A 143,166-nucleotide genomic window follows, 5' to 3' on the forward strand; every position below is an offset into this window, starting at 1 on the left:
TTTACTGCGAACAAATTGTTTGAGAAAATTCAGATATTAAATTAATAAAAGTTACATCGTTTAGTTTAACTGTAACCAAATACTTCACGTTTTAACTTAGTATGTACTTTTTGTGAACGATTAAAATTAACTGCAGACGGTTCTTAGGCCGCTTGTCAACCAACGTAATTGACACCATTGCTTATACAAATCCATTCTGAAACCAATATTTTTCTGTCGACCAAAGTGATTTGAGTCAGAGAAAACAGAGGATTCATAAGTTATTTATTGGCTTAAGGTTGTGACCGATGTGTTTGCTTAAAAATACTGCACAGCCGGAAAAACGAGATATATTTATGAAAAATGGCAACGAAAGTTGGGATGTACTCAGCGACTCACGAAAGCGTTACCGTGGCCCGTGGGCAGGATAGGAAAATACCAACCGGGTAAAGAACCAATCAGATTGCGGGATTCGTTACTGTGCCCTCTAAAAAAAAAATAAATGTTTAAAATACATGACATCATTCTCCCTTGTCAAATGTAATAGCATGATCATTTCAATTGTAATGCCTTCTTATCCCAACGTTACTTTGTTTCTTTGCTAAATTAGTGAACACTGAACTACTCCTCGTACTCTAAATATGACAATCAACCACAAAATTCCCTAAACCAGATAACCTTAAACATAATCCAAAAAATTAGATAAGTCATCTGTCAATTCACGAGTTTGCTCACAGAGCACTTTGATTGTGTCTAGTGCATAACACCTAGACACCTTGCAAAAGCGGTAAGAGATTGAGTGTCAACAAATGACGTAATGCTTTATTGGTTTTTGTAGCTTACTGCTTAAAGAGGCGTAAACTGCTATGGTGTCCTTCTGAGTAAGTGAGTGTAACAACGGAATCGAGCCCACAATGAACTCTGCCGATTTTAATCCGATATTCCCCGATCTTAACTCCTTTTTGAATCTACGGACTTCTGTGAAGTCGTAGATACTATGCTATCCAGAGTGTAAGTCCTTCCGTATGTCCATAACAATGGAAACCTGCGGATAATGCTCGGAATTCAGTTCGGTCTTCTCCAATATCGTTCGATTTTCGTATCTCGCGTCAGCGATCGTGATCGCAATTTTTTGTCCCTGCAGGTTTTGTGTCGCATTGCTGCGATTCTTTGCACCGCCAAGGAAATATTTGCTCACCCCAAAGGAGTTCAGCCGTCGTATTGCTGCGATTATTTGTTCCGCGATTGATTATTTTAGTCAAAAATCGAAATGAAAGATTAAAATCGCTAAATATTCTCGCATGTGTGCAAATAGGCATGTGGATCAAATTTCAAAGTGAATTATGCATATTTTTTTCGTGTGTGAGAAAATCTCAAGTTTCATGGTATCTATAAATAGGAAGCAAGAGGAAAACATCGCCAGAAATCAAGGATATTTCGAGAACACTAACAATTATCAGCGGTATATCGTATTACACTCCGGAACAATAGAGTATCAAGAGAATTCAATATGGCGGCGATCACGGCTCGATCTGCAAAGAAGAGTGTTTCGTACCATGAGTTATACAATTTGAGCACCGCAGATCTTCTATTTGATGAAAAGAAAAAGAAAAGAAGACCTGCAAGTAAATCTTTGGGATTTTCGAGGCAGAGCGTTGACATGATGTCCGAATTTTGATTTGCTTTAATTTAATTTTCGCGCTAAGACCACTGAATTTGCATTCAATGCCTGGCATATTTTTATTCCGAAAAGGACCTGAGAACTCATTTATTTCCCTGCAAGATCATAAACAAATAGGGCCGACGATTCGAAGATCAGCGTTGCTCGTGTTTAAATGTTTCAGTCATAGTTTTCAACATGGCGTCTCGTCACTTACTCAACATGGAAAATAGGGGATATTCTGGCGCGTTGGGAACTTTTTTGATGGGAGGAAATGGCAATTTTACAGGATATTTGGACGCTTCGAACTCTGTAGCAGTCAATTCGATCGAGAGCAGTTGACTTTATTGATGCACTTTCCTGTAATAGGCGAGTGTTTGGGATGGAGAACGACGGATTTTGAAGAACTGTATGGCGACCTAGGTCAATGATCAATGACAAAAGAACTGGCTCGGGAAGTAAGTGGTTTTTATTTATCGAGTCCCTGTGAGGTTTGATGAATACTGTCTCGATCGAGAGCAGACGGGACCATGAGCTCCTGATTGTTATATTGTAGAAATTTTACAAATTTTCATACAGTTTCTTATATTATTTGGACGCCATTATGGACGAAATGCGCAAGCGCGGCCGCCATCTTGTCTAATATTTCTGCCGATGATGACCAAGAGATATTTCGGGACGACAGTTTTATTCAAAACAATTCTTGATTTGCTGTTATAAGAGAAAAACGTTCGAATTTCTTACGTGCACAAAACCCACGCCGTAAAATTCATCATGCTTAGATCGTTGTTTCGTTGACTTCACGGCAAGAAATTGCGTAGCGTTATGATGAAATTTCTGAAAGTACTACAATTTGACGTAAAATCTTCAATTAAACAATACTTTTTGAACACGTAATATTTACCGACCAATGGAGTCATCAAATTGTCGCTAGGCCCTGCTTGAATTTCGAAAGTTGGGTATTCGGTTTACAGCCACAATTCGCATCGCTTTAGAGAACCGTTGTGTCGTTGACTCGAGAGTTTGTTCTGTCACCTTTAAGACCTTGACGTCCATTATTTTCCAAACAGAGTATTCTGTAGCATTCCTACTTTATATGCTGAGTTCCACAAGGTCTAACTCGATCGCAAAGGAACGAAAAATCCGACTTAAATATTTTGAAGGTCGGCCGTTTCATTTTCAAATATTCGATCATTTAGAGTGAACGCATAGAATAATGCCCCTTTAATACCCCCTAAAGCCATCAACATATTTTTGCAAACGAAGGATTCTGATTGGTTTTTTTATCTCCTAACGATAGAGGAAGTTTGGGGACAAAAATTCTACTTAGTAAGGGAGGTAGGGGCAGTTACGGGTGGTTCAGGTGTCAGTGTGTTAGCATATTATATTTATACTAATAATATATTTGTTTCGTTCATCGCGGAGCTTGCATTTTTGGTTGCACTATATCTTGAGTTGTGAGTAATTTCTAGTGTCGTTTCAGGGCGGTTAAATATGGTATTCTAAGTAATAACAGGTGCAGTAAGCTATATGCGGTCATCGACTGCCTATTTTTTGTGAAGTTTACAGTACGTGTCAAGATACATGAGGTAAGCGATCATCTCGTAACACAAATTTTACGAGAATGCGTAACCAGTGAAGTGGCGTAACCACTTGGATATTTAGTCATGAGATCTGTCGTGTTAAGGCGGATATCCTTATTTGTTTAGCAAAACTCCTGAGGCAAACAAAGGAATATTCGGAATCGAAGAAGAAAAAGTTGTAGAGGACAATGTGCTTTGTCAACTGTCGCGTTTTAAGGGGGGACTGAGGTGGCGAGGAAAGTTTATCATTTGGCAAGTAAACCAAACTTTTCTAAGATACTCATACCTGCTCTCGCCTTTATAATTGATCTTTTGTAGTTTGTTAATCGTCACTTTGCTGTTAATCGACACGTGGTCGGCGCCGGCCATAAGGTTAGTATAGAGTTAACAGATTTTACGACTTTATTTTCTGCACGAGGATCCACCCCCCAATTACCAAGACATTGTATAGTTTTGTATTTTCCTTTCGTTTTAACTTTTAGATTCTCTGAAGTCGTTTAATCTTAATTTCATTTTGTAAGACTATTGGAACGCCCCAAATATGCGCGAAAAGTCGTCGCAAATTGTACCTAAATTGTATCTATCTTTGTTTTACAGAACTAAATATTTGATGGAAATTCACATGTTGAAATCTGTGCGATTTATTCATATCAAAATGGGGTGACCGCCTAATAGAGCTGAAAATGATACAAAGGGGCAAACAAAACTCTCGGGTCTTTGAACACCGACCACTTGATGCGGGGTGACCGCTTCATACAGTGCTGCTTAATACAGTTCGACTGTACGTTTTGTCAGTTATCCACCGACATGCAGAACTCTTGTTGCGATGGTTCCCTGTACAAGACTGCTTTTACATAAATCTGACATCTGTAATTCATAACCTTTTTATTATCTTCTGAGCCAGAAGTAAAAGAGGGAGGCTTAAAATGAGTTATCACAGGCTATATTCACAAACTGTTTTATCGTTTGAATCCAACTGGAATTAAGATAGAACTGTAAAAGCTGTGTCTTTTGCTTCACATCAGTCACAAAGAAACGAACAGGATTGTTTGTATATTTGCTCCAAAAGTGTGCCAGTGTCAAAAACAACGTGTGTTACGTGCAAAAAATACTTGTTTCCCTACAGTAAAACAGTTAAGACCAGCCTTTTTATTTAATACTTTCTCTCCAGCAGAAACACAGTGGATCAATTTGCATATTGAGAAAACTCGGAACTCAGTCTAATTGTTAAAAAGGCTATGAAAAACTTCTTTGAAAACGACTGCACTTCGGTACACCTATGAAACCACTGACATCCATTCAGCATACCTTCAAGGTAGACCTGTAGCGCAGTACAGCAGTATGCATGCAATTTCATCTTGCACTAGACAAACGTTTGCAGCGCGGACCGGCTTTTTCATAATAGAACCTTCCCTTATCTCGAATCGTAGGTCATTTTTGCTGCCATTAAATCTACAACATCACAAAAAAAGCCCGAACGAAGCAATGAGTTGTAAAAAAGTATTGAGAAGCAGCCACAAATATCAAGAAAAGATAAAAACCAAGCGACTCTTTAGCGAACATGGCGGCAGAAAGAAGTCCTCAATAAGGCTGAGTCATGAAATAAACTAAGGGAACATTTATTAATCACAATGTATTTTGACAAATGTCAACTAAACAAGTTTTAAGTTTTTTCGAGACGACAATAATGCATGCTTATGATGTCAAACAAAACAGCTATTCGTTCTCTAGAGTTGTTCATTAATTATAAAGTTTTCAGTGGGCGATCTATCGTTTACTTTTATTCATAGTTCTTGATTTATTAATGGCACTAAAGAAAGTTTTTTGGAGAAACCTGAATAAGTTTTGTTGTCCGTCAATAAACAGAAATCAATCCTGTATACTGGTTATCATTTTTAAGTCAATAAGAAAGCCTCAGTACGGCCTATAGTTTAAACTTGAATCGTGTTTCGAACCCGTTACGACAGTCAAGCGTTGTTCAAATAAATTAGATGCGAACATAGGCGTCGTGAAATGTCATATCCACGATAAACATGTTCCTACCCTCCAAAATTATTAAGGTATTAGATAATCGATAACCTTTGAGGGCCGCTTCACCATTTTTTAGGAAATAGCCAACATATTCGAGTTCATTTTATAAGATTGTGCCGAACTTTAGCACCTGTAGGGGTCACCTTGAATTGAATGAGTCAGACTGCACATGTTTAATAATAACAACAATAAAGATGATGATGATGATAGTAATAATAGTAATAATAATAATAACAATAATAGTAATAATAATAATAATCTGTCTTTGATAAATCAGAAACAACAAACGTGTAACTTTACAATATGTTAACAAGGAAATCATAAGTATAGTTAAGAATATGTCAAAATTGTAGCATTATAGCATCATGTACAAAAAGAGGCTCAAAACATTTGATTAATAGAGCTTTCATGTATATAATTTCACAAAAAAAAAGAATAGCCCTATGTAAAGGCTAATCCATGTTATTAGGGCGAAACATGCAAACGTAACGCACCAGAAGTTTCCAATTAATATTAAAAAAAAGAACGATTTAAATGTCTTCTGTCCACACTAAAAAGGATAACCGTGCGCTACCTTACGCATGCGCATAATAAGGGCCAAAATTTTTAACCTCGATACTATTGCTGTCGTTGGTGTATGCAATGATAATGGTGCTCTATTGCGTAATTAAAATCAAAATCATTAAAGTATCTCGCAGAGAATCAAAGTCTGAGTAAGCTCATTTTCGTAACAAAAATTGAGCAAGTTATTTGTTATTTGATCCGAGGGAAGTCGGCAAAATAGCCAAATAGGGAGTGAGCAATATCTTTATAATGCGTTCGGAAGTTTGCATTTTGCAACTTTGCAATTTTTCAACCAGCGAGAACAACAATTATATTAAAAAACCGACACAAACATAAAAGGAGACGGTAAAACAGGCAAACTGTTTAGGGCACGAGAAAACACGTCTTCACGGTGCGAATGGTTTTTGTTTTGCATCTCATCAGTTGATAGGAAAACCAAATCAAGACATTCCCGAGTTACTTTCCACACTCATTGGTAGGATAAAAAAGAAAAGATGCGGGCACACATCAGATTATCAACAAAGAGTTTTCAAAGGTTGTTTTTAATGTAACATCCTTCACAATGTTCACAAATCATATCATGGATGTTTTCACTTCAGCACGATGGCTCAATTATCTTCACTGAGCCCTTGATGTGAGCTTTGAACTCGCGCCACTGAAACACGTTGCCCACCCCTGTAAGGCACGACTTTGACATGCGTGCGATTTCTTGGTCTTTTATGACGTGATCCCAAATGTTGACACCTGTCATTTCACCGATGAAAGATTGATGGGCTTCAAATTTTCCCCCCTTTGAGTCTTGCTCCTGCCCTAGTACCAGGGATCCATTTGCACGAATCATGTGACCTGTGGGGACATTAACAGGAAATTAAGGAAAAAGATAAATTCACCAGTTAAAAAAGATTCAACTTTATCTTTTGCTTTGATTAAGATTAAGATCTCTGAAGGAAATGATAAAAAGCTGAAAAGTGAGTACATCCTTCCCTTTTTTTAATTTTCCTAATCAATAATTTACCGAATAAGTGAGTCATGTTGCTCTATTTGTTCCAATTACTCTTTGGGAACTACGCACTTTATCTTTAAATGACTAACATAACGTACACTGTAGCATTTAAGTGATAAATTTCATAATCGTTTATCAAGTGATTTCACCATCACAGTCACGTGCATTTTTGTCAAGGTTTTGCATGTTTTTCAAGTATTTCTTTTTTGGCATCAGTGATCATTACCTCGTCAGAGTTTGTCAGATATATTTTCCTTGTTTTGCGCATTTCTCGGTTTCTCGAGTATCCTTAGTCTTCTTTCGCCTTTTTCAGCTTCTTAGGGTGGTTTTTCTCAGCGTTACTTACAGATCACATATAGAGCATTCAGGAGGGAATTTTTCACTAATCGTTTCTTCTCCGCAGAAGGCAGTTTAGTTCACAACGCAATTATTTACGGTTAGTGTCCGGGACAATTTTACGCAGTTTCCTCTCAGGGAGATTCGCTTACAGTGTCCGTTAAAATGTAAATGCAAACTGGGTTTTTCGGAGTGAAATCAGAAACAGAGAACTGACAACATTCAATAGACAGCATACAATAGCTGACAACATTCAATAGTCAACAGCAAACATTGGTTTAGGTAGCTTCCCTGAAGAAAACAACCTTTTAACTGACCGTGTTTAACGAAACAGCTTTAAGAGATGTTTAAGCTTTGTTTTGTATGGAGTACAAGTCTATCTTCGTCTATCTATAACTACTTTTAAGTCTACTTGTACTTTGTACTTCGTTTATTCAAATCAATCTTGTGGATTCCTGGCGGTTTTGTCATTTCGGCCGCCTCGTATTAGCAGTTACACACACTTAACATTAAATACTATTATAGGGACAATTACTAAAAGAAGAATTTACCTGTTTGGAGACTTTTACCACGAGCGGCAACCGAACCATCTTGAAATAATTTCCATGATCCAGTGGTTTTCTCCCATGTTAAGCAGATATGATGCCACTTTCCATCATTGGCGGATACAGAAGTATAACCACTAAAATTAGCAGCAAAACGCGAGAAGTGTACTTTGAGTATTTTAAAGTTTACAGCAACATTAAATCAAAATAACTGTTGGGATTAATAACAGGACAAAACTTCAGATGAAATACCCAAACCTTCCATGGTCGTTGATGTAGATCCTAAATAGTCTAGAGTCAGTCAGGAGAAGCTCGTTGTTTTCTCCAGATACAGCATAGCTCAGGAGTGCTCCTTCATTTCTAGTATCAGCGGTTTTCATCCACAGACAAACCGTTACAGCTGACAGGTTTGGCATGCCACGTGTGACGATGACGTAATCACTGGTTCCTCTCTGCGGAAATTGTAGAGCGTATCCTGCAACTGAAGAATTACTCAGTTTTTTTATTTGTCAATGCCGCTTTCTTCTCTGATTGTACCATGATTATTTTTACATCATAATAGTTGATAGGGTGATGCGAGTTTCCATAGGAAGGTAAAGCAAAATCAAGCAATCCTACATTGCTTACAACAGACAAGTGAAAATTATTTAAAAGATGCATACCTGGCATAGCCAATGCCTTTATCGTTTCAGACGTGTTCTTAAATTGCAAAGAGAGCTCTTCGATTGACTTAATCACGACATCCAGTTTCCTTACGACACTTTTGTTAAACGAGTGAGGACTTGTGTACCACGCCTTGATTGTCTTGTTAATGAGAGCCAGTCTTCCTGAAGAAATTGAGACATAAACAAAGATCTTTCAATAATAAATGTGAAGGACAAAAAACATATTGATTCATGGTGTGAATTCGAAATGTCAAAAAAGACAAATTTCGATTCTTACGGAATCAAAATGAATTTCACAATGAGATTATCGCTGTTTCCAAGTATCATTTCCAAGTTACACTGCCCTGCGTGATTGTAATTTTCACATAATTTACAAAGTGGTATTGAAGGTTATCTGTGTAAGGAAAAGATATCTGGGATTTTCCATGAACTGAGATTTTGACACGCAAGTATATTTAAATGAAATTAAATCGAACTGTCAAATAAATCTTTTACACTTTTGAAAGTCTATTTTCAGGAAACAATGTCGGTGTTGATAGAAGGTTTGTGTGGAATACATTCGAAGAAATAAAGCCAAAGATCACTAAGTCATTCGCAAGCAAAGGTTAGATGCGATCGGATTGCGTTACATCACATCCTTGAACATACTTTAGATGCGTACTTTCCACTTGCATATTGGTAAAATTTTCGCGCTTCAAATTGGCGTTTTACGTCGTTTTTATATGACCTCTTTTCTGTGGAACCTGTCTTACGTGGGCCCCCCCCCCCCCCCAGCCATTCTTCGTAGGTGACCACCTAATACAGGTTTAACTGTGTAGGAAAATGATATCACAAGGGAGGATTGGTGACTCAACGTGAACAGCCACAAGTAGGAGAAATGTTCATCATTGAGTCAGACTTGTTTTTCGTTTTGCATCTTCTTGTTTGAGAGAGAGGCCCAAGTTTCCTTCAATGGCTTTGAAGATTGAGTCTTGGTTATCTGTAGATAATCGCGACAAAATAAAGCTAAAATGACCGATCACACACTTAGGTGGTACAAAGAAAAATTGTGAAATTCCACCATCAAACCTTATAGAAAAGGCTTCCGTTTCACTGCCTTCAGTTTCTTCAAAGACGTTAAATGAACAGTGAAATAAGAGTGCAGATGCACACGCATACACACGACTTAAAGTGCATACCTTGTATTTCCAAAGCAGTTGTCCTCTGAGATGCGTTCTTAACATATGCATTTACTAAATCCAGTTTTCTTCCCATATTTACGTCCAGTGAGTCAAGACGTTTGGACAATGCTTCAAAAGCTTTGTACATTGAGTCCATCTTTTCTGTAGACAATCATGACAAATAGAAAAGGATTTTAAGACAAGCGATTACCCATTTAAGTGCCAAAGACAAAGGACAAACTGGGTTTCCCGGTGAGGATTCTAGCCCATCCTATTGCAGCCCAAATACTCCAGCAGCTGTAATGCAAGCATTAAAGTTCTGTAAAGTTTTGTCAAATTATCCAGTTTTCCCAAAGACGAGTTAACACATCTGACCTAAAACTGATTTCTTAAAACAAGGACGGCTGGTTTACCAACTAAGAGCAGGCACATCTATATAGATGACAACAACGACCTCCACACCAGCTATGACCTTTTCACAAATCAAAACCTCATTAAAGAAACACCACCACAAGTTCTAAATATACATACCTTGCATTTCCAAGACCGTTGTCCTTTGAGATGCGTTCGTGACATTCAAATTTACGAGATCCTGTCCGATTTGTTTGTCTTGCCAGTCAAGGCGTTTGGACAAAGCTTCAGTGGCTTCGTTTATTGAGTCCAGTTTTTCTAGAGACAGCCATGATAAAGAAAGGTGTTAAAAGAACTGATTGTTTACGAAAGAGGGACAAGGTGCTGGGTAATGATTTGAGCCCTTGAGCAAACCAGACGTTTTACTGACTGAAATAAAAGAGCTAAGCCTCACTGAAAAAGCTCAACATTCTCTGCATTTGAGGGCCGGCTCTTTTCTTTAATGAGGCCGCTTTTCACGGCAAAGGGGGGGAGGGGGGGTTGGTAGCGGATGTGTTGCATTGACTGATGCATGATAGTTGCGCAAGAACCGCATTAATTGGCGCAGGAGTGCTCAAGTGAGTCAAAGAAGAGAAAGTGTAGGTCATCAGCAAGACGTTTCAATCGCAAGAAGCTTAAAAATTCCTTTCCATAAGAAGCTGCAAGGGGTAATTAATGCAACTGTGAACTGCCAACAGCAATGAGAAGTTGTTTTGCAACGTTTTGGTAACTTCCCAACTAATGTGTCACCAACGAGTGGTTGATCAGCGTAACAGATGCTGACCCAAACACTTCTATTGAGAAGAGAGATAAGATATAGTCTCTGAGATAATGTGCGCGCAGTACAGGCCAATTTTTTGGTGCGTAAATTTCCAGGACTGCCCGCTAAAATCTAAATGGAGAGAATGGCCAAAATGATTCGCTAATTTCACCATAGTTACTCTTTCATTTGGGTGGGAAAATGAGAGTCTGAATATTTTGTTTTCTTCATGATGTGCTATGAAAAGAGCTCTAGACTGGATTTAACTTGTTTCGAATTGCTTTCTACTTTCGTCATTTAAAGCTGCTTTGTGAGAATAAAAATCGTTCACAGAACAGGTAAAACCATTTTATCCTCTCTCGGTAAAACACACTGAGGAGATAAGGCAAAAATATCTTACAAATCTCGTTCTTTCGATCCGTGCATTATGTTTCTGTTCCTCGTTTTCGCCTTTGTGACTGATGGCTCACGTGCTTTGCGCTCGGCCCATGAGTCAAGAAGAGAAAATAACTCTTGGTATGGACCCCAAATACGGTTGGCAATAAGAGGTATATTTTTTGCGACTTCATAGGGGTGATTTCACATCGCTGTGTAAATCTTTCACTCGCTTGCTCGAAACGGTTTCCTCTACGAACGTTCTGATACCAAAAACTCTAATAAAAAAAAGGTTTCTGAGGAAACCATGGTAAGTGATCTCTCTCTTTGTGCTTTTATGTGGTGTATCAGGCACCTCATGCGATATCCACGTCTTTGAGCATAGGTAATTTGCAGATTTGTATGTAAACATAACTACGACTATGATTGCATCGTGGCGTAGGTAAGTTAACCTTCTTGGCAAGAACCATTTTCCTTGATTTTCATTGGATATTGAAATGTCAGATTTGACACATCCAGTGCGCATCGCGGAGCCAAATTAAGCGATATATGAGAAGGCTGATTACCAGTCAAACTCCAGAAATTTGTTTTTCATACATCAAGAAATACCCCTCACTAACCGAGTTCAGTTACGGACAGAGTTTTTCTGCTTGGAGTTATAGCCCCTTCGAAGCAGGCTACACAGTGAAATACGAGCCGCTGAATTGATCAATAATAGCGTATATACTGAATGAGGAATACGATAAATGTAATGAATATTATGCACGAAAGAAGATTACATATAAGGGTCTTTTATCTTTTTTTCCCTAATCGTCCTTCACCATAACTGCACATACCATAACTGCACATAAACATCCTTCTTCAACCGTATGTCTTACCTTTCTGTGCCCCGCATGCCCTTTGCCCCGAAACATACAGCGTAATAAATATCAATAACAGGACCAGCAAGACAGCCATGGTGAGCAAACAAGCGATCTTCCAGTGCGCAGCTGTTACCCACCCCCTGTCAGTCTTCTGTCGCTGTTTTTCATCAATACACAATGGTTGCATTCTGAAACGTAACGAAATGTTTACCTTGGTTTTATTAAACGTACGCAATACCAAAAGGAAATACACCAAAAAAGGATTCCTGATCGCAGGTTGGTGAAAAATTTCGAGTTCTGTATGTAGTTTTCGCATTTGAAAATGAAAGTATGAAGTCAACATTTTTTTTAACAAATTGCACTATTTGCCGTTTGTATATCCAAGAATCGAAACGACAATTGCAAACGTCGTGCACTACTTTCACAAAGAGTTTTAACCATTCACTCCTAACATAAGCAGGCGTTAAATTTATCAAAATCCGAAGTTCTCCCAGGTGAATGTCGGCAAAACTTGTTGACAGGCTTGGAGAATTGATACTGTTTTTCTAGTGCAGGGGGCGGCTGTTCACAGGCTAAGGTGTTGCTGTCGCTGATTTTTTTCTTCTTTTTTCTTCTAATCGAAAGTTGATGTGAAACGGAATCAGTCATTCTATAGGCTGTGTTATAAAAGATTAACTATCAAATTACCGACACTATGCGGCCAAGAGCCCTTTCTACTGACACAGCACTCGCCTGCTTTATATTGTAATACAGAAGTTTGAGTCACGTATTACAGACGATCCAAGTTGGCTAAAATCTTCATTGGCAAGTCATTCCGCCAAAATACTCTAATGCCGCTCATTGCATTCGATTTAAAAAAAGCTCGACAACTGAATGCGATACTAACATACTGTTTCTGCGAATAGTTCCCCTATTAAGACAGTTTCTTTAGAGTTGCAAAAAACAGGATAAAACATAACATTAAACATTTAATTGCGAATCAAGGACAACTAAGCCAACTTAATTAAATATTTTGCAAATAATGGAAGGAAAATTCAAAACCAACCTGAGGTACTGATTCCCGAGTGAAATGACAAAATAAGCTTTCGCGTCAAGGTCAAGATTCAACCGCACATCTCGTGTTCAAAATGGAATTTATGACCGAATTCTAGCTGCAGTTTATATATATGTCTTTCATCATCGAACCATTTCGAGAAACCATACCGATATCACGTAATGGATGTGTTCTTAGGATTGGACAATTCAGGAAAAGAGTTGAATCACGTGCAGATATGAAAACTGAAATGAATATCTCCTCATTTTTGTGTCTAGTGCGTAACACCAAACACCTCGTAAAAGCGGTAAGAGATTGAGTGTCAACAAATGACGTAATGCCTTATTGGTTTTTGTAGCTTACTGCCTAAAGAGGCGTAAGCTGCTATGCTGTCCTTCTGAGTGAGTGAGTGTAACAATAGTATCGAGCCAAACTCTGCCGATTTTGATCCGATATTCCCCGATCTTAACTCCTTTTTGAATCTACGGACTTCTGTGAAGTCGTAGATACTATGCTATCCAGAGTGTAAGTCCTTCCGTATGTCCATAACAATGGAAACCTGCGGATAATGCTCGGAATTCAGTTCGGTCTTCTCCAATATCGTTCGATTTCGTATCTCGCGTCGGCGATCGTGATCGCAATTTTTTATCTCCTGCATGTTTTGTGTCGCATTGCTGCGATTATTTGCTCCGTCAAGGGAATATTTGCCCACCCCAAAGGAGTTCAGCCGTCGCATTGCTGCGATTATTTGTTTCGCGATTGATTTTTTAGTCAAAAAACGAAATGAAAGATTAAAATCGCTAAATATTTTCGAATGTGTGCAAATAGGCATGCGGATCAAATTTCAAAGTGAATTATGCAAATTTATCCGTGTGTGAGGAAATCTCAAGTTTCATGGTATCTATTAATGGGGAGCAAGAGGAAAATGACCAAGAGACATTTCGGGACGACAGTTTTATTCAAAACAATTCGTGATTTGCGGTTATAAGCGGAAAACGTTCGAATTTCTTACGTGCACAAAGCCCACGCCGTAAAACTCATCATGCATAGATCGTTGTTTAGTTGCCTTCACGGCAAGAAATTGCGTAGCGCTATGATGAAAATTCTGAAAGTACTACAATTTGACGAAAAATCTTCTATTATTAAACAATACTTTTTGAGCACATTGTTGGTTGTGTCCTCGTGTACCGGTACACAAAAGAAGGAAACATTAACGAACTGCGTCATAAGTCCATGTATGGTTATGAAAACAATAGGAATTCCCTCGTGTACCGGTACACCAGGACAGCCCCACATTGTTGGTCAAACGTAATACTTACCGGCCAATGGAGTCGTCAAATTGTCGTTAGGCCCTGCTTGAATTTCGAAAGTTCGGTATTCGGTTTACAGCCACAATTCGCATCGCTTTAGAGAACCGTTGTGTCGTTGACTCGGGAGTTTGTTCTGTCACCTTAAAAGACTTTGACGTCCATTATTTTCCAAAAAGAGTATTCTATAGCATTGCTACTTTATATTCTGAGTTCCACAAGGTCTAACTCGATCGCAAAGGAACGAAAAATCCGACTTAAAAATTTTGAAGGTCGGCCATTTCATTTTCAAATATTTGATCATTTAGAGTGAACGCATCGAATGATGCCCCTCTAGTACCCCCTAAAGCCATCAAAATATTTTTGCAAACGAAGGATACTGCTCAAGTAGATTAGGGCCTGGTTCCAGAACGCTTCTGAGACCTTCTGACACCTGAAACCTCTTAACCCGTTGCGTGGCAACTGGGGTTAAAAGTGGTGTTAATTATCAACTTTCTCTTGAGGGTCGCTTGTAGCACGCCGCTTTTATCGTGTTCGGTATTTGGACGTCGGAATCTCAAATTTTTGACGCCAAAAACGGGCCATTCCGTTGAGGTAAGCTAGAGATATTTAGTACTTTATACAGCTGCTAGTTTTTGCCCTCTCTGTGTACGAGAAAAAAAGTGAAAGACCGGAAACCTAAATTGTTCTTGCAAAGATAAATAGTGTAGCATTGCATCGCCGCTTCTTTCACACGCAAAGTAAGTGGCACGGTGTGCGACGCATTCACAGAGAAATGTTAAGCTTAGCTAAGTCTTGAGTGAGACCCTTCGACACGTATACCTCACGCGGCCACGTTATGAATGTTCAATTTCTGTCCGAACAGCCGATTTGGCTTCTTGTGTTTGTTGTTTGTCTTAACAGAGCTCAACAATCAATTAATTGAATTGCAAATGTCTTTCTGTTCACTATAATTAATATTTTCATGCACCAGTAGAATGTGCACAACATCTTTACTATGGGCATTTTTCCTTACTTATTTGCTGAGGGACTTGTAAGCAATGTGTATGCAGTATTTGTTGCCAATTTGACAATAACCACCAATAACTGTGCTTATCTGGAATAAAAACAAATGTTCATTTCTGTTGAATAATGAAAGTTGAAATTATTGGCTTTGATTGTAAACCTACTTTAGGCCTATCTCAGAGTGCTACTGCTGTGTTGAACTAATTTAAATTTGGTTGGACATTTTGACTGATATTATTTAGATGGCAAGAAGATGATATGGATTTTTTACTACGGATAAGAGCTCCTTCATACAAATCACCCTTGAAGTGTAACAAAAAGAATGGCTAATGGATCTAACACAACATCACAAGAGTGCCATCAGACAAAGGTCTAACAGCTGTCAGTCAGTTTTTATTTCAGTTCTTAATTCAAGATTTTCATTTTTTTTTATAAATGTGAACCCTTCAAGTAGTCGTAGGAAAGTGATCATTCTACATGTAGGCATTGCTCATAATATTGTGAAACGAGTTTTGCAGGTGTTATTGTTTTCACTGGCTACCAAAAGATGAATACATCTTTGCAGTGAGTTTCTGAAAAATGAATGCATTTTGAAAACCCAGTAGTGAATACAATAACAAACTGAAACTGCCTCTCACATGCACTTTGCAACATTTGGACTGTGTGGCCTCTGCTGTCATAATTACCATTTTATACCTTATGAATGCAGCATTTAATTTGGTCATAATATACATAATTATCATCTGGGAACTACCTTCACTTTTTGCAAAGGGATGCATTTCTTTCAAGCTGATTGAGAAGGTATGAAATCGAACATCTTAATTTGGGATCATCTTTTAAGCATTTCGTTTGTCCTTCAAGAAAGCAATTTTCATAAGGAATGTTGGTACTGATATCAGACATGACTACACCAAATGAAAATACATCAGAAGCAAATGATGGTGGCTGGCCAAGAATAATTTCAGGAGCAATGTGTCTGTATTTTTTACGATAGTCATCCTGTTCATGTGCACTTAGACACTTCCTTTTGGTAGTAGCTTCAGATACTTCTATGGACTTGCCAAAATCAATGAGCATGGGATGAAATCCAGTGTGCAGAGTTGTTAGGAGAATATTATCACTTTTGATATTTCGATGGAGAAGTCGTTTCATGTGAAGATGCTGTAGAGCTTGGCACAGTTCAAACATAATCTTTCCAGCAGAATATTTTGTGAAGGGTATGGTGGGACAGTATAATTTTGTATTGTACAAAGTACAAGTCTGGTTGTTAATACCATAGAAATAGGAAACTAGAAAGTAGGGTTTTTGTGTTAAATTGACTCCAAAGATGTGAGGAAGAGATGGATGGGAACATCTTGCCATTACAACTGCTTCATGTTGGATATCCTTAGTAGAAGATAGGTTATTGTACTCCTTCACAGCTCCTGGAATTCCCTTGTAATACTTTTTTTGACATCTGCCAAATACTCCATGACCAAGTTGAACTGCGATGTCTTCATTGTCTTTGTCTTTTGGAGCCCCTAGCTGGCATCGAGAAAATTTCTGGTATATTTCTACCAGATATAATACCTTGTGGGGAAAAAAGCTGCAGATATGAAGTGAAGTTAATTTAAGTTTTTAAACGACATTTTATAAAAAGAAATGTAAATTTTTACCATCACTACACCACTTTAGAGGACTATGGGTGTATTTTAAATTTTTCAAACCTCAAAAATTCGGTAGTATTACAATCCTGCAGCCATTTTGCGTTATTTTGAAAGACACGTGTTCTTCTAGTGAATTGGTGATTTACAACAAACTTTGATCCTTTAACAAAGTTTGGTTATTGTGTTGTGTTTATTCTGGCAGACAGTTCATCTGCAAATTACTAGCCATGATAAGAACCTGCCTGGTACATTATGAAAAATAGAATAGTTTAGGGAAGCATTTCTGATTCGCTCCTGTGATTGAAGGGCTACTTTATGTTGAAGATTTCACCACTAACTGATTTTTGCGTACATGACCGTACATGGAATTTATTTGCACTTGTAGTAGTATAGTCAACTGAAAAATTAAATTAATATGACAAAGAAGGTTATTACACATGTCGATTTCGGTTGAAGCGACGGGAAAAATATTATACTTACAATTTGTGTTCCATATGCGGCTAGTAAGCTTCGAAGTGCGATCTGTGGTGACACTTTTGAAATGTAAGTTGCGTAACGAACTTTTAGGTTTTTAAATAATAAGTCACCTGATCTATTTTTGCCGCGTTGCGCTAAGATAATTAAATATTCACAAAAAAATGACAAACGGCTTGAGAAATGCAAATCAATTTCTATTGTTTGAGGTGGGTGCATGAGTTACAGGCATGGTGTTAAAACAATTGTTTATTTTTGTCACATCTTCCCCTCTGCACCCCTGTTAACTGTTGAAATAAATACTTTAGGGATGCTATGACTAAATTTTGTCAGTTTGCTAACATTGAAAAGGAGAAAAATGTGCATTAAGTGGTTGTTATCATATAATTTGATGAAAATGATAATTGTGTTTTTATTAAATCTGACAGACTATAGCTTAAACTCGACACTGACATATCTATAAAGCACCATACTCATTTCAAAATGCCCCCCCCCCTCCCCCCTCCCCCCTCTCCTAGAACCCAACATACACCATCAGTCTGACTTTTTAAGTGCATGTACGTTTTCAGAAGCAGCACTCACCCTGGTGTGGGTTCCAAATTTAGAACCCAGTGATAGGGTACTCGCCTTTGCCTGAATTTTTCAGTATGCCTCGTTTATTTGCTGCCACTTCAAGTAATATTTCCTTGCAAGGTAAAGGAATCGATCATTCTGCATGGTTTACTTATGTATGCGTTCGGAAACTGCTTTCCTTGCTTCATCCTTTTGAACTTTTTTCTTATAAGCCGCTTACGCTTCTTTCTGTCGTTTCTCGTGCGTCGCCGCTGCAAATTTCCCTTTCGTAAACGGTCGTTGCCATTTGAAACGGTCGTTGCCATTTGAAACGGTCGATGCCATTTCTAAAACTAGCCGAGCAGACGACAGCCCTTGTGAATAGCTCGTACGCTGTTGGCACGCTCGGACGTCACTTCCGGGCAGTGTTGTTTACAAGATGGCTGCGCGAGAGTTCAGCCAGCTGAAACAGAACGAACCCATTCTTCTTGTGCAGAAACAAAACAAAAATCAATTAAGTAGCCAACGGGGTGGAACTCCTTTATGTAGTCAGTTGCGGTGAGTTTGTTTTGGATTTCCCGAAGTATTCAATCATTTTCAGCCTGCATAAAGTGCTTGTTCAAATAGTCTAAAACATGTTGTTTCCCTTACATCCTTTACATCCGATTACAAGTGATTAAGATTAAGTGATCAGAAATATCAGTGAAAAAAAAACTGCATCTAAAAATTTTCGTTTATGTCATTAACAAATATCTTATCTATAAGTGTTGCACTTGTATTCGTTATTCTTGTAGGCCTTGAAATTACATTTGATATAAGCTGATATAGTTTCCTCGTACTTTGTATCATTCCACAGCCAGATGTCAAGGAACAACTTGGAAAGAGGGCAGGAATCGGGCAGGTTTCCAAAGTGGTTGGCAATATGTGGAAGAAATTGCCGACAGACAGACGAAAGGTTAGTTATAAACTTCTAACATTGCGAATGTTTGTGTATTAACCCTGCCCCATTTCAGTGGACTGCTATGTGGTTTACGTGGCTAACTTTGTAAGGACCGAGAGTGTAAATGTTCTCGTCAAACTTTCCAATTAAAAGTATTTTAGGTTATGAATGTTGATCTTGAATCAAGCTGGGACCTCAAGCTGAATGTCAATTTTGTAATATAATGTTCAGACTTGTTATTTTTCCAGACAGAACTCTTAAATATACCTAGGGGATAGCAAGGTCCATTATAATGTACCAATTAATTTAACCTAAATTTTAATTAGAAATAACCTACATGTGGCGGATCCAGGTTTTGAGGAAAGGGGGGGGGGGGCAAGGGGGTATTATCCTCAAAAAATTATGATAGAGGGTGAAAAAAACTGTCTTTGCAATCTAGTTTATATAAAAAATAGGGGGGATCAAAAATACACGATTGTTCCCTAATATATTTCCCCCCTTTTAAAATATCATGCTATGATCTTCATAGGACTGGAAAGATAAAGCACAGAGCTTGAGGGAATGGGAATAGCAGAGATAAAAAAATGTCCAACCTGCGGCACCCAGTTCACAAGGGAGAAGGACTTCAAATACCACCAGAAAGGTTGTCATGAGTGCATTTGCGAGGAATGCAATGAATCATTTGACCATGAGAAAAAGCTAAAGAGGCATAAAGACAAGAAACATAAAGACAGCTACAAGTGTGATCATTGTCAGAAGACTTTTGCTGAGAAACGAAATCTTATAAGACACCAAAAGTCACATGTTTAATTAACCTATCCTGCATTTAGTGATTTTAACTGGAGATGATTTGAAAGGACTATTGGATCAATCTATAATACATAATTGTTTTTGTTTTTAAATTATTATTATCGATTTTTGAAATTAATTGTGGTCATTGCAGCACATGTACATCATGTTACTGTTCAAACCAAATTTTAAATCATTACAATGTTGTGTTAGACTTTAACAGGAAAGAATGAATTAAAACTTATTTACAATTTCAAACCTTCAATCTTTTCAAAGTTTTACGTTTGTACAGCTTAATCTTCAGAAGATAGACCCTCCCCCCCACTTTTTGGGTGAAATAACTGGAGGCCTAGGCCTTAATTTACCTGAGTATTAGTTAGCGCCCCATGTGAATCAATGGCTGAACTTTGCTTATAATTTTCCTCAATCAGGATATCAGCAAACAAACATTCATACCCACAAGGTTTCACTTGAACAAAAATATAATCAAATTATAAGTGTTTGAAATTGGCTAGAGTACTATACGGTTGTATGGCATCGTACCAATTATCTGAACCCATGGAAGAATCCATAAGTTCTAGCACCTGTACATCATCACTTCACTGAGATGCTGTTTATCACTTCATATTCGGATATCCATTGTTCCAGGTTTTCTTTCCTTATATCTTCGGTCAAAAAGTTCTCTTTGAACTTTTCTCCATTTCCTGAAATTGCCTTCAGGTAGTAAAATGAATCATCTGGAAGCGAAGCCAGAAAACTCTCCTTTGTAATTTGGGTCGATTCAAAAGATTTTCTTTTCGATTCGACTTCTTTTATAGCTGAAGATATTAGATCTTTGAGAAAATTGTCGGGTTTGTCCGTCATTTTGATTTGATAAAAATCGCGATGGTTTGTGGGAAAGCTAGTCACGCATTGCTCTGATTGTCACGCATGTCGCCGGAGAGAGTCGGAAATATCGGTTCCTTCTTGGCATCGACCTTTACGATGGCATCAACCGTCATGAGAAATGTTATCAACCGTTTTCAATGGCAATTGATAGATAATATATGCATGCCAATATGGCTGCCACGCTCTTTAGAGCTCTTGCAGTTTTCTATATTTTTACCTTCATAACTATGATAACAGTCGAAAGAGCTTATCGAAATCAATCTTTAACATCAAGATGCATTAGTTGGATGGCTAGATTTGAGCTGAGAGTATCCCGGTCTCGAAATCTCCGGGTAAGAAGGGCTATGGTGAAATGGGACAGTCGAGGCATGGTCTTCCTGGCCGCCCCTGAGAAGTTTGTTGTGCTCGACATTACTGTTAATATGGATGTCCATCCACATCCTGGACCTGAAGAAGTGGATAATGACCACGGTAAACGAAAACAGAGCTCCAACTCCTCGGACTCTGCTTGTCAACCTGCAATTGGGTCAGTCAGAATCCATTGCTCTCACAATCGTGACAGGCTACTTTCGCTGAGACGTTCGGCGGGCCGACCTGCGCCTCATGTTTTCGATACCCTTAAATCCCTGGGAATTCTGAAATACAGAGGTCCGGGATTACGAAGATTGGGGAAAATTACTAAAAATATCTCTGCATCGCAACACTCCGACAGATGTCGACCCATTGAAGTTGTTAAAACCCGGCGGTTTGCTAGACCTTATCGCTTCCAAGATCCCGCTAAGAACAGATATCTTACAGCTATTCCTCGAGAGCCTACTAAATCATCTACCGATTGCTCGGAGTTTGCCGTTCCCAAGTGTATGTTCATCAATATTTGCAGTCTCGCAAAAACTAAGAACAAAGTGCGTGCGGCGGTTGGACTTGAGGCTGACTTGCGATCTAAAGATATTGATGTTTGTGTCGTATCGGAAACACACCTCAAACCGGCACAACCGGATGCGATTGTAAATATTGAGAACTATTCCATCTTTCGTAGAGACAGAAATTGGAATGGCAGAGATATGCGCAATAAGGGTGGGATTGCTATATACATCAGGAACAATCTTGCAGTAGAGGATGTTTACCGCTCTAGTCTTTATGAATTAATTTGTATAACTCTGCGACTTCCCAAGGGACATCGATTTGTAATATGTGGAGTTTATCATCCCCCAAAATTTAATTATGCAGAGATCGATCTAATGAATCATCTTGTAAATACCGTGGATAATATACTAGACAAACATCCACAAACAGTTGTGTTGTGCGGTGGCGATGTCAACAAACTGGATATCAAACGCTTCGAAGAAATGTCTGGTTGGAATGCTCTGGTTAATTTCCCCACCAGAGGGAATTCTTGTTTGGACAACTGTTTCACGAACCGCACGGATCTCTTTTCAAAGTGCTATCCCTTTCACATGCTCTCCAAGACGGATCACATGGGAGTTATTTTACCACCCGGTATAAAGCTTCCACCTATCCGCCGTAAAGTATACGTGCGTGACCAAAGGGCTCATAGAAAGCGTGATCTGTATATCGCGTTGGCGAAGGAAAACTGGGATGATATGATACAGGAAACTGATGTCGATGAAGTGGTTGGTAGGCTCGAAAATACCATCCTAGGGCACCTGGATAGCTGCATGCCTCTGAAAACAGTGCGCATGTCTTCTAGAGACCCGGGCTGGATGACTCCGCTCGTTCGATCGATGATACGAGCCAAATCACGCATATCACTCAGTAATCTAGACCGTCTTAAAGTTATGAATAAAAGGATCTCTGAAGTGATTTTCAGAAACAGAAGGGACTTTATCGCCTCTATTGGAACTCGGGATTGGTGGAAAAAAGTGGATAAAACATCTCAGCGCCGCAAGCCGGTGATTTCTCTATCTCTTGGCCACTACGAACTCAACGCGTTAAATGACTACTTTGGTGACCTATGTACTGACCACGCCTACAGAAAGCCAACACCTCTGGAGATTAGTGAAGATCAGGAAGTCCCAGAAATCTCAGAGCGACAAGTCCTGAATTCTCTTATGCGTATAAAGAAAACAGCAACCGGACCAGATGGCATCCCGTATACTATATGGAAAGACCACGCCGAGCTATTCGTTCCAGTGATCACCTGGATTTGGAATCTGTCTCTTAGAACACACGCCTGGCCTGTCTCTTGGAAAAAGTCAGACCTGTACCCCTTGCCGAAGGTTGATATACCTAAGGGAATATCAGACTTCCGCGGAATAAATGTGACACCTGTCATCGCAAGGTGCTTTGAGAAAGCTGTCTTAGGAACACACGCAAGGGAGACCTTCGATGAACATTCTGGGATCTCACAGTTTGCATACATAGAGGGAGGGAGCTGTACCAATGCTCTACTGACTATCCAACATACTGTCAATCAATATCTTGATATCCCAGAGTGCAAAGCGGTACGCCTATTCGCTATGGATTTCAGCAAGGCTTTTGATAGTGTGAAACACGATCTCCTCTCACACAAATTGAAGCAACTCCCCCTAAATCCTTTTATAGTTAACTGGTATCTAAGCTTTTTGGAAGACAGGCAGCAGAGAGTCATTAGAAATGGGTTTATTGGAAAATGGAAAAGTGTCAACAAAGGTACCACCCAAGGAAGTGTCAGCGGGCCGCACTTGTTCAATGTCTTTCTCAGTGATTTAGAGATACACTTGGACAATAAGAGCGTGCTGGTAAAATATGCAGATGATACAACCATTATCTCGCCTGTGATAGGTGATAATGACAATTCTATCGCACTGATTAATCAGTTTTCCCAGTGGTCTAGAAGTAATGGTATGTGTAGCAATCCATCTAAGTGCAAGGAAATCATTTTCCGCAAGAAAGGTTGTACAATAGAGTTTCCGATGGTGTCTGGAATACCACAGACAAAAGAGCTTACTATTTTAGGGGTAACATTTCAGGAAGACAGTAGGTTCATAACACATATTCGGGAAAAACTAATTAAAGCAAACAAGTGCCTGTTCATTTTAAGATCTTTAAGGAAAGAAGGGTACAATCAGGCCGAAATAGACCATCTGTTTCTAAATCTGGTTCTACCAAATATATTATACGGGCTGTCCGTATTTGGCGCTGTAAATTCCGAATTAACAACAATCCAATGTTTCTTAGATCGATGTTATAAGCGCAAGTATACATCCGATCACATTAATGTTTATGAATTGTTAGTTCAACAGGACACGCGTATCTTCAAGAATGTTTTTAATAATACAATACACCCTTTAAGAGCTATAATGCCAAAAAAGAAATTAACCAAGTACAATCTGAGGAAAGAGACAAGTCACCATCCTAAAATAAACACTGATAGGTTCAAAAACACGTTTGTTAATCGCTTAATTTTTAAACATAATCTAGTCTTATAATTTTTATCTTGATTTTCTCTGTAATTTATATATATACCTTCTTTTAATGTTGTAACATAGGATATGTGATTATTTATCTTATGACTTAATAAAGATTCAAAGAAAAGAATGACCGTTCCGAGAAATGGCATCGACCGTTTCAAATGGCAAAGACCGTTCTGAGAAATGGCATCGACCGTTTCAAATGGCAACGACCGTTTACGAAAGTGAAATTTGCGTCGCCGCTCAGCAATGGTATTTTGGCGTCATCGAAAGGGAATTAATTTGCTGGCATTAGCTACAGCCTCCATGTTCGTTGTTGATTTGTTTGCAGAGAAAATGCTCTTAAAATTGGCGGGAAGGCGGGAAAGCATTGATTTGATCTTATGACGTCAGGTCACGAGTTAAATTTCGCTTTATTGTCAGTGGTAGCTGCTAATAGCGCATCCTCAAATGAAACTCTTTAGTCGTTACTATAGCGATAGAAAGGAAAGCAAACAGATTTTCGCTTTGGTAATAACGTTTTCGTGGCAAAAAGAAGGGTTCAGGGATGACAGAAAAACAAAAAGGAACGGGAAAAAAAACTGAATCAGTTGAGAAGGTTAACTTAAATTGAGAGGTAAGCGCTCGTGTCTCGTTTATATGTTGTTTGATGGGAATAGAAACCCTTTTGTGCTTCGGACTTTTTACTGGGATACCTCTGGTAGCTCAGTCATAAATGCCTTTGTTTTTTTGTGTTTTTTTTTTTTCCTCCGCCACAAAATGGAAAAATTGCGCAATAGTACCTAGTGGTCATTGGGTCCTCAGCACCATGACAACTAACTGCGATCCAATGAGGTGTTCACATGCTGATCACGCGTGTTGTCTTGATGATGATTGACGTTGTCATGCACAGACAGGGCCGGGTCACATGACGAACCACGAGATTTTTTGTTATAAAACTTTTATGTCGGTCGTTTTGTATTTCAACGTGTTTGGATTACGACCACCTGGAGTATTATAGCGCAAACGCTCAAAATACTCACAGACGCATACACAAGTCGTATTGTTCGCGGCCAATCCACACCAAAAGATGTTATTGAGCGGTAATTTTGGAATGGATTGAGTCGCGCACGCTTGAAAGCCATGAAAGCTTTGAATGCCTTGTATGCCAAGTATGCCAATGTCTTTGTTGTAAAACGTACACTTGTTGTAAAAAGCAAAATCTGAAATCTGAAGCCAAAACTGCATATACTTTATGCAATCTATTGAACAACACTACTACCGTGAGACTGAAGAACAAAACTCTAATGAATGCAAACTGCTTGTGAAGGAAGACACCATGTTGGATTCACCTGATGCTAGGGAACGTAGCTACGATAACAGTGCGAATGGTATTAATTTCACGATCAGAAAGGTGAATCTTATGTTTGTTTTCATTTTAGATCTGAATAATTGATCTAGGAAATAATTTATGGTATGCTTATAAGCAATCTTAAAGTTGTTTTATTTTTTAAGAATCAGTGCATCGTTACCAGACTTGCATATTTTTGCCAGGCCCCCCTACAATTCCCATGTACTTGTATGTGTATCTACATTGTATTATTGTATTTATGGTAGATGTAAGGAACTTCACTGTTAATATTATACTCAAGTGATCTCACCTTGTGTCCTTCTTTCATATTTGTTACTTCTTTCAGGAGGTTTTCTTTGTCGAAGTTGACCTGATGTGACGGTGGAGAATGGCGTTTTTTCTTCCTAACTCTAAGATCCTCCTGTCTCTTCCGTTTTCCGACCCTTGCGGCTGCTTCCTCCAGTGTCTCAAAGTACAGAGTGGTCCTTTGTTTTGCTCGCTGACTGCCTCGTGCTAAGCATTGTATCTGCGTCACGTTTGGACCATTCCTCTTGCACTTTGTTCTTTTCTTGACGTGCTCGCTGTCGACGTTCGCGTTTCTTTTATATTTTGCTTTTCTTTTGCTGTAACTCGAGCTCGGACACTTTAGTTTGAGCTTCAGCAAAGCTAACGTTAAAGGTTTTCTGAAAGTGCCCATTTTTAAGTAAATGTGCTTTGCGGCTGATGTGATTGCTTTTTGGGTGGGCTTTACTTTATTGTTTCCCACGTTCCCATTTTCTACAAAGGCTTCTTGAATTAGCTTTTGGGGCTTGAACCTGACAGTGTTCGGAAAGAGGGATTGGAAGGCGAAGTGATGTACTTGGCAGGTATGACAGTGCGACATAGTGTGTTCTGACTTCTGAGAATCGGGTAAACCATTCCAGTTTGCAAGCGAAAAGTACTCGAGGTATTCAGTCGGGCTCCCAGCGTTCATTTTACGAAATGAATCATAAATAATTCTTGCCTTTTTCATGTATGTGGACTTATCAACGGCAAAAATTGACTGCGCTGATTCACCTAGCGTTTCTTGGTAGTTTCTCAATCGCTGAACGGGATCAGCCTCCTTCGTTGTTGTTCCAGTTTTATGGAAACTTTCTTTGACGGCAACCTTTGAAAATCCACAGTTGAACATAAGAGACATAATCGGTTGCTTGCCAAATTTACTTCCTTTCTTACTTGTATCGAACAATTGATCTTACCACGGGATAGGCGCGCGCTCTTTACTTTTGAATATTGCGCCCAAACTAATAAAGTATTACCGAATTCAAAACCATAAGAGATAAAGTTACTAGTTTATTTCAACAAAAACTGCGTTTTTTTACCCACAGGTTTTAAAGAAGAGAACGAAAAGCCTTATTTTTTATTGACCTCTCTCCTTTACCGCAGGTTGTTGTAGTATCAGCCCTACCCTTAGGGTTTGGCCATTTCAAATTAGAGAAATAACACACGAAGGTTAAAGAAGGATTCTTGCTCCATTCCTTCCGAGGTTTTGTCTTCCGAAAGCCCAAGATAGCAAATCTTGTGGCATTTGAAATAAGCTTTTTTTTCGACTTTCAAACAGCTTTGTCCGCCATGTTTTGGCTTCGCACCCTGGCCTTGTAAACGCATCTCTGAAAGCTAATTTGTTGATTCACACCATGGCAACCATTCCAGACGAATCCTCGCGTGAAAATATGGCGGCTGGCTAACTTGACACACTGTTTGCGAGTTTCTTAATTTCCCACCACTAGTTAGGATTATTTAGTTGCAGTATTATTTATTTTAGACTCCACCACTATCACTTTCTTTATTTCTAATCAGAACCTACTGTTAGATTTCTTATATTTTGTATAAATTTGTGTAAAAATCTCGAAATCGGTACTTAGGTTGACTCGAGCAAACGCGAACAATTTCATGTTAAATATTATAGAAATATTGTATTCATTCCGAGTGATTTCATGGAGTTTATCACTATGCTAATATGAATCGGAGGTTTTTTGTGATTGTTGTGGGGGCAAGTGGTGGGAATTTGTTGTGGAAGGCACAGAGCTTTTTGACGCCAAAAGAAGCGGTTTTGGCAAGTTTTACCACGTTTCTTGGACATCAAACGTCCACCCATTAGATGAAGGCGCAACGTCTGGCAAAGTTTCATAGAAATCGGCCACGTTTTAAAGAAGTTATGGTCAAATTTGTCAATACCGTGAAAATGGACATGGAAACCAGGCCTTAATCTACTTTAGTGATTGGTTTGTTGATCTCCTAACGATAGAAGAAGTTTGGGGACAAAATTCTGCTTAGTAAGGGAGGTAGTGGCAGTTACGGGTGGTTCAGGTGTCAATGTGTTAGCATATATTTATACTAATAATATATTTGTTTCGTTCATCGCGGAGCTTGCATTTTTGGTTGCACTATATCTTGAGTTGTGAGTAATTTCTAGTGTCGTTTCAGGGCGGTTAAATATGGTATTCTAAGTAATAACAGGTGCAGTAAGCTATATGCAGTCATCGACTGCCTATTTTTTTGTGAAGTTTACAATACGTGTCAAGCTACATGAGGTAAGCGATCATCGCGTAACACAAATTTTACGAGAATGCGTAACCAGTGAAGTGGCATAGCCACTTGGATATTTAGTCATGAGATCTGTCGTGTTAAGTCGGAAATCCTTATTTGGTGAGCAAAACTCCTGAGGCAAACAAAGGAATATTCGGAATCGAAGAAGCAAAAGTTGTGGAAGACAATGTGCTTTGTCAACTGTCGCGTTTTAAGGGGGGACTGAGGTGGCGAGGAAAGTTTATTTTGGCGAGTAAACCAGACTTTTCTAAGATACTCATACCTGCTTTCACCTTTATAATTGATCTTTTGTAGTTTGTTCATCGTCACTTTGCTGTTAATCGACACGCGGTCAGCGCCGGCCATAAGGTTAGTATAGAGTTAACAGATTTTACAACTTTATTTTCTGCACGAGGATCCACCCCCAATTACCAAGACATTGTATAGTTTTGTATTTTCCTTTCGTTTTAACTTTTAGATTCTCTGAAGTCGTTTAATCTTAATTTCATTTTGTAAGCCTTTTATTGGAACGCCCCAAATATGTGCGAAAAGTCGTTGCAAATTGTACCTTAATTGTATCTATCTTTGTTTTACAGAAATATTTGACGGAAATTCACATGTTGAAATCTGTGCGATTTATTCATGTCAAAATTGGGTGACCGCCTAATAGAGGTGAAAATGACACAAAGGGGCAAACAAAACTTTCGGGACTTTAAAAACTGACCACTTAATACGGGGTGACCGCTTCATACGGTGCTGCTTAACACAGTTCGACTGCACGTTTTTGTCAGTTATCCACCAACAAGCAGAACTCTTGTTGCGATGGTTCCCTGTACAAGACTGCTTTTACTTAAATCTGACATCTGTAATTCATAACCTTTTTGTTATCTGCTGAGCCAGAGGTAAAAGAGGGAGGCCTAAAATGAGTTATCATAGGCTATATTCACAAACTGTTTTATTGTTTGAATCCAACTGGAATTAAGATAGAACTGTAAAAAGCTGTGTCTTTTTCTTCACATCAGTCACAAAGAAACGAACAGGATTGTTTGTATATTTGCTCCAAAAGTGTGCCAGTGTAAAAAACAACGTGTGTTTCATGCAAAAAGTACTTGTTTCCCCACAGTAAAACAGTTAAGACCAGCCTTTTTATTTAATACTTTCTCTCCAGCAGAAACACAGTGGATCAATTTGTTTATTGAGAAAACTCGGAACTCAGTCTAATTGTTAAAAGGCTATGAAAAACTTCTTTGAAAACTACTGCACTTTGGTACACCTATGCAACCACTGACATCCATTCAGCATACCTTCAAGGTAGACCTATAGCGCAGTACAGCAGTAAGCATGCAATTTCATCTTGCACTAGACAAACGTTTGCAGCGCGGACCGGCTTTTTCGTAGTAGAACCTTCCCTTATCTCGAATCGTAGGTCATTTTTGCTTCCATTAAATCTACAACATCACAAAAAAAAGCCCGAACTTGAAGCAATGAGTTGTAAAAAAAGTATTGAGGTGCAGCCACAAATATCAAGAAAAGATAAAAATCAAGCGACTCTTTAGCAAACCTGGCGGCAGAAAGAAGTTCTCAATAAGGCTGAGTCATGAAATAAACTAAAGGAATATTTATTAATCACAATGTATTTTGACAAATGTCAACTAAACAAGTTTTAAGTCTTTTCGAGACGATAATAATGCGTGCTTATGATGTCAAACAAAACAGCTATTCGTTCACCAGAGTTGTTCATTAATTATAAAGTTTTCAGTGAGCGATCTATCGTTTACTTTTATTCATAGTTCTTGGTTTATTAATGGCACTGAAGAAAGTTTTTTCGAGAAACCTGAATGAGTTTTGTTGCCCGTCATTAAACAGAATTCAATCCTGTACGGTTATCATTTTTAAGTGAATAAAACTTCAACGAATTTTCCATCATGAAGTTTTTTTAGTCATTTTAAAGTTAATCACATTAATTTGGGTTGCAACGAAACCCAGTGCTCCCGTAAATTAAGACTTTAAGTTAAAAAACCTCAACACGGCCCATATTTTAAACTTGAAGCGTGTTTTGAACCCTTTACGGCAGTCACGCGTTGTTCAAATAAATTAGATGCGAACAGAGGCGTCGTGGAATGTCATATCCACGATAAACATGCCCCTACCCTCCAAAATTACTAAAGTATTAGATAATCGATAGCCTTTAGGGGTAGCCTCACCATTTTTTAGGAAATAGCCAACATATTCGAGTTCATTTTATAAGATTGTGCCGAACTATAGCACCCGTAGGGGTCACCTTGAATTGAATGAGTCAGTCTGCACATGTTTAATAATAACAATAATGATGATGATAATAAAAATAATAACAATAATAATAATAATAGTTATAATAATAATCTGTCTTTGATAAATCAGCTGGAGACAACAAACGTGTAACTTTACAATATGTTAACAAGGAAATCATAAGTATAGTTAAGAATATGTCAAAATTGCAACATTATAGCATCATGTACAAAAAGAGGCTCAAAACATCTGACAAATAGAGCTTCATAACTATAATTTCATAAAAATAGCGAATAGCTCTATGTAAAGGCTAATCCATGTTATTAGGGCGAAACATGGAAACGTAACGCACCAGAAGTTTCCAGTTAATATTAAAAAAGAGAACGATCTAAATGTCTTCTTTCCACATTAAAAAGGATCACCATGCGCTACCTTACGCATGCGCATAATAAGGGTCAAAACTTTTAACCTCAATACTATTGCTGTCGTTGATGTATGCAATGATAATGGTGCTTTATTGCGTAATTAAAATCAAAATCATTGAAGTATGTCACAGAGAATCACAATCTAAGTAAGCTCATTTTCATAACAAAAATTGGGCAAGTTATTTGTTATTTTATCCAGGGGAAGTCGGCAAAATGGCCAAATAGGGAGTGTGCAATATCTTTATCATGCGTTCGGAAGTTTGCATTTTGCAACTTTGCAACTTTTCAACCAGCGACAACAAGGATGATATTAAAAAACCAACACAGACATAAAAGGAGATGGTAAAACAGGCAAATTGTCTATGGCACGAGAAAACACGTCTCCACGGTGCGGATGGTTTTAGTTTTGCATCTCATCAGTTGATAGGAAAACCAAATCAAAACATTCCCGAGTTACTTTCCACACTCATTGGTAGGATGAAAAAATAAAAGATGAGGGCACACATCAGATTATCAACAAAGAGTTTTCAAAGTTTGTTTTTAATGTAACATCCTTCACAATGTTCACAAATCATATCATGGATGTTTTTACTTCAGCACGATGGCTTAATTATCCTCACTGAGCCCACGATGTGAGCTTTGAATTTACGCCACTGAAACACGTTGCCCACTCCCGTCAGGCACGACTTTGACATGCGTGCAATTTCTTGATCTTTTAGAACGTGATCCCAGATGTTGACACCTGTCATTTCACCGATAAAACATTGATTGACATCAAACGTTCCTCCCGCGTCTTGCTCTTGCCCTAATACCAGGGATCCATTTGCACGAATCATGTGACCTGTGGGGACATTAACAAGAAATTAAAGAAAAAGATAAATTCACCATTTAAAAAAGATTCATCTATATATTTTGCTTTGATTAAGGAAATATCTGGAGGAAATGATAAAAAGACTGGAAAGTGAGTACATTCTTTCCTTTTTTTAGTTTTCTCAATCAATAATTTACCGAATAAGTGAGTCATGTTGCTCTGTTTGTTCCAATTTCCCCTGTCCTTTTTGGGAACTACGCACTTTATCCTTAAGTGACTAACAAAACGTACATTGTGGCATTTAAGTGATAAATTTCACAATTATTTATTAAGTAACTTTACCAACACAGTTACGTGCACTTTTGTCAAGGTTTTTGCATGTTTTCAAGTATTTATTTTTTGGCATCAGTGATCATTACCTCGTCAGAGTTTGTCAGATAGATTTTCCTTGTTTTGCATATTTCCCGGTTTCTCTAGTATCCTTAGTCTTTTTCACCTTTTCAGCTTCTTAGGGTGGTTTGAAACCAGTAATTAGCGTTACTTGTAAATCACATATAGAGCATTCAGGAGGGAATTTTTCACTAATCTTTTTTCTCCGCACAAGACAGTTTAGTTCACAACGCAATTATTTGCGGTTAGTGTTCGCGATGATTTACGCAATTTCCTCTCAGGGAGATTAGTTTACAGTATCCGTTAAAATGTAAATGCAAACCGGGTTTTTCTGAATGAAAATCGGAAACAGAGAACAGAAAAACTGAATTTACCATTGGTTTCAAGTAGTTGACAACATTCAACAGTCAACAGCAAACATTGGTTTAGGTAGCTTCTCTAAAGAAAACAACCTTTTACCTGCCCGTGTTTAATGAAACAGCTTTAAAAGATGTTTAAGCTTTGTTTTGTATGGAGTATAAGTCTATCTACGTCTATCTATAACTACTTTTAAGTCTACGTGTACTTCGTACTCCATTTATTCAAATCAATCTTCGAATTTTGTGGAATCCTGGCGGTTATGTCATTTCGGCCGCCTCGTATTAGCAGTTACGCACACTTAACATTTAATACTATTGTACAGACCGTTACTAAAAGAAGAATTTACCTGTTTGGAGACTTTTGCCACGAGCGGCAACCGAACCATCTCGAAACAATTTCCATGTTCCATTGGTATTCTCCCATGTTAGGCAGATATGATGCCACTCTCCATCATTGGCGGAAACATAAGTATAACCACTAAAATTAGCAGCAAAACGCGAGAAGTGTACTTTTAGTATCTTAAAGCTTACAGCAACATTAAATCAAAACAACTATTGTGATTAATAACAGGACAAAACTTCAGGTGAAATACTCAAACCTCCTATGGTTGTTGATGTAAACCTCAAAATTTCTATAGTCAATCAAAAGAAGCTCGTTGCTTTCTCCCGGTACAGCATAGCTCAGGGGTGTTCCTTCATTTTTAGTATCAGCGGTTTTCATCCACAGACAAACCGTCACAGCTGACAGGTTTGGCATACCACGTTTGATGATGACATAATCTCTGGTTCCTTTCTTCGGAAATTGCAGAGTGTATCCTGCAACTGAAGAATTACTCAGTTTTTTTTATTTGTCAACGATGCTTTCGAAACCTCTTTAAAAAAAAGTCCTGCTCTCGTCTTCAGCTTTAATTGTTTCTAGCGCAACTGCTGATTTGATACAAGTCACAAGGGTAGCTCAGTTGCCAAAGGTTATGGTTTTATAGATTACTGTTAATATTTTCAGGAGAACTGTCACCTTCTACCTTTTTCAAACCGATGGTCAAGCGAGTCTCTGATTACAACAACAGCTTTCCAAGAAATGTTGTTGTTTTTTTGGTATGAGCATAATATGTAACCCCACGGTTACGGTATAATCTAACCGACAGAAAAACACTGCAATCCTACAAACTCGACTTCTTTATTATACAAAGAGTAAAGAGTATCTCCTAAAGGCAGTACAATACTTATCGTTAATAAACTTAATTAAGCCCACTACAGTCTGTATCTTAGGTCACCACTGACCCAAACTCACGGTTTTCTCTAACGTTTCTTCAAATTAACAATCTCCTACTGTAGCTCTCTCTCAATATAGCTCTCTCTCAATATAGCTCTCTCTCAATATAGCTCTCTCTCAATATAGCTCTCTCTCAATATAGCTCTCTCTCAATATAGCTCTCTCTCAATATAGCTCTCTCTCAATATAGCTCTCTCTCAATATAGCTCTCTCTCAATATAGCTCTCTCTCAATATAGCTCTCTCTCAATATAGCTCTCTCTCAATATAGCTCTCTCTCAATATAGCTCTCTCTCAATATAGCTCTCTCTCAATATAGCTCTCTCTCAATATAGCTCTCTCTCAATATAGCTCTCTCTCAATATAGCTCTCTCTCAATATAGCTCTCTCTCAATATAGCTCTCTCTCAATATAGCTCTCTCTCAATATAGCTCTCTCTCAATATAGCTCTCTCTCAATATAGCTTTCTAAAGAGTCATCACTCCAACAACAACAACAAGTAACTCTACTACTAAATATAGTTATGTTCATAAAATGTTCTGGAATATTCCAGAAGCTCACATAAGAACTATTTTAGTAGTACTACATAATAACTCCGTGACTTGATGAAACGTTCTAGAAAGTTCTATGGTACGCATGTTAGTATCTGGAGATTTCTAGAAGCTTACATTTACAACAACAATTACCCATAACACCACAAACAAAATTTCTGATTTCAAGCGTGAAAAGCTTAGTATCACAACCCAAGTGGCCGCTAAAAGAAGCAGAAAAAATTTTCACGATACACAAATAATTGGTTATGAGCGCTGTACAACTTACTAAGTTATTCGTCGCGCCAGCAGTTAATATTCAAAAAACAGAGGAAACATTTTCCTGACTGATAGATAGATAGATAGATAGATAGATAAATAGATAGATAGATAGATAGATAGATAGATAGATAGATAAATAGATAGATAGATAGATAGATAGATACATGTAAATAAATAGACGCATGAATATAAAAATGTCAAGAGAATAGATTAATAAAATAATAAATCTCTTAAGAAAGATTGTTAAGTTTCTCATCTCTTATTGTACCATGATCATTTTTACATCATAATACTTGATAGGCTAGCTAGGGTGATGCGAGTTTCCATAGGAAGGTAAAGCAAAATCAAGCAATCCTACATTGCTTACAACATTCAAGTGAAAATTATTTTAAAGATACATACCTTGCATAGCCAATGTCTTTATCGTTTCAGACGTGTTCTTAAATTGCAAAGAGAGCTCTTCGATTGACTTAATCACGACATCCAGTTTCCTTACGACACTTTTGTTAAACGAGTGAGGACTTGTGTACCACGCCTCGATTGTTTTGTTAATTAGAGCCAGTCTTCCTGAAGAAATTAAAAGACATAAACAAAGATCTTTCAATAATAAATGTATGGGACATAAAACATATTAATTCATGGTGTGAATTTTCAAACAAATTTCGATTCTTATGGAATCAAAATGAATTTCACAATGAGATTACTGCTGTTTCCAAGTATCATTTCCAAGTTACACTGCCCTGCGTGATTGTAATTTTCACATAATTTGCAAAGTGGTAATGAAGGTTATCTGTGTAAGGAAAAGATATCTGGGATTTTCCAAGAACTGAGATTTTGACTCGCAAGTATATTTAAATGAAATTAAATCGAACTGTCAAATAAATCTTTTACACTTTTAAAAGTCTACTTTTAGGAAACAATACTGAATTTCTCGGGAGGTTCCCCACGTGTGTTGATAGAAGGTTTGTGTGGGGTACATTCGAAGAAATGAAGCCAAAGATCACCAAGTCATTCGCAAGCAAAGGTTAGATGCGATCGGATTGTGTTACACTACTTCCTTGAACATGCGTTAGATGCGTACTTTCCACTTGCATATTGGTAACATTTTTGCGCTTCAAATTGGCGTTTCACATCGTTTTTATATGACCTCTTTTCCGTGGAACCTGTCTTACGTGGTCATCCCCAGCCATTCTTCGTGGGTGACAACCTAATACAGGTTTAACTGTGTAGAAAATGATGTCATAAGGGAGGATTGGTGACTCAACGTCAACAGCCACAAGTAGGAGGAATGTTCATCATTGGGTCAGACTTGTTTTTCGTTTTGCATCTCCTTGGTTAAGAGAGAGGCCCAAGTTTCCTTCATAGACCAATCACAAACCGCATTAAAGCAAAAGCTATACAACCCAAGTTGAAAATCAATGTAAATATGCATACCTTTCATTTCCAAAACACTCGTCCTTCCAGACATGTTCATAACATTCACGTTTACTAAATCCAGTTTTCTTTCCATATTTTTGCTCAGGGAATCGAGGCGTTTGGACAAAGCTTCAATAGCTTTGAACATTGAGTCCTGGTTATCTGTAGACAATCGCGACAAAAAAAGCTAAAATGGCTGATTACACACATAGGTGGTGCAAAGAAAAATGGTGGCACATTGTGGACATTCAGCCATGTTCATGACATTCACGTTTACTAAATCCAGTTTTCTTTCCACATTTTTGCCCAGGGAATCGAAGCGTTTGGACAAAGCTTCAATGGCTTTGAACACTGAGTCCTGGTTATCTGTAGACAATCACGACAAGAAAAAGCTAAAATGGCTGATTACACTCGTAGGTGGTACAAAGACAAATTGTGGAACATTGTGGACATTCAGCCATTCTTCGTGGCTGACCACCTAATACAGGTGTAACATGGCCGGAAAATGATGTCACAAGGGAGGATTGGTGACTCAACGTCAACAGCCACAAGAAGGAGAAATGTCCATTATTGAGTCAGACTTTTTTACGTTTTGCATCTCCTTGGTTGGGAGAGAGGCCCAAGTTTCCTTCATAGACCAACACAAACCGCATTGAAGCAAAAGCAATACATCCCAAGTTGAAAATCAATGTAAATATGCATACCTTTCATTTCCAAAGCAGTCGTCCTTTCAGACATGTTCATAACATTCACGTTTACTAAATCCAGTTTTCTTTCCATATTTGTGCCCAGGGAGTCGAGGCGTTTGGACAAAGCTACAATAGCTTTGAACATTGAGTCCTGGATATCTGTAGACAATCGCGACAAAAAAAAGCTAAAATGGCTGATTACACACATAGGTGGTGCAAAGAAAAATTGTGGCACATTGTGGACATTCAGCCATTCTTCGTGGCTGACCACCTAATACAGGTGTAACATGGCCGGAAAATGATGTCACAAGGGAGGATTGGTGACTCTACGTCAACAGCCACAAGTAGGAGAAATGTTCATCAATGAGTCAGACTTGTTTCTCGTTTTGCATCTCCTTGGTTGAGAGAGAGGCCCAAGTTTTCTTCATAGACCAATCACAAACCGCATTAAAGCAAAAGCAATATAGCTCAAGTTAAAAATCAATGTAAATATGCATACCTTTCATTTCCAAAGCAGTCGTCCTTTCAGACATGTTCATGACATTCATGTTTACTAAATCCAGTTTTCTTTCCATATTTGTGTCCAGGGAGTCGAAGTGCTTGGACAAAGCTTCAATGACTTTGAACATTGAGTCCTGGTTATCTGTAGACAATCGCGACAAAAAAAAGAGCTAAAATGGCTGATTACACACGTAGGTGATACAAAGAAAAGTTGTGAAATTCAACCATCAAACCTTTTAGAAAAGGCTTCCGATAGCTTTGTTCACTTTCTTCAGTTTCTTCAAAGACATTAAGATGAGTAGCTGAAACAAGATACACGCTTATACACGACTTAATGCATACCTTGCATTTCTAAAGCAATTGTCCTCTGAGATGCGTTCTTGATATGGACATTTACTAAATCCAGTTTTCTTCCAATATTTACGTCCAGTGAGTCAAGACGTTTGGGCAATGTTTCAAAAGCTTTGTACATTGAGTCCATCTTTTCTGTAGACAATCACGACAAATAGAAAAGGATTTTTAAGACAAGCGATTACCCATTCAAGTGCCAGGGATAAAGGACAAACCGGTTTTCCCGGTGAGGATTCTAGCCCCTCGTATTGCGGCCCACATACTCCAGCAGCTGTAATGCAAACATTAAAGTTCTGTAAGGTTTTGTTAAATCGCCCAGTTTTCCCAAAGACGAGTTAACACATTTGACCTAAAACTGATTTCTTAAGGAAGGCTGGTTTACCAACTTAGAGCAGGCACATCTACATAGATGACAACAACGACCTCCACACCAGCTATAACCTTTTCACCAATCAAAACCGCATTAAAGAAACACCACCACAAGTTCTAAATATACATACCTTGAATTTCCAAGACCGTTGTCCTTTGAGATGTGTTCGTAACATTCAAATTTACGAGATCCTCTCCAATTTGTTTGTCTTGCCAGTCAAGGCGTTTGGAAAAAGCTTCGATGGCTTCGTTTATTGATTCCAGTTTTTCTATGGACAGCCATGATAAGTAAAGATGTTAAAAAACTGACTGTTTATGAAGGACAAAGAAGAGAAAATGCAGGTCATCGTTAAGACGTTTCAAACGCAAGAAGCTTAAGAGAGGATGTCAGCATCCATCGCCAAAAATTTGAAATATTGTGGCGAGTCGCCCAAAATTGGATATCACTCCTACTTTCATATTTTGTAGCCCAATATGGCGGGGGTAAACCTGAAATTTGCTCCAAAACTCAGATTTTTGTTTTCTTAGAATTTGTAGCTTTAGGTATTTAATTTTACTATGGAAAAATAATCTCCTATTTATTTACATTATTTTTACCTTTTTAAGCGATCTAAAAATTCCCGCACTGGCTAATTACGTGGTTACCATGGCAACGAGAAAAGCATTTTTGTGATTTATGGGTAGTTTGGGCTGTTTTTTGGCAACCATGTTACAAACGGGCGGAATTAAATGAGACACTTTATGTAGTCTTATTTGAAGAGTTTTTCTAAGGATAAAATGATTATGGGATATATGAACGTCAGTTTCAGTCGAATGCAACACTCAGTTCACACAGGGCAATAAATCAGAGGTAAAGTTATCGAAAATGGTCGTAGAGAAAAGAAGATCTGTCTACGGGACAGATGGACCCATGTTTTTCAACATGTTCCTCAATGACCTCATCTTTCACATTAAGTCTGTAAAACTAAACACTTATGCTGATGACTGCCAACTGCACACATCTGACGTAGACCCAGTAGCCTTAGAACAGCGGATCAATCATGATGTACAAATAGCAAACAAATGGTTCGAAGACAATGGGATGAAAGCCAACCCCGCTAAACACCAAGGGATGGTTCTTGACAAAACCGATTACCCTTTCTCCTTCTCAACCACAAGATGCCTGGAACTTTTTGGAATAATTCTTGATAATGAACTTAATTTCAAGGAACACATATCCTCTGTATGTAAAAAAAATAAATAATCAGCTCAGTGTCTTCAAAAGATTTGGCAAACTTATTTCTACCGAAATTATGCTTCGCCTTTATAAAACGTTTATGTTACCCCATTTTCACTACTGTTCAATGATATGGCACTTTTGTAATTCAGAGGACTCTGTTAAACTGGACACCTTAAATAGACCTATTTTAAGATTTGTTTTAAAGGACTGGGACTCGAACTATGATGATCTTTTAGACAAGGCAGGTGTGTGTGGTTTAGCCAACAGGAGGATACAAAATATGATGATTTGTATATTCAACTGTCTCCATCTTGGTAAATATCCGTGCTATTTGAAACAACTGATCAAGCTAAGATCTACTGCTTACTCCCTAAGGGGCACCAATATTTTATCACTTCCTAAGCCGTTTACAACCACATATGGTCTAAATTCTTTTAGCTATTCATCTGTTAAGTACTGGAACTCCCTCCCTGACCACTTTAGAAAGACTGTAGATTATAGTGAATTTAAGCGCTGACTGTTAGTGCACGGTTTCTGTTAATAGTACATTAATATTACATTATATTATTATATTAATGATTATTATATTATTATATTATTATATTATGAATTTTTTTTTTCTCTTTTTAGCCTTGTTCTTGCTGTAACTTTTAAAATTAGTAATTAGGATCGGAGATACTAGCTTGTAAGCTACACTGAAATCCGAGCCGGGATAAATAAAGCTTATGTATGTATGTATGTATGTACGGGAAGAAAAGAAAGACAATTTTTTCTGCAAGGCGAAAACAGGAAGAAGAGCCTGAAGAAACCGCTTCTGTTGTTGACGAAATCGCCTCCTCAACTCCTACCACCTCACGGGATGAAAATCAGCTCTCTGACTTGGACTCTAAAGAAACTGTTGGTTCTTCCAGAAAGAAAATGAAATATGCCGACGAGGAGCTTCATTCAGACAGCTTTGATGATGAGTACACCTTCAATACCGAGGAAAGCGAGGGATATAGATTGATAGATGTGAAGAATTTATCCACGACGGTCTCAAAGGCGCATATGTGTGAGAAAGGTGAGAATTTTTTACTATGATACCTGTGGTAGCCCAGTCATAAATGCCTTCGTTTTTTTCTGGGATACCTGTGGTAGCCCAGTCATAAAATGCCTTTGTTTTTTTGTCGTTTTTTTTTTGCTCCGCCACAAAATGGAAAAATTGCGCAATAGTACCCTATGGTCATTGGGTCCTCAACACCATGATAACTAACTGTGATCCAATGAGGTGTTCACATGCTGATCACGCGTGTTATCTTGATGATGATTGACGTTGTCATACAGGGACAGGGCTGGGTCACATGACGAACCACGAGATTTTGCCTATAAAACTCTTTCGTCAATCGTTTTGTATTTCAACGTGTTTGGATTGCGATCACCTGGAGCATTATGGCGCAAACGCTCAAAATACTTACAGACGCATGCACAAGGCGTATTGTTCGCGGCAATTCCACACTAAAAGATGTTATTGAGCGGTAATTTTGGAACGGATTGAGTCGCGAACGCTTGAAAGCCATGAAAGCCTTGAATGCCTTGTATGCCTTGTATGCCAAGTATGCCAATGTCTTAGTTGAAAAACGTACAATTGTTGTAAAAAGCAAAATCTGAAATCTGAAACCAAACTGCATATACTCTATGCAATCTATTGAACAACACTACTACCGTGAGACTGAAGAACATAACTATAATGGATGCAAACTGCTTGTGAAGAAAGACGCCATGTTGGATTCACTTGATGGTAAGGAACGCAGCTACGATAACAGTACGAATGGTATTAATTTCACGATCAGAAGGTGAATCTTATGTTTGTTTTCATTTTAGTTGTATGGACATTCTCTTTTAATAAATACATGATCCAAAATCCTGTGTTTTTTGTGTATAATGTCACTATGTTAAGTATTGTTTAAGCAATTGTCTTGTCACAGGCGACCCAAGCTCACGTCTCGAGAAAAAGCCAACGATTAATTCATGAACGTGTCACGCGTTGTGTGACTCGGTGTTAAGTTACGAGAGGAACCGTTGGAAATTTGAACACGTTATAAGGAATATTATTATATACTCAACAAAATATCGCGTTTCTGATTGGTCAATGATGAATGCATAAATAGGTTATAGAGTGCAATAGAGGTTATAGAGTGCAATACGGAGAAGTTGCCATGGAAACACCGGAGAAGCGCCAAATTTGAACACCAAATTATAAACAAAAATGGCTGACAGCCGGTTTGCTTTGTCAAACCAAAACATCGTTGAGCAACTTAAAGAAAATGCCAAAAACAAAAACACGTTGAAAGCTACACAGACCTGGTTAAATGTCTGGCAAACATGGGCGACTCAACGAAAAGTAAACCCAAAAATGGAAGAATACGAGCACGAACAACTCGATAAAATGTTGGAGTAATTTTGTCGAGAATTTAATAAATAAAAAGTCGTATGAACCTGCTCGTGCATTTCGTGATTTATGGTCACTCGTGATGTTTTGAAAGTTCTCAAATTGCACTCGCCTACGGCTCGTGCAATTTTGAGAACTTTCAAAACATCACTCGTGCCCATAAATCACGAAATGCACTCGCGTTCATACGATTTCCTATACGTATAGGGAACGAAATATGGTCGATTTACAACGATAAATATTTCGAAATATGAACATTTTTCTCGTAAAATCAATAAAACTTACTCATACCCTGTGTATCCATAGTAGTTTCTAGCGATTTCTGCCGTTGTAAGCTTGCTTTACCATCACCGTTATTCAAATCATCTACTTTTATTACGTTGGTAAAATTTGTACAAACATTACACAAACCAACTCGCGCGCAAAGTAAGAGACTACATTGAAGGCTTTAAATTATATTACGATCGATTTTCATCAAGAAATGGGCCAGGAATTGTCCACAATAGTGCAAATAATCATGAAGGCTGATCGCGGAAAAGCGATTGCGTGACGCTTGGTAAGCTGTAAGACGACATGTTGTTATATACCAGACGTAAAAACTCTTTAGATTCTCAGCTAGCATTTTGTATCCACTCTGCACTCTCCAGTCTATATTTTGTGTCCGGTCTGCTGTCTGCATTTTGTACTAACAGGTATCTGTGGCACCAATACAGTTTATTTTTGGTTACATTTATTCGCACAACACACATAATCTACCACAAAATACCTGTGTGTGAGGTAATTCGACATTTTCGTTCTTTTCCACGTTAATACTCTTCTTTTCTTTTGTAAGAATGTAGACCAGTTAAATGTTTCAAAAAATCCACCCACCCTACAAAAAAACAACTTTTGCGTGCATAGCATGCCTATACTTTAAAATAGGTGTATGCCCTTGGCCAGACTTGAGCTCACTATTTCAATATACTCATCGCCAGAAATCAAGGACATTTCAAGCCCGCTAACAATTATCAGCGGTATATCGTATTACACTCGGGAACAATAGAATATCAAGAGAATTTAATATGGCGGCGATCACGGCTCGATCTGCAAAGAAGCGTGTTTCGTACCATGACTTACACAATTTGAGCACCGTAGATCTTCTATTTGATGAAAAGAAAAAGAAAAGAAGACCTGCAAGTAAATCTTTGAGATTTTTCGAGGCAGAGCGATGACTGTTAGTTTCGAAACGCGTAACTTGTATACTTTTCTGTTAGGTTTGTTCCGGTTTATTATTTCTTCGTTGGTTAATGATTATTACTTAATAAGTTTCCATTTCAATCAGTTTCATTTAAGCACATGTACCAGATGTTGTATTTCATATTTCATCGCTATAAGTTGCTGTTGACGCCACTAATTTTCTCTGCTATTCATGTACGATCCGCTATCGGAGATTCATCAACAATCTTTAGGAGCTAGACCAAAGTAAGTTTTCCTTTATTTCACATTTAAGATATTTCCTTTTCTTTTCTTTTTTTTTTTGGATACGTACATCGATTTATTTCTCGCTTTCAGTTCACTTTATAATCGCTTTATATTTAATTGGGCTAGTGGTACGTTTCTCACGGATATTTTCTTAGTTTAGTTTCTGCTGCATTTTCTTTTAGTTTGAACCACACAAATTCAGCTACAACGTTACCATCAATCGTAACTACGCTATCTTCAACTTTACTTCGCCCTCTTCATCTGTGATTTCACACCGATCTCCTTATTTCGTTTTTAATTTTGATTGCGTACTTCATTTGATTAAACCGTGATTTATATTGTGCGTTCGGATTGTCTTCTCCGCTACAGTAGTAACCTTTGAAGGTTACAATGACATGATGTCAGAATTTTTATTTGCTTTGCTTTGCTTTGATTTGCTTTAAATTTTCGCATTTAACGCCTGGCATATTTTATTCCGAAAAGGACCCGAGAACTTATTTATTTCCCAGCAAGAACATAAACAAATATGGCCGATGATTCGAAGATCAGCGTTGCTCGTGTTTAACCATTTCAGTCATAGTTTTCAACATGGCGTCTCGTCACTTACTCAACATGGAAAATTAGGAATATTCTGGCGCGTTGGGAAGTTTTTTGATGGGAGGAAATGACAATTTTACAGGATATTTTGACGCTTCGAACTCAGTAGCAGTCAATTCGATAGAGAGCAGTTGACTTCATTGCTGCACTTTCCTGTAATAGGCGAGTGTCTGGGATGGAGAACGACGGATTTTGAAGAACTGTATGGCGACTTAGGTCAATGAACAATGACAAAAGAAATGGCTCGGGATGTAAGTTGTTTTTATTTATCGAGTCACTGTGAGGTTTGATGAATAGCAGAATCAATACTGAGTACGTCTCGATCGAGAGCAGACGGGACCATGAGCTCCTTATTGTTATATTTTAGAAATTTTACAAATTTCCATACAGTTTCCTATATTATTTGGACGCCATTATGGGCGAAATGCGCAAGTGCGCCCGCCATCTTGTCCAATATTTCTGCCAATGCTAATCCGACACCCGCAGTATCACTACACTTGATTCCAAGGATCCAGTACCATCCAGGTATCCCAGTTACCCTGCTCACAGGGTCTAGTTTGAAGTCTATGTCGTACTGGCAAAGGAATCATTGATGGATCTTTAGTTTTCTAAATGCAGTAGTTCCTGGAAGGTTTTTCTAGATATCATGCAAAGAGGAAAAAAGCCCGTCTCTTGGTATTTCGGAGATTGATACATCTTTGAATTTTTATGTGTCACGCTTGTCATGCAACTGATATAATAAAATGGAGAATATACGAAAACTGGAACTCAAATCTGGCTACAATGTGGTAGAGCATAAAGTGATCATCAAAATAGCTCATAAAATAATAAATAAACAATGTAAGAGTGTTAGGTTAGATTTTTTTACAAATTGTAGTGATTTATGCCAGTAAACGGTGGCGACAAGTAGGCACACTATCTATATTTCATAGTCGCCAGCTAGTTAATTTTTCCGGACTTTGAGTTCGTCTCAAGATAGAACAACACAAATGCACAAGGAAATTTTTAAAGTAACTTTTTAACCGTCCTTTTGTCTTTTAAAATATATTTCCACAAAAAAAACTACACCACAATTATTAGGACATATTGGGCTACAAATTATGAAAATAAGAGTGAAAGCAAAGTTTGGGCGACTTGCCACTGTTTGTCTGATGCTGACAGAAGCTCTTAAAAATTCCTTTCCACAAGAAGCTGCAAGGGGCAATTAATGCAATTGTGAACTGCCAACAGCGATAAGAAGTTGTTTTTGCAACATTTTGGTAACTTCCCAACTTATGCGTCACCACCGAGTGGTTGATCAGCGTAACAGATGCTGACCCAAACACTTCTATTGAGAAGGGAGATAAGATATAGTTCCTGAGATAATGTGCGCGCAGTACAAGCCAATCTTTTGGTGCGTAAATTTCCAGGACTGCCCGCTAAAATTTAAATGGAGAGAATGGCCAAAATGATTCGCTAATTTTACCGTAGTTATTCTTTCGCTTAGGTGGGAAAATAAGAGTCTGAATATTTTGTTTTCTTTTTAATGTGCTGTGAAAAGAGCTCCCGACTGTTTCGAATTGCTTTCTACTTTCGTCATTTAGGCTGCTTTGTGAGAATAAAAATCGGTTACAGAACAGGTGAAACCACTTTATCCCCTCTTGGTAAGACACACTGAGGAAATAAGGCAAAAATAACTTACAACTCACGTCCTTTCGATCCGTGCATTATGTTTCTGTTCCTCGTTTTCGCCTTTGTGACTGATGCTCACGCGCTTTGCGCTCGGCCCATGCATTTTCAAGACCGAGGTCATAGTTTTTCAGGGGCTGTCCTGGTGTACCGGTACACGGGGGAATTCCTATTGTTTTCATATCCATACATAGAGTTGTGACGCAGTTCGTTAATGTTTCGTTCCTTTGTGTACCGGTACACGAGGACACAACCGTTTTTCATCACACGGACCGACCCTTAGCCGGTAAATATATATTTATTTATTTTTCTAACTTAGCGAAATTGTCTGAATGATCCTGAATGATTTAGGGCTGTAAAAACGGCAAGATCTTCCATAAACAGAACAGTTTTTGAGCGAGTAAATGGCAGTTAAAATAGAGGTGATGCAAGTTAAAGAGAAATGCTTCACCGAAATAATTTCATTTGCCTAATAGTAAAGGTGATTTGAAAGGCTTCCAAGCAAACTTTGAAAAATTATCTTTGCAAGTATATGTCACCATCTGACACCTGTCAGTTAGGGAGCGCGTAAGGAAGAAGAAAGCGCACGTACACTTGAAAAACAACGAAACTAGCTTAGCAAGGACTGCTGCGGCAATGTTTTCTTCAAAATAGGCCATGATCTAACGGAAATTATTATTCACTCTCATCGACGATTAATTCATGTACGAAGATTTACCTCTGTTCATTAAGTAAACGGCGAGGAAAGTAATAGTAAGTAAATTCAAATTTTTTTATTTCGAAGTGGTGAGAGTTTGCTCGTTTGTTTGTTGCAATGGCGTGTATATATCTGGTCTTTCCTCCACAAAAACTAAATTAGAATGATACACTCCAACGAGACACAAGAAGATTTAATGCGGCCTTTTTTCCAGTTTCTGTTGTGCTATTTGTGGTACAAGTCTTCAAATTGAACGGACTTGGAAAGACTCACCAAAAGCGTTGTAAAACTGAAATCAAAACTTCGCTCGCTCTTTCACCACGAACGAGTTGTTTGAGAAAATTCAGATATTAAATGAATGAAATTCAGATATTAAATGAATTTTCAAGACCGAGGTCATAGTTTTTTAGGGGCTGTCCTGGTGTACCGGTACACGGGGGAATTCCTATTGTTTTCATATCCATACATAGAGTTGTGACGCAGTTCGTTAATGTTTCGTTCCTTTGTGTACCGGTACACGAGGACACAACCGTTTTTCATCACACGGACCGACCCTTAGCCGGTAAATATATATTTATTTATTTTTCTAACTTAGCGAAATTTACTGAATGATCCCGAATGATTTAGGGCTGTAAAAACGGCAAGATCTTCCATAAACAGAACAGTTTTTGAGTGAGTAAATGGCAGTTAAAATAGAGGTGATGCAAGTTAAAGAGAAATGCTTCACCGAAACAATTTCATTTGCCTAATAGTAAAGGTGATTTGAAAGGCTTCCAAGCAAACTTTGAAACATTATCTTTGCAAGTATCTGTCACCATCTGACACCTGTCAATTAGGGAGCGCGTAAGGAAGAAGAAAGCGCACGTACACTTGAAAAACAACGAAACTAGCTTAGCAAGGACTGCTGCGGCAATGTTTTCTTCAAAACAGGCCATGATCTAACGGAAATTATTATTCACTCTCATCGACGATTAATTCATGTACGAAGATTTACCTCTGTTCGTTAAGTAAACGGCGAGGAAAGTAATAGTAAGTAAATTCAAATTTTTTTATTTCGAAGTGGTGAGAGTTTGCTCGTTTGTTTGTTGCAATGGCGTGTATATATCTGGTCTTTCCTCCACAAAAACTAAATTAGAATGATACACTCCAACGAGACACAAGAAGATTTAATGCGGCCTTTTTTCCAGTTTCTGTTGTGCTATTTGTGGTACAAGTCTTCAAATTGAACGGACTTGGAAAGACTCACCAAGAGCGTTGTAAAACTGAAATCAAAACTTCGCTCGCTCTTTCACCACGAACGAGTTGTTTGAGAAAATTCAGATATTAAATGAATGAAAGTTCCATCGATTAGTTCAACTTTAACCAAATACCTCGTGTTTTAACTTTCTAGGTACTTTTTGTGAACGATTAAAATTAATTATAGACGGGTTTTAAGCCGCTTGTCTCGTATTGACACTATTGCTAATACGAATTCATTCTGAAACCAATATTTTTCTGTCAACCAAAGTGATTTGAGAGAGCGGAAAGAGATTATTAGTCGACGAACGTTTTGATACCAAAAACTCTAATAAAGAAACGTTTGTGAGGAAACCATGGTAAGTGATCTCTCTCTTTGTGCTGTTATGTGGCGTATCATGCACCACATGCGATATCCACGTCTTAGAGCATAGGTGATTTGCAGATTTGTATGTAAACATAACTACGACCATGATTGCGTCGTGGCGTAGGTAAGTTAACCTTCTTGGCAGGAACCACTCTGCTTGATTTTCATTGGATATTGAAAGATCAGATTTGACACATCTAGTGCGCATCGCGGAGCCAAATTGAGCAATATATGAGAAGGCTGATTACCAGTCAAACTCCAGAAATTTGTTTTTCATACATCTAGAATTACCTCTTACTAACCAAGGTCAGTACGGACCGAGCTTTTCTGCTTGGAGTTATAGCCCCTTCGAAGCAGGCTGCACAGTGAAATACGACCCGCTAAATTGACCACTAATAGCGCACATACTGAATGAGGAATATGATAAATGTAATATATATTATCCACGAAAGAAGATTACATATAAGGGTCTTTTATCTTTTTTTCCCTAATCGTCCTTCACCATAACTGCACATAAACATCTTTCCTCAAACGTATGTCTTACCTTTCTGTGCCCCGCATAGCCTTTGTCCTGAAACATACAGCGTGATAAATATCAATAACAGGACCAGCAAGACAGTCATGGTGAGCAAACAAGCGATCTTCCAGTGCGCAGCTGTTACCCACCCCCTGTTAGTCTTCTGTCGCTGTTCTTCATCAATGCACAATGGTTCCATTCTGAAACGTAACGGGATGTTTACCTTGGTTTTATTAAACGTACGCAATACCAAAAGGAAATACAACAAAAAAGGATTCCTGATCGCAGTTGGTGAAAAAATTCGAGTTCTCTATGTAGTTTTCACATTTGAAAATGAAAGTATTAAGTCAACATTTTTTTATACAAATTTCAGTATTTACAACAACATTTGCCGTTTGTATATCCAAGAATCGAAACAACAATTACAAACATCGTGCACCACTTTCACAAAGAGTTTTAACTCTTCACTCCTAACATAAGCAGGCATTAAATTGATCAAAATCCGAAATTCTCCCAGGTGAATGTCGGCAAAACTTGTTGACAGGCTTGGAGAATTAATACTATTTTTTCTAGTGCAGGGGGCGGCTGTTCACAGGCTAAGGTGTTGTTTTCGCTGATGTTTTTCTTTTTTCTTCTGTTCGAAAGTTGATGTGAAACGGAACCAGTCATTCTTTTGGCTGTGTTATAAAAGATTAACGTATCAAATTACCAACACTGTGCGGCCAACAGTCCTTAATACTGACACAGCACTCGCCTGCTTTATATTGGTAATAGAGAAGTTTGAGTCACGTATCACAGACGATCCAAGTTGGCTAAAATCTTCATCGGCAAGTCATTCCGCCAAAATCCTCTAATGCCGCTCATTGGATTCGATTTTAAAAAAGTTAGACAACTGAATGCGATACTAACATACTGTTTTTGCGAATAGTTCTCCTAGTAAGACAGTTTTTTCAGAGTTGCAAAAAACATAACAAAACATAATATTAAACATTTAACTGCGAATCAAGGACAGCAAAGCCAACTTAATTAAATATTTTGCAAATAACGCAAGGAAAATTCAAAACCAACCTGAGGTATTGATTCTGGAGTGAAATGACAAAATAATTACAAGTTTTCACGTGCAAGGTCAAGATTCAACCGCACATCTCGTGTTCAAAATGGAATTTATCCCCAAATTCTAGCTGCAGCGGTTGTATATGTCTTTCATCATCGAACCATTTCGAGAAACCGATATCACGTGATGGATGTTTTCTTAGGACTGGACCATTCAGGAAAAGAGTTGAATCACGTGCAGATATGAAAACTGAAATGAATATTTCGTCATTTTTAACTCGTTATTTGCGCGCATGCGCAAGAGCGAGTTGCAGATATGATGTGGAGAATGGCACTCGCTCGCTCGATTGGTCGATTCCTGTAAACTTTTTTTCAATTTTAGGCTTTTAAGTGCATTTGATAGTTTTTGGCGAGTAATAAACAAACGAAATGGCGACCTTTGTTGCTAAGAACAGTGGTGAGGTGAAAAAGAAGCCAATGATAATCTTAGAAGAGTTTATTTTTTTTTTCGTTTTAGTTTCAACAAGCGGCGCTAGCGACTGGCAGGCGTGCGAGGATTCACACTGAAATAAGAGAACAACCTTCGTTTTCCATAAAATTGTAATTTACAATCCTTGAACTTGAAAACAATCCAAAGATTCATCAAAAATATCACTTACTCCGAAGCGCTCGGAGTTTTACAGGTGTTCAAAAGCTTTTTCTGTTATGGCGTGAGATTGGGGACAAAATCGATCATTAAATTTCGTGTCATGTGTTTTTCCTGTGTGAAGCAACAAAAGGTGCCGGCGACTGACGAAATTACAGGTTAACACGAAAATCAAATAACACCTAAACAAACAATTGTAGCTACCGATTTCCAGTGAATTTTTAAAGAACAATTTTCTTTTAAGTTTCAAGACATTTTGAAGATTCTAAATAGATATTACGTACCAAAATGCGAAACTCATACACCACAAAATGGATATATAGGCCTGAAATGAAATTCTATCTTGTTCTTGATTATACGTTGCCTAGCACGTGACCAAAATCTACCCAGGTGGAAATCCAAAATGACGGTGGCAGTCTTGGCTTAGTTATGTCACTCAAAACTCGTTCCCGTTTATCTCATTTGATTAATTTTTTCTCGTTAAGACAGTATTGCCTTGATTTTCCAATATTTACAATGATAGACAGTAAATTTCACTTTTCAACCACATTTACTTCCAACCTTTTCTTTTGAAACAGAAACACAAATGATAAATGTATGTTATTTGCCGGCTGGGAGGTCCGTATGGTGAAAAACATTTCAAGACCGAGGTCACAGTTTTTCACCATACGGACCGACCCTTAGCCGGTAAATAACTTTTTTTTTTTAACATGACGAAATTCTTTCCGAAAGAACCCGAATGATTTAGGGCTGTATAAGATATTTCATAAACTGAACAATTTTTGAGCGAGTAAATGGTAGTTAAAATAGAGGTGATACAAATTAAAGAGAGATGCCTCACCGAAACATTTTCATTTCCGTAACGGTAAAGGTGATTTAAAAGGCTTCCAAACAAACTTTGAAACATTATTTTTACAAGTATCTGTCATAATCTGACACCTGTCAATTAGGGAGCGTATAAGAAATAAAAAAGCGCAAGAACATTTGAAAAACAACGGAACTAGTTTGGCTTGGACTGTCACGACAACGTTTTCTTCAAAAACGGTCAATGATCTAACGGAAAGTATTATTCACTCTTATCGACGATTCATTCATGAACGAAGATTTACCTCTGTTCATTAAGTAAACGGCGAGGAAAGTAAATGCGAGTAAATTCAATTTTTTTTATTTTGAAGTTGTGAGTTTGTTCGTTTGTTTGCTGCGATGGCGTGTGTAAATCTGATCTTTCCTCCACAAAAACTACATTCGAATGGCACACTCCAACGAAACAAACGGGGATTTAATGCGGCCTTTTCTCATTGAACTCCTTCAATTTCTATTGTGCAATTTACGGTACAAATGTCCAAATTGAACGGACTCGGAAAGACTCACCGAGAGCATGAATTAGTTGTAGAACTTAAATTAAAACTTCACTCGCTCTTTTACTGCGAACAAATTGTTTGAGAAAATTCAGATATTAAATTAATAAAAGTTACATCGTTTAGTTTAACTGTAACCAAATACTTCACGTTTTAACTTAGTATGTACTTTTTGTGAACGATTAAAATTAACTGCAGACGGTTCTTAGGCCGCTTGTCAACCAACGTAATTGACACCATTGCTTATACAAATCCATTCTGAAACCAATATTTTTCTGTCGACCAAAGTGATTTGAGTCAGAGAAAACAGAGGATTCATAAATTATTTATTGGCTTGAGGTTGTGACCGATGTGTTTGCTTAAAAATACTGCACAGCCGGAAAAACGAGATATATTTATGAAAAATGGCAACGAAAGTTGGGATGTACTCGGCGACTCACGAAAGCGTTACCGTGGCCCGTGGGTAGAGATAGGAAAATACCAACCGGGTAAAGAACCAATCAGATTGCAGGATTCGTTACTGTGCCCTCTAAAAAAAAAATAAATGTTTACAATACATGACATCATTCTCCCTTGTCAAATGTAATAGCATGATCATTTCAATTGTAATGCCTTCTTATCCCAACGTTACTGAACTGAACTGAACTACTCCTCGTACTCTAAATATGACAATCAACCACAAAATTCCCTAAACCAGATAACCTTAAACATAATCCAAAAAATTAGATAAGTCATCTGTCAATTCACGAGTTTGCTCACAGAGCACTTTGATTGTGTCTAGTGCGTAACACCTAGACACCTTGCAAAAGCGGTAAGAGATTGAGTGTCAACAAATGACGTAATGCTTTATTGGTTTTTGTAGCTTACTGCTTAAAGAGGCGTAAACTGCTATGGTGTCTTTCTGAGTAAGTGAGTGTAATAACAGAATCGAGCCCACAATGAACTCTGCCGATTTTGATCCGATATTCCCCGATCTTAACTCCTTTTTGAATCTACGGACTTCTGTGAAGTCGTAGATACTATGCTATCCAGAGTGTAAGTCCTTCCGTATGTCCATAACAATGGAAACCTGCGGATAATGCTCGGAATTCAGTTCGGTCTTCTCCAACATGTGTGCAAATAGCATGTGGATCAAATTTCAAAGTGAATTATGCATATTTTTTTTCGTGTGTGAGAAAATCTCAAGTTTCATGGTATCTATAAATAGGAAGCAAGAGGAAAACATCGCCAGAAATCAAGGACATTTCGAGCCCGCTGACAATTATCAGCGGTATATCGTATTACACTCCGGAACAATAGAGTATCAAGAGAATTCAATATGGCGGCGATCACGGCTCGATCTGCAAAGAAGAGTGTTTCGTACCATGAGTTATACAATTTGAGCACCGCAGATCCTCTATTTGATGAAAAGAAAAAGAAAAGAAGACCTGCAAGTAAATCTTTGGGATTTTTCGAGGCAGAGCGTTGACATGATGTCCGAATTTTGATTTGCTTTAATTTAATTTTCGCGCTAAGACCACTGAATTTGCATTCAATGCCTGGCATATTTTTATTCCGAAAAAGACCTGAGAACTAATTTATTTCCCTGCAAGATCATAAACAAATAGGGCTGACGATTCGAAGATCAGCGTTGCTCGTGTTTAACTATTTCAGTCATAGTTTTCAACATGGCGTCTCGTCACTTACTCAACATGGAAAATAGGGGATATTCTGGCGCGTTGGGAAGTTTTTTGATGGGAGGAAATGGCAATTTTACAGAATATTTGGACGCTTCGAACTCTGTAGCAGTCAATTCGATCGAGAGCAGTTTACTTTATTGATGCACTTCCCTGTAATAGGCGAGTGTTTGGGATAAAGAACGACGGATTTTGAAGAACTGTATGGCGACCTAGGTCAATGATCAATGACAAAAAAACTGGCTCGGGAAGTAAGTGGTTTTTATTTATCGAGTCCCTGTGAGATTTGATGAATACTGTCTCGATCGAGAGCAGACGGGACCATGAGCTCCTGATTGTTGTATTTTAGAAATTTTACAAATTTCCATAGTTTCTTATATTATTTGGACGCCATTGTGGACGAAATTCGCAAGCGCGGCCGCCATCTTGTCTAATATTTCTGCCGATGATGACCAAGAGATATTTCGAGACGACAGTTTTATTCAAAACAATTCTTGATTTGCTGTTATAAGCGAAAACGTTCGAATTTCTTACGTGCACAAAACCCACGCCGTAAAATTCAGCATGCTTAGATCATTGTTTCGTTGACTTCACGGCAAGAAATTGCGAAGCGTTATGATGAAAATTCTGAAAGTACTACAATTTGACGCAAAATCTTCTATTAAACAAAACTTTTTGAACACGTAATATTTACCGACCAATGGAGTCGTCAAATTGTCGCTAGGCCCTGCTTGAATTTCGAAAGTTGGGTATTCGGTTTACAGCCACAATTCGCATCGCTTTAGAGAACTGTTGTGTCGTTGACTCGAGAGTTTGTTCTGTCACCTTTAGGACCTTGACGTCCATTATTTTCCAAACAGAGTATTCTGTAGCATTCCTACTTTATATGCTGAGTTCCACAAGGTCTAACTCGATCGCAAAGGAACGAAAAATCCGACTTAAATATTTTGAAGGTCGACCGTTTCATTTTCAAATATTTGATCATTTAGAGTGAACGCATAGAATAATGCCCCTTTAATACCCCCTAAAGCCATCAACATATTTTTGCGAACGAAGGATTCTGATTGGTTTTTTTATCTCCTAACGATAGAGGAAGTTTGGGGACAAAAATTCTACTTAGTAAGGGAGGTAGGGGCAGTTACGGGTGGTTCAGGTGTCAATGTGTCAGCATATTATATTTATACTAATAATATATTTGTTTCGTTCATCGCGGAGCTTGCATTTTTGGTTGCACTATATCTTGAGTTGTGAGTAATTTCTAATGTCGTTTTAGGGCGGTTAAGTATGGTATTCTAAGTAATAACAGGTGCAGTAAGCTATATGCAGTCATCGACTGCCTATTTTTTGTGAAGTTTACAGTACGTGTCAAGCTACATGAGGTAAGCGATCATCTCTTAACACAAATTTTACGAGAATGCGTAACCAGTGAAGTGGCGTAACCACTTGGATATTTAGTCATAAGATCTGTCGTGTTAAGGTGGATATCCTTATTTGGTTAGCAAAACTCCTGAGGCAAACAAAGGAATATTCAGAATCGAAGAAGAAAAAGTTGTAGAAGACAATGTGCTTTGTCAACTGTCGCGTTTTAAGGGGGGACTGAGGTGGCGAGGAAAGTTTATCATTTGGCCAGTAAACCAAACTTTTCTAAGATACTCATACCTGCTCTCCCCTTTATAATTGATCTTTTGTAGTTTGTTAATCGTCACTTTGCTGTTAATCGACACGTGGTTAGCACCGGCCATAAGGTTAGTGTAGAGTTAACAGATTTTACGACTTTATTTTCTGCACGAGGATCCACCCCCCAATTACCAAGACATTGTATAGTTTTGTATTTTCCTTTCGTTTTAACTTTTAGATTCTCTGAAGTCGTTTAATCTTAATTTCATTTTGTAAGCCTTTTATTGGAACGCCCCAAATATGCGCGAAAAGTCGTCGCAAATTGTACCTAAATTGTATCTATCTTTGTTTTACAGAACTAAATATTTGATGGAAATTCACATGTTGAAATCTGTGCGATTTATTCATATCAAAATGGGGTGACCGCCTAATAGAGGTGAAAATGATACAAAGGGGCAAACAAAACTATCGGGACTTTGAAAACCGACCACTTGATACGGGGTGACCGCTTCATACAGTGCTGCTTAATACAGTTCGACTGTACGTTTTTGTCAGTTATCCACCAACAAGCAGAACTCTTGTTGCGATGGTTCCCTGTACAAGACTGCTTTTACTTACATCTGACATCTGTAATTCATAACCTTTTTATTATCTGCTGAGCCAGAGGTAAAAGAGGGAGGCCTAAAATTAGTTATCACAGGCTACATTCACAAACTGTTTTATCGTTTGAATCCAAGTGGAATTAAGATAGAACTGTAAAAGCTGTCTTTTGCTTCAAATTAGTCACAAAGAAACGAACAGGATTGTTTGTATATTTGCTCCAAAAGTGTGCCAGTGTCAAAAACAACGTGTGTTACGTGCAAAAAATACTTGTTTCCCTACAGTAAAACAGTTAAGACCAGCCTTTTTATTTAATACTATCTCTCCAGCAGAAACACAGTGGATCAATTTGCATATTGAGAAAACTCGGAACTCAGTCTAATTGTTAAAAAGGCTATGAAAAACTTCTTTGAAAACTACTGCACTTTGGTACACCTATGAAACCACTGACATCCATTCAGCATACCTTCAAGGTAGACCTATAGCGCAGTACAGCAGTAAGCATGCAATTTCATCTTGCACTAGACAAACGTTTGCAGCGCGGACCGGCTTTTCATAATAGAACCTTCCCTTATCTCGAATCGTAGGTCATTTTTTGCTGCCATTAAATCTACAACATCACAAAAAAAGCCCGAACGAAGCAATGAGTTGTAAAAAAGTATTGAGAAGCAGCCACAAATATCAAGAAAAGATAAAAACCAAGCGACTCTTAAGCGAACATGGCTGCAGAAAGAAGTCCTCAATAAGGCTGAGTCATGAAATAAACTAAGGGAACATTTATTAATCACAATGTATTTTGACAAATGTCAACTAAACAAGTTTTAAGTTTTTTCGAGACGACAATAACGCATTCTTATGATGTCAAACAAAACAGCTATTCGTTCACTGGAGTTGTTCATTAATTATAAAGTTTTCAGTGGGCGATCTATCGTTTACTTTTATTCATAGTTCTTGATTTATTAATTGCACTGAAGAAAGTTTTGTCGAAAAACCTGAATGAGTTTTGTTGCCCGTCAATAAACACAAATCAATCCTGTATACTGGTTATCATTTTTAAGTCAATAAGAAAGCCTCAGTACGGCCTATAGTTTAAACTTGAATCGTGTTTCGAACCCGTTACGACAGTCAAGCGTTGTTCAAATAAATTAGATGCGAACATAGGCGTCGTGAAATGTCATATCCACGGTAAACATGTTCCTACCCTCCAAAATTATTAAGGTATTAGATAATCGATAACCTTTGAGGGCCGCCTCACCATTTTTTAGGAAATAGCCAACATATTCGAGTTCATTTTATAAGATTGTGCCGAACTTTAGCACCTGTAGGGGTCACCTTGAATTGAATGAGTCAGACTGCACATGTTTAATAATAACAACAATAAAGATGATGATTATGATAATAATAATAATAATAATAATAATAACAATAATAGTAATAATAATAATAATCTGTCTTTGATAAATCAGAAACAACAAACGTGTAACTTTACAATATGTTAACAAGGAAATCATAAGTATAGTTAATAATATGTCAAAATTGTAGCATTATAGCATCATGTACAAAAAGAGGCTCAAAACATTTGATTAATAGAGCTTTCATATATATAATTTCACAAAAAAAAGAATAGCTCTATGTAAAGGCTAATCCATGTTATTAGGGCGAAACATGCAAACGTAACGCACCAGAAGTTTCCAATTAATATTAAAAAAAAGAACGATTTAAATGTCTTCGGTCCACACTAAAAAGGATAACCGTGCGCTACCTTACGCATGCGCATAATAAGGGCCAAAATTTTTAACCTCGATACTATTGCTGTCGTTGGTGTATGCAATGATAATGGTGCTTTATTGCGTAATTAAAATCAAAATCATTAAAGTATCTCGCAGAGAATCAAAGTCTAAGTAAGCTCATTTTCATAACAAAAATTGAGCAAGTTATTTGTTATTTGATCCGAGGGAAGTCGGCAAAATAGCCAAATAGGGAGTGAGCAATATCTTTATCATGCGTTCGGAAGTTTGCATTTTGCAACTTTGCAACTTTTCAACCAGCTAGAACAACAATGATATTAAAAAACCGACACAAACATAAAAGGAGACGATAAAACAGGCAAACTGTCTATGGCACGAGAAAACACGTCTTCACGGTGCGAATGGGTTTTGTTTTGCATCTCATCAGTTGATAGGAAAACCAAATCAAGACATTCCCGAGTTACTTTCCACACTCATTGGTAGGATAAAAAAAGAAAAGATGCGGGCACACATCAGATTATCAACAAAGAGTTTTCAGCACGATGGCTTAATTATCTTCACTGAGCCCTTGATGTGAGCTTTGAACTCGCGCCACTGAAACACGTTGCCCACCCCTGTCAGGCACGACTTTGACATGCGTGCGATTTCTGGGTCTTTTATGACGTGATCCCAAATGTTGACACCTGTCATTTCACCGATGAAAGATTGATGGGCTTCAAACTTTCCCCCCTTTGAGTCTTGCTCCTGCCCTAGTACCAGGGATCCATTTGCACGAATCATGTGACCTGTGGGGACATTAACAGGAAATTAAGGAAAAAGATAAATTCACCAGTTAAAAAAGATTCAACTTTATCTTTTGCTTTGATTAAGATTAAGATCTCTGAAGGAAATGATAAAAAGCTGAAAAGTGAGTACATTCTTTCCTTTTTTTTAATTTTCCTAATCAATAATTTACCGAATAAGTGAGTCATGTTGCTCTATTTGTTCCAATCTACGCATTACTCTTTGGGAACTACGCACTTTATCTTTAAGAGACTAACATAACGTACACTGTAGCATTTAAGTGATAAATTTCATAATCGTTTATCAAGTAATTTCACCATCACAGTCACGTGCATTTTTGTCAAGGTTTTTGCATGTTTTTCAAGTATTTCTTTTTTGGCATCAGTGATCATTACCTTGTCAGAGTTTGTCTGATATATTTTTCTTGTTTTGCGCATTTCTCGGTTTCTCTAGTATCCTTAGTCTTCTTTCGCCTTTTTCAGCTTCTTAGGGTGGTTTTTCTCAGCGTTACTTACAAATCACATATAGAGCATTCAGGAGGGAATTTTTCACTAATCGTTTCTTCTCCGCACAAGGCAGTTTAGTTCACAATGAAATTATTTGCGGTTAGTGTCCGCGACAATTTTACGCAGTTTCCTTTCAGGGAGATTCGTTTACAGTGTCCGTTAAAATGTAAATGCAAACCGGGTTTTTTGGAGTGAAATCAGAAACAGAGAACTGAAAAACTGAATTTACCATAGGTTTCAAGTAGCTGACAACATTCAACAGTCAACAGCAAACATTGGTTTAGGTAGCTTCTCTGAAGAAAACAACCTTTTAACTGACCGTGTTTAACGAAACAGCTTTAAGAGATGTTTAAGCTTTGTTTTTTATGGAGTACAAGTCTATCTTCGTCTATCTATAACTACTTTTAAGTCCACGTGAACTTTGTACTTCGTTTATTAAAATCAATCTTGTGGAATCCTGGCGGTTTTGTCATTTCGGCCGCCTCGTATTAGCAGTTACACACACTAAACATTAAATACTATCGTAGGGACCATTACTAAAAGAAGAATTTACCTGTTTGGAGACTTTTACCATGAGCGGCAACCGAACCATCTCGAAATAATTTCCATGATCCAGTGGTATACCATGTTAGGCAGATATGATGCCACTTTCCATCATTGGCGGATACAGAAGTAGAACCACTAAAATTAGCAGCAAAACGCGAGAAGTGTACTTTGAGTATCTTAAAGCTTACAGCAACATTAAATCAAAACAACTATTGTGATTAATAACAGGACAAAACTTCAGATGAGATACTCAAACCTCCCATGGTTGATGTAGATCCTAAATAGCCTATAGTCAGTCAGGAGAAGCTCGTTAGTTTCTCCAGATACAGCATAGCTCAGGAGTGTTCCTTCATTTCTAGTATCAGCGGTTTTCATCCACAGACAAACCGTTACAGCTGACAGGTTTGGCATGCCACGTGTGACGATGACGTAATCACTGGTTCCTCTCTGCGGAAATTGTAGAGCGTATCCTGCAACTGAAGAATTACTCAGTTTTTTTATTTGTCAACGCCGCTTTCTTCTCTGATTGTACCATGATTATTTTTACATCATAATAGTTGATAGGCTAGCTAGGGTGATGCGAGTTTCCATAGGAAGGTAAAGCAAAATCAAGCATTCCTACATTGCTTACAACACACAAGTGAAAATTATTTTAAAGATGCATACCTGGCATAACCAATGCCTTTATCGTTTCAGACGTGTTCTTAAATTTCAAAGAGAGCTCTTCGATTGACTTAATCACGACATCCAGTTTCCTAACGACACTTTTGTTAAACGAGTGAGGACTTGTGTACCACGCCTCGATTGTCTTGTTAATGAGAGCCAGTCTTCCTGAAGAAATTGAGACATACACAAAGATCTTTCAATAATAAATGTGTAGGACAAAAAACATTGATTCATGGTGTGAATTCGAAATGTCAAAAAAGAAAGTTTTTCAAACAAATTTCGATTCTTACGGAATCAAAATGAATTTCACAATGAGATTATCGCTGTTTCCAAGTATCATTTCCAAGTTACACTGCCCTGCGTGATTGTAATTTTCATATAATTTACAAAGTGGTATTGAAGGTTATCTGTGTAAGGAAAAGATATCTCAGATTTTCCATGAACTGAGATTTTGACACGCAAGTATATTTAAATGAAATTAAATCGAACTGTCAAATAAATCTTTTACACTTTTGAAAGTCTACTTTCAGGAAACAATGTCGGTGTTGATAGAAGGTTTGTGTGGAATACATTCGAAGAAATGAAGCCAAAGATCACTAAGTCATTCGCAAGCAAAGGTTAGATGCGATCGGATTGCGTTACATCACATCCTTGAACATACTTTAGATGCGTACTTTCCACTTGCATATTGGTAAAATTTTCGCGCTTCAAATTGGCGTTTTACATCGTTTTTATATGACCTCTTTTCTGTGGAACCTGTCTTACGTGGCCCCCCACCCCCCCCCCCCCCGCCATTCTTCGTAGGTGACCACCTAATACAGGTTTAACTGTGTAGGAAAATGATGTCACAAGGGAGGATTGGTAACTCAACGTGAACAGCCACAAGTAGGAGAAATGTTCATCATTGAGTCAGACCTGTTTTTCGTTTTGCATCTTCTTGTTTGAGAGAGAGGCCCAAGTTTCCTTCATAGACCAATCACAAACCGCAGTAAAGCAAAGCAATACAACCCAAGTTGAAAATCAATGTAAATATGCATACCTTTAATTTCCAAAGTAGTCGTCCTTTCAGACATGTTCATAACATTCACGTTTACTAAATCCAGTTTTCTTTCCATATTGGTGCCCAGGGAGTTGAGGCGTTTGGAAAAGGCTTCAATGGCTTTGAAGATTGAGTCCTGGTTATCTGTAGATAATCGCGACAAAAAAAAGCTAAAATGACCGATCACACACCTAGGGGGTACAAAGAAAAATTGTGAAATTCCACCATCAAACCTTGTAGAAAAGGCTTCCGTTTCACTGCCTTCAGTTTCTTCAAAGACGTTAAATGAGCAGTGAAATAAGAGTGCAGATGCACACGCATACACACGACTTAAAGTGCATACCTTGTATTTCCAAAGCAGTTGTCCTCTGAGATGCGTTCTTAACATATGCATTTACTAAATCCAGTTTTCTTCCCATATTTACGTCCAGTGAGTCAAGACGTTTGGACAATGCTTCAAAAGCTTTGTACATTGAGTCCATCTTTTCTGTAGACAATCATGACAAATAGAAAAGGATTTTAAGACAAGCGATTACCCATTTAAGTGCCAAAGACAAAGGACAAACTGGGTTTCCCGGTGAGGATTCTAGCCCATCCTATTGCAGCCCAAATACTCCAGCAGCTGTAATGCAAACATTAAACTTCTGTAAAGTTTTGTCAAATTATCCAGTTTTCCCAAAGACGAGTTAACACATCTGACTGATTTCTTAAAACAAGGAAGGCTGGTTTACCAACTTAGAGTAGGCACATCTATATAGATGACAACAACGACCTCCACACTAGCTATGACCTTTTCACCAATCAAAACCTCATTAAAGAAACACCACCACAAGTTCTAAATATACATACCTTGCATTTCCAAGACCGTTGTCCTTTTTAACGACAAAGGAGGGGGGAGGGGGGGGTTGGTAGCGGATGTGTTGCATTGACTGATGCATGATATTTGCGCGAGAACCGCATTAATTGGCGCGGGAATGCCCAAGTGAGTCAAAGAAGAGAAAATGCAGGTCATCGGCAAGACGTTTCAATCGCAAGAAGCTTAAAAATTCCTTTCCATAAGAAGCTGCAAGGGGTGATTAATGCAACTGTGAACTGCCAACAGCAATGAGAAGTTGTTTCGCAACATTTTGGTAACTTCCCAACTTATGCGTCACCAACGAGTGGTTGATCAGCGTAACAGATGCTGACCCAAACATTTCTATTGAGAATGGAGATAAGATATAGTCTCTGAGATAATGTGCGCGCAGTACAAGCCAATTTTTTGGTGCGTAAATTTCCAGGACTACCCGCTAAAATCTAAATGGAGAGAATGGCTAAAATGATTCGCTAATTTTACCATAGTTACTCTTTCGCGTAGGTGGGAAAATAAGAGTCTGAATATTTTGTTTTCTTCCTGATGTGCTATGAAAAGAGCTCTTGACTGGATTTAACTTGTTTCGAATTGCTTTCTACTTTCGTCATTTAAAGCTTCTTTATGAGAATAAAAATCGTTCACAGAACAGGTGAAACCACTTTATCCTCTCTCGGTAAGACACACTGAGGAGATAAGGCAAAAATATATTACAAATCTCGTTCTTTCGATCCGCGCATTATGTTCTGTTCCTCGGTTTCGCCTTTGTGACTGATGGCTCACGTGCTTTGCGCTCGGCCCATGAGTCAATAATAGAAAATAACTCTTAGTATGGACCCCAGATACGGTTAGAAATAAGATGTATATTTTCTGCGACTTCATAGGGGTGATTTCACATCGCCGTGTAAATCTTTCACTCGCTTGCTCGAAACGGTTTCCTCCACGAACGCTCTGATACCAAAAACTCTAATACAGGAACGTTTTTGAGGAAACCATGGTAAGTGATATCTCTCTTTGTGCTTTTATGTGGCGTATCATGCACCTCATGCGATATCCACGTCTTTGAGCGTAGGTAATTTGCAGATTTGTATGTAAACATAACTACGACCATGATTGCGTCGTGGTGTAGGTAAGTTAACCTTCTTGGCAAGATCAATTTTGCTTGATTTTCATTGGATATTGAAAGATCAGATTTGACACATCTGGTGCGCATCGCGGAGCCAAATTACAAATATATGAGAAGGCTGATTACTAGTCAAACTCCAGAAATTTGTTTTTCATACATCTAGAAATACCTCTTACTAACCGAGTTAGGTTACCGACTGAGTTTTTCTGCTTGAAGTTATAGCCCCTTCGAAGCAGGCCGCACTGTGAAATACGACCCACTAAATTGATCAATAATAGCGCACATACTGAATGAGGAATATGATAAATGTAATATATATTATCCACGAAAGAAGATTACATATAAGGGTCTTTTATCTTTTTTTCCCTAATCGTCCTTCACCATAACTTCACATAAACATCCTTCTTCAAACGTATGTCATACCTTTCTGTGCCCCGCATAGCCTTTGTCCCGATACATACAGCGTAACAAATATCAATAACAGGACCAGCAAGACAGCCATGGTGAGCAAACAAGCGATCTTCCAGTGTGTAGCTCTTACCCACCCCCTGTTAGTCTTCTGTCGCTGTTCTTCATCAATAAACAATGGTTGCATTCTGAAACGTAACGAGATGTTTACCTTGGTTTTATTAAACGTACGCAATACCAAAAGGAAATATAACAAAAAAGGATTCCTGATCGCAGGTTGGTGAAAAATTTCGAGTTCTGTATGTAATTTTTGCATTTGAAAATGAAAGTATTAAGTTAACATTTTTTTAACAAATTCCACTATTTGCCGTTTTTATATCCAAGAATCGAAACGACAATTGCAAACGTCGTGCACCACTATCACAAAGAGTTTTAACCCTTCACTTCTACCATAAGCAGACGTTAAATTGATCAAAATCCGAAATTCTCCCAGGTGAATGTCGGCATAACTTGTTGACAGGCTTGGAGAATTGATGCTATTTTTTCTAGTGCAGGGGGCGGCTGTTCACAGGCTAGGGTGTTGCCGTCGCTGATTTTTTCTTTTTTCTTCCAATCGAAAGTTGATGTGAAACGGAATTAGTCATTCTGTAGGCTGTGTTATAAAAGATTAACGTATCAAATTACCGACATTATGCGGCCAACAGCCCTTTATACTGACACGGCACTCGCCAGCTTTATATTGGTAATACAGAAGTTTGAGTCACGTATCACAGACAATCCAAGTTGGTTAAAATCTTCATTGGCAAGTCATTCCGCCAAAATCCTCTAATGCCGCTCATTGCATTCGAATAAAAAAGAGCTAGACAACCGAATGCGTTACTAACATACGGTTTTTGCGAATAGTTCCCCTATTAAGACAGTTTTTTCAGAGTTTCAAAAAACATAACTGTTGGGAATTAGATAATTGCCTGACAACACAATGTTTTTCCCGATAAACTCGCGCTAAAATCACCCACTCACGATAGAATTTTAAACAGATATATTTGTGTCTCACGATGTCCCGATTACGATTACAACACACTCTTCGATTTCTAGAACAAAAGATACAGCAAATTGTACAATGTGTTCTTTGATTGGCTTAAGTTACTAGCGATGACAGATTCAATGCCTATCCCTTTCCGGTCAACTAAACAATTCTATACGCATTAAAATGTTTTGATTACGTAAACACACGATTTCCGACATAACAAAACATAACATTTAAACATTTAACTGCGAATCAAGGACAGCAAAGCCAACTTAATTAAATATTTTGCAAATAACGCAAGGAAAATTCAAAACTAACCGGAGGTACTGGTTCCGGAGTGAAATGACAAAATAATTACAAGCTTTCAAGTGCAAGGTCAAGATTCAACCGTATATCTCGCGTTCAAAATGGAATTTATCCCCGAATTCTAGCTGCAGTGGTTACATATGTATTTCATCATCGAACCATTTCGACAAACCATACCGATATCACGTGATGAATTGGACCATGGCCCTGCATGGCATTGCAAGCGATTTAATCTTTTGCTTTGATAAAGAAAACATCTGGAGGAAATGATAAAAAGACTGGAAAGTGAGCACATTCTTTCCTTTTTTAGTTTTCGACGTGTCAAGCTACATGTTTTAACCTTAATACTATTGCTGTCTTTGATGTATGCAAAGATAATGGTGCTTTGATTAAATTCAAAATCATTGAAGTATCTTACTGAGAATCACAATCTTAGTAATTTCATCTGGTCGAAAGTTGATGTGAAACGGAATTAGTCATTCTAAAGATTGTGTTGTAAAAGATTAACGTATCAAATCACCGACACTGTGCGGCCAAGAGCCCTTTATACTGACACAGCACTCGCCAACTTTATATTGGTAATACAGACGTTTGAGTCACTTATCACAGACGATCCAAGTTGGCTAAAATTTTATTTTTATTGGCAAGTCATTCTGCCAAAAACTCTAATGCTTTTGATTATGTTTGATGACATAGAGCTAGACAACTGAATGCGATACTAACTTCCTGTTTTTGCGAATAGTTCCCTTGTTACGCGTGTTGTTTTGGAGTTACGATGGAATCATACATAAAACTACTCCGAATTAAAACAGATGATATATACTTATGTACTATATAAAATTAAGGTTTTTTAGGGGGGGGAACGCATATGACTGTTACACTAAACAGAAAAGCGAAATCTTTAGTCATTACCGCGAACTGCACCTGGCTCAGGAGATAACTTAAAAGAATTCGAAACTCCGACTATGCCGAAAATCTGCAAAAATATTCGAAACATAGACAGTTTAATCCAAGCTCTTTTAGGTTTTTGTTCTTCTCAACAAGCCTACGCGCGCTAAACGCGATGAGAGGCCCTGCATGGCATTGCAAACGATTTAACCGTCAATCAAGAACAGCAAAGCCAACGTAATTAAATATTTCGCAAATAACGCAAGGAATATTCAAAACTAACCTGAGTTACTGGTTCCGGAGTAAAAAGACAAAATAATTACAAGCTTTCACGCGCAAGGTCAAGATTCAACCGCTGATCTTTAGTTCAAAATGGAATTTATCCCCGAATTCTAGCTGCTGCAGTTGTTTATGTCTTTCATCATCGAACCATTTCGAGAAACCATACCGATATCACGTGATGAATTGGACCATTCCGGGAAAAAGTTGAATCACGTGCAGACATGAAACTGAATTGAATATCTCGTCATTTTTGTGTCTAGTGCGTAGCAACCAAGCACCTTGCAAAAGCTGTAGGAGATTGCGTGTCAACAAATTACGTTTGCCTTAACTGTTTTGTGAAGTTTACCGTACGTGACAAGCTACATGTTTTAACCTCCATACTATTGCTGTCTTTGATGTATGCAAAGATAATGGTGCTTTGTTGCGTGATTAAATTCAAAATCATTGAAGTATCTTACAGAGAATCACAATCTTAGTAATTTCATTTCTACAGCAAAAATTGAGCAAGTTATTTGTTATTTTATCCGAGGGAACTCAGCAAACAAGGCCAAAGAGGGGGAGTGAGCAATATCTTTATCATGCTTTCGGTAGTTTGCAATTTGCAACTTTACAAGTTTTTAACCAGTGAGAACAAGTATGATATTGAAAAACCGACACGAACATGAAAGGAGACGGTAAAACTGGCAAATTGTTTAAGGCACGAGAAAACACAAGTGTCTAAGGTAAGGATGATTTTAGTTTTACATCTCATCACTTGATAGGAAAACCAAATCAAGACATTTCCGAGTTGTTTTCCGCACTCAATTTTAAAATTGCATCGACCGAAAAAGATTGGTCTCAGCATTGGTAGGATGGTCAAGGAAAGATACGGGCACGCATCAGATTATCAAGCGGCGGCCGGCGGCGGAGCTGTCAAAATTTATCTTTAATGTAACATCCTTCTCAATGCTTACAAATCACGTCATGGATGTTTTCACTTCAGCACGATGGCTTAATTATCTTCACTGAGCCCTTGATGTGAGCTTTGAACTCGGCCACTGAAACATGATAAATGAATAAAGGGGTACGTTTCTAAAGAAACTGTGGTGCTGCGTCGGTGGGAGAGTATAGCAGGTAATTTAGTGTTAAGATTTGGGTTGAAAACGTAAATTAGCCGCCGTAAAGGGTAAAAAAGCTGACGTTTCGAGCGTTAGCCCTTAGTCGGAGCAAACAAAGGGCTAACGCTCGAAACGTCAGCTTTTTTATCCTTTACGGTGGCTAATTTACGTTTTCAACCCAGTTGTTAACACTAAATTACCCACTGAAACATGTTGCTCACTCCTGTCAGGCACGACTTTGACATGGGTGCGATTTCTCGGTCTTTTAGAACGTGATCCCAGATGTTGACACCTGTCATTTCACCGATGAAAGATTGATTGGCATAAAAACTTCCTCCCTTTTAGTCTTGCTACTGCCCTAGTACCAGGGCTCCATTTGCACGAATCACGTAACCTAAGGGGACATTAACAAGAAATTAAGGAAAAAGATAAATTCACCAGTTAAAAAAGATTCAACTATATCTTTTGCTTTGATTAAGAAAACATCTGGAGGAAATGATAAAAAGACTGGAAAGTGAGTACATTCTTTCCTTTTTTTCAGTTTTCTTAATCAATAATTTACCGAATAAGTGAGTCATTTCGCTCTGTTTCTTCCAACTTCCGCATTACTTTTTGGGAACTACGCACTTTATCCTTAAGTGACTAACATGACGTACATTGTGACATTTAAGTGATAAATTTCATAATCGGTTATCAAGTAATTTTACCATCACAGTTACGTGCATTTTTGTCAAGGTTTTTGCATGTTTTTCAAATATTTCTTTTTTGGCATCAGTGATCATTACCTCGTCAGAGTTTGTCTGATATATTTTCCTTGTTTTGCGCATTTCTCGGTTTCTCGAGTATCCTTAGTCTTTTTCGCCTTTTCAGCTTCTTAGGGTGGTTTTTCTCAGCGTTACTTGCAAATCACATATAGAGCCCACAGGAGGGAATTTTTCAGTAGTCGTTTTTTCTCCTCACAAGGCAGTTTACTTCACAACGCAAGTATTTGTGGTTAGTGTCCGTGATAATTTTACGCAGTTTCCTCTCAGGGAGATTCCTTCACAGTGTCCGTTAAAATGTAAATGCAAACCGGGTTTTTCTGAATGAAAATCAGAAACAGAGAACAGAAAAACTGAATTTACCATAGGTTTCACGTAGTTGACAACATTCAACAGTCAACAGAAAATATTGGTTTAAAGAAAACAACCTTTTACCTGACCGTGTTTCGTGAAACAGCTTTAAAACATGTTTAAGCTTTTTTTTGTATGGAATATGTCTATCTGCGTCTATCTATAACTACTTTTAAATCTACGTGTACTTCGTACTTCTTTTATCCAAAGCAATCTTCGAATTTTGTGGAATCCTGGCGGTTTTGTCATTTCGGCCGCCTCGTATTAGCAGTTACGCACACTAAACATTTAATGCTATTGTACGGACCATTACTAAAAGAAGAATTTACCTGTTTGGAGATTTTTACCAGAAGCGGCAACCGAACCATCTCGAAACAATTTCCATGATCCAGCGGTATTCTCCCATGTGAGGCAGATATGATGCCACTTTCCATCATTGGCGGATACAGAAGTATGACCACTAAAATTAGCAGCAAAACGCGACAAGTATACTTTGAGTATCTTAAAGCTTATAGCAAAATTAAATCAAAACAACTATTGTGATTAATAACAGGACAAAACTTCAGATGAAATACTCAAACCTCCTATGGTTAATAATAATAATAATAATAAACTTTATTTACGTGTCATATAAGATAGCAGTTTCCCACTAAGTAAGGACACCTAAACTAAACTAATCTAATCTATATAAAACTATGCATTGTTAATTTATTTGAATATGATAAAAGAGCTCTTCCCATATAAAACTACTCTACCCCGAAATAGTAGACCCCATGTTTATAATACCCTACCCTGTATAATAAGATAATAACCTTAATATAATGAGATAATAAGATAATAATAATTACAATAATATGATCTTGATCATATTTAAAATATTTAAGATTTACATAAAATACAGTTCTTGCAATTATTCGAAGAGATTAAACTTTGTATATCTACTTTATGTAAAGCGTTTTTAAATTCTTGCAGCGTTCTTAGTGCTCTTATTTTTCCATCTAACTTAGACCAGATTACTGGACCTAAGTACCTAAGAGAGTGCTTACCATAGCGCGTAGTACTAACTCTAGGGATAATGAAATCATTGTTTCTTAAATTATATTTGTTGTTATTAATAACAGATCATTTTTAACTTTAAACATTGACACAGCTATGTCATGTAATCGCCTATTACGTAAGGTTTTTAAATTAGCCCTCTTAAGGAGGTCGCTATATGATGATATGCTATCACAATAAACAGCTTTAAGGGCCCGTTCTTGTACCCTCTCTAATTTTCTAGAATCACTAGCTTTGCAACAATTCCATAAAATACTACAGTAAGTTAAATAAGGCAGAATAGCAGCCTTAAAAAGTTGTAATTTAGCCTTGGCTGGGATTAACTTCCTTAATCTATTAATTACACCCACCCTTTGACTGCTTTTTTTACAGATGTTACTTATGTGATCAGAAAAATTTAAATTATCACCAATATTTACACCCAATAAAATAATAGAATTATATGATTTAATGGCTGTTCCGTTAACATTTAGCTCTAACTGTTCATCATTTAGTCTACCTCCTTTCAATATCATTGATCCATATTTATCAAAGTTCCCTTTGAGAAAGTTCGTATCGTACCAATTTGTAGCTCTTTGTGCAGTATCCTGTAGTTTTGTTTGTATAGTATTGATATCCTTGTTGATTTCGTAGAACTGATGGTCATCAGCATACATCCCAATTTTTGAAGGAATTCCGAACGTCAAGTCATTTTGGAAAAGATTCCATAAAAGAGGTCCAAACGAATTGGATGGTTGTTGATGAAAACGTCAAAATTTCTATAGTCAACCAGGAGAAGTTCGTTGCTTCCTCCAGATACAGCATAGCTCAGGAGTGTTCCTTCATTTCCAGTATCAGCGGTTTTCATCCACAGACAAACCCTCACAGCCGACAAGTTTGGCATACTACGTGTGATGATGACCTAATCACTGGTTCCTTTTCGCGGAAATTCCAGAGCGTATCCTGCAACTGAAGAATTACTCAGTTTTTTTATTTGTCAACGCTGCTTTCGAAACCTCTTTGAAAAAAGTCCTGCTCACGTCTTTAGCTTTAATTTTTTCTAGCGCAACTACTGATTTGATACAGTTCACTAGGGTAGCTCAGTTACAAAAGGTTATAGTTCTATAGATTACTGTTAACAGTTTTCAAGAGAACTGTCACCTTATACCTTTTTCAAACCGATGGTCAAGCGAGTGTCTGATTACGACAACAGCTTTCCAAGAAATGTTGTTGTTTTTTTGGTATGAGCATAATATGCAACCCCAATGTGACGGTCTAATCTAACCGACAGAAAAACACTGCAATCCTACAAACTCAACTTCTTCGTTACACAAAGAGTACAGAGTATCTCCTAAAGACAGTACAATACTTATCGTTAAAAAACTTAATTAAGCCCACTAAAGTCTGCATCTTAGGTCACCACTAACCCAAACTCACGGTTTTCCCCAACGTTTCTTGAAATTAGCAATCTTCCTCTGTAGCTCTCTCTCATGATGTAGCCTTCCAAAGAGTCATCACTCCGACGACATCAACAACAACTAACTCTACTACTCAATATAGTTACATCCATAAAACGTTCTGGAATATTCCAGAAGCTCACAAAAGAACTATTTTAGTAGTACTACATGATAACTCCGTGACTTGATGAAATGTTCCAGAAAGTTCTATGATACGCATGTCAGTATCTGGAGATTTCTAGAAGCTTACATTTACAACAACAATTACTCATAAAACAACAAACAAAATTCTGTTTCAAGCGTGAAAAGCTTAGTATCACCACCCAATTCGCCGCTGAAAGAAGCGGAAAAATTTTTCTCGATGCTCAAATAATTAGTTATGAGCGCTGTACAACTTACTAAGTTATTTGTCGCGCCAGCAATTAATATTCAAGTAACAGAGGACAAATTTTCCTGACTGATAGATCGATACATGTAAATACAAAGACGCATGGATCTAAAAATGTCAAGAGAATAGATTAATAAAGAAAGTAATAAATCTCTTGAGAAAGTTTGTTAAGTTTCCCGTCTCTGATTGTACCATGATTATTTTAACATCACAATAGTTGATAGGCTAGCTAGGGTGATGCGAGTTTCCATAGGAAGGTAAAGCAAAATCAAGCAATCCTACATTGCTTACAACAAGAAAGTGAAAATTGTTTTAAAGATGCATTCCTTTCATAGCCAATGCCTTTATCGTTTCAGACGTGTTCTTAAATTGCAAAGAGAGCTCTTCGATTGACTTAATCACGACATCCAGTTTCCTTACGACACTTTTGTTAAACGAGTGAGGACTTGTGTACCACGCCTCGAATGTTTTGTTTATTAGAGCCAGTCTTCCTGAAGAGATTAAAAGACATAAACAAAGATCTTTCAATAATAAATGTGTGGGACAAAAAACATATTGATTCATGGTGTGATTTCGAAATGTCAAAAAAGAAAGTTTTTCAAACAAATTTCGATTCTCACGGAATCAAAATGAATTTCATAATGAGATTACCGCTGTTTCCAAGTATCATTTCCAAGTTACAATGCCCTAGCTACGTGATTGTAATTTCACATAATTTACAAAGTGGTATTGAAGGTTATCGACGGAAGGAAAAGATATCTGGGATTTTCCATGAACTGAGATTTTGAAACGCAAGTATATTTAAATGAAATTAAATCAAACTGTCAAATAAACCTTTTACACTTTTAAAAGTCTACTTTCAGAAAACAATACTGAATTTCTCGGGAGGTTCCCCGTGTGTGTTGATAGAAGGTTTGTGTGGAGTACATTCGAAGAAATGCAGCCAAAGATCACCGAGTCATTCGCAAGCAAAGGTTAGATGCGATCGGATTGTGTTACATTACTTCCTTGAACATGCGTTAGATGCGTACTTTCCACTTGCCTATTGGTAAAATTTTGCTCTTGAAATTGGCGTTTCGCATCGTTTTTATATGACCTCTTTTCTGTGAAACCTGTCTTACGCGGCCACCCCCAGCCATTCTTCGTGGGTGACCACCTAATACAGGTTTAACTGTGTAGGAAATTGATGTCATAAGGGAGGATTGGTGACTCAACGTCAACAGCCACAAGTGGGAGGAATGTTCATCATTGGGTCAGACTTGTTTTTCATCCCTTTGGTTGAGAGAGAGGCCCAAGTTTCCTTCATAGACCAATTACAAACCGCATTAAAGCAAAAGCAATCCAACCCAAGTTGAAAATCAATGTAAATATGCATACCTTTCATTTCCAAAGTAGTCGTCCTTTCAGACATGTTCATAACATTCATGTTTACTAAATCCAGTTTTCTTTCCACATTTGTGTCCAGGAAGTCGAAGTGTTTGGACAAAGCTTCAATGGCTTTGAACATTGATTCCTGGTTATCTGTAGATCATCGCAACAAAAAAAAGAGCTAAAATGGCTGATTACACACGTAGGTTGTACAAAGAAAAATTGTGAAATTCAACCATCAAACCTTTTAGAAAAGGCTTCCGATGGTTTTGTTCACTGTCTTCAGTTTCTTCAAAGACATTAAGTTGAGTAATTAAAACAAGAGTGGAAATGCACACGTTTATACACGACTCAATGCATACCTTGCATTTCCAAAGCAGTTGTCCTCTGAGATGTGTTCTTAACACGGACATTTACTAAATCTAGTGTTCTTCCGATATTTACGTCCAATGAGTCAAGACGTTTGGACAATGCTTCAAAGGCTTTGTACATTGAGTCCATCTATGAGATATATGAGAAGGCTGATTACCAGTCAAACTCCAGGAATTTGTTTTTCATACATCTAGAAATGCCTCTTACTACCCGAGTTAAGTTACGGACCGAGTTTTTCTGCTTGGAGCTATAACCCCTTCGAAGCAGGCCGCACAGTGAAATACGACCCGCTAAATTGATCAATAATAGCGCACATACTGAATGAGGAATATGATAAATGTAATATATATTATCCACGAAAGAAGATTGCATGTAAGGATCTTTTATCTTTTTTTCCCTAATCGTCTTTCACCATAACTGCACATAAACATCCTTCTTCAAACCTATGTCTTACCTTTCTGTGCCCCGCATAGCCTTTTCCTGATACATAAAGCGTAATAACTATCAATAACAGGACCAGCAAGACAGCCATGGTGAGCAAACAAGCGATTTTCCAGTGTGCAGCTGTTACCCACCCCCTGATAGTCTTCTGTCGCTGTTCTTCATCAATACACAATGGCTGCATTCTGTAACGTAACGTACAAAAATATTGTATAGTTTGTATTTTCCTTTCGTTTTAACTTTCAGATCCTTTGAAGTCGTCCAATCTTAACTTCATTTTATAAGCCTTTTATTGGAACGCCCCTAAAATGTGCGAAAAGTCGTCGCAAATCGTACCTAAATTGTATCTATCTTTGTTTTATAGAACTAAATATTTTATGGAAATTCACGTGTTGAAATCTGGGCGATTTATTCATAAAAATGGGGTGACCGCCTAATAAAGGTGAAAATGACACCAAGGGGCAAACAAAACCATCGGGACTTTGAAAACCGACCACTTAATACAAGGTGACCGCTTAATACGGCGCTGCTTAAAACAGTTCGATTGTCCGTTTTTGTAAGTTATCCACCAACAAGCAGAACTCTTATTGCGGTGGTTCCCTGTACAACTGCTTTTACTTAAATCTGACATCTGTAATTCATAACCTTATGATTATCTGCTGAGCCAGAGGTAAAAGAGGGAGGCTTAAAATGAGTTATCACAGGCTATATTCACAAACTGTTTTATCGTTCAAATCCAACTACAATTAAGATAGAACTATAAAAGCTGTGTCTTTTGCTTCACACCAGTCAGAAAGAAACGAACAGGATTGCTAAGCGGGATATAATTGTGTGATAATAATTTTTTTTCTTCTCAGTTCGTGATCGGGCGGTATTCTACAAATCCTGCAATCTGATTGGTTCCGAGAGCGGGCAGTATTCCCTATCCGGCCCGCTCACAACGGGCGGTTCTTTTCGCAACCATTTGTTAGGTTTTAGAAAATAATAAAAATGTTATTTACCAGCCAAGGTCGGTCCGTATTGAGAAAAACTGTGCCCTCTGTCTTGTGTACCGCCTTTGGCCTATGGCCTCGGACGGTATCCAAGACCTCGGTTACAGTTTTTCCCAATACGGACCTCCCGTCTGGTGAATAAAATATATATCGAACACACCACAAAAATCGTAATAAAATATTTAAATTTACTGTTTATGCTTTATAGAGAGAAGTTAATAAAGGTTTATCACATCGCGTGATGAAGGCTGTTTCTTCGATTCGCTTTAGAAGTGACTACATCATGAGGGCATGATTAGTTGCGAAAGGTTTTACGATGAGACAAACAGTGGTGGTTATAGTTTACTGGAAAGCTAAGGACAAAGGGCGAGAATGGTTCCCAGGCAAAAGAATATGGTGCTTTTTAGGAACTGCTCGATATTATTGTCTTCAGCTTTGAAAACTATGGAGATACTGGTTCGGTGAGATCACCGGCTCAAAATTCATTCGGGTAACTTGTGTCCGTGATGAAAGGATGAAAAACATGTCCACGTCTGCTTCTGTATGGCCGTGGGCGGGCATTATTAATACCACAAAAAAAAGGGGACACGTACACCAAGATATATTGATGTTTTCAAAAAACAGGAAAAATGAATAAAAACGTGATTGAAAATATTTCTATAATAGTGGTTTCATGGCCTGTTTAATACTGAAAATACAGGTTGTTAGCGATTTTATCTTACGAGTCGCGACCCGTGACCCGCGACTACTAACCAAACCCACGACACGTCATTGGTGATAGCAAGAAACACATGGACTCTTCGAAAACAACATCTCTCTTGGTTTGGACTAGGATATTAGTTGAGAGAGAAACGAAAAACAGACAGGCTAAAAATGGCAAGCAACTTGGCGTATGTCGGTTGCGGTTAACCATGGTTGTTAGGGATACAGCAATAGAAAGAGAGCGCTCTTTTGTATGCCATTTTTTGCACATTCTATTTTTTTTTCGCGGGGAAAAATGTTTCGCTCTCCTGTTCGTCTCCCCCAACTGAATGCCTGGAACTTGAAGAAAAAGGATAATAAAGGGCAAAAATAACAATTAAAAAGAGAAAAAAGGGGGAAAAAGGAACAAAAAAAGAAATAAAAAAATTATAAAAGAGGTACTACCTTAGAGTTTCAACCCTTTCAATTTATTTTTTTTGTGTGTTGATCGGCCCAGAAATTTGTTTTTGAAAGGCTGCCTTAAAGTTAACGGCCTGGCTGTATTTTCCATTCATATTAATTAATATTTTCATACATCTTACAAGATCTTAGGGTAATTTATTTCCCAGAGCGGAAAGATAATTCTTCACGCGGCAAATTAGCAAAATAATGAGAGAAATTTTAAGAACGGAAACGACATTTCCATAACATTTAAAAAGTTTCACAGTGAAAAAGAAGGGTACTTAACACTTAGTACATCATTTTTACGATTGTTTTGGACTTTAAAATTAAACTTAATGAAACAAGCCTAAATCTATCTAAATACGATTAAAAGTTCAACTTCAGTAGAGCATTACGCAATTTAATTTAAGCAAAAAGGCTGAACTATTTGCACTAAGCCCATTCGGGCTTAATGGGTAATGAAGTCGCTCCACTGAAACAAATTTCCCGTCCCTGTCAGGCACGATTTGGACATGCGCCTGATTTCTTGGTCTGAAATCACGTGATTCCAGGTATTGACATCTGCCATTTCACCAGTGAAACTTTGATGTTCTTCAAAGCATCCTCCCAAGTCGTCTTGATCCTGTCTAAGTACAAGGTGTCCACCTCCGCGGATCAATCGGCCTGTAATTAAGAGCAAGAAAATTTCTCCATTCCTTCGGTAGTCGTGCTTTTAAACAAATTTGAGGAAAAGTAGTAAAGGTATTTTAATAATACCAGAGCAAACAGTTTAAATAAAGTTGTAGTAAGCAAAGCGTTTAATCTGCAAATTTTCACATTTTTTGTTAAAATACTCGACCTGCCTAACGGAAAAATCTTGTGAATTAGTTTGATGTTCGATATTTTGTGAGTACAACTTACCTTTTGCTAATCCTTCACCATTTGCCCCCAATGAACCATCCTTGAACAATTTCCACGATCCAGCGGTATTCTCCCATGCTAAGCAGATGTGATGCCACTTTCCATCGTTGGCAGATACATTGGTGGGACCTCTATAATGAACATTGAAAGGATTCAAAGTCTTTCCTTAATAATCCATTTTGAAAAGGTTGAACGATCGATAAAGTAGTTGAAGATTATTGGTGTGATAGATTTTGAGTCTGGTGCGATAATTATTGAACCTGTATCCCTCTTCTATCTCATTCTGCACGTAAAGGTTAGGGTTACGTTCGTGCCTCTCCCTTTATGCACTCATTACCACAAATGTTCAGACGTGATATCAGTAGACCGAAGAAGCAACCACGAACTAACATTCCTTCTCATGAAGCAAATTGAAGATTGCTAAACTTGATTTGCAAACTTGAAAAGAGCTCTTTGGGTTCGCTAAGTAAGTTAAATATAAGTTTTTTGCTAGTGATGCGTCTTCATATCAATATATAGATAGATCTGAGAAAGAAAAACGTACAACGCCGAGAGTTTTTAAGTCAACCCTCGTCTTTGTCCAATAGTTCTTTATTTCATGGATAATAAGTGTAAGGAAATAACATTCAGGGTTCCCCTATTAGGATTAGCTAAATATGGTTCATTAAATAGCTATGACAACATTTACTTTTGCCGATTCATGATTCAAATAGTACATGGCTGGTTCTACATGTGCATGTGCAGTCTATCGTTCCTATTCCCCAATGGAAGTGTATTCCCTTACCTCTTAACTGATCTCACGTGCAACACAAAATTTTGGGGCGCTACTAAGAGCAGTTCGTTATATCCTTCATTGACAGCATAGCTAAAAAGTGTTCCTCTTCCTGTAGCATTAGTCTTTATCCACATACAAACTCTCACAGCTGTAAGGCTTGGCATTCCATGCGTGATGATTACGAAATCATTTTTACTCTTATATGGAAATAACAACGAGTAGTTCGGGCTGACTGAAATCAAACGAAAGGAAATTTATTGAGGAAATCAAGTTTTTATAACCATCTTAACAGAATGTTCTACCCACGAGAAAAGTCTAAAGCTCTTCCCTTCAAGAATGATTAGTAACTTGTATCACAGAATCAAGAATATTCCTTGTTACGTACAACACTCCAAGTAATTTCAAGACATATTCTACTAAAACATGACATCCCAGAAAGCTACGACAATTATAACTCTAACAAGACGAGCGCAACTAGTTTTCAAAACACTACACAATTTATCCGGTGATTATTAAATGCACTTTGCAATTATTTCCAGAGCAACTTCAACGACACTTCATTAAAGGAACGAAACACCCTCAAGCATAATGAAATTGCATATACGATCTACAACGGGACTCGTAGCTTTTCAGTGATCCTGCAATCTTGCAACAACCCCACAACGTCCGAAAAACCAACAAATTGATGATTGCGTTTTGACATTCACCGACTAAAGGTAGATACACACAAACGAGATTAGGGATTCCAGTTTCTGGGCTTCCTGTAGCATCAGAGAGGTTTGCAGGTACTTCAACGGAAAACTGACTGAACATAAACGAGCGATGATGTCAAAAAATCAAATAGCTGAATGTCATCAACCTACAAACAACACTATTGACTGGGACTTTGCCCAGTGCTTCATCTACATCTACATCTACATCTACATCTACACCTACATTCATCTACATCTACATCTTTATCATTAGATGATCTAACTACTTTTAATGACATACTTCGTCTCCGGTTTTCATTAAGGCTAATAAAAATTTTTCAGGACTAGCCTTATCCGAAAGACACTCTAAATAATTATCAAGTGAAACTCATACCAAATTTACAAGTTGGCTGCACTCCCGTCCATGAACCGTTGTTCAAGCAGAGACGCTCTGAGGGTCCATTTAACCAGTAACCACGATTACAACTGAATGAAATAAACTCCCCCGTGCAGTTTTTTTGACTGTGTGAAAAACCATTCTTCGGGTTTTTCAACAAAGGACAAATTTTCTTGACTAAAAGACAGATACATGTAAATACATAGACGCATGAATATAAATATGTCAATATAGATTAATAAAGAAAGTAATAAATCTCTTGAGAAATGTTGTTAAGTTTCTCATCTCTGATTGTACCATGCTTATTTTTACATCATAATAGTTGAGAGGCTAGCTAGGGTGATGCGAGTTTGCATAGGACGGTAAAGCAAAATCAAGCAATCCTACATTGCTTACAACACGCAAGTGAAAATTATTTCAAAGATGCATTCCTTCCATAACCGATGCCTTTATCGTTTCAGACGTGCTGTCAAATTGCAAAGAGAGCTCTTCGATTGACTTAATCACGAAATCCAGATTCCTTACGACACTTTTGTTAAACGAGTAAGGACTTATGTACCACGCCTCGATTGTTTTGCTAATTAGAGCCAGTCTTCCTGAAGAAATTGAAAGACATAAACAAAGATCTTAAAATATTTCAATAATAAATGCGTGGATAAAAAACATTGGTTTATGGTGTAATTTCGAAATGTCAAAAAAGATAGTTTTTCAAACAAATTTCGATTCTTACGGAATCCAAATGAATCTCACAATGAGATTACCGCTGTTTCCAAGTATCCTTTTCCAAGTTACACTGCCCTGCGTGATTGTAATTTTCACATAATTAAAAAAATGATGTATTAAAGATTATCTGCGTAAGGAAAAGATATCTGGGATTTTCCAAGAACTGAGATTTTGACACGCAAGTATATTTAAATGAAATTAAATCGAACTGTCAAGTAAATCTTTTACACTTTTGAAAGTCTACTTTCAGGACACAATACTGAATTTCTCTGGAGGTTCCCCACATGTGTTGATAGAAGGTTTGTGTGGAATACATTCGAAGAAATGAAGCTAAAGATCACCAAGTCATTCGCAAGCAAAGGTTAAATGCGATCGGATTGCGTTACATCACATCCTTCAACATGCATTAGATGTGTACTTTCCACTTGCGTATTGGCAAAAATTTTTGGGCTTGAAATTGGCGTTTTATATCGTTTTAATATCACCTCATTTCTGTGGAACCTGTCTTACGCGGCTACCCCCAGCCATTCTTCGTGGGTGACCACCTAATACAGGTTTAACTGTGTAGGAAAATGATGTCATAAGGGAGGATTGGTGACTCAACGTCAACAGCAACAAGTAGGAGAAATGTTCATCATTGAGTCGGACTTGTTTCTCGTTTTGCAACTCCCTGGTTGAGAGAGAGGCCCAAGTTTCCTTCATAGACCAATCACAAACCGCATTAAAGCAAAAGCTATACAACCCAAGTTGAAAATCAATGTAAATATGCATACCTTTCATTTCCAAAGCAGTCGTCCTTTCAGACATGTTCATAACATTAACGTTTACTAAATCCAGTTTTCTTTCCATATTTGTGCCCAGGGAGTCGAAGCGTTTGGACAAAGCTTTAATGGCTTTGAACATTGAGTCCTGGTTATCTGTAGATAATCGCGACGAAAAAAAGCTAAAATGGCTGATTACAAACGTAGGTTGTACAAAGAAAAATTGTGAAATTCAACCATCAAACCTTTTAGAAAAGGCTTCCGTTTCACTGCCTTCAGTTTCAACAAAAAAACATTAAATGAGCAGTGAAATAAGAGTGCAGATGCACACGCATATACACGACTTAAAGTGCGTACCTTGCATTTCCAAAGCAGTCGTCCTCTGAGATGCGTTCTTAACATGTGCATTTACTAAATCCAGTTTTCTTCCCATATTTACGTCCAGTGAGTTCAAAGGCTTGGTACATTGAGTCCATCTTTTCCGGAGACAATCATGACAAATAGAAAAGGATTTTTAACACAAGTGATAACCCATTTAAGTTCCAGGGATGAAGGACAAACTGGGTTTCCCGGTGAGGATTTTAGCCCCTCCTATTGCGGCCCAAATGCTCCAGCAGCTGTAATGCAAACATTAAAGCTCTGTAAAGTTTTGTTAATTTATCCAGTTTTCCCAAAGACGAGTTGACACATTTGACGTAAAACTGATTTCTTAAAACAAGGAAGGCTGGTTTACCAACTTAGAGCAGACACATCTATATAGATGACAACAACGACCTCCACACCAACTATGACCTTTTCACAAATCAAAACTTCATCAAAGAAACACCACTACAAGTTCTAAATATACATACCTTGCTTTTCCAAGACCGTTGTCCTTTGAGATGTGTTTGTGACATTCAAATTTACGAGATCCTCTCCGATTTGTTTGTCTTGCCAGTCAAGGCGTTTGGACAAAGCTTCAATGGCTTCGTTTATTGAGTCCAGTTTTTCTAGAGACAGCCATGATAAAGAAAGGTGTTAAGAGAACTGACATGTTTACGTATGAGGAACAAGGTGCTGGATAATGATTTGAGCCCTTGAGCAAACCAGACGTTTTACTGACTGGAATAAAATAGCTAAGCCTCACTGAAAAAGTTTAACGTTCTCCGCATTTGAGGGCCGGCTCTTTTCTTTAATGAGGCCGCTTTTTAACGACAAAGGAGGGGGGAGAGGGGGTTGGTAGCGGATGTGTTGCATTGACTGATGCATGATATTTGCGCGAGAACCGCATTAATTGGCGCGGCAATGCCCAAGTGAGTCAAAGAAGAGAAAATGCAGGTCATTGGCAAGACGTTTCAATCGTAAGAAGCTTAAAAATTCCTTTCCATAAGAAGCTGCAAGGGGTGATTAATGCAACTGTGAACTACCAACAGCGATGAGAAGTTGTTTTGCAACATTTTGGTAACTTCCCGACTAATGCGTCACCAACGAGTGGTTGATCAGCGTAACAGATGCTGACCCAAACATTTCTATTGAGAATGGAGATAAGATATAGTCTCTAAGATAATGTGCGCGCAGTACAAGCCAATTTTTTGGTGCGTAAATTTCTAGGACTGTCCGCTAAAATCTAAATGGAGAGAATGATTCGCTAATTTTACCATAGTTACTCTTTCGCGTAGGTGGGAAAATAAGAGTCTGAATATTTTGTTTTCTTCCTGATGTGCTATGAAAAGAGCTTTTGACTTGATCTAACTTGTTTCGAATTGCTTTCTACTTTCGTCATTTAAAGCTTCTTTATGAGAATAAAAATCGTTCACAGAACAGGTGAAACCACTTTATCTTCTCTTGGTAAGACACACTGAGGAGATAAGGCTAAAAATATATTACAAATCTCGTTCTTTCGATCCATGAGTCAAGAAGAGAAAATAACTCTTAGTATGGACCCCAGATACGGTTAGAAATAAGATGTATATTTTCTGCGACTTCATAGGGGTGATTTCACATCGCCGTGTAAATCTTTCACTCGCTTGCTCGAAACGGTTTCCTCCACGAACGTTCTGATACCAAAAGCTCTAATACAGGAACGTTTTTGAGGAAACCATGGTAAGTGATCTCTCTCTCTTTGTGCTTTTATGTGGCGTATCATGCACCTCATGCGATATCCACGTCTTTGAGCGTAGGTAATTTGCAGATTTGTATGTAAACATAACTACGACCATGATTGCGTCGTGGTGTAGGTAAGTTAACCTTCTTGGCAAGATCCATTTTGCTTGATTTTCATTGGATATTGAAAGATCAGATTTGACACATCTGGTGTCAAATTACAAATATATGAGAAGACTGATTACCAGTCAAACTCCAGAAATTTGTTTTTCATACATCTAGAAATACCTCTTACTAACCGAGTTAAGTTACGGACCGAGTTTTTCTGCTTGAAGTTATAGCCCCTTCGAAGCAGGCCGCACCGTGAAATACGACCCGCTAAATTGATCAATAATAGCGCACATACTGAATGAGGAATATGATAAATGTAATATATATTATCCACGAAAGAAGATTACATATAAGGGTCTTTTATCTTTTTTTCCCTAATCGTCCTTCACCATAACTGCGCATAAACATCCTTCTTCAAACCTATGTCTTACGTTTCTGTGCCCCGCATAGCCTTTGTCCCGATACATACAGCGTAACAAATATCAATAACAGGACCAGCAAGACAGCCATGGTGAGCAAACAAGCGATCTTCCAGTGTGTAGCTCTTACCCACCCCCTGTTAGTCTTCTGTCGCTGTTCTTCATCAGTAAACAATGGTTCCATTCTGAAACGTAACGAGATGTTTACCTTGGTTTTATTAAACGTACGCAATACCAAAAGGAAATATAACAAAAAAGGATTCCTGATCGCAGGTTGGTGAAAAATTTCGAGTTCTGTATGTAGTTTTCGCATTTGAAAATGAAAGTATCAAGTTAACATTTTTTTTTAACAAATTCCACTATTTGCCGTTTTTATATCCAAGAATCGAAACGACACTTGCAAACTTCGTGCACCACTATCACAAAGAGTTTTAACCCTTCACTTCTACCATAAGCAGACGTTAAATTGATCAAAATCCGAAATTCTCCCAGGTGAATGTCGGCAAAACTTGTTGACAGGCTTGGAGAATTGATACTATTTTTTCTAGTGCAGGGGGCGGCTGTTCACAGGCTAGGGTGTTGCCGTCGCTGATTTTTAACTCGTGAATTGCGCGCATGCGCAAGAGCGAGTTATAGATACCATGTGGGGACTGGCATTCGCTCGCTCGCTCGCTCGATTGGTCGATTCCTGTAAACTTTTTTTAGATTTTAGGCTTTTGAGTGCATTTGATAGTTTTTAGCGAGCAGTAAACAGAAGAAATGGCGACCTTTGTTGCTAAGAATAGTGGTGGGGTGAAAAAGAAGCCAATGATAATCTTAAAAGAGTTTTTTTTTTCGTTTTAGTTTCAACAAGCGGCGCCAGCAACTGGCAGGCATGCAAGGATTCACACTGAAATAACAGAACAACCTTCGTTTTTCATAAAATTGTAATTTACAATCCTTGAACTCGAAAACAATCCGAAGATTCATTGAAAATATTACTTACTGCTAAGCGCTCGAAGTTTACAGATGTTCAAAAGCTTTTTCTGTTATGGCGTGAGTTTGAGGACAAAATTGATCATTACGTTTCGTCGCGTGTGTTTTTCCTGTGTGAAGCAACAAAAGATGCCGGCGACTGACGAAATTACAAATTAACACGAAAATCAGATAACACCTAAACAAACAATTTTAGCTACCGACTTTCAGTGAATTTTTAAAGAACAATTTTCTTTTAAGTTTCAAGACAATTTGAAGATTCAACATACATACAACGTACTAAAATGCGAAAGTTACACACCACAAAATTGATAAATAGGCCTGAAATGAAATTCTATCTTGTTATTGATTATACGTTGCCTCGCACGTGACTTAAATCTACCCAGGCGGAGATCCAAAATGACGGTGGCAGGCTTGGCTTAGTTATATCACTCAAAACTCGTTCCAAGTTGTCTGAGTTGATAAAGAGGGAATCGTTAATGTTTTCATTAAGACAGTATTGCCTTGATTTTCTAATATTTACAACGAAAGACAGTAAATTTCACTTTTCACCCACATTTACTTCCAACCTTTTCTTTTGAACCAGAAACAAAAATGATAGACGTTTAAAACACATGACATCATCCACCTTGTCAAATGTAATAGCATGATCATTTCAATTGTAATGCCTTCTTATCCCAACGCTACTTTGTTTCTTTGCTACATTAGCGAACACTGAACTACTGCTCGTACTCCAGATATGACAATCAACCACAAAATTCCCTAAACCAGATAACATTAAACATCATGTGTCAAAATCATGCGTCAATTCACGAGTTTGCTCACAGAGCACTTTGATTTCTTTTTTCTTCCAATCGAAAGTTGATGTGAAACGGAATTAGTCATTCTATAGGCTGTGTTATAAAAGATTAACGTATCAAATTACCGACATTATGCGGCCAACAGCCCTTTATACTGACACGGCACTCGCCAGCTTTATATTGGTAATACAGAAGTTTGAGTCACGTATCACAGACAATCCAAGTTGGTTAAAATCTTCATTGGCAAGTCATTCCGCCAAAATCCTCTAATGCCGCTCATTGCATTCGAATAAAAAAGAGCTAGACAACCGAATGCGTTACTAACATACTGTTTTTGCGAATAGTTCCCCTATTAAGACAGTTTTTTCAGAGTTGCAAAAAACATAACAAAACATAACATTTAAACATTTAACTGCGAATCAAGGACAGCAAAGCCAACTTAATTAAATATTTTGCAAATAACGCAAGGAAAATTCAAAACTAACCTGAGGTACAGGTTCCGGAGTGAAATGACAAAATAATTACAAGCTTTCAAGTGCAAGGTCAAGATTCAACCGTATATCTCGCGTTCAAAATGGAATTTATCCCCGAATTCTAGCTGCAGTGGTTACATATGTATTTCATCATCGAACCATTTCGAGAAACCATACCGATATCACGTGATGAATTGGACCATGGCCCTGCATGGCATTGCAAGTGATTTAATCTTTTGCTTTGATAAAGAAAACATCTGGAGGAAATGATAGTGAGCACATTCTTTCCTTTTTTTAGTTTTGGACGTGTCAAGCTACATGTTTTAACCTTAATACTATTGCTGTCTATGATGTATGCAAAGATAATGGTGCTTTGATTAATTCAAAATCATTGAAGTATCTTACAGAGAATCACAATCTTAGTAATTTCATCTGGTCGAAAGTTGATGTGAAACGGAATAAGTCATTCTAAAGATTGTGTTGTAAAAGATTAAGGTGTCAAATCACCGACACTGTGCGGCCAAGAGCCCTTTATACTGACACAGCACTCGCCAACTTTATATTGGTAATACAGACGTTTGAGTCACTTATCACAGACGATCCAAGTTGGCTAAAATCTTTATTGGCAAGTCATTCTGCCAAAAACTCTTATGCTTTTGATTATGTTTGATGACATAGAGCTAGACAACTGAATGCGATACTAACTTCCTGTTTTTGCGAATAGTTCCCTTATTACGTGTGTTATTTTGGAGTTACGATGGAATCATACATAAAACTACTCCGAATTAAAACAGATGATATATACTTATATACTATATAAAATTAACTTTTTTTTAGGGGGGGGGGGGAACGCACATGACTGTTACACTAAACAGAAAAGTGAAATCTTTAGTCATTACCGCGAACTGCACCTGGCTCAAGAGATAACTTACAAGAATTCGAAACTCCTAACCCTAACCCTATGCCGAAAATCTACAAAAATATTCGAAACATAGACAGTTTAATCTAAGCTCTTTTAGGTTTTTGTTCTTCCCAACAAGCCTACGCGCGCTAAACGCGATGAGAGGCCCGGCATGGCATTGCAAACGATTTAACCGTCAATCAAGAACAGCAAAGCCAACGTATTTAAATATTTCGCAAATAACGCAATGAATATTTAAAACTAACCTGAGTTACTGGTTCCGGAGTAAAAAGACAAAATAATTACAAGCTTTCACGCGCAAGGTCAAGATTCAACCGCTGATCTTTAGTTCAAAATGGAATTTATCCCCGAATTCTAGCTGCTGCAGTTGTTTATGTCTTTCATCATCGAATCATTTCGAGAAACCATACAGATATCACGCGATGAATTGGACCATTCTGGGAAAAAGTTGAATCACGTGCAGACATGTAAACTGAAATGAATATCTCGTCATTTTTGTGTCTAGTGCGTAGCAACCAAGCACCTTGCAAAAGCAGTAAGAGATTGCGTGTCAACAAATGACGTTTGCCTTAACTGTTTTGTGAAGTTTACCGTACGTGTCAAGCTACATGTTTTAACCTCGCTACTATTGCTGTCTTTGATGTATGCAAAGATAATGGTGCTTTGTTGCGTGATTAAATTCAAAATCATTGAAGTATCTTACAGAGAATCACAATCTTAGTAATTTCATTTCTACAGCAAAAATTGAGCAAGTTATTTGTTATTTTATCCGAGGGAACTCAGCAAACAAGGCCAAATAGGGAGTGAGCAATATCTTTATCATGCGTTCGGAAGTTTGCATTTTGCAACTTTACAAGTTTTAACCAGTGAGAACAAGTATGATATTGAAAAACCGACACGAACATGAAAAGAGACGGTAAAACTAGCAAATTGTTTAAGGCACGAGAAAACACAAGTGTCTAAGGTACGGATGATTTTAGTTTTACATCTCATCACTTGATAGGAAAACCAAATCAAGACATTTCCGAGTTGTTTTCCGCACTCAATTTTAAAATTGCATCGACCGAAAAAGATTGGTCTCAGCATTGGTAGGATGGTCAAGAAAAGATATGGGCACGCATCAGATTATGAACAAGGAGCTGTCAAAATTTATCTTTAATGTAACATCCTTCACAATGTTTACAAATCACGTCATGGATGTTTTCACTTCAGCACGATGGCTTAATTATCTTCACTGAGCCCTTGATGTGAGCTTTGAACTCGGCCACTGAAACATGTTAAACTAATAAAGGGGTACGTTTCTAAAGAAACTGTGGTGCTGCGTCGGTGGGAGAGTATAGCAGGTAATTTAGTGTTAACAACTGGGTTGAAAACGTAAATTAGCCACCGTAAAGGGTAAAAAAGCTGACGTTTCGAGCGTTAGCCCTTCGTCAGCGAACAAAGTCTTTTAGAATATGATCCCAGATGTTGACACTTGTCATTTCACCGATGAAAGATTGATTAGCATAAAAACTTCCTCCCTTTGAGTCTTGCTCCTGCCCTAGTACCAGGGCTCCATTTGCACGAATCACGTAACCTAAGGAGACATTAACAGGAAATTAAGGAAAAAGATAAATTCACCATTTAAAAAAGATTCAATTATAGTTCTGGAGGAAATGATAAAAAGACTGGAAAGTGAGTACATTCTTTCCTTTTTTTAGTTTTCTTAATCAATAATTTACCGAATAAGTGAGTCATGTCGCTCTGCTTGTTCCAACCTCCGCATTACTTTTTGGGAACTACGCACTTTATCCTTAAGTGACTAACATGACGTACACTGTAGCATTCAAGTGATAAATTTCATAATCGTTTATCAAGTAATTTTACCATCACAGTTACGTGCATTTTTATCAAGGTTTTTGCATGTTTTTCAAGTATTTATTTTTTCGCATCAGTGATCATTACCTCGTCAGAGTTTGTCTGATATATCTTCCTTTTCTGGCGCCTTTCTCGGTTTCTCTAGTATCTTTAGTCTTCTTTCACCTTTTCAGCTTCTTAGGGTGGTTTTTCTCAGCGTTACTTGCAAACGACAAGTAGAGCATTCAAGCGGTAATTTTAACTAATCGTTTTTTCTCCGCACAAGGCAGTTTAGTTCACAACGCAATTATTTGCAGTTAGAGTCCGCGATAATTTTACGCAGTTTCTCTCCAAAGAATTTCGTTTACAGTGGCCGTTACAATGTAAATGCAAACCGGGTTTAACTGGATGAAAGTCAGGAACAGAGAACTGGAAAAACTGAATTTATCATTGGTTTCAAGTAGTTGACAACATTCAACAGTCAACACCAAACACTTAGTTTAGGTAGCTTCTATGAAGAAAACAACCTTTTAACTGACCGTGTTTAACGAAACAGCTTTAAAACATGTTTAAGCTTATAAGTCTATCTACGTCTATCTTAAAAATACTTTTAAGTCTACCTACACTTCGTCCTTCGTTTATTTCAATCAACCTTTGAATTTTGTGGAATCCTCGCGGTTTCGTCATTTCGGCCTCTTTGTATTAGCAGTTACACACTCTAAACATTTAATACTATTGTACGGACTATCGCTAAAAGAAGAATTTACCTGTTTGGAAACTTTTACCAGAAACGGTAACCGAACCATCTCGAACAATTTCCATAATCCAACGGTATTCTCCCATGTTAGGCAGATATGATGCCACTTTCCATCATTGGCGGATACAGAAGTAGAACCACTAAAAATTAGCAGCAAAACGCTAGAAGTGTACTTTTAGTATCTTAAAGCTTACAGCAACATTAAATCAAAACAACTATTATGATTAATAACAGGACAAAACCTCAGATTAAATACTTAAACCTGTGATGGTTGTTGATGAAAACCCTAAAATTTCTATAGTCATATAGGAGAAGCTCCTCACGTCCTCCAGACACAACATAACTCAGGGGTGTTCCTGCATTTCTAGTATCAGCGGTTTTTATCCACCGACAAACCGTCACAGCTGACAGGTTTGGCATACCGCGAGTGATGATGACGTAATCACTGGTTCCTTTCCGTGGAAATTGCAGAGCGTATCCTGCAACTGTAGAATTACTCAGGTTTTTACTGGGATACCTGTGGTAGCCCAGTCATAAAATGCCTTTGGTTTTTTTGTCGTCTTTTTTTTTTTTTTTTCCTCCGCCACAGAATGGAAAAATTGCGCAATAGCACCCAGAGGTCATTGGGCCCTCAACACCATGACAACTAACTGTGATCCAATAAGGTGTTCACATACTGATCACGCGTGTTATCTTGATGATGATTGACGTTTTCATACACGGACAGGGCCGGGTTACAAAACGAATCACGAGATTTTTGCTTATAAAACTCTTTGGTCAGTTGTTTTGTATTTCAACGTATTTGGATTGCGATCTCCTGGAGCATTATGGCGCAAACGCGCAAAATACTTACAGACGCATATACAAGTTGTATTAATCGCGGCTAATCCACACTGAAAGATGTTAATGAGCGGTAATTTTGGAACGGATTGAGTCGCGAACGCTTGAAAGCCATGAAAGCCTTGAATGCCTTGTATGCCAAGTATGCCAATGTCTTAGTTGAAAAACGTTCACTTGATGTAAAAAGCAAAATCTGAAATCTGAAACCAAACTGCATATACTCTACGCAATCTATTGAACAACACTACTACCGTGAGACTGAAGAACATAACTTTAGTGGATGCAAACTGCTTGTGAAGAAAGACGACATGTTGGATTCACTTGATGGCAAGGAACGTAGCTACGATAACAGTACGAATGGTATTAATTTCACGATCAGAAAGGTGAATCTTATGTTTGTTTTCATTGTAGTTGTATGGATATTCTTTTTTAATAAATAAGTGATCCAAAACCCTGTGTTTTTTTGTGTATAATGTTATTATGTTAAATATTGTTTACGCAATTGTCTTGTCACAGGTGGCGCAAGCTCACGTCTCGAGAAAAAGCCAACGATTAATTCATGAACGTGTCACGTGTTGTGTGACTCGGTGTTAAGTTACGAGAGGAACTGTTGGAAATTTGAACACGTTATAAGGAATAGTATGGGGAACGAAGTATGGTCGTTTACAACGATAAATATTTCGAAATATGAACATTTTTCTCGTAAAATCAATAAAAATTACTCATACCCTGTGTATCCGTTGTATTTTCTGGCTATTTCTGCCCTTTTAAGCTTGCTTTACTATCACTGTTATTTACGTCATTTACTTTTATTACGTTGATAAAATCTGTACAGACATCACACCAACCAACTCGCGCGCAAAGTAAGAAGACTATATTGAAGGCTTGAAATAATATTGCGATCGATTTTCATTAAGAAATGGGCCAGGAATATTCCACAGCAATGCAAATAATCGCGAAGGGGGATCGCAGAAAAGCGATTGCGTGACGCGCGGTAAGCTGTAAGATGACATGTTATTATATACCAGACCGGTAAAAACTCTTCAGATTCTTAGTCTGCATTTTGTACCCACTCTGCAGTGTGCAGTCTATATTTTGTATCCGGTCTGCAGTCTGCTGTCTGCATTTTGTACTAACAGGTATCCGTGGCACCAATACAGTTTATTTTTGGTTACATTTATTCGCAAAACACACATAATCTACCTCAAAATACCTGTGAGTGAGGTAATTCGACATTTTCGTTCTTTCCCACATTAATATTCTTCTCTCCTTTTGTAAGAATGTAGACATCACTCACAATGTTTCAAGTAATCCACCCGCCCTACAAAAAAGTAACTCTTGCATGCATAGCATGCCTATGTTTTGAAATAGGTGTATGCCCTTGGCCAGACTTGAGCGCACTATTTCAGTATACAAGTCCGACACCCGTAGTATCACTACACTTGATTCCAAGGATCCAGTACCATCCAGGTATCCCAGTTACCCTGCTCACAGGGTCTAGTTTATTTGTCAACGCTGCTTTCGAAGCCTCTTTAAAAAAGTTGTGCTGTCGTCCTTCGCTTTAATTGTTTTTAGTGCAACTACTGTCAACTACAAGTCACAAGGGTAGTTCAGTAACAAAAGGTTATGGTTCTATAGATTACTGTTAACGTTTTCAGGAGAACTTTCACCTTACCGATGGTCAAGCGAGTCTGTGATTACAAAAGCAGCATTCCAAGAAATGTTGCCGTTGTTGGTTTTTTTTTTATGAGCATACCATGCAGCCCCACAAATACATTTTTTTTCAAGCGTGAAGAGCCTAGTATCACCATCCAAGTGGCCGCTGAAAGAGGCGAAGCAATTTTTCACGATGCACAAATAATTACAGTATGAGTGATGTGCAACTTACTAAGTTACTTGTCACGCCAGCAGTTAATATTCGAGTAGTAGACTTCCACACAATAACTAACGTAGTTCATAACCTATGAAAAGCTCCGTCTGATCAAAAATAATTCTGAAAACAAACATTTCTGCAATCTAAACCGTGAGGAACTCAGAGAGCGCTTCCTCTTCTGAATTTAAATTCGGGAAATTTGGTTACTGAGAAGTGTACAAATATTGTATTTTTTAAAAGGTAATGTTTACAAGTTGCAAGGAGCAGCCCAATACAATGTAAAGGCATTTAGTAATTTTATCTGTATCAAGAAAGAAAGCTAATCCCACCTTGTTTCTCCAAGCCTGTTAGCCTCATGATGGCGTGGAGCAACTTGCACAAATCTTCATTCGACTCGCTTAATAACTTTAATCTGTTTTTTATTTTAGCCAATTCCACTTTTGTTTCTCGGGCGGAAGACATAACTACTTCATTATGGTCTCCAGTGATGAAAACTTTGCCATCCGAGACGGTCGTATCCACTCGAGTGGATGAGGAAATATGAGGTGAAGCCACAAAGATCAGGAGCAGACAAAAACGAATCGATTTAGTAGTCAACATAGCGACAGAAAGAGGTCTGCTAATAAGACTGAGTCATCAGAGAAACCAAAGCAATTTTTTATGAAGCACGATGAATTTTGATAAATGTAAATAGAACAAGTTTATTTTTCTGGACGACGATGACGTTTGCTTTTTGCGTTTTATAAGATACTTGTGACACGGTTGATTACCAGCCCCATCAGTTGATAAACTGGACTTTCAGTGAAATAGTAGGAGTGATTTAGACATCATTTATACAGTTGCACTTCAATTTATCGTCTCCCTTTCCTTATTTTTTTCCTTCTCTTTTTTTATTACATTTTTGTTTTTTTTAGTTGCATTTTAGTTTGGGTTTTCCTGTTTTTCAGTTTGATGTTTCCTTTCACATGCTACTTTTTGACGAAAATTGTGTTCAATGTGTACAGAGACGGTTGTCTTCAATTACGTAATTTTGTAGCACACTACTAAATACACTACAAGAAGAAAAAAAAAGGAGGAGAGGTTGCAGGAATGTGTTCAGTATATACTCAGTTTCCGAAATGCCTTGTTCTGCCAATATCGGAACTAAGCATGCGTTTTTACAATTTGTACGATTAGACGACGTATCAGACAATACAAGAGGAGCCATGAGAGGAGTAGTATTGTTATCTTTCTCTCTCACTTTTCCACCTTTGCTAACACATCGAGTGATTAACCCTACGAATTGCAAGCTAGTAGCGACGTAAGGGATGAATAGAAGTCGAACAACAGCGTAATAGATGTGGGCTGACAAATTGTGATGCCGATATTTGAAATTCAAATATATATCTTTGCAGTCTTGGCAGTTGTTTCATTGGTTTCAAGCAAATCCGTGTCAACAGACCGGGATGTTGACACTGAGGTTTTCATTCATGTTCGGATAGTTCAAGCGATTACATGAGCCCATGGCGACCATCGATCAGAAGGGAATTTTTGGAACAAGAAAGCGCCAGGTTATTTTCCAACGTTTTCATCTTGTTCTACAATTTTTCCTCTTTGATGATAAGTGACGGCAATTTCAAACGTTCTTAGAAACAAAGGAGTGACAACCAGGACAATTTTCTAAAACGGAACAACATTTTTGAGCCAACAAGACATATTTTGACATTCCTACCTCAAAAAATTCCTTAGTTTTGAAAGCTTCAAATGCATCATTTGAGCTTTCAGTGTGCACTTTACATTTTTAAAACTAGCTTTCGCATTTCTTTCTCCGATGTTCTGCCGTTAAGCTACAGGAACTCTATAGTGAGCAGGGCCATTACATAGCTCATATGCGACGCATGTCTCGCATACTGCTAGAACCAGCAATGTTGAACTGAGCCACGTGCGAGTAAATAGACTAAGAAGGGCGGCAAAGTAAAAAAAACCCATAGCTCTTTCTACATTCAACGATTGAGCCAAAAATCAAGCAATAGAGGAATTTTTCCGAGTTTATATTGCATCATCTAAACACGCAGGGAGTTGGGAAAGTTATGCTAGCGCCAGACGCGGTAAGAATTCTCCAAAGCCTCGAGTGTTTGAATGATCGAGGCTTTGCAACCAGGGAAGAATGCTATACTTCAGAGATTCAACCTTTCAATTTATTCTTTCTTGCGTTAGTCGCCTTAGAAGTTTTTGTTTCTCTAGAGCTGCCTTAAAATTAACAGCTTTAATCTGTCTTTCTTAATTTCATACTAATGAATACTTTGATACATTTTACCACGAATTTACAAAATGTCCTTACCAGTGTGGAAAGTTAGTCCTTCACGTTGCAAATTAGCTATACGAGCTTGTAAAATGGAAACATTTCATAACGAAGAAGAAGGGCACGTTATATTTGGTGCCATCACGTTTACCGGCGATTGTTTTAAATCTGGAAATCTAATTAACCTTTTTTAAAGCTATTTCAGCAACACCATTGAGCAAGTTATTTGTTATTTTATCTAAGAAGTGTGCAATATCTTTATCATGCGTTCGGTAGTTTGCATTTTGCAACTTTGCATCTTTTTAACCAGCGAGAACAATGATGACAGGGAAAAACTGACACGAACAGAAAAGGTGCGGATGGTTTTAGTTTTTGCAGCTCATCACTTGATAGGAAAACCAAATCAAGACATTCCCGAGTTATTTTCGTTACTCAGTTTAAAAATTGCATGGACCGAAAAAAATTGGTCTTAGCATTGGTAGGATGGTCAAGAAAAGATACGGCCACACATCAGATTATCAACAAAGAGCTGTCAAAATTCATCTTTAATGTAACATCTTTCACGATGTTTACAAACCACGTCATAGATTTTTCACTTCAGCACGATGGCTTAATTATCTTCACTGAGCCCTTGATGTGAGCTTTGAACTCGCGCCACTGAAACACGTTGCCCACCCCCGTCAGGCACGACTTTGACATGCGTGCGATTTCTCGGTCTTTTATGACGTGATCCCAAATGTTGACACCTGTCATTTCACCGATGAAAGATTGAATGGCTTCAAATTTTCCTCCCTTTGAGTCTTGCTCCTACCCTAGTACCAGGGATCCATTTGCACGAATCACTTTACCTGTGGGGAGATAAATAAGAAATTAAGGAAAACGATAAATTCACCAGTTAAAAAAGATTCAATTTTGTCTTTTTCTTTGATTAAGCAAATATTTGGAGGAAATGATAAAAAGACTGGAAAGTGGGTACATTTTTTACTTTTTTAGTTTTCTTAATCAATAATTTACCGAATAAGTGAGTCATGTCGCTCTGTTTGTTCCAACCTCCGCATTACTTTTTGGGAACCATGCACTTTATCCTTAAGTGACTAACATAACGTACACTGTAGCATTTAAGTGATAAATTTCACAATCTCTTATTAGGTAATTTTACCATCACAGTGACGTGTATTTTTGTCAAGGTTTTTGCATGTTTTTCAAATATTTATCTTTTTGGCATCATTGATCATTACCCCGTCAGAGTTTGTCTGTTATATTTTTCTTGTTATGCGCATTTCTCGGTTTCTCTAGTATCCTTAGTCTTCATTCGCCTTTTTCAGCTTCTTAGGGTGGTTTTTCTCAACGTTACTTGCAAATCACATATAGAGCATTCAGGAGGGAATTTTTCACTAATCGTTTTTTCTCCGCAGAAGGCGGTTTAGTTAACAACGTAATTATTTGCGGTTAGTTTCTGCGATAATTTTACGCAGTTTCCTCCCAGAGACTTTCGTTCTCAGTGGCCGTTACAATGTAAATGCAAACCGGGTTTAACTAAATGAAAATTAGGAAAAGAGAACTGAAACACTGAATTTATCATGGGTTTCAAGTATTTGACAACATTCAACAGTGAACAGCAAACATTAGTTTAGGTGGCTTCTATGTAGAAAACAACCTTTTAACTGACCGTGTTTAACGAAACGGTTTTTATGGAGTATAAGTCTATCTACGCCTTCCATTTAAAACTACTTTTAAGTTTGAGTACACTTCGTACTTCGTTGATTTTAATCAATATTTGAACTTGCGGAATCCTGCATGGCAGTTTTGTCATTTCGGCCTCTTTGTATTAGCAGTTACACACACTAAACATTTAATACTATTTTACGGACTATTGCTAAAAGAAGAATTTACCTGTTTGAAAACTTTTACCAGAAGCAGCAACCGAACCATCTCGAAACAATTTCCATGATCCAGCGGTATTCTCCCATGTGAGGCAGATATGATGCCACTTTCCATCATTGGCGGATACAGAAGTATAACCACTATAATTAGCAGCAAAACGCGAGAAGTGTAATTTTAGTATCTTAAAGCTTACAGCAACATTAAATCAAAACAACTATTGTGATTAATAACAGAACAAAACTTCAGATTAAATACTTAAACCTGTGATGGTTGTTGATGAAAACCCTAAAATTTCTATAGTTATACAGGAGAAGCTCCTCGCGTCCTCCAGACACAACATAGCTCAGGGGTGTTCCTTCATTTCTAGTATCAGCGGTTTTCATCCACAGACAAACTGTCACAGCTGACAGGTTTGGCATACCACGAGTGATGATGACGTAATCACTGGTTCCTTTTCGTGGAAATTGCAGAGCGTACCCTGCAACTGTAGAATTAATCAGTTTTTTTATTTGTCAACGCTGCTTTCGAGACTTCTTTAAAAAAATTTCTGCTCTCGTCTTTAGATTTAATTGTTTTTGGTGCAACTGCTGATTTGATGCAAGTCACAAGGGTAGTTCAATAACAAAAGGTTCTATAGTTTACAGTTAACGTTTTCAGGAGAACTGTCACCTTACACCTTTTTCAAACCATTGGTCGAGCGAGTCCCCGATTACAATAACAGCGTTCCAAGAAATGTTGTCGTTGTTGGTTTTTTTTTTATGAGCATACCACGCAACTCCACAAACAAATTTTTTTCAAGCGTGAAAAGCTTAGTATCACAACCCAAGAGGCCGCTGAAAGAAGTGAAACAATTTTTCACGATGCACAAATAATTACAGTTATGAGTGCTGTGCAACTTATTGGGTTACTCGCCACACCAGCGGTTAATATTCGATTAATAGATTTCCACCCAATAACTAACGTAGTTCAGTATAACCTATGAAAAGCTTCGTTTGGTCAAAAATAACTCTGAAAACAAACATCTCTGCAATCTAGACCGTGAGGAACTCAGAGAGTGCTCCTTCTTTTGAATTTAAATTCGGGAAATTTGGCAAATGAGAAGCGTACAATTACTGTATTTTTTAAAAGGTAATGTTTACAAGTTGTAAGGAGCAGTCCATTACAATGTAAAGGCATTCAGTAATCTGATCTGTATCAAGAAATAAAGCTAATCTTACCGTGTTTCTCCAAGCCTGTTAGCCTCAATTTCATGGCGTGAATCAACTTGAACAAATCTACATTCGACTTTTTCACTAACTCCAGGTTCATTCCAATGCCCTCGATTGTTTTGTTCAGCGCATCAATTTTTCCGGGTATTTCGTCAGAGGGCAAGATTCTTTGGTCCAAAGCTTTCAAATTTCTTGTCAGAACATCATTTCCCTCGCTTAACAACTTTAGTTTGTTTTTAATTTCAGCCAATTCCAGTTTCGTTTCTCGGGCGGGGGACATAACAACTTCATTATGGTCTCCAGTGATGAAAACTTTGCCATCTGAGACAGTCTTATTCACTCGAGTGGATGAGGAAATGTGAGGTGAAGCCACAAAGATCAGGAGCAGATGAAAAAAAATCGATTTAGCAGCGAACATGGCGACAGAAAGAGCTGAGGTCTGCTAATAAGAGTGAGTCATCAGAGAAACCGAAGCAATTTTTTATTAAGCACGATGCATGTTGATAAAAGTAAACAAAACAAGTTTATTTTTCTGTACGACGATATGTTTGTTTTTTGCGTTTTATATGATATTTGTGATACAGTTGATTACCGGCCCATCAGTTGATAAACTGGACTTTTAGTGAGCAAGTAGGAGTGATTTAGACATCATTTATACAGTTGCACTTCAATTTATCGTCTTCCTTTCCCTTTTTTTCCTTCTCCTCTTTTTATTTTATTTTTGTCTTTTTCAGTGGGGTTTTCCTGTTTTTTAGTTTGAAGTTTCCTTTCACATGCTAATTTTTGACGAAAATTGTGTCCAATGTGTACAGAGACGGTTGTCTTCAATTACATAATTTTGTAGCACTACTTAATACACTACAAGAAGAGAAAAAAAAAATTAAGTTGCAGGAATTTGTTAAGTGTATACTCTGTTTCTGAAATGCCTTGTTCTGTCGGTATCGGAATTAAGCATTCCTTTGAAGAAGCTGTACGACAGGACGACGCATTAGACAATACAAGACGAGCCATGATAGGAGCAGCATTGTTGTTATCTTTCTCTCTCACTGTTTCACCTTTGCTAACACATTGATTAAATTACCTTACGAATTTCAGGCAAGCAGTGAAGTAAGGGATGAATAGAAGTCTAAATTTACATTGTGAGCAATTGGGAATAAAGCGAACAACAGCGTAATAGATGTAGCTGACAAATTGTGATGCCGATATCTGCAATTCAAATTTACATCTTTGTAGTCTTAGCAATTGTTTCATTGGTTTCAAGCAAATCTGTGTCAACAGACCGGGATGTTGACATTGAGGTTTTCATTCTTGTTCGGATAGTTAAAGCGATTACATGAGCCCACGGCGATCATCGATCAGAAAGGAATTTTTGGAACAAGAAAGCGCCAGGTTATTTTCCAACGTTGTCATCTTTTTCTACAATTTTTCTTCTTTGATGATAAATGACTCCAATTTCAAACGTTCTTAGAAATAAAGGAGTGACATCCAAGACAATTTCCTAAAATGGAACAACATTTTTGAGCCAGATATATTTTGACATTCCCACCTCAACAAATTCCTTAGTTTTAAAAGCTCCAAATGCATTATTTGTGCACTTTGCTTTTTTAAAACTAGCTTTCGCATTTCTTTCTCCGATGCTCTGCCGTTAAGCTACAGAAAATCTATAGTGAACTGGGCCATTATTTAATAGATAATTACTGAGGTTCGCAGCATTATTGGGTATAATGCAGGCAGCTTCGGCCTGCGGCCTCAGCTGCCTGCATTATACCCAATAATGCTGCGAACCGAAGTAATTAACTATTATAATTATTGACCCTCATAAAATCCTATTGTTCTCTCTCTGCATTACATCGACGATTTCAGTCGCCCCTTCATATTGATGTTTTGGTACACCAACAATGCAACTGGCAAGCATTGTCCAGTAATAATACAAATTGTATAATCCTTTTTCATTCCCCAATTCAGCCATTGTTAACTACTTGCAAAGATGATATAATCATTGACTCTCATGAAATCCTACTATTTTCTCTCTCCAACAATGCAATTAGCACGTATTGTCTAGTAGTTCTACAAATTACATAACCCTTTTCATTTCCCGGAATTTAGTCATTGTTAAATCCTTGTGAAGATTATGTAACTTTCCACATCTTTCAGGTGTGTGATTGAATTTCATGCAAACGTAATTTGCATTGTATATTAACGCAGTGCACTTGGTTATTTGAGTTGTTTGTTGGAAGGCAAAGAGTTGCTACTGTTTTGAAGCTTGATGGAGGATTCTTCGGAAGACGATGGACAAAGGGAAGAAACAGGGTTACAGGGGTTAAGCGAAAAGGTTTTAGACGAAAACCAGAGCGAAGATTATAATCAGTCAGTCGTAATTAGTACTCACAGTACGAAAATTGTTATTTCTTACAAGTGAGAAAGACTGTCATTGTCAGATGTGCCCTAAATAAATTGTAAAATGTTTTCGTCTGTACGTCTCCTGGAATGGTACTTCTCATGGTGTATTCATTTACTTTTTAACTTCAGATCTTCATCATAAATTATGCGCGGACATTCGCGAATTTTCAAATTAGTAAATACCACAGTCATGCAGCAATATTAAAAATATTGCTGGAAGCAGGCTGCACTATTAAAAATATTGCAGTGCAGCCAGCCCACTGCAATATTGAACGTTTTAGCGCGTTTAGGATTACCCCTGATAATTTCCCTGCTACCAAAAAGGACCGCCACCGTTTTCCTCAGACAGTTGGACTTGACTGAATATGAATACTTTCTCAGGCTGAAATCGCCGATATAATGCTGAGAGAGAACAATAGGATTTTATGAGGGTCAGTAATTATATAGTTCATATGCAACGCATGTCTCGCATACTGCTAGAACCAGCAATATTGAACTGAGCCACGTGCGAGTAAATAGACTAAGAAGGGCGGCAAAGTAAAACAAAAAGCCATAGCTCTTTCTACCTTCAACGAACGATCTAAAAATCAAGCAATAGAGGAATTTTTCCGAGTTTATATTGCATTATTTAAACACGCAGGGAGTTGGGACAACTCGAGAAAGTTATGCTAGCCCAAGACGCGGTGAGAATTTTCCAAAGCCTCGAGTGTTTGAATGAGGCCATGCAACTAGGGAAGGAAATCATTGTTTACATATCCTCATCTAAACATCTCGAACGTAGCCATAAGATTGAGTCCACCAACATATCCTTTACTCCAGACTTATTGCTAACTAGTAGGTTTTGATCCCAAGGCGTTTTACATGTTTCGATTAATATCAAATAAAAGATCATGCGCTTGAGTAGCATTTACGACATGTTGTTAGTGATACTAGGAAAGTCTTTTCAGTCTCCGAAAACAGGATCTCTTTTAGCCTGTGCCAGGATATCAGTTAAGCGAACCAGACGTTTTATTAACTGAAATAAAAGAACTGACCCTAAAGCTTACTGAAAAAGTTTGACATTCCCCGGCAAGGGGGGAGAGGCAAGGGGGGAGAGGGGGTCAGTAGTGGGTGTGTTGCATTGAGTGATGCATGATAATTGCGCAAAAACCGCATTTATTGGCGCAGGAAAAAAAATGCGGGTCACCGGCAAGACGTTTCAAACGCAAGAAGCTTAAAATTACTCCCCACAAGAAGCTGCGAGGGGTAATTAATGCAACTGTGAACTGCCAACAGCGATAAGAAGTTGTTTTGCAACATTTTGGTAACTTCCCAACTAATACGTTACCAACGAGTGGTTGATCAGCGTAACAGATGCTGACCCAAACATTTCTATTGAGAAGAGAGATAAGATATAGTCAGTAGGCAGTACAAGCCAATTTTTTGTTGTGTAAATTTCCAGGACTGCCCGCTAAAATCTAAATGAAGAGAATGGCCAAAATGATTCGCTAATTTTACCATAGTTACTTTTTCGCTCAAGTTGGAAAATAAGAGTCCCAATATTTTGTTTTCTTCATAATGTGCTGTGAAAAGAGCTCTCTCTCGACTGGATTTAACTTGTTTCGAATTACTTTCGACTTTCTTCAGTCATTTAAAGCTGCTTTGTGAGAATAAAATCGTCCACAGAACACGTGAAACCACTTACTCATTTAAAGTCGTAGATCTCAACTACGGTTAGCAGTAAGAGGTATATTTTCTGTGACTTCACAAGGGTGATTTCACATCCTTGTATAAATATTTCACTCGCTTGCTCGAAATTATTTCCTCTACGAACGTTCTGATACCAAATACTCTAATAAAGGAACGTTTCTAAGGAAACCATGGTTAGTTACCTCTCTCTTTGTGCTTTTATGTGGCATATCCCAGTGCCTCATACGATATTCACGTTCTTGAGCGTAAGTAATTTGCAGATTTGTATGTAAACATAACTACGACCATGATTGCGTCGTGGCGTAGGTACGTTAACCTTGATTTTCACTTGATGTTAAAATATCAGATTTGACACATCTGGTGCGCATGGCGAAGCCAAATTAAGATATATATATATGATAAGGCTGATTACTAGTCAAACTACAGAGATTTGTTTCTCATGCATCTAGAAATACCTCTCAAAACCGAGTTAAGTTACGGACCGAGTGTTTCTGCTTGGAGTTATAGCCCCTTTGAAGTGAGTGGGCCGCACAGAGAAATACGATCCGCTAAATTGACCAATCATAGCGCACATACTGAATAAGGGATATGATAAATAAAATATATATTATCCACGACAGAAGGTTATAGATAGGGGTCTTCATCTTTTTTTCTCTAATCGTCCTTCACCATAACTACACATAAACATCCTTCTTCAGTCGTATGTCTTACCTTTCTGTGCCCCGCATAGCCTTTGTCCTGATACATACAGCGTAATAAATATCAATAACAGGACCAGCAAGAGAGCCATGGTGAGCAAACAAGCGATCTTCCAGTTTGCAGCTGTTACTAGTTGTTCTTCATCAACACACAATGGTCACATTCTGAAACGTAACGAGATGTTTACCCTGGTTTCATTAAACGTACGCAATACCAAAAGGAAATACAACAAAAAAAGGGTCTCTGATCAGGTTGGTGAAAAATTTCGATATCTGTATGTAGTTTTCGCATTTGAAAATGAAAGTATTAAGTCAACATTTTTTTTAACAAGTTTCACTATTTGCCGTTTGTATATCCAAGAATTGAAACGACAATTGCAAACGTCGTGCACCACTTTCACAAAGAGTTCTAACCCTTCACTCCTAACATAAGCAGGTGTTAAATTGATCAAAATACGACTCCCAGGTGAATATCTCGTCATTTTTGTGTCTAGTGCGTAACACCTAGACACCTTGCAAAAGCGGTTAAAGATTGAGTGTCAACAAATGACGTAACGCCTTATGGGTTTTTTGTGAAGTTTACAGTACGTGTCAGGCTACATGAGGTAAGCGATCATCGCGTAACACAAATTTTACGAGAATGCGTAACCAGTGAAGTGGCGTAGCCACGTGGATATTTAGTCATAAGATCTGTCGTGCTAAGTCGAAAATCCTTATTTGGTGAGCAAAACTCCTGAGGCAAACAAAGGGATATTCGGAATCGAAGAGGCAAAGGTTGTAGAAGACAATGTGCTTTGTCAACCGTCGCGTTTTAAGGGCGGACTGAGGTGGCGAGGAAAGTTTATTTTGGCGAGTAAACAAGACTTTTCTAAGATACTCATACCTGCTCTCACCTTTATAATTGATCTTTTGTAGTTTGTTCATCGTCACTTTGCTGTTAATCGACACGTGGTCAGCGCCCGCCATAAGGTTAGTATAGAGTTAACAGATTTTACGACTTTTTTTTCTGCACAAGGATCCACCCCCCAATTACTAAGACATTGTATAGTTTGTATTTTCCTTTCGTATTAACTTTTAGATTCTTTGAAGTCGTTCAATCTTAATTTCATTTAAGTAAGCCTTTTATTGGAACGCCCCAAATATGTGCGAAAAGTCGTCGCAAATTGTACCTTAATTGTATCAATCTTTGTATTACAGAACTAAATAATTTATGGAAATTCACATGTTGAAATTTGTGCGATTTATTCATAAAAATGGGTGACCGCCTAATAGAGGGACTTTGGGGACTTTGAAAACCGACCACTTAGTACAGGTTGACCGCTTAATACAGTGCTGCTTGATACAATTCGACTGTACGTTTTTGTCAGTTATCCACCAACAAGCAGAACTCATGTTGCGGTGGTTCCCTGTACAGGACTGCTTTTACTTAAATCTGACATCTGTAATTCATAACCTTTTTATTATCTGCTGAGCCAGAGGTAAAAGAGGGAGGCTTAAAATGAGTTATCACATACTATATTCACAAACTGTTTTATCGTTCAAATCCAACTGGAATTAAGATAGAACTGTAAAAGCTGTGCCTTTTGCTTCATATCAGTCAGAAAGAAACGAACAGGGTTCAGGGTTGCTTAGGGGGATATAACTGTGTGATAATAATTAATATTGAACACACCACAAAAATCGTAATAAAATATCAAAATTTACTGTTTATACTTTATAGAGAGAAGTTAATAAAAGTTGATCACATCGCGTGATGAAGGCTGTGTCTTTGCATTAGAAGTGACTACATCATGAGGGCATAATTAGCTGCGAAAGGTTTTACGATGAGACAGTGGCGGTTATAGTTTACTGGAAAGGAATAAAGGCGAGAATGTTTCCCAGGTAAAAGAATATGGTGTTTTTTTAGGAACTGCTCGATGTTATTGTCTTCAGCTTTGAAAATTATGGAGATACTGGCTCGGTGAGATCACCGGCTCAAAACTCAATTCAATAAGAAGTCAACCTATCTAAGCTGGTGCTGGTGATGAAAGGATGAAAAAGATGTCCAGGTTTGCTTCTGTATGGTCGTGGGCGAGCATTTGTTTAGTACCACAAAAAAAGAGGAGACACGTACACCAAGATATATTGATGTTTACAAAAAACAGGAAAAATAGATAAAAACTTGATTTAAAACATTTCTATAACAGCGTCTTCATGGCTCTTTAATGTTGAAAATACTGGTTGTTACCGATTTTATCTTCGGAGAATGTTACCACTCGCAACCCGTGACCCGCGACTACTGGTCAAACTCACGACAAGTTATTGGTGATAGCAAGAAACACATTGACTCTTCGAAAACAACATCTCTCTTGGTTTGGACTTGGATATTAGTTGAGAGAGAAACGAAAAACAGACGTACTAAAAATTGGCAAGCAACTTGGTGCATGTCGGTTGCGGGTAACCATGGTTGTTAGGGATACAGCAATAGAAAGAGAGCGCTCTTTTGCATGCCATTTTTTACACATTCTATTTTTTTTGGCGCGGAAAAATTTTTCGCTCTCCTGCTCGTCTCCACCAACTGAATGCCTGGAACTTGAAGAAAAAGGATAATAAAGGGCAAAAATAAGAAATAAAGAAAGAAAAAAGGGAGAAAAGGAACAAAAAAGAAAATAAAAGAAATAATTATAAAAGAGGTACTACCTCAAAGTTTCAACCCTTTCAACTTATTTTTTCTTGTGTTAATCGGCCTTGAAATTTTGTTTTTGAAAAGGTGCCCTAAAGTTAACGGCCTGGTTGTATTTTCCATTCATATTAATTAATATTTTCATACATCTCACAAGATCTCAGGGTAACTTATTTCCCAGAGCGGAAAGGTAATTCTTCACGCGGAAAATTAGTAACGCAAACTTGCAAAATGATAAGAGTAATTTTAAGAACGGAAACGTTCTATAACATTTTGGAAGTTTCGCAGTGAAAAAGAAGAGTACTTAACACTTAGTGCCATCATTTTTACGATTGTTTTGAACTTTGAAAACAAACTTAATGAAACAAGCCTAAACTATCTAAATACGATTGAAAGTTAAACTTCAGTAGAGCATTGCGCATTTCAATTTAAGCAAGAAGGCTGAACTATCTGCACTGAGCCCATTCGGTGATATTTGAAGTCGCTCCACTGAAACAAATTTCCCGTCCCTGTCAAGCACGATTTGGACATGCACCTGATTTCTTGGTCTGAAATCACGTGATTCCAGATATTGACATCTGCCATTTCACCAATGAAACTTTGATGTTCTTGAAAGCCTCCTCCCAATTTGTCTTGATCCTGTCCAAGTACAAGGTGTCCACCTCCGCGGATCAATCGGCCTGTAATTAAGAGCAAGAATATGTCTCCATTCCTTCGCTAGTCGTGCTTTTAAACCAATTTGTGGAAAAGTAGTTGTTGTTTTTTTTTTATTGTTAGTTTTTTTAAAGGTATTTTAGTAATACCAGAACAAACAATTTAAATAAAGTTGTAGTAAGCAAAACGTTTAATCTGCAAATGTTCATATTTTTTGTTAAAATACTCGACCTGCCTGATGGCAAAATTTTGTGAATTAGTTTGATGTTCGATATTTTCTGAGTACAACTTACCTTTTTCTAATCCTGTACCATTATCCCCTAAATAACCATCCTTGATCAATTTCCACGATCCAGCGGTATTCTCCCATGCTGCGCAGATGTGATGCCACTTTCCATCGTTGGCAGATACACGGGTGTAACCACTATAATGAACATTGAAAGGATTTAAAGTTTTTCCTTAATAATCCATTTTGAAAAGTTTAAACGATTGATAAAGTAGTTGAAGATTAATGGTGTGATAGATTTTGAGTCTGGTGCGATAATTATTGAACCTGTATCCCTCTTCTATCTCTTTCTGCACGTAGAGAGGTGAAATGCTAAAATATCATCAAGCTCTGTCTGCAAGGCATTTGATACCATTTTCATGAGATGGTTTATTGTTAACCTCTCATAATTCTAAACCTCTCATGATTCTAAAACTCTCAAATTTCACTCGAAAGTCTATTCAGCCCATCAATTTGAGAAATTTTGATTGAAAAAAAGGCAACTGAGGATCGTACGTTCACACCTCTCCCTTTATTCACTCATTACCACAAATGTTCAGACGTGATATAATTTGAGAAAGAAAAACGCACAACGCCGAGAGTTTTTAAGTCAACCATCGGCTTTGTCCAATAGTGCTTTATTTTATGGATGATAAGTGTAAGGAAATAGCATTCAGGGCTCCGCCATTAGGATTAGCCAAATATGGTTCATTAAATAGCTCTGGCTACATTTACTATTGCTGATTCACGATTCAAATAGTACAGGACGGGTTCTGTACATCATGCGCAGTGTATCGTTCCTATTCCCCAATGAAACCGTATTCTCGTACCTCCCAACTGATCGCACACCGAACCCAAAATGTCCGGGCATTATTAAGAACAGTTCGTTATCCGATCCACTCACAGCATAGCTGAGAAGTGCTCCATTCTTTCCTGTAGCATTAGTCTTAATCCACATACAAACTGTCACAGCTGTAAGGCTTGGTATTCCATGCGTGATGATTACGTAATCATTTTTACTCTTATATGGAAATAACAAAGAGTAGTTCGGGCTGACTGAAATCAATTGAAAGAAAATTTGGTGAGGAATGGAATGTTCTACCCACTAGAAAAGTCTGAAGCTCTTCCCTTTAAGAATGAATAGTAACATATCACAGAATCAAGAATATTCCTTGTTACATCTAACATTCCAAGTGATTTCAAGACAAATTCTACTAAAACTTGACACCCCCTAAAGCTACGACAATTATAACTCTAACAAGACGAGCGCAACTAATTTTTCAAAACACTAGACAATTTATCCGGTGAATATTACATGCACTTTGCAATTATTTCCAAGGCAACTTCAACGACGCTTCATTAAAGGAACGAAACACCCACAAACGTAATAAAATTGCATATTCGATCTACAACGGGACTCGTAGTTTTTCAGTGATCCTGCAATACATAACAGATATGTCCGGAAGCATCTTGCCAATCACAACCCCACAACGTCCGAAAAACCAACAAATTGATGATTGCGTTTTGACGTTCACTGACTAAAGGTAGATACACGCAAACGAGATTAGGGATTCCAGTTCCTGGGTTTCCTGTAACATCAGAGAGGTTTGCAGGTACTTCAACGGAAAACTGACTGAACATAAACGAGCGATGATGTCAAAAAATCAAATAGCTGAACATCATCAACCTACAAACAACACAATTGACTGGGACTTTGCCCAGTGCTTCATCTACATCTACATCTACACCTACATTCATCTACATCTTCATCATTAGATGATCTAACTTCTTTTAATGACATACTTCGTCTCCGGTTTTCATTAAGGCTAATAAAAATTTTTCAGGACTAACCTTACCCGAAAGACACTCTAAATAATTATCGAGTGAAACTCTTACCAAATTCACAAGTTGGCTGCACTCCCGTCCATGAACCGTTGTTCAGGCAGAGACGCTCTGAGGGTCCATTTAACCAGTAACCACGATTACAACTGAATGAAATAAACTCCCCCGTGCAGTTTTTTTGACTGTGTGAAAAACCATTCTTCGGGTTTTTCAACAAAGGACAAATTTTCCTGACTGATAAATAGATACGTGTAAATACATAGACGCACGAATATAAATATGTCGATATAGATTAATAAAGAAAACATAAATCTCTTGAGAAATGTTGCTAAGTTTCTCATCTCTGATTGTACCGTGATTATTTTTAGTTGATAGGCTAGCTAGGGTGATGCCAGTTTGCATAGGGCGGTAAAGCGAAATCAGGCAATCCTACATTGCTTACAACACGCAAGTGAAAATTATTTCAAAGATGCATTCCTTCCATAACCGATGCCTTTATCGTTTCAGATGTGTTCTTAAATTGCAAAGAGAGCTCTTCGATTGACTTAATCACGAAATCCAGTTTCCTTACGACACTTTTGTTAAACGAGTGAGGACTTGTGTACCACGCCTCGATTGTTTTGTTAATTAGAGCCAGTCTTCCTGAAGAAATTGAAAGACATAAACAAAGATCTTAAAATATTTCAATAATAAATGCGTGGATAAAAAACATTGGTTCGTGGTGTAATTTCGAAATGTCAAAAAAGATAGTTTTCCAAACAAATTTCGATTCTTACGGAATCCACATGAATCTCACAATGAGATTACCGCTGTTTCCAAGTATCCTTTTCCAAGTTACACTGCCCTGCGTGATTGTAATTTTCACATAATTTTAAAAAAAGGGGTATTAAAGACTATTGCGTAAGGAAAAGATATCTGGGATTTTGCAAGAACTGAGATTTTGACACTTTTTGACTTTTGGCAAGTATATTTAAATGAAATTAAATCGAACTGTCAAATAAATCTTTTACACTTTTGAAAGTCTACTTTCAGGACACAATACTGAATTTCTCGGGAGGTTCCCCACATGTGTTGATAGAAGATTTGTGTGGAATACATTCGAAGAAATGAAGCCAAAGATCACCAAGTCATTCGCAAGCAAAGGTTAGATGCGATCGGATTGCCTTACATTACATTCTTGAACATCCATTAGATGTGTACTTTCCACTTGCGTATTGGCAAAAATTTTTGGGCTTGAAATTGGTGTTTTATATCGTTTTAATATCACCTCTTTTCTATGGAACCTGTCTTACGCGGCTACGCCCAGCCATTCTTCGTGGGTGACCACCTAATACAGGTTTAACAGTGTAAGAAAATGATTTCATAAGGGAGGATTGGTGACTCAACGTGAACAGCCACAAGTAGGAGAAATGTTCATCATTGAGTCGGACTTGTTTTTCGTTTTGCAACTCCCTGGTTGAGAGAGAGGCCTAAGTTTCCTTCATAGACCAATCACAAACCGCATTAAAGCAAAAGCAATTCAACCCAAGTTGAAAATCAATGTAAATATGGATACCTTTCATTTCCAAAGCAGTCGTCCTTTCAGACATGTTCATAACATTAACGTTTACTAAATCCAGTTTTCTTTCCATATTTGTGCCCAGGGAGTCGAGGTGTTTGGACAAAGCCTCAATAGCTTTGAACATTGGGTCCTGGTTATCTGTAGATAATCGCGACAAAAAGAAGCTAAAATGGTTGATTACACACATAGGTGGTGCAAAGAAAAATTGTGGAATTCAACCATCAAACCTTTTTAGAAAAGGCTTCCGATGGTTTTTTCACTTTCTTCAGTTTCTTCGAAGACATTAAGATGAGTGGTTGAAATAAGAGTGCAAATACACACGCATATACACGACTTAAAGTGCATACCTTGTAATGCCGAAGCACTTGTCCTCTGAGATGCGTTCTTAACATATGCATTTACTAAATCCAGTTTTCTTCCCATATTTACGTCCAGTGAGTCAAGACGTTTGGACAATGCTTTAAAAACTTTATACATTGAGTCCATCTTTTCTGTAGACAATCATGACAAACAGAAAAGGATTTTTAACACAAGCGATAACCCATTTAAGTTCCAGGGACAAAGGACAAACTGGGTTTCCCGGTGAGGATTCTAGCCCCTCCTATTGCGGCCCAAATGCTCCAGCAGCTGTAATGCAAACATTAAAGCTCTGTAAAGTTTTGTTAAATTATCCAGTTTTCCCAAAGACGAGTTAACGCATTTGACCTAAAACTGATTTCTTAAAACAAGGAAGGCTGATTTACCAACTTAGAGCAGGCACATCTATATAGATAATAACAAAGCCCTCCACACCAACTATGACCTTTTCACCAATCAAAACCTCATTAAAGAAACACCACTACAAGTTCTAAATATACATACCCTGCATTTCCAAGACCGTTGTCCTTTGAGATGCGTTCGTACCATTCAAATTTACGAGATCCTCTCCGATTTGTTTGTCTTGCCAGTCAAGGCGTTTGGACAAAGCTTCAGTGGCTTCGTTTATTGAGTCCAGTTTTTCTAGAGACAGTCATGATAAAGAAAAGTGTTAAAAGAACTGATTGTTTACGAAAGAGGGACAAGGTGCTGGGTAATGATTTGAGCCCTTGAGCAAACCAGACGTTTTACTGACTGAAATAAAATAGCTAAGCCTCACTGAAAAAGTTCAACATTCTCTGCATTTGAGAGCCGGCTCTTTTCTTTAATGAGGCCGCTTTTTCACGACAAAGGAGGGGAGGGGGGGTTGGTAGCGGATGTGTTGCATTGACTGATGCATGATAGTTGCGCAAGAACCGCATTAATTGGCGCAGGAATGCTCAAGTGAGTCAAAGAAGAGAAAGTGTAGGTCATCAGCAAGACGTTTCAATCGCAAGAAGCTTAAAAATTCCTTTCCATAAGAAGCTGCAAGGGGTAATTAATGCAACTGTGAACTGCCAACAGCAATGAGAAGTTATTTTGCAACGTTTTGGTAACTTCCCAACTAATGTGTCACCAACGAGTGGTTGATCAGCGTAACAGATGCTGACCCAAACACTTCTAATGAGAAGAGAGATAAGATATAGTCTCTGAGATAATGTGCGCGCAGTACAGGCCAATTTTTTGGTGCGTAAATTTCAAGGACTGCCCGCTAAAATCTAAATGGAGAGAATGGTCAAAATGATTTGCTAATTTTACCATAGTTACTCTTTCATTTGGGTGGGAAAATGAGAGTCTGAATATTTTGTTTTCTTCATGATGTGCTATGAAAAGAGCTCTAGACTGGATTTAACTTGTTTCGAATTGCTTTCTACTTTCGTCATTTAAAGCTGCTTTGTGAGAATAAAAATCGTTCACAGAACAGGTAAAACCATTTTATCCTCTCTCGGTAAAACACACTGAGGAGATAAGGCAAAAATATCTTACAAATCTCGTTCTTTCGATCCGTGCATTATGTTTCTGTTCCTCGTTTTCGCCTTTGTGACTGATGGCTCACGTGCTTTGCGCTCGGCCCATGAGTCAAGAAGAGAAAATAACTCTTGGTATGGACCCCAAATACGGTTGGCAATAAGAGGTATATTTTTTGCGACTTCATAGGGGTGATTTCACATCGCTGTGTAAATCTTTCACTCGCTTGCTCGAAACGGTTTCCTCTACGAACGTTCTGATACCAAAAACTCTAATAAAAAAAAGGTTTCTGAGGAAACCATGGTAAGTGATCTCTCTCTTTGTGCTTTTATGTGGTGTATCAGGCACCTCATGCGATATCCACGTCTTTGAGCATAGGTAATTTGCAGATTTGTATGTAAACATAACTACGACTATGATTGCATCGTGGCGTAGGTAAGTTAACCTTCTTGGCAAGAACCATTTTCCTTGATTTTCATTGGATATTGAAATGTCAGATTTGACACATCCAGTGCGCATCGCTGAGCCAAATTAAGCGATATATGAGAAGGCTGATTACCAGTCAAACTCCAGAAATTTGTTTTTCATACATCAAGAAATACCCCTCACTAACCGAGTTCAGTTACGGACAGAGTTTTTCTGCTTGGAGTTATAGCCCCTTCGAAGCAGGCTACACAGTGAAATACGAGCCGCTGAATTGATCAATAATAGCGTATATACTGAATGAGGAATACGATAAATGTAATGAATATTATGCACGAAAGAAGATTACATATAAGGGTCTTTTATCTTTTTTTCCCTAATCGTCCTTCACCATAACTGCACATAAACATCCTTCTTCAAACGTATGTCTTACCTTTCTGTGCCCCGCATGCCCTTTGCCCCGAAACATACAGCGTAATAAATATCAATAACAGGACCAGCAAGACAGCCATGGTGAGCAAACAAGCGATCTTCCAGTGCGCAGCTGTTACCCACCCCCTGTCAGTCTTCTGTCGCTGTTTTTCATCAATACACAATGGTTGCATTCTGAAACGTAACGAAATGTTTACCTTGGTTTTATTAAACGTACGCAATACCAAAAGGAAATACACCAAAAAAGGATTCCTGATCGCAGGTTGGTGAAAAATTTCGAGTTCTGTATGTAGTTTTCGCATTTGAAAATGAAAGTATGAAGTCAACATTTTTTTTAACAAATTGCACTATTTGCCGTTTGTATATCCAAGAATCGAAACGACAATTGCAAACGTCGTGCACTACTTTCACAAAGAGTTTTAACCATTCACTCCTAACATAAGCAGGCGTTAAATTTATCAAAATCCGAAGTTCTCCCAGGTGAATGTCGGCAAAACTTGTTGACAGGCTTGGAGAATTGATACTGTTTTTCTAGTGCAGGGGGCGGCTGTTCACAGGCTAAGGTGTTGCTGTCGCTGATTTTTTTCTTCTTTTTTCTTCTAATCGAAAGTTGATGTGAAACGGAATCAGTCATTCTATAGGCTGTGTTATAAAAGATTAACTATCAAATTACCGACACTATGCGGCCAAGAGCCCTTTGTACTGACACAGCACTCGCCTGCTTTATATTGTAATACAGAAGTTTGAGTCACGTATTACAGACGATCCAAGTTGGCTAAAATCTTCATTGGCAAGTCATTCCGCCAAAATACTCTAATGCCGCTCATTGCATTCGATTTAAAAAAAGCTCGACAACTGAATGCGATACTAACATACTGTTTCTGCGAATAGTTCCCCTATTAAGACAGTTTCTTTAGAGTTGCAAAAAACAGGATAAAACATAACATTAAACATTTAATTGCGAATCAAGGACAACTAAGCCAACTTAATTAAATATTTTGCAAATAATGGAAGGAAAATTCAAAACCAACCTGAGGTACTGATTCCCGAGTGAAATGACAAAATAAGCTTTCGCGTGCAAGGTCAAGATTCAACCGCACATCTCGTGTTCAAAATGGAATTTATGACCGAATTCTAGCTGCAGTTTATATATATGTCTTTCATCATCGAACCATTTCGAGAAACCATACCGATATCACGTGATGGATGTGTTCTTAGGATTGGACAATTCAGGAAAAGAGTTGAATCACGTGCAGATATGAAAACTGAAATGAATATCTCCTCATTTTTGTGTCTAGTGCGTAACACCAAACACCTTGTAAAAGCGGTAAGAGATTGAGTGTCAACAAATGACGTAATGCCTTATTGGTTTTTGTAGCTTACTGCCTAAAGAGGCGTAAGCTGCTATGCTGCCCTTCTGAGTGAGTGAGTGTAACTATAGTATCGAGCCAAACTCTACCGATTTTGATCCGATATTCCCCGATCTTAACTCCTTTTTGAATCTACGGACTTCTGTGAAGTCGTAGATACTATGCTATCCAGAGTATAAGTCCTTCCGTATGTCCATAACAATGGAAACCTGCGGATAATGCTCGGAATTCAGTTCGCTCTTCTCCAACATCGTTCGATTTTCGTATCTCGCGTCGGCGATCGTGATCGCAATTTTTTATCTCCTGCAGGTTTTGTGTCGCATTGCTGCGATTATTTGCTCCGTCAAGGGAATATTTGCCCACCCCAAAGGAGTTCAGCCGTCGCATTGCTGCGATTATTGGTTTCGCGATTGATTTTTAAACTCATGAATTTCGCGCATGCGCAAGAGCGAGTTATAGATACAATGTGGGGAGTGGCATTCGCTCGCTCGCTCGCTCGATTGGTCGATTCCTGTAAACTTTTTTTAGATTTTGGGCTTTTGAGTGCATTTGATAGTTTTTGGCGAGCAATAAACAGACGAAATGGCGACCTTTGTTGCTAAGAATAGTGGTGGGGTGAAAAAGAAGCCAATGATAATCTTAAAATAGTTTTTTTTTTCGTTTTAGTTTCAACAAGTGGCGCCAGCGACTGGCAGGCATGCAAGGATTCACATTGAAGTAACAGAACAACCTTCGTTTTTCATAAAATTGTAATTTACAATCCTTGAACTTGAAAACAATCCGAAGATTCATTGAAAATATCACTTACTGCGAAGCGCTCGGAGTTTACAGATGTTCAAAAGCTTTTTCTGTTATGGCGTGAGATTGCGGACAAAATCGATCATTACGTTTCGTATCGTGTGTTTTTCCTATGTGAAGCAACAAAAGATGCCGGCGACTGACGAAATAACAAGTTAACACGAAAATTAAATAACACCTTAACAAACAATTTTAGCTACCGATTTTCAGTGAATTTTTAAAGAACAATTTTCTTTTAGGTTTCAAGACAATTTGAAGATTCAACATACATACAACGTACTAAAATGCGAAAGTTACACACCACAAAACTGATAAATAGGCCTGAAATGAAATTCTATCTTGTTATTGATTATACGTTGCCTAGCACGTGACTCAAATCTACCCAGGCGGAGATCCAAAATGACGGTGGCAGGCTTGGCTTAGTTATATCACTCAAAACTCGTTCCCGTCTGTCTCGTTTGATAAAGAGGGAATCGTTAATGTTTTCATTAAGACAGTATTGCCTTGATTTTCTAATATTTACAACGAAAGACAGTAAATTTCACTTTTCACCCACATTTACTTCCAACCTTTTCTTTTGAACCAGAAACAAAAATGATAGACGTTTCAAACACGACATCATCCACCTTGTCAAATGTAATAGCATGATCATTTCAATTGTAATGCCTTCTTATCCCAACGTTACTTTGTTTCTTTGCTACATTAGCGAACACTGAACTACTGCTCGTACTCTAGATATGACAATCAACCACAAAATTCCCTAAACCAGATAACATTAAACATAATCTAAAAAATCATGTGTCAATTCACGAGTTTGCTCACAGAGCACTTTGATTTAGTCAAAAAACGAAATGAAAGATTAGATAAAACATAACATTAAACATTTAACTGCGAATCAAGGTAAACTAAGCCAACTTAATTAAATATTTTGCAAACAACGCAAGGAAAATTCAAAACCAACCTGATTTACTGATTCCCGAGTGAAATGACAAAATAAGCTTTCGCGTGCAAGGTCAAGATTCAACCGCACATCTCGTGTTCAAAATGGAATTTATCCCCGAATTCTAGCTGCAGCGGTTGTATATGTCTTTCATCATCGAACCATTTCGAGAAACCATACCGATATCACGTGATGGATGTTTTCTTAGGATTGGACCATTCAGGAAAAGAGTTGAATCACGTGCAGATATGAAAACTGAAATGAATATCTCGTCAATTTTGTGTCTAGTGCGTAACAAATAGACACCGTGCAAAAGCGGCACGAGATTGAGTGTCAACAAATGAAGTAATTCCTTATTGGTTTTTGTAGCTTACTGCCTAAAGAGGCGTAAGCTGCTATGCTGTCCTTCTGAGTGAGTGTAACAATAGAATCCGAGCCCACAACGAACTCTGCCGATTTTGATCCTATATTCCCCGATCTTAACTCCTTTTTGTATCTACGGACTTCTGTGAAGTCGTAGATACTATGCTAAGAATGACTTTATTTCAATACTTCAAAGGTGAAACGATTGCATTCTATAGAATTTTTACTGAGTTATGAAATTTCCAAAATACCTTATCGTGAGCATTGAAATTTGTGAGGAGTGAGCTACATGCAGTTGAAAGCTATTTCTCTTACGTGGGACCTGATCTAGAGTCAAGTCTATTGCAGCTTAAAAGTACTTAGATAGAGCAAGTTAAATATAAAATAAAACTTTTGGGCACTCCTCATCCTGCGCCGCAGGGAGCTTTGTGAATTTCATAAATGTTTGCCATCTTGATTGAAACCCGCGATAAGGCGGTCCGACCTGCAGACAGGTTTCTAAAGCGTAACAGCCCTAAAATACTTAAAGATGCCGCAACGATTATCTGATGGAGTATCAAGATCGATATAAATCATCATTTTGACCATTTTTTCAAGAAATGGCCGAAATTTTCCGGAAAAATACTTCGTTAATTATTCCTATATGCAAGTTAGCTTCATGCATTCGTGTTATAACCCGTCAAAAATAGTTTCTGTAACAACATTTAGCCATTCAAAGAAGTGTTCCTATAAATGTGAAACTCACCTGTTGTATCCTTTCTTAAAAAGCTTTACGTAAAATTTCAAGAGCCATTTCCTTTGAACACAATGCGCTAAGGGAATCCAGTTTGTTTTGACAACTAAGTTGTTCATTTCGCTCAATTGTTTTTATCTTGTGCATAATCTTTTTCAGACCTCTTTTGCCGTTTTTCTTCAATAAAATAATTCACTCTTACTTGGGGAAAAATCTCGTGTCACTATATGTGAAATTTTTTTAGATTGTGAGCTGGTTGGTTCTCATGACTAATACGGTGGAGTTTTTTCAGCGTGACTGTGGACTGCCGTGAACTAGCCTGGTCACGCAATATCAGCATTAAAAGATTGTCTCACGGCTGGTGAACTCAAATTAAAGGAATATTTAGCTCGGCATTTATATCATGATATGTTGATGTTTCGCTATTGAGAGTATGAAACCTCCCCAGAAGAAATTGAGAAATTATGCAACCGATAGAATTTGGTATATTTAATTTAATAAACGTTTCCAAAAGTAGGTAAGCGAATTTAATATATTTAGTTAAAGGCATAAATCATTGAGAAAATTTCGAGGAGAAAGTCTCTTTTGTAAATGCTCGTACATGCTATTGAGTGAGGTTCAACATGACTCACGGTCACGGTAGGCCTATGATTTTTTTGTTTTGAAATTAAAGGCACGACTACAAAATAACAGGCGCCAATTTTAAAATGATTTTACGGGTTTGCTTACATGTTAATGCTTTAAGCGCTCTTATTCATCGATATAGAACTGTACATCAGGGTACTTAGAGGCGGTGCACATTGCTTCTCAACAAATTCACTGTAAATCCCCTATCATTGGTTTGCCAGGGCTTCATGCTTACAGTCATCCCAACCGTGTCCCGTGTGTTACACTTCATTAAAGCATTGACATTCTTGTATAAAGGACATCAGTTGTTCAATCAGGTCTTTTTTCCTGTCTCTTGATTTAAATGGTACTTCAAAAAAGCGCAAGATTTCTTTAAGCAGTGAAACATTAAAAAGACTCAGCTTATTATCTCTCACACACTCGCACAAGTTAAAGGCGTCGTAAGACAGAGGGTGTTGCGGCCTCAGTACGCTAGAAATGTGCACCGTCAGTTGTTGTCTTTCAGCTTCCTTTTCCTCTAGAAATAGTTCCTTTGGATTGTGCTCGATTCCTGAGTGTGCTTGTTGCCTTCTTCTGCTTGCTGCAAGGCGAGAAAAGAAACCCTGTACTTGGCTCTTGGTCAACCACTCGTCTCGTTCAAACAACCTTCTATTCTGCTCATCTCTTGTCTTGCGCATATCATTTGAGACTTGCTGAGGGTCAGCTTTTAGCCCTGATTGTTCCCCTAGGTCAAACTTTGCAGTTAGATATTTCTTAACTCAGTGAATCTAATGGATCCTGCTCGTGGCCTGTGTAGGGCATAGCCCATAATGACAGTGTGCAACGCGGGTATTGAGACATTTTCACTTTGGTGGATATTAGGTTCAGACGGTTCATTTTCAGTGACGTTGACGGATGTAGTAAATCTGTCTGCCCAATCTCTACGAAGCTTGTCATATAGCGTTTCTGACGGCCTTTCATCTTTGACGTAATGATCCCCTACGTCCAAATGTGACTCGAGCTCTGAAAATGTTTGGAAACTCTTCACGCATCCAGGCTCGGAACATTCAAACATGCTTATATTCGAATCGTCCCAGTCATTCTCTTCTTCTCAACTCTCTGTCACAGGATCTGAGCATTGATAAACACTTGCATCATGAAGAGGGAAAAATTTTTCACTAACAATGATACCAGTGTCCCCTTGGCCCTTTAACACCAGCTGGTCAAAAGAGATTTCCTTGCCACGCCCTATTCGGTACGACCTCCACACACGAATACCTTTCTCCTCAAACTGGACATTGTGAAGCTTGCTAAAACCATCTATCTTGTTCACTTCTAGGGTTATCTTCGCCTCGTCAACTTCGCAAACGCATGCGGATGTACCTTTCACTGGTCTTTCAGAAAGTGCCCTCCTCATGTCTCCCGCTGATAGAATGTCGTGTCCTTCGTTGCAGAAACGTCGGATGCATGTTTTCATCGGACACAGAATTCTATCACATACATTCTTGCCATATTGTGGCTCTGAAAAGTCGTACCGACAAACTTCTAAACCAACCCGCTTACCAATTCCTCTTGCTACTTCAATGAGGGAGTTATTATGATAACAGCCAGCTTCATCTGACCGCAGATAAACCCAAGTGATGCGAGGCTTTTCGGTCTTAATTTCTCTGAGTGTGCTTTCTATGATGGAACACACGGCGAACCAGTCCTGCTGGCATGCTTCAAACAGATGGGCATACGACCGCAGTTCTAGTCTTCCTTCAAGGTTCGGATCACGTGTGATCACCGTCGAGATGTGCCAACTCAATCCTCTCTTGCCAAACCAATCTGACTGCTTCTCACGATATTTAAGCTGAAGGAACTTCATTGCCCAGTCCATTATTACCAGTGCACAGTTCTGATTAGTACTTATCGTCTTCAGCTGATCTTGCTTTGCTGCTGCCTGGTTTACAGAGCGAACAATATGAGCCTTCCACTCAAAAATATCTGTCTGTGCCAGTTTGAAGTCGTATAGCAGATCGTCTCGATGTTCACTGCCGTAAGGGATCCAAAATGGACCTCGAACTTTGTCTTCGACTTCATCTAAGACATTTTGCAGATTTTGACACTCGTTACAGTTTTCTGTGTGTTGATGGGAGCATTTTTCCTGGAAGTCGGGATCTTGTTCGTCACTTAAAGCGAACTTGCGGCAATGATCAGGACATAAAGCTTCCTCTGGATTGCAGTGAACGCGATAATTGGTCTTTAAGTAGTGTTTTCCAATCTTAAGCCTTTCCTTAACCTCAGCGCACCATTGTCTAGTCATTCCTCCTTTCTCTAAATCATCGACAATCATTTCAATTTTCTAGAAACCAGCAGAGCCATCGGCAGAAGTATTGTCGAGGCCTTGTGACGACTTTCTCTGTGAATCTTGTCTGACTTCTAGGATTTTGAATAAAGTGGTGCGACTGAGAGGTTCAAACTTCTCCTCCTGACAAAACTGTATGTACTGGCTAATCATCGTAGACCGCGTCACGGTACGCACCACGTTCGGCATCTCGATGGTTTCGCCACTGTCTATCTTAAGGAATTTAGTTCCGTAAGACACGTCTTGATAAAAGTATGGGCGATTAATGAACTCAACGAAATGATCGACTTTGGTCATATCAATGCGAACACGATGATGTATCTTCTCCTCTGGCACTTGACCGGGACCTATCGTTCTTGCATGACACCGCGCTCTCTATATCTGTCGTGTAGACAACTTTCCATATGGCGAGTGTAGTTCTTTTAATGTGCTAACCGAGTACTTATACGCATAAAGGCTAAGAATTTGCGTCTTGATGCTTTTGGTTTTGGCATTTTTGTAAGCGGTCATCATCATCGTCGTCGTCGTCGTCGTCGTCGTCGTCGTCGTCGTCGTCGTCGTCGTGAATTAGGAAATTTCCTTGGTTGATGATAAAACACGCATTTTTGTATTACGACTGCGACACCAATAATTAATCAAGGGAAATGGACATGTGACCAACAACAACAAAAACTTATAGGGATATTGACATTTGAGGAAACAGAACTAGAGAGAGCCACAAGGCAATTGGTACTTACGTGATCCTACAGCGGCGATTTCATTGAATATAAGTCTTATTTCGTCAGCTATTTGGAAGGTTATGACGTGGCTGCCCGCCACACTTGTAACTTTCTAAGTATGGCCAGGGTATTAGCACGATCTTGGACCTCGCCAGAATCTTCCCAGTGAGTGTCTGTGCCTCGGGCAGATGGTCATTCCCTCTAGCTGAATTCTCGACAAATGCTGAATTCCCATTCTCGCCATGATTAACTTGGCTTCTGTAACTTCACTGCATTTTGACAAGTGGCAGCTAGCCAAATGGGCGGATATATCTGCGTTACACTCAGAGAGCAAAACATACTCTACTTCCTCCCTACTAGAACCGCACGGACTTTGAAGTATTTCGTAGAGAGAACAATTTGGGGTACAGCAGACATTTTTAGTGCTAGCAAAGAAAACGTCCTAGGAAACACTGTCTCGGATTTGTCTGAAAATCCTGCCGAAAAATCTTTTTGTTCCCGACAGATTTTAATTGAATTAGGAAGAAATAAACAAGTTTGCCAAATATTCTTTCGCAAAAAAATAGAAATGCCACACAGAAAAGTTGAAAAGTTTTTACTCTAATAAGCTTTAACCAAAAACATTTCGTGTCTTTGTAAAGAGATGTACTTTTAAAGAAAGGAAATGTAGCTGCCGTCGAATTTCTTTATCAAAATAATCAGTAATTAAACACACGGCTCTTTTTTGGCGCCTCGTGGAAAATGAAAATGGCATAAAAATATACTACAAAATTTTGTCATGAAATACTGAAAAAATTCCTACAATACAAAACAAAAACAAAAAAAAAAAAACCACAACTCTTTATCATCAAGAAAACGCCAACACAAAATGTGTCCTGGACTACACATTACATAATTTTCTGTAGCTAATTTGCATACGGTAATTTATTAACCGCAAGAAAGCTCTTCATCTTTGTTTGTTCTTCAGCACACCTTTATCTCAAATACAACGGTGTAAACGTGATATAATGCTTATTTCTAATGTAAAAATGTACAAACCAAGCTCTCATTATTTATTACTTGATTTTAAGGTGGTTCTCGGTCCTGATATTGATAAACTGTCGGACCGTGTTTTATCGAGATAAAAACACTTGATCGAAAAGAACAACTTTATTTATCAAAACAAACTGGATTCCGTTAGCGCATTGTGTTCAAAGAAAATGGCTCTTGAAATTTTACGTAATGCATTCAAGAAAGGATACAACTATTGAGTTTCCACATTCTTAAAAACACTTCTTTAAATGGCTAAATGTTGCTACGGAAATTGTTTGATACTCCATCAGATAATTGTTCCTGCACCTTTAAGTGTTTTAGGGCTGTTAAGCTATACAAACCTCTCTGCTGGTCGGACTGCGTTATCGTTGGTTTCGATCAAGACGGCGAATATTTATTAAATTCACAAAGCTCTTTACGGCGCAGGATGAGGAGCGCCCAAAAGTTTTATTCTATATTTAACTTGCTCTATCTAAGTACTTTTAAGCTGCAATAGACTTAACTCTAGATCAGGTCCCACATAAGAGAAAATAGCTTTCAACCGCATGTACCTCACTCCTCACAAATTTTAATGCTCACGAAAGTTTCATAACTCGGTAAAGTTTCATAACTCGGTAAAAATTTTACAGAATGCAATCGTTTTACCTTTGAAGTATTGAAATAAAGCCATTCTTAAATATGTAAAATAATCAGCTTTCTAGATTGAGAAATAAGGATTTGGTAACGCTCGATATTTATAGCTTAATTATAGGGGTCACAGAGGAAAAATTGAGCAGTTTTGGGGTGACCTCTAAATTGTCTCGTAAAAAATAAAAAAATAAAATTGATTTAAAAAAATGTGATATTTGTACATGGGATAGAATTGTTGACTTTCACTGAAAAACTTAGGGAAATCGGTGCAGGACCGAAATTTGCCTTATCCGTTCTTACGCGGACAGCCTCTTAAGACCTTGACGTCCATTATTTTCCAAACAGAGTATTCTATAGCATTGCTACTTTATATTCAGAGTTCCACAAGTTCTAACTCGATCGTAAAGGAACGAAAAATCCGACTTAAAAATCTTGAAGGTCGGCCGTTTCATTTTCAAATATTTGATCATTTAGAGTGAACGCATCGAATGATGCCCCTCTGGTACCCCCTAAAGCCATCAAAATATTTTTGCAAACGAAGGATTCTGATTGGTTTGTTGATCTCCTAACGATAGAAGAAGTTTGGGGACAAAATTCTGCTTAGTAAGGGAGGTAGTGGCAGTTACGGGTGGTTCAGGTGTCAATGTGTTAGCATATATTTATACTAATAATATATTTGTTTCGTTCATCGCGGAGCTTGCATATTTGGTTGCACTATATCTTGAGTTGTGAGTAATTTCTAGTGTCGTTTCAGGGCGGTTAAATATGGTATTCTAAGTAATAACAGGTGCAGTAAGCTATATGCAGTCATCGACTGCCTATTTTTTGTGAAGTTTACAGTACGTGTCAAGCTACATGAGGTAAGCGATCATCGCGTAACACAAATTTTACGAGAATGCGTAACCAGTGAAGTGGCGTAGCCACTTGGATATTTAGTCATGAGATCTGTCGTGTTAAGTCGGAAATCCTTATTTGGTGAGCAAAACTCCGGAGGCAAACAAAGGAATATTCGGAATCGAAGAAGCAAAAGTTGTAGAAGACAATGTGCTTTGTCAACTGTCGCGTTTTAAGGGGGGACTGAGGTGGCGAGGAAAGTTTATTTTGGCGAGTAAACCAGACTTTTCTAAGATACTCATACCTGCTCTCACCTTTACAATTGATCTTTTGTAGTTTGTTCATCGTCACTTTGCTGTTAATCGACACGTGGTCAGCGCCGGCCATAAGGTTAGTATAGAGTTAACAGATTTTACGACTTAATTTTCTGCAAGAGGATCCACCCCCCAATTACCAAGACATTGTATAGTTTTGTATTAGCCTTTCGTTTTAACTTTTAGATTATCTGAAGTCGTTTAATCTTAATTTCATTTTGTAAGCCTTTTATTTGAACGCCCCAAATATGTGCGAAAAGTCGTCGCAAATTGTACCTAAATTGTATCTATCATTGTTTTACAGAACTAAATATTTGATGGAAATTCACATGTTGAAATCTGTGCGATTTATTCATATCAAAATGGGGTGACCGCCTAATAGAGCTGAAAATGACACAAAGGGGCAAACGAAACTTTCGGGAATTTGAAAACCGACCACTTAATACGGGGTGACCGCTTAATACGGTGCTGCTTAATACAGTTCGACTGTACGTTTTTGTCAGTTATCCACCAACAAGCAGAACTCTTGTTGCGGTAGTTCCCTGTACAGGACTGCTTTTACTTAAATCTGACATCTGTAATTCATAACCTTTTTATTATCTGCTGAGCCAGAGGTAAAAGAGGGAGGCTTAAAATGAGTTATCACAGGCTCTATTCACAAACTGTTTTATCGTTCAAATCCAACTAGAATTAAGATAGACCTGTAAATGCTGTGTCTTTTGCTTCATATCAGTCAGGGTTGCTAAGCGGGATATAACTTTATGATAATAATTAATATCGAACATACCACAAAATTCGTAATTAAAATATTAAAATTTACTGTTTATACTTTATAGAGAGAAGTTAATAAAAGTTGATCACATCGCGTGATGAAGGCTGTGTCTTCGATTAGCATTAGAAGTGACTACATCATGAGGGCATAATTAGTTGCGAAACGTTTTACTATGAGACAGTGGCGGTTATAGCTTACTGGAAAGGACTAAGGGCGAGAATGTTTCCCAGGTAGCTTTGAAAATTATGGAGACACTGGCTCGGTGAGATCACCGGCTCAAAATTCAATTCAAAAAGAAGTCCACCGATGTAAGCTGGTGCCAGCGCTTCTCGGGTTGTGTACGTGATGAAAGGATGAAAAAGATGTCCAGGTTTGCTTCTGTGTGGCCGTGGGCGGGCATTTATTTAGTACCACAAAAAATAGGGGACACGTACACCAAGATATATTGATGTTTACAAAAAAAAACAGGAAAAGTGAATAAAAATTTGATTTAAAACATTTCTCAGTATAACAGCGTCTTCATGGCTCTTTACAAAAAAACAGGAAAAATGAATAAAAACTTGATTTAAAACATTTCTATAACAGCGTCTTCATGGCTCTTTAAGGCTGGAAATACAGGTTGTTACCGATTTTATCTTCGGAGAATGTTACCAGTCGCAACCCGTGACTCGCGACTACTGGTCAAACTCACGACACGTTATTGGTGATAGCATGAAACACATTTACTCTTCGAAAACAACATCTCTCTTGGTTTGGACTTGGATATTAGTTGAGAGAGAAACGAAAAACAGACGGGCTAAAAAATTGGCAAGCAACTTGGCGCATGTCGGTTGCGGTTAACCATGGTTGTTAGGGATACAGCAATAGAAAGAGAGCGCTCTTTCGCATGCCATTTTTTACACACTCTATTCTTTTTCCCGTGGAAAAATTTTTCGCTCTCCTGTTCGTCTCCACCAACTGAATGCCTGGAACTTGACGAAAAAAGGATTATAAAGGGCAAAAGTAGCAAATAAAAAAAGAAAAAAGAGGAAAAAGGAACAAAAAAGGAAATAAAAGAAATAATTATAAAAGAGGTACTACCTCAAAGTTTCAACCCTTTCAACTTATTTTTTCTTGTGTTAATCGACCTAGAAATTTTGTTTTTGAAAAGCTGCCTTAACGTTAACGGCCCGGCTGTATTTTCCATTCATATTCATTAATATTTTCATACGTCTTACAGAATCTCAGGGTAACTTATTTCCCAGAGCGGAAAGATAATTCTTCACGCGGCAAATTAGTAACGCAAACTTGCAAAATGATAAGAGAAATTTTAAGAACGGAAACGACATTTCTATAACATTTAGGAAGTTTCACAGTGAAAAAGAAGGGTGCTTAACACTTAGTGCCATCATTTTTACGGTTGTTTTGAACTTTAAAATTAAACTTAATGAAACAACCCTAAAACTAACTAAATACGATTAAAATTTCAACTTCAGTAAAGCATTACGCATTTTAATTTAAGCAAGAAGGCTGAACTATCTGCACTGAGCCCATTCGGTGATATTTGAAGTCGCTCCACTGAAACAAATTTCCCGTCCCTGTCAAGCACGACTTGGACATGCGCCTGATTTCTTGGTCTGAAATCACGTGATTCCAGATATTGACATCTGCCATTTCACCAATGAAACTTTGATATTCTTCAAAGCCTCCTCCCAATTTGTCTTGATCCTGTCCAAGTACAAGGTGTCCACCTCCACGGATCAATCGGCCTGTAATTAAGAGCAAGAATATGTCTCCATTCCTTCGCTAGTCGTGCTTTTAAACCAATTCGTGGAAAAGTAGTTATTGTTTTTTTGTTGTTGTTAGCTTTTTAAAGGTGTTTTAGTAATACAAGAGCAAACGATTTAAATAAAGTTGTAGTAAGCAAAACGTTTAATCTGCAAATTTTCACATTTTTTTTGAAAATACTCGACTTGCCTGACGGCAAAATTTTGTGAATTAGTTTGATGTTCGAGTACAAATTACCTTTTGCTAATCCTCTACCACTAGCCCCCAATGAACCATCCTTGAACAATTTCCACGATCCAGCAGTATTCTCCCATGCGAAGCAAATGTGATGCCACTTTCCATCGTTGGCAGATACATTGGTGGGACTACTATAATGAACATTGAAAGGATTCAAAGTCTTTCCTTAATAATCCATTTTGAAAAGGTTGAACGATCGATAAAGTAGTTGAAGATTATTGGTGTGATAGATTTTGAGTCTGGTGCGATAATTATTGAACCTGTATCCTTCTTCTATCTATCTTCTAAGTGTGAGGAAATAACATTCAGGGCTCCGCTATTAGGATTAGCTAAATATGGTTCACTAAATAGCTATGACAACATTTACTATTGCTGATTCATGATTTAAATAATACAAGGCGGGCTCTGCACATCATGTGCAGTTTATCGTTCCTATTCCTCAATAAAAGTGTATTCTCGTACCTCCAAACTGATCGTAAGCTGAACACAAAATCTCTGGGCCTTAATAAGAGCAGTTCGTTATCTTCTCCACTCACAGCATAGCTAAGAAGTGTTCCTCTATTTCCTGTAGCATTAGTCTTTATCCACATACAAACTGTCACAGCTGTAAGGCTTGGCATTCTATGCGTGATGATTACGTAATCATTTTCACTCTTATATGGAAATAACAAAGAGTAGTTTGGGCTGACTGAAATCAAACGAAAGGATATTTAGTGAGGAAATGGAGTTTTTAGAAGTTATAACCATCGTAACGGAATGTTCTACCCACGAGAAAAGTCTAGAATTCATCTTAGCAAGAATGACTGGTAACTTATATCTCAGAATTAAGAATATTCCCTGTTACATACAACATCCCGAGTGATTTTAAGACTTCAACGACGCTTCTATTAAGTGATGAAACACCCACAAATTGCATACACGATTTACAACGCGACTCGTACTTTCTCAGTGACCCTGCAATACGTAACGGATATGTTCGGAAGCATCCCCATAACGTCCGAAAAACCAACAAATTGATTATTGCGTTTCGACATTTACTGACTAAAGTTAGATACACACAAACGAGATTAGGGATTCCGGATTCCAGAGGTTTGCAGGTACATCAACGGAAAACTGACTTAACATAAACGAGCGATGATGTAAAAAAATCAAATGCCGGAACATCATCAATCTACAAACCACACTATTAACTGGGACTTTGCTCAATGCTTCATCTGCAGCACTAACTACTTTCAATGACATACTTCATCTCCGATTGTCATTGAGGCTAATAACAATTTTTTCAGGACTAACCTTACCCGAAAGACACTCTAAATAATTATGGAGTGAAACTCTTACTAAATTCACAAGTTGGCTGCACTCCCGTCCATGAACCGTTGACCAGGTAGAGACGCTCTGAGGGTCCATTCAACCAGTAACCACAGTTACAACTGAATGAAATAGACTCCCCCGTGCAGTTTTTCTGACTGAGTGAAAAACCATTCTTCAGGTTTTTCAACAAAGGACAAATTTTCCTGACTGATAGATAGATACATGTAAATACACAGACTCATAAATATAAATATGTCAATATGGATTAATAAAGAAAAACATAAATCTCTTGAGAAATGTTATAAAGTTTCTCATCTCCGATTGTACCATGATTATTTTTACATCATAATAGTTGATTGGCTAGCTAGGCTGATGCGAGTTTGCATAGGGCGGTAAAGCAAAATCAAGCAATCCTACCTTACTTACAACACGAAAGTGAAAATTATTTAAAAGATGCATACTTTGCATGACCAATGCCTTTATCGTTTCAGATGTGTTCTTAAATTGCAAAGAGAGCTCTTCGATTGACTTAATCACGAAATCCAGTTTCCTTACGACACTTTTGTTAAACGAGTGAGGACTTGTGTACCACGCCTCGATTGTTTTGTGAATTGGAGCCAGTCTTCCTGAAGAAATTGAAAGACATAAACAAAGATCTTAAAATCTTTCAATAATAAATGCGTGGGACAAAAAAACATATTGGTTCATGGTGTGATTTCGAAATGTCAGAAAAGAAAGTTTTTCAAACAAATTTCGATTCTTACGCACTGAACCAAAATGAATTTCACAGAGAGATTACCGCTGTTTCCGAGTACTATTTCCAAGTTACGCTGCCCTGCGTGATTGTAATTTTCACATAATTTACATAGTGGTTTTAAAGGTTATCTGCGTAAGGAAAAAATATCTAAGATTTCCCAAACAATGGGATTTTGACATGCAAGTATATTTAAATGAAATTAAATCGAACTGTCAAATAAATCTTTTACACTTTTGAAAGTCTACTTTCAGGACATAATATTGAATTTCTCGAGAGGTTCCCCACGTGTGTTGATAGAGTGTTTGTGTGGAGAACATTCAAAGAAGTGAAGCCAAAGATCACCAAGCCACTCGCAAGCAAGGGTTGGATGCGATCGGATTGTGTTACATTACATCCTTGAACATGCGTTAGATGCGTAATGTCCACTTGCGTATTGGTAAAATTTTTGCTCTTGAAATTGGCGTTTTACATCGTTTTTACGCGGCCTTACGCGGCAACCGCCAGCCATTCTTCGTGGCTGACCTCTTGATGCAGGTTTAACTGTGTAGGAAAATGATGTCATAAGGGAGGATTGGTGACTCGACGTCAACAGCCACAAGTAGGAGAAATATTCATCATTGAGTCAGACTTGTTTTTTGTTTTGCATCTCCTTGGTTGAGAGAGAGGCCCAAGTTTCCTTCATAGATCAATCATTAGCCGCATTGAAGCAAAAGCAATACAACCTAAGTTGAAAATCAATGTAAATATACATACCGTTCATTTCCAAAGCAGTCGTCCTTTCAGACATGTTCTTAACATTCACGTTTACTAAATCCAATTTTCGTTCGATATTTGCGTCCAGGAAGTCGAAGCGTTTGGACAAAGCTTCAATGGCTTTGAACATTGAGTCCTGGTTATCTGTAAACAATCGCGACAAAATAAAAGCTAAAATGGCTGATTACACACGTAGGTGGTGCAAAGAAAAATTATGGCACGTTGTGAACATTCGAGCTGCAGCCCAGATCCCCTACCAAATGAAATTCAACCATCGAACCTTTTAGAAAAGGCTTCCGATGGTTTTGTTCATTGTCTTCAGTTTCTTCAAGGACCTTAAGATGAGCAGTGGAAAAAGAGGCCCAATGCACACGCATATATGCGACTTAAAATGCATACCTTGCATTTCCAAAGCAGTTGTCCTCTGAGATGCGTTCTTAACATGGACATTTACTAAATCCAGTTTTCTTCCGATATTTACGTCCAGTGAGTCAAGACGTTTGGACAATGCTTCAAAGGCTTTGTACATTGAGTCCATCTTTTCTGTAGACAATGACAAATAGAAAAGGATTTTTAACGCAAGCGATAACCCATTTAAGTGCCAAGGACAAAGGACAAACTGGGTTTCCTGGTGAGGATTCTAGCCCCTCCTATTGCGGCCCAAATGCTCCAGCAGCTGTAATGCAAACATTAAAGCTCTCTAAATTTTTTTTTGTTTAAATCATCAAGTTTTCAAGACAGGTTAACACATTTGACCTAAAACTGACTCTTTTGAAACAAGAAAGGCCGGTTTATCAACTTAGAGCAGGCACATCTATTTAGATGACAAAAACAACCTTCACATTAGCTATGACCTTTTCACAAATCAAAACCTCATTAAAGAAACACCACTACAAGTTCTAAATATACAAACCTTGCATTTCCATTGTTCTTTGAGATGTGTTCGTAACATTAAAATTTACGAGATCCTCTCCAATTTGTTTGTCTTGCCAGTCAAGGCGATTGGACAAAGCTTCAATGGCTTCGTTTATTGAGTCCAGTTTTTTTATGGACAGCAATGATAAATGAAGATGTTAAAAAAACTGATTGTTTACGTATGCGGAACAAGGTTTGTTGAAGTCCTAAATGTAATAACTGTCCTAAATGTAATAAAGTCCTAAATGTAATAACATTTGGTCCTAAATGTATAAAAAAGCCCTAAATGTAATAACGTTCGGTCCTAAATGTAATAAAACTCCTATGCAATCGTTTAACTGCGCTAACATTGAGATGTTAAAGTGACAGCTGTTGCACTAAAGAATCCTCTGACCAATGTTCATGGAATATTACGGGCTCACCGATATTAATCAGCGTCTTTTTATTTGCTAAAGACGTAGGTTGAGAAGCATTGGCTACAAAACCTTATACTGATACTGGTGTGCTTTTGGCATCAAATTGACGTACGCAAAAGCAATGAGAACGTTGACCAATAGCTCTCTTTATATCATTGGCTCAGACTCTTAAGTGTGAAAGACTTTGACGATATACCTCTGTCATCAGTGCTGAAGTTAACACTCCATGAACCGAATTACAAGGAAAAGGAAGTCCACCGACTCATACGTTAGACAAATTCTGGGCTCGGAAGGGCATTTTTTGTACTGTCTTCCCTTGCCAGATTTGTACAGGTCTGCATAAAATATATTCATGTGCGTTATTGACCAAGCGTGAGGTCAAAATGGCTGGATATTGGCCGAGTTCTTTTTTATATTTATAAATATATTTTATAATATTTCATTTTTTGTCTTCATCTCTTCTCCCCACCGTGAGGGGAGAAAATGAATAGATAAATAGAAGCACGAAAAAAGAAGGCTCAACAGTTTCCACTTATAGTCATATGGTACATGAACTGATTACTGAGGTGGAGTAAAGCCATAGAGGGCTAGAAATGCAATACTCCAGGTTCAAAATTGAATAAATTAGGATAGTCGTTCTTAAAAATGGACTCAAATGCTTCATTAAAATCAATTGACACTTAATAACATTGATGTGCAAAATTTCAGTAACGCTACTGATAATAATAAATTTCATTTGGATTGACATGTGAATGTCATCCAAACTGCTCTAAAACGGTGCATCACTACTAACGATAACATCAACAATAGCATGCTAGTTCATCATCAATTGTAGCCAATTTCTTTTCCAAAAAAACTTAATGATTACGTACCAATCGATTCCATCCTAATGATGTTCCAGCCAAGCACTAGCCCACTTTGGGCTGGAAATGATTTTCTTCAACTCGATCAATAAACCACTTTAAGGACCATACTTCGACTGCTGATATTTCTTATGTCTAACAAGTAAAAAAACGCTGATTGATATCAGCGAGCCCGTAATGTGACATGTGTACTGGTCAGCGGTTTTGGGGGTGCAACAGCTGTCACTAACATTTCAGTGTGGATGTCCGCCATAACAACAATGCGCTGAAGGAGTTAAATGATTGCATTGGAGACTTATTACATTTAGGACTTTATTGCATTTAGGACCAAATGTTTTTACATTTAGGACTTTATTACATTTAGGACAGTTATTACATTTAGGACTTCAACAAGGTTCTCGGTAATGATTTGGGCCCTTGAGCGAACCAGACGTTTTACTGACTGAAATAAAAGAGCTGAGCCTCACTGAAAAAGTTTAGCATTCTCCACATTTAAAGGCCGGCTCTTTTCTTTACTGAGGCCGCTTTTTCTTGGCAATGGGGGAAGGGGAGAGGGAGTTAGCAGATGCGTTGCATTGACTGATGCATGATAGTTGCGCAAGAACCGCATTAATTGGCGCAGGAATGCCCGAGTGAGTCAAAGAAGAGAAAATGCAGGACATCGGCAAGACGTTTCAAACGCAAGAAGCTTAAAACTCCATTCCACAAGAAGCTGCAAAAGGGCAACTAACGCAACTGTGAACTTCAAATAGCAGTAAGAAATCGTTTTGCAGCATTTTGGTAACTTCCCAGCTTATGCGTTACGAACGAGTGATTCATCAGCCAAACAGATGCTGACCCAAACACTTCTACTGAGAGGGAGGATAAGGTATAATCGCTGAAATAATATGCGCGCAGTACAAGCCAATTTTTTGGTGCCATAACCGCATATAAACGTCTTTCTTCAAACATATGTCTTACCTTTCTGTGCCCCGCATAGCCTTCGTCCTGATACAGACAGCGTAATAAATATCAATAACAGGGCCAGCAAGACAGCCATGGTGAGCAAACAAGCGATCTTCCAGTGTGCAGCTGTTCCCCGACCCCTTTTAGTCTTCTGTTGCTGATCTTCATCAATAAGCAATGGTTCCATTCTGAAACGCAACGATAAGGAGTAACCTTGGTTTCATCAAAGGTAAGCAATACCAAGAGGAAATACAACTAAAAAGGATTCCTGATCGCAGATTGGTGAAACATTTCAAGTTCTGTAGGTGGTTTTCGCATTTGAAAATGAAAATATTCAGTCTACATTTTTTTTTAAAAAATTTCACCATTTGCCGATTCTGTATTCAGGAAGAATCTAAACGACAATCGCAAACAACGTGCATCACTTTCAGAGAGAGTTTTAACCCTTCAGGCCTAACACGAGCAGGCGTTAATTGGATCAAAATCCGAAATTCTCTCAGGTGAATGTCGCCAAAACTTCCTGACACGCTTGGAGAATTGGTACTGTTTTTCCTGGTACAGTTGGGGGGGGGGGGGGGCGGCTGTTCACAGGCTAAGGTGTTGCTGTCGCTGATTTTTTTTCTTTTTTCATCTAATCCAAAGTTGATGTGAAACGGAATCAGTCATTCTAAAGGTTGCGTTGTAAAAGATTAACGTATCAAATCACCTACACTGTGCGGCCAAGAGCCCTTTATACTGACACGGCACTCGCCTGCTTTATATTGGTAATACAGAAGTTTGAGTCACGTATCACAGATGATCCAAGTTGGCTAAAATCTTTATTGGTAAGTCATTCTGCCAAAAACTCTAATGCTGTTGATTACGTTTGATGACAAAGAGCTAGAAAACTGAATGCGACACTAACTTACTGTTTTTGCGAATAGTTCCCTTATTAAGCGTGTTGTTTTGGAGTTACGATGGAATCAAAACATAAAACTACTCCGAATTAAAACAGATAATATATACTTATATACTATATAAAATTAACGTTTTTTAGTGGGGGGAACGCACATGACTGTTACACTCGTAAACAGAAGAGCGAAATCTTTACTCATTACCGCGAACTGCACCTGGCTCAGGAGATGACTTACAAGAATTCGAAACTCCGACTATGCCGAAAATCTGCAAAAATATTCGAAACAGACATTTTAATCTAAGCTCTTTTAGGTCTTTGTTCTTCCCAACAAGCCTACACACGCTAAACGCGATGAGAGGCCCAGCATGGCATTGCAAACGATTTAACCGTCAATCAAGAACAGCAAAGCCAACGCATTTCAATATTTCGCAAATAACGCAAGGAATATTCAAAACCAACCTGAGGTACTGATTCCGGAGTAAAAAGACAAAATAATTACAAGCTTTCACGCGCAAGGTCAAGATTCAACCGCTGATCTTTAGTTCAAAATGGAATTTATCCCCGAATTCTAGCTGCTGCAGTTGTTTATGTCTTTCATCATCGAACCATTTCGAGAAACCATACCGATATCATGTGATGAATTGGTCCATTCTGGGAAAAAGTTGAATCGCGTGCAGACATGAAAACTGAAATTAATATTTCGACATTTTTGTGTCTAGTGCGTAGTAACCAAGCACCTTGCAAAAGCGGTAAGAGATTGCGTGTCAACAAATGACGTTTGCCTTAACTGTTTTGTGAAGTTTACCGTACGTGTCAAGCTACATGTTTTAACCTCGATACTATTGCTGTCTCTGATGCATGCAAAGATAATGGTGCTTTGTTGCGTGATTAAATTCAAAATCATTGAAGTATCTTACAGAGAATCACAATCTTAGTAATTTCATTTCTATAGCAAAAATTGACCAAGTTATTTGTTATTTTATCCGAGGGAACTCAGCAAACAAGGCCAAATATGGAGTGAGCAATATTTTTATCATGCGATCAGAAGTTTGTTTTTTACAACTTCGCAAGTTTTTAACCAGTGAGAACAAGTATGATATTGAAAAACCGACACGAACATGAAAGGAGACGGTAAAATTGGCAAATTGTTAAAGGCACGAGAAAACACAAGTGTCTAAGGTACGGATGGTTTTAGTTTTACATCTCATCACTTGATAGGAAAACCAAATCAAGACATTTCCGAGTTGTTTTCCACACTCAAATTTAAAATTGCATCGACCGAAAAAGATTGGTCTCAGCATTGGTAGGATGGTCAAGAAAAGATAACGGCACGCATCAGATTATCAACAAAGAGCTGTCAACATTTATCTTTAATGTAACATCCTTCATAATGTTTACAAATCACGTCATGGATGTTTTCACTTCAGCACGATGGCTTGATTATCTTCACTGAGCCCTTGATGTGAGCTTTGAACTCGCGCCACTGAAACACGTTGCCCACCTCGGTCAGGCACGACTTTGACATGCGTGCGATTTCTTGGTCTTTTAGAACGTGATCCCAGATGTTGACACCTGTCATTTCACCGATGAAAGATTGATGGGCTTTAAAACCTCCTCCCTTTGAGTCTTGATCCTGCCCTAGTACCAGGGATCCATTTGCACGAATCACGTGACCTGTGAGGACATTGACAGGAAATTAAGGAAAAAGATAAATTTACCTGTTAAAAAAGACGCGGTTTCGTCATTTCGGCCTCTTTGTATTAGCAGATGCACTCACTAAACAATTAATACTATTGTACGGACCAATACTAAAAGAGGAATTTACCTGTTTGGAAACTTTTACCAGAAGCGGCAACCGAACCATCTCGAAATAATTTCCATGATCCAGCGGTATTCTCCCATGTGAGGCAGATATGATGCCACTTTCCATCATTGGCGGATACAGAAGTAGAACCACTAAAATTAGCAGCAAAACGCGAGAAGTGCATTTTGAGTATCTTAAAGCTTATAGCAACATTAAATCAAAACAACTATTGTGATTAATAACAGGACAAAACTTCAGATGAAATACTCAAACCTCCTATGGTCGTTGATGAAAACTTCAAAATTTCTATAGTTACACAGGAGAAGCTCGTTGCTTTGTCCAGATACAGCATAGCTCAGGGGTGTTCCTTCATTTCCAGTATCAACGGTTTTTATCCACAGACAAACTGTCACAGCTGACAGGTTTGGCATACCACGTGTGATGATGACGTAATCACTGGTTCCTTTTCGTGGAAATTGCAGAGTGTATCCTGCAACTGAAGAATTACTCAGTTTTTTTAATTTGTCAACGCTGCTTTCGAGACCTCTTTAAAAAATCTCGTCTTTAGATTTAATTGTGGTGCAACTACTGATTTGATGCAAGTTACAAGGGTAGTTCAATAACAAAAGGTTATAGTTCTATAGATTACAGTTAACGTTTTCAGGAGAACTGTCACCTTACACCTTTTTTAAATCATTGGTCGAGCGAGTCTCCGATTACAACAACAGCGTTCCAAGAAATGTTGTCGTTGTTTTTTGTTTTTTTTTATGAGCATACCACGCAACCCCACAAACAAATTTTTTTCAAGCGTGAAAAGCGTAGTATCACAACCCAAGAGGCCGCTGAAAAAAGTGAAACAATTTTTCACGATGCACAAATAATTATAGTTATGAGTGCTGCACAACTTACTGGGTTACCCGCCACGCCAGCGGTTAATATTCGATTACTAGATTTCCACGCAATAACTAACGTAGTTCAGTATAATCTATGAAAAGCTTCGTTTGGTCAAAAATAACTCTGAAAACAAACATCTCTGCAATCTAGACCGTGAGGAACTCAGATAGTGTTCCTTCTTTTGAATCTAAATTCGGAAAATTTGGTAAATGAGAAGCGCACAGGTAATGTATTTTTTTAAAAGGTAATGTTTACAAGTTGTAAGGAGCAGTCCAATACAGTGTAAAGGCATTCAGTAATCTCATCTGTATCAAGAAAGAAAGCTTATCCTACCTTGTTTCTCCAAGTCTGTTAGCGTCAAGTTCATGGCGTGAAGTAAATTGGACAAATCTTCATTCGACTCGCTTAACAACTTTAGTTTGTTTTTAATTTCAGCCAATTCCAGTTTCGTTTCTCGGGCGGAAGACAAAACAACTTCATTATGGTCTCCAGTGATGAAAACTTTGCCATCCGAGACAGTCTTATTCACTCGAGTGGATGAGGAAATGTCAGGTGAAGCCACAAAGATCAGGAGCAGATAAAAACGAATCGATTTAGCAGCGAACATGGCGACAGAAAGAGCTGAGGTCTGCTGATAAGACTGAGTCATCAGGGAAACCAAAGCAATTTTTTATTAAGCACGATGCATGTTGATAAAAGTAAACAAAACAAGTATATTTTTCTGTACGACGATATGTTTGTTTTTTGCGTTTTAGAAGATATTATTGATACAGTTGATTACCGGCCCCATCAGTTGATAAACTGGACTTTTAGTGAGCAAGTAGGAGTGATTTAGACATCATTTATACAGTTGCACTTCAATTTATCGTCTTCCTTTCCCTTTTTTTCCCTTCTCCTTTTTTATTTTATTTTTGTTTTTTCAGTAGCATTTTAGTTGAGTTTTCCAGTTTTTCAGTTTGACGTTTTCTTTCACATGGTAATTTTTGACGAAAATTGTGTTCAATGTGTACAGAGACGGTTGTCTTCAATTGCATAATTTTGTAGCACTACTTAATACACTACAAGAAGAGAAAAAAATAGTATAAGTTGCAGGAATTTGTTAAGTGTATACTCTGTTTCTGAAATGCCTTGTTCTGTCGGTATCGGAATTAAGCATTCCTTTCCTGTACGACAAGACGACGCATTAGACAATACAAGACGAGCCATGGTAGGAGCAGTATTGTTGTTATCTTTCTCTCTCACTGTTTCACCTTTGCTAACACATTGATTAAATTACCTTACGAATTGCAAGCAAGTAGTGAAGTAAGGGACGAATAAAAGTCTAAATTTACATTGTGAGCAATTGGGAATAAAGCGAACAACAGCGTAATAGATGTAGCTGACAAATTGTGATGCCGATATCTGCAATTCAAATTTACATCTTTGTAGTCTTGGCAATTGTTTCATTGGTTTCAAGCAAATCTGTGTCAACAGACCAGGATGTTGACATTGAGGTTTTCATTCTTGTTCGGATAGTTAAAGCGATTACATGAGCCCATGGCGATCATCGATCAGAAAGGAATTTTTGGAACAAGAAAGCGCCAGGTTATTTTCCAACGTTGTCATCTTTTTCTACAATTTTTCTTCTTTGATGATAAATGACTCCAATTTCAAATGTTCTTAGAAACAAAGGAGTGACATCCAGGACAATTTCCTAAAACGGACCAACATTTTTGAGCCAACAAGACATATTTTGACATTCCTACCTCAACAAATTCCTTAGTTGTGAAAGCTCCAAATGCATTATTTGAGCTTTCAGTGTGCACTTTACATTTTTAAAACTAGCTTTCGCATTTCTTTCTCCGATGCTCTGCCGTTAAGCTACAGCCGGAAAATCTATAGTGAACTTATATAGTTCATATGCGACGCATGTCTCGCATACTGCTAGAACCAGCAATGTTGAACTGAGCCACGTGCGAGTAAATAGACTAAGAAAGGCGGCAAAGTAAAACAAAAAGCCATAGCTCTTTCTACCTTCAACGACCGATCTAAAAATCAAGCAATAGAGGAATTTTTCCGAGTTTATATTGCATTATTGCGTTCGACGTTAGGAGAACGCTTCGTAATCTTTGGGGATCCTGTGGTCGATGGGATACCTGTGCATGCCAGGCGTGAAGATTCGAGATTTTTGGTTACTTGGACGCACTCGCACGAGGTATAGTTGCTTGCACACAACTATTTTTATGCGCAAGCAACTATACCTCGTGCGAGTGCGCACGCACCTATACCTCGTGCGAGTGCAAGCTGCTCGTGCGTCCGTGTCGCCTCCGTGGATATCTTTGGATTATTCGGTAAGTTCATTTATTTTTCTCAAACTTCATGCGATGTTTCTTAAAATGTTCATCGCTTCAACTTGTCAAAGCCTTACCAGGAAACTTTTTAGTACTCCAAGAGTATGTAGAAAGCCCGATGTCGGCGTTGTCCGAACTACAACAAACCGAAGACCTTCGCTGCTCTCCTGCTTTGAATTGATGTCCTCGAATTTGCCGATAAATAAATTTGTCTAACGCACTTATTAATCTTTGATTACTACTAGTTTAAACACGCGGGGAGTTGGGACAACTCGAGAAAGTTATGCTAGCCCAAGACGCGGTGAGAACTTTCCAAAGCCTCGAGTGTTTGAATGAGGCCATGCAACTAGGGAAGGAAATCATTGTTTACATATCCTCATCTAAACATCTCGAACGTAGCCATAAGATTGAGTCCACCAACATATCCTTTACTCCAGACTTACTGCTAATTAGTAGGTTTTGATCCCAAGGCGTTTTACATGTTTCGATTAATAATATCGCCTCATACGATATTCACGTTCTTGAGCGTAGGTAATTTGCAGATTTGTTCACCATAACTGCGCATAAACATCCTTCAAACGTATGTCTTACCTTTCTGTGCCCCGCATAGCCTTTTTCCTGATACATACAGCGTCATAAATATCAATAACAGGACCAGCAAGACAGCCATGGTGAGCAAACAAGCGATCTTCCAGCGTGCAGTTGTTACCCACCCCCTGTTAGTCTTCAATAAGCAATGGTTCCATTCTGAAACGTAACGAAAAGGAATAACGTTGGTTTCATTAAACGTGAGCAATACCAAGAGGAAATACAACAAAAAAATATCCTAAACGCAGGTTGGTGAAATATTTCGAGTTCTGTATGTGGTTTTCGCATTTGAAAATGAAAGTATTAAGTCAACGTTTTCTGTTAAAAAATTTCACTATTTGCCGATTCTATATCCAGGAAGAATTGAAACGACAATTGTAAACGTCGTGCATCACTTCCGCAGAGAGTTTTAACCCTTCAGTCCCAACATAAGCAGAAGTTGATTGGATCAAAAACCGAAATTCTCGACGAGGTGAATGTCGCCAAAACTTCTTGAAAGGTCTGGAGAATTTATATTGTTTTTTCTAGTGCAGGGGAAGGGTGTTCATAGGCTAAGGTGTTGTCGCTGATTTTTTTCTCTTTTTTTCTTCTAACCGAAAGTTGATGTGAAGCGGAATCACTTACTCTAAATCATGTGTTATAAAACATTAACATATCAAATGATCAACATGATGCGGCCAAGAGCTCTTTATACTGACACAGCACTCGCCAGCTTTATATTGGCAAGTCATTCCGCCAAAATTCTCTGATGCCGCTGATTGCATTGATTATAACAGAGGTAGACAACTGAATGCGATACTAACATACTGTTTTGCGAGTAGTTCCCTTATAAAGCGAGTTTTTTTTTTTAGTTACGATGTAAGCAGACATAAAACTCTTCCGAATTAAAACAGATAATACATACTTAGAGTAAAATTAATGCTTTTGGGGGGGGGGGGGAGCGCACATAACTGTTACACTTGTAAACAGAGAGGCGAAATTTTTACTCATTACCCCGAACTGCATCTGGCTCAGGAGGTAACTTACAAGACTATTTCTGCACGAGGACCCACCCACTCCCCCTTCCCCAGTTACTAAGACACTGTATATTTTATATTTTCCTTTCGTTTTAACTTTTAGATTTTAGATTCTTTGGGGTCGCGGTTTAATCTCAACTTCATCTTGTAAGCCTAATATTGTAACGCCCCAAATATGAGCGAGAAGTCGTCGCAAATTGTATCCAAATTGTGTCTATCTTTGTTTTACTTCTGTAAAATATTTAACGGAAGTCGTCGTGTTGAAATCTGTGTGTTTTATTCATGCAAAAACCGCTTAATATAGGTGACCTCCTAAAAGAGGTGAAAATTAAACTAATTAAGAGGGCAACATTTTCGGGACTTTGAAAACCGACAACTCAATACAGAGTGGCCGCTTAATGTGATGCCGCTTAATACAGGTTCGACTGTACGTTTTTGTCAGTTATTCAGTAACAAGCAGAACTCTTGTTGCTGTGATTCCCTGTACAAGACTGCTTTTATTAAAATCTGACATTAGTACAGCAGTAAGCATGCAATTTCATCTTGCACTAGACAAACGTACGCAGCGCGGACCTGTTTTATTTTGTTTTGTTTCTTTTTGTAGTGGCACCTTTTCGAATCGTAGGTTATTTTTAGCACTATTGAATCTACATCACTAAAACAAGCCCGAATGAAGCAATGTGTTGTAGAGAAGTATTGCAGCCACAAATATCAAGAAGAGATTAAAACTAAGCGACTCTTTATCGAAAATGGCGGCATGAAGAAGTCTTCAGTAAGGTAGAGTCATGAAATAAACTTAAGGAACATTTATTGATCACAATGTATTTTGACCTAAACAAGTTTAAAGTTTTTTCAAGACGACGATAAAACATGCTTATGATTTCACACAAAACAGCTATTCATTTACCAAAGTTGTTTATTAATTATAAAGATTTCAGTGGGCGATCGACCGTAACTTTCATTTCTTGATTTACTAATTGCACCGAAGAAGGTTTTATCGAAAAAACCTGAATTAACTTTGTTGCCCGTAAATAAGCAGAAATTAATCCTGTATCATTTTTCAGTCAAGAAACCTTCGACTAACCTTTCGGCGAATTTTCCAACATGAAATTTCCTTGTCAATTTAAAGTTGATCACTTTAATCTGGGCTTGCAATAAAACCCAATGCTACCATAAATTAAGAATTTAAATTAAAAAACCTCAGTACGGCCTATAGCTTAAACTTGAAGCGTGTTTTGAACCCGTTACAATAGTCACGCTTTGTTCAAATAAATTAGATGGGAACAGAGGCGTTGTGAAATGTCATATTCACTATACTCATGTTCCTATCCTAAAATAGTATTAAAGTATTAGATAATCGATAACCTTTGGGGGCAGCCTCAATATTTCTTAGGAAATAGCCAACATATTCGTGTTTATTTTATAAGATTGTGCCGAACTGTAGCACCTGTAGCGGTTACCTAGAATTGAATAAGTCAGTCTGCACATGTTTATGACTAATACGGTCATTGTTTGTGACACAAAAGGACAAAACATATTTGTGTAATGTATCAAACAGAGAGAAGCCTGCGAACATCCATTAATCCGTCGGATTAGAACTGGTGCAATTATCAGAAGCGCAGGGTTATACGATCGAGCGCAAACCAAACTGACCGCGCGCAATTTAAAGCAGAGTACCGCTCGGGACTCCATCGTAAGCCATGGAATGACCTCAGATATCTTGAACGAGGTCAAGCACAACAGTGTTTACCCAAGAAAAAGAGGCTCAGAACATTTGATTAATAGAGCTTTCATAAATGTAATGTCATAAAAATAGCGAATAGCTCTATGTTAAGGCTAATTCATGTTATTAGGGCGACACATTGAAACGTAATGTAGCAGACGTTTCCAGTTCATATTTAAAAAAACAAAAGAACGATTAAAATGTCTTCTGTCCACACTAACAAGGATCACCAGGAGTTACCTTGCGCATGTGCATAATAAGGGTCAAAATTTTAACCTCGATACTATTGCAACGATAGCAGTGCTTTAGTGCGTGATTAAAATTAAAATCATTGAAATATCTTACAGAGAATTACAGTCTAAATAATCTTATTTTCATAACTAAAAATTGAGCTAGTTATTTATTATTTTATCCAAGGGAGCTTGGCAAAAATGGCCATGGCCATGACAGGGAAAAACTGACACGAACATAAAAGGTGCGGATGGTTTTAGTTTTGCATCTCGTCAGTTGATGGGAAAACCAAATCAAGACATTCCCGAGTTACTTTCCACATTCAATTTTAAAATTGCACCGACCGAAAAAAATTGGTCCCAGCATTGGTAGGATGGTCAAGAAAAGATACGGGCACGCATCAGATTATCAACAAAGACCTGTCAAAATTTATCTTTAATGTAACATCCTTCATAATGTTTACAAATCACGTCATGGATGTTTTCACTTCAGCACGATGGCTTAATTATCTTCACTGAGCCCTTGATGTGAGCTTTGAACTCGCGCCACTGAAACACGTTGCCCACCCCTGTCAGGCACGACTTTGACATGCGTGCGATTTCTTGGTCTTTTATGACGTGATCCCAAATGTTGACACCTGTCATTTCACCGATAAAAGATTGGTGGGCTTCAAATTTTCCCCCCTTTGAGTCTTGCTCCTGCCCTAGTACCAGGGCTCCATTTGCACGAATCACGTAACCTGTGAGGACATTAACAGGAAATTAAGGAAAAAGATAAATTCACCGGTTAAAAAAGACTGGAAAGTGAGTACATTCTTTCCCTTTTTTCGTTTTCTTAATCAATAATTTACCGAATAAGCGAGTCATGTCGCTCTGTTTGTTCCAACCTCCGCATTGGGAACTACGCACTTTATACTTAAGTGACTAACATAACGTACACTGTAGCATTTAAGTGATAAATTTCATAATCGTTTATCAAGTAATTTTACCATCACAGTGACGTGTATTTTTATCAAGTTTTTGCATGTTTTTCAAGTATTTATTTTTTGGCACCAGTGATCATTACCTCTGATATCTTTTGCTTTTTTGGCGCCTTTCTCGGTTTCTCTAGTATCCTTAGTCTTCTTTCGCCTTTTCAGCATCTTAGGGTAGTTTTTCTCAGCGTTACTTGCAAACGACATATAGAGCATTCAAGCGGGAATTTTAACTAATCGTTTTTTCTCCGCACAAAGCAGTTTAGTTCACAACGCAATTATTTGCGGTTAGTGTCTATCTAAAAACTACTTTTAAGTCCACGTACACTTCGTACTTCGTTTATTTCAATCAATCTTTGAATTTTGTGGAATCCACGCGGTTTCGTCATTTCGGCCTCTTTGTATTAGCAGATACACACACTAAACAATTAATTCTATTGTACGGACCATTATTAAAAGAGGAATTTACCTGTTTGGAAACTTTTGTCATGAGCGGCAACCGAACCATCTCGAAACAATTTCCATGATCCAGCGGTATTCTCCCATGTGAGGCAGATATGATGCCACTTTCCATCATTGGCGGATACATTAGTAGAACCACTAAAATTAGCAGCAAAACGCGAGAAGTGTACTTTAGTATCTTCAAGCTTACAGCAACATTAAATCAAAACAACTATTGTGATTAATAACAGGACAAAACTTCAGATGAAATACTCAAACCTCCCATGGTTGTTGATGTAAACCTCAAAATTCCTATAGTCAAAAAGGAGAAGCTCATTGCGTACTCCAGACACAATATAGCTCAGGGGTGTTCCTGCATTTCCATTATCAGTGGTTTTTATCCACAGGCAAACTGTCACAGCTGACAGGTTTGGCATACCACGTGTGATGATGACGTAATCACTGGCTCCTTTTTGTAGAAATTGCAAAGTGTATCCTGCAAATGAAGAATTACTCAGTTTTTTTATTTGTCAACGCTGCTTTCGAGATCTCTTTAAAAAAAAGTTCTGCACTCGTCTTTAGATTTAATTTTTTTTAGTGCAACTACTGATTTGATGCAAGTTACAAGGGTAGTTCAATAACAAAAGGTTATAGTTCTATAGATTACAGTTAACGTTTTCAGGAAAACTGTCACCTTCTACCTTTTTCAAACCGATGGTCGAGCAAGTCTCTGATTACAACAACAGCTTTCTAAGAAATGTTGTTGTTTGGTATGAGCATAATATGCAACCCCACTGTTACGGTATAATCTAACCGACAGAAAAAGACTGCAATCCTACAAACTCAACTTCTTTATTATACAAAGAGTAAAGAGTATCTCCTAAAGACAGTTCAATACTCATCGTTAATAAACTTAATTAAGCCCACTACAGTCTGTATCTTAGGTCACCACTGACCCAAACTCACGGTTTTCTCCAACGTTTCTTCAAATTAACAATCTCCTACTGTAGCTCTCTCTCTCAATATAGCTCTCTCTCGATATAGCTTTCTAAAGAGTCATCACTCCAACAACAACAACAACTAACTCTACTACTAAATATAGTTACGTTCATAAAATGTTCTGGAATATTCTAGAAGCTCACAAAAGAACTATTTTATTAGTACTACATAATAACTCCGTGACTTGATGAAACGTTCTAGAAAGTTCTATGGTACGCATGTTAGTATCTGGAGATTTCTAGAAGCTTACATTTACAACAACAATTACCCATAACACCACATACAAAATTTCTGATTTCAAGCGTGAAAAGCTTAATATCACCACCCAAGTGGCCGCTGAAAGAAGCAGAAAAAATTTTCACGATGCACAAATAATTGGTTATGAGCGCTGTACAACTTACTAAGTTATTCGTCGCGCCAGCAGTTAATATTCAAAAAACAGAGGAAAAATTTTCCTGACTGATAGATAGATAGATACATGTAAATAAATAGACGCATGAATATAAAAATGTTAAGAGAATAGATTAATAAAGTAATAAATCTCTTGAGAAAGTTTGTTAAGTTTCTCATTTCTTATTGTACCATGATCATTTTTACATCATAATACTTGATAGGCTAGCTAGGGTGATGCGAGTTTCCATAGGAAGGTAAAGCAAAATCAAGCAATCCTACATTGCTTACAACACACAAGTGAAAATTATTTTAAAGATACATACCTTGCATAGCCAATGCCTTTATCGTTTCAGATGTGTTCTTAAATTGCAAAGAGAGCTCTTCGATTGACTTAATCACGACATCCAGTTTCCTTACGACACTTTTGTTAAACGAGTGAGGACTTGTGTACCACGCCTCGATTGTTTTGTTAATTAGAGCCAGTCTTCCTGAAGAAATTAAAAGACATAAACAAAGATCTTTCAATAATAAATGTGTGGGACATAAAACATATTGATTCATGGTGTGAATTTTCAAACAAATTTCGATTCTTATGGAATCAAAATGAATTTCACAATGAGATTACTGTTGTTTCCAAGTATCATTTCCAAGTTACACTGCCCTGCGTGATTGTAATTTTCACATAATTTGCAAAGTGGTAATGAAGGTTATCTGTGTAAGGAAAAGATATCTGGGATTTTCCAAGAACTGAGATTTTGACTCGCAAGTATATTTAAATGAAATTAAATCGAACTGTCAAATAAATCTTTTACACTTTTAAAAGTCTACTTTTAGAAAACAATACTGAATTTCTCGGGAGGTTCCCCACGTGTGTTGATAGAAGGTTTGTGTGGGGTACATTCGAAGAAATGAAGCCAAAGATCACCAAGTCATTCGCAAGCAAAGGTTAGATGCGATCGGATTGTGTTACATTACTTCCTTGAACATGCGTTAGATGCGTACTTTCCACTTGCATATTGGTAACATTTTTGCGCTTCAAATTGGCGTTTCACATCGTTTTTATATGACCTCTTTTCCGTGGAACCTGTCTTACCTGGTCATCACCAGCCATTCTTTGTGGGTGAGAACCTAATACAGGTTTAACTGTGTAGAAAATGATGTCATAAGGGAGGATTGGTGACTCAACGTCAACAGCCACAAGTAGGAGGAATGTTCATCATTGGGTCAGACTTGTTTTTCGTTTTGCATCTCCTTGGTTACGAGAGAGGCCCAAGTTTCCTTCATAGACCAATCACAAACCGCATTAAAGCAAAAACAATACATCCTTAGTTGAAAATCAATGTAAATATGCATACCTTTCATTTCCAAAGCAGTCTTCCTTTCAGACATGTTCATAACATTCACGTTTACTAAATCCAGTTTTCTTTCCATATTTGTGCCCAGGGAGTCGAGGCGTTTGGACAAAGCTTCAATAGCTTTGAACATTGAGTCCTGGTTATCTGTAGACAATCGCGACAAAAAAAAGCTAAAATGGCTGATTACACACATAAGTGGTGCAAAGAAAAATTGTGGCACATTGTAGACATTCAGCCATGTTCATGACATTCACGTTTACTAAATCCAGTTTTCTTTCCACATTTTTGCCCAGGGAATCGAAGCGTTTGGACAAAGCTTCAATGGCTTTGAACATTGAGTCCTGGTTATCTGTAGACAATCACGACAAAAAAAAGCTAAAATGGCTGATTACACTCGTAGGTGGTACAAAGACAAATTGTGGAACATTGTGGACATTCAGCCATTCTTCGTGGCTGATCACCTAATACAGGTGTAACATGGCCGGAAAATGATGTCACAAGGGAGGACTAGTGACTCAACGTCAACAGCCACAAGAAGGAGAAATGTCCATTATTGAGTCAGACTTTTTTACGTTTTGCATCTCCTTGGTTGGGAGAGAGGCCCAAGTTTCCTTCATAGACCAATCACAAACCGCATTAAAGCAAAAGCAATACATCCCAAGTTG

The 143,166-nt window shown here is 38.0% G+C and overlaps 10 protein-coding genes, 1 long non-coding RNA gene and 4 pseudogenes across 19 annotated transcripts in view; 1 reads left to right on the forward strand and 14 right to left on the reverse strand.

The window, feature by feature from the left end:
- Nucleotides 1-6,343: 6,343 nt before the first annotated feature.
- LOC131780221 (C-reactive protein-like) lies at nt 6,344-65,021 on the reverse strand. Of its 4 annotated transcripts, XM_066163865.1 has the most exons (11): nt 48,778-48,892; nt 47,859-47,909; nt 47,737-47,763; nt 37,651-37,788; nt 37,142-37,285; nt 36,798-36,941; nt 36,314-36,457; nt 8,364-8,528; nt 7,960-8,182; nt 7,708-7,838; nt 6,344-6,663 (listed from the first exon to the last, which is right to left on the reverse strand). In XM_066163865.1, exons 2-11 carry the CDS (start codon nt 47,887-47,889, stop codon nt 6,413-6,415), a joined length of 1,398 nt encoding a protein of 465 aa, XP_066019962.1. In that variant the 5' UTR covers nt 47,890-47,909; nt 48,778-48,892; the 3' UTR covers nt 6,344-6,412. The 4 variants fall into 4 exon arrangements, with proteins under 4 accessions (XP_066019962.1, XP_066019961.1, XP_066019963.1 ...); XM_066163864.1 differs by having other exon boundaries at nt 47,737-47,909; XM_066163866.1 differs by lacking the exons at nt 36,314-36,457; nt 36,798-36,941; nt 37,142-37,285; ... (2 more) ...; nt 47,859-47,909; nt 48,778-48,892 and adding exons at nt 9,545-9,688; nt 10,058-10,195; nt 62,347-62,519; nt 64,836-65,021.
- On the reverse strand, nt 16,016-24,266 carry LOC136279790 (probable serine/threonine-protein kinase DDB_G0281745; annotated as a pseudogene).
- LOC131770506 (uncharacterized) lies at nt 18,759-20,127 on the forward strand. The gene is made up of 2 exons (XR_010717001.1): nt 18,759-18,886; nt 19,401-20,127. It is a non-coding gene; the product is annotated as an uncharacterized lncRNA (long non-coding RNA).
- LOC131794987 (neuronal pentraxin-1) lies at nt 56,399-84,813 on the reverse strand. The gene is made up of 9 exons (XM_066163882.1): nt 84,515-84,813; nt 81,112-81,284; nt 79,339-79,476; nt 60,291-60,434; nt 59,948-60,091; nt 58,909-59,073; nt 58,499-58,718; nt 58,250-58,377; nt 56,399-57,192 (listed from the first exon to the last, which is right to left on the reverse strand). The coding sequence occupies exons 2-9, from the start codon at nt 81,281-81,283 to the stop codon at nt 56,942-56,944; spliced, it is 1,362 nt and encodes a 453-aa protein (XP_066019979.1). The 5' UTR covers nt 81,284; nt 84,515-84,813; the 3' UTR covers nt 56,399-56,941.
- Nucleotides 65,813-69,063, reverse strand: LOC131774204 (neuronal pentraxin-2-like). Its single transcript, XM_059090215.2, is given in 4 exon segments — nt 65,813-65,863; nt 66,132-66,325; nt 67,373-67,544; nt 68,848-69,063. Coding segments are annotated over 4 exon segments (552 nt in total). The 5' UTR covers nt 68,983-69,063.
- LOC136279768 (uncharacterized) lies at nt 67,895-68,808 on the reverse strand (annotated as a pseudogene).
- Nucleotides 73,813-78,628, reverse strand: LOC131774201 (neuronal pentraxin-2-like). 3 transcript variants are annotated; one of them, XM_066163881.1, is made up of 5 exons: nt 78,500-78,628; nt 77,001-77,801; nt 75,924-76,146; nt 75,140-75,270; nt 73,813-74,902 (listed from the first exon to the last, which is right to left on the reverse strand). In XM_066163881.1, the coding sequence occupies exons 3-5, from the start codon at nt 76,076-76,078 to the stop codon at nt 74,688-74,690; spliced, it is 501 nt and encodes a 166-aa protein (XP_066019978.1). In that variant the 5' UTR covers nt 76,079-76,146; nt 77,001-77,801; nt 78,500-78,628; the 3' UTR covers nt 73,813-74,687. The 3 variants fall into 3 exon arrangements, with proteins under 3 accessions (XP_066019978.1, XP_066019977.1, XP_066019976.1); XM_066163880.1 differs by having other exon boundaries at nt 77,001-78,286; nt 78,500-78,614; XM_066163879.1 differs by lacking the exon at nt 78,500-78,628 and having other exon boundaries at nt 77,001-78,490.
- Nucleotides 84,814-92,451: 7,638 nt separating the features above from the next.
- Nucleotides 92,452-95,242, reverse strand: LOC131774203 (neuronal pentraxin-1-like; annotated as a pseudogene).
- Nucleotides 95,243-102,820: 7,578 nt separating this feature from the next.
- On the reverse strand, nt 102,821-106,786 carry LOC131774202 (C-reactive protein 3.3-like). Its single transcript, XM_059090212.2, has 5 exons — nt 106,714-106,786; nt 105,213-105,392; nt 104,147-104,372; nt 103,345-103,475; nt 102,821-103,077 (listed from the first exon to the last, which is right to left on the reverse strand). The coding sequence occupies exons 1-5, from the start codon at nt 106,751-106,753 to the stop codon at nt 102,821-102,823; spliced, it is 834 nt and encodes a 277-aa protein (XP_058946195.2). The 5' UTR covers nt 106,754-106,786.
- A 164-nt stretch (nt 106,787-106,950) lies between these two features.
- LOC136280037 (uncharacterized) lies at nt 106,951-109,517 on the reverse strand. The gene is made up of 3 exons (XM_066164644.1): nt 109,439-109,517; nt 107,581-107,718; nt 106,951-107,210 (listed from the first exon to the last, which is right to left on the reverse strand). The coding sequence occupies exons 1-3, from the start codon at nt 109,515-109,517 to the stop codon at nt 106,951-106,953; spliced, it is 477 nt and encodes a 158-aa protein (XP_066020741.1).
- A 5,011-nt stretch (nt 109,518-114,528) lies between these two features.
- LOC136280038 (uncharacterized) lies at nt 114,529-115,664 on the reverse strand (annotated as a pseudogene).
- A 6,701-nt stretch (nt 115,665-122,365) lies between these two features.
- LOC136279765 (C-reactive protein-like) lies at nt 122,366-130,372 on the reverse strand. Of its 4 annotated transcripts, none has more exons than XM_066163868.1 (9): nt 130,214-130,372; nt 128,875-129,047; nt 126,120-126,263; nt 125,721-125,864; nt 124,672-124,836; nt 124,238-124,417; nt 123,362-123,587; nt 122,900-123,030; nt 122,366-122,643 (listed from the first exon to the last, which is right to left on the reverse strand). In XM_066163868.1, the coding sequence occupies exons 2-9, from the start codon at nt 129,044-129,046 to the stop codon at nt 122,387-122,389; spliced, it is 1,419 nt and encodes a 472-aa protein (XP_066019965.1). In that variant the 5' UTR covers nt 129,047; nt 130,214-130,372; the 3' UTR covers nt 122,366-122,386. The 4 variants fall into 4 exon arrangements, with proteins under 4 accessions (XP_066019965.1, XP_066019966.1, XP_066019967.1 ...); XM_066163869.1 differs by lacking the exon at nt 130,214-130,372 and adding an exon at nt 127,924-128,067 and having other exon boundaries at nt 128,875-128,941; XM_066163870.1 differs by lacking the exon at nt 124,672-124,836.
- A 771-nt stretch (nt 130,373-131,143) lies between these two features.
- LOC136279767 (neuronal pentraxin-2-like) lies at nt 131,144-133,140 on the reverse strand. Its single transcript, XM_066163876.1, has 4 exons — nt 132,786-133,140; nt 131,832-132,054; nt 131,580-131,710; nt 131,144-131,428 (listed from the first exon to the last, which is right to left on the reverse strand). Exons 1-4 carry the CDS (start codon nt 133,099-133,101, stop codon nt 131,178-131,180), a joined length of 921 nt encoding a protein of 306 aa, XP_066019973.1. The 5' UTR covers nt 133,102-133,140; the 3' UTR covers nt 131,144-131,177.
- A 5,624-nt stretch (nt 133,141-138,764) lies between these two features.
- LOC136279769 (neuronal pentraxin-2-like) lies at nt 138,765-140,191 on the reverse strand. The gene is made up of 3 exons (XM_066163878.1): nt 140,034-140,191; nt 139,783-139,913; nt 138,765-139,079 (listed from the first exon to the last, which is right to left on the reverse strand). Exons 1-3 carry the CDS (start codon nt 140,189-140,191, stop codon nt 138,829-138,831), a joined length of 540 nt encoding a protein of 179 aa, XP_066019975.1. The 3' UTR covers nt 138,765-138,828.
- An 800-nt stretch (nt 140,192-140,991) lies between these two features.
- The window catches only part of LOC131780220 (uncharacterized), a 13,786-nt gene continuing 11,611 nt past the window's right edge, over nt 140,992-143,166 (reverse strand). Inside the window, exons 6-8 of the mRNA XM_066164645.1 lie at nt 142,502-142,645; nt 141,470-141,634; nt 140,992-141,089 (exon numbers count right to left, since the gene is read on the reverse strand). Of these exons, the coding sequence (XP_066020742.1) occupies nt 140,992-141,089; nt 141,470-141,634; nt 142,502-142,645 (407 nt within the window). The remainder of the gene's footprint in view (nt 141,090-141,469; nt 141,635-142,501; nt 142,646-143,166) is intronic.

The sequence above is a fragment of the Pocillopora verrucosa genome, chromosome 3, assembly GCF_036669915.1.
Source record: "Pocillopora verrucosa isolate sample1 chromosome 3, ASM3666991v2, whole genome shotgun sequence".
Classification (NCBI taxonomy): Eukaryota; Metazoa; Cnidaria; class Anthozoa; order Scleractinia; family Pocilloporidae; genus Pocillopora; species Pocillopora verrucosa.

What these genes read in the sequence shown, in the direction of transcription:
- LOC136280037 (XM_066164644.1), bottom strand. Translation starts at nt 109,517, where the DNA reads ATGGCTGTCTTGCTGGTCCTGTTATTGATATTTATTACGCTGTATGTT. An exon ending in GGCATGCGGGGCACAGAAAG is followed by an intron (nt 107,719 to 109,438) that starts GTAAGACATACG and finishes GACTGTCTCTAG; the next exon opens with AAAAACTGGACTCAATAAAC. An exon ending in AACGGTCTTGGAAATGCAGG is followed by an intron (nt 107,211 to 107,580) that starts GTATGTATATTT and finishes GATTGTCTACAG; the next exon opens with AAAAGATGGACTCAATGTAT.
- LOC136279765 (XM_066163868.1), bottom strand. Translation starts at nt 129,046, where the DNA reads ATGGAACCATTGCTTATTGATGAAGATCAGCAACAGAAGACTAAAAGG. An exon ending in AACTGCTTTGGAAATGCAAG is followed by an intron (nt 125,865 to 126,119) that starts GTATGCATTTTA and finishes GATTGTTTACAG; the next exon opens with ATAACCAGGACTCAATGTTC. An exon ending in AGCTTACGATCAGTTTGGAG is followed by an intron (nt 123,031 to 123,361) that starts GTACGAGAATAC and finishes TGTTCATTATAG; the next exon opens with TAGTCCCACCAATGTATCTG.
- LOC131780221 (XM_066163864.1), bottom strand. Translation starts at nt 47,908, where the DNA reads ATGGAACCATTGTGCATTGATGAAGAACAGCGACAGAAGACTAACAGG. An exon ending in GCTATGCGGGGCACAGAAAG is followed by an intron (nt 37,789 to 47,736) that starts GTAAGACATACG and finishes GGCTGTCCATAG; the next exon opens with AAAAACTGGAATCAATAAAC. An exon ending in AAAGGCATTGGCTATGCCAG is followed by an intron (nt 8,183 to 8,363) that starts GTATGCATCTTT and finishes GTAATTCTTCAG; the next exon opens with TTGCAGGATACGCTCTACAA.
- LOC131774202 (XM_059090212.2), bottom strand. Translation starts at nt 106,753, where the DNA reads ATGAACATGTCTGAAAGGACGACTGCTTTGGAAATGAAAG. An exon ending in GACTGCTTTGGAAATGAAAG is followed by an intron (nt 105,393 to 106,713) that starts GTATCCATATTT and finishes TCTATTTATCAG; the next exon opens with TCAGGAAAATTTGTCCTTTG. An exon ending in GGTGTGCGATCAGTTGGGAG is followed by an intron (nt 103,476 to 104,146) that starts GTACGAGAATAC and finishes TGTTCATTATAG; the next exon opens with TGGTTACACCCGTGTATCTG.
- LOC131774201 (XM_066163881.1), bottom strand. Translation starts at nt 76,078, where the DNA reads ATGCCAAGCCTTACAGCTGTGAGAGTTTGTATGTGGATAAAGACTAAT. An exon ending in CACGTGAGATCAGTTAAGAG is followed by an intron (nt 75,271 to 75,923) that starts GTAAGGGAATAC and finishes TGTTCATTATAG; the next exon opens with AGGTCCCACCAATGTATCTG. An exon ending in TGGTGAAGGATTAGCAAAAG is followed by an intron (nt 74,903 to 75,139) that starts GTAAGTTGTACT and finishes TCTTAATTACAG; the next exon opens with GCCGATTGATCCGCGGAGGT.
- LOC136279767 (XM_066163876.1), bottom strand. Translation starts at nt 133,101, where the DNA reads ATGACTCAGTCTTATCAGCAGACCTCAGCTCTTTCTGTCGCCATGTTC. An exon ending in AACAGACTTGGAGAAACAAG is followed by an intron (nt 132,055 to 132,785) that starts GTAGGATAAGCT and finishes GTAATTCTTCAG; the next exon opens with TTGCAGGATACACTCTGCAA. An exon ending in TGGTAAAAGTTTCCAAACAG is followed by an intron (nt 131,429 to 131,579) that starts GTAAATTCCTCT and finishes ATGTCCTCACAG; the next exon opens with GTCACGTGATTCGTGCAAAT.
- LOC136279769 (XM_066163878.1), bottom strand. Translation starts at nt 140,191, where the DNA reads ATGCCAAACCTGTCAGCTGTGACAGTTTGCCTGTGGATAAAAACCACT. An exon ending in TACATCAACAACCATGGGAG is followed by an intron (nt 139,914 to 140,033) that starts GTTTGAGTATTT and finishes TGCTAATTTTAG; the next exon opens with TGGTTCTACTAATGTATCCG. An exon ending in TGACAAAAGTTTCCAAACAG is followed by an intron (nt 139,080 to 139,782) that starts GTAAATTCCTCT and finishes ATGTCCTCACAG; the next exon opens with GTTACGTGATTCGTGCAAAT.
- LOC131794987 (XM_066163882.1), bottom strand. Translation starts at nt 81,283, where the DNA reads ATGGAACCATTGTTTACTGATGAAGAACAGCGACAGAAGACTAACAGG. An exon ending in AACGGTCTTGGAAAAGCAAG is followed by an intron (nt 60,435 to 79,338) that starts GTATGTATATTT and finishes GATTGTCTACAG; the next exon opens with AAAAGATGGACTCAATGTAC. An exon ending in TGGTAAAAGTCTCCAAACAG is followed by an intron (nt 57,193 to 58,249) that starts GTAAATTCTTCT and finishes ATGTCCCCACAG; the next exon opens with GTCACATGATTCGTGCAAAT.